Consider the following 108,604-nt stretch of genomic DNA (forward strand, 5'->3'; position numbering starts at 1 on the left):
ATTTCTGATATCAAAATGTAGAATAGTACAAAATTCTATTAAAATTTTGGTGACAAACTTGTGCATTATCGACATTATAGCCGGTGTCTGGGGATGCATCAGAGCATTGTTCAGATTAGGTTCCACAGACGAGGAAATGAATTGCAGAATGGATATCTTATTTACCACATGTATTTTTAATGTGTCTGCCTTTTTGGTTTCTGCGATCGCTATTGACAGATATATCAGTGTATTTTTTCCAATGAAGTATATTCAGCATGTCACAAAGCATGCATTAACTCTTGTATGTTGGATTTTATGGAGTATAGGAGCATTGATTTCATTTACAACTATGTTTATGGAGTTTACATACACAGAAAAAGGGTGCGAATTACGAATGTCTCAAAAAGAAATTTACCCCTGGTTTCTTATATTTTTACGAGTAATTTGCATATCTGTGATGGCTTTTTCATACACGAGTATATATGTGAAAATCATCTCATTGGAGAAAATATATAGTAGTGGGATGAAACATGGTGAATTGCGACCCATTATAAAAATTCTTCTCATAGTCGCACCACATTTAGTTCTACATGTATTATACATCATTTTATTCCTTCTGAAACCCTTTATCAAGCAGACCTCAACAAGGGCTCTGACTATACAGTCCATTTTCACCACAGCCGTAATGTTCCTTGATTCTATAATTTATGTATTTAGGTTTAAGGAATGTAGATTAAATGTATCTATATATCTCTGCTACTGCAGAAAGAAATTCAAAGATGCACAAATCCAGAAGAGGACTTTGATGTACGGAACATTTCTAAATACAGAAAAGAACACTTATTCCACAGAAAATCTTAATAATGATGTAGTATTATAGAATTGATCCGTAATATTCAGTGCGTTTGAAAATTGTAAACAATTTGATTTTACTGTGAATATGACCAAAGATATATATATGAAACGTTATTATACTAGTCAACAAAAGAAACGATACATGAATTTGGAATCAAATTTGGTATCAAAAAGTATTAAAGTCATATGAAACGAGTGAGTGGTGAAAAATAACGTTTATCCAATTCTTGAACCAATGCATGTATATATTTAGTCCAAATAATTATGACGTCTGGGACGGCTATTTTATTTTTTTTCTTGGACGCCTTCCTACGACGTTGTAGGAAGGCGTCACAGAAAAAAATTAAAATAGCCTTGCCAGACGTCATAATTATTTGGACTAGTATATATTGTGACGTTTTTGACAGATAGCAGTGCCTAGATTTAATATTTTTATTGATATTGGGACGAAGTCCCCAATTACGGTAGAAAAATCAATAATAAAAAAATAAAAAAATAAAAATCGGGAAAATTTCCCGAATTTTTCATTGTACTAATGAACTCAAAATCGTTAACTTTTTTTTTCAGATCTACTTCCTGTTCCGGTTTTCCCCGCATTTGCGCATATATCTGTCTTGTTTGCATGAGACTTTGAAATAAAAATTATATTTATCAGTCTAGTAAAATATAAGATTGGATCTCAATACAAATTCAAATTTAATAATTGTTTGATATGATAAAAACGTTACCTGATGAAAGCGTTTCTTTTGTTTACATCGAATATGACGTCATAACGTAAAGAACGTCACAGCTAATTCCCTAACAACAGAACCAAAATGGAATGTTACGTACGGTATTTCGGTTTCTTTCATCAACATGATTGAATTAAAAAAAAATACATACAGACTTCGTCCCCATTCACAGGTTATGCCTGCCTCATATTATTGTCTACATAGTTTTCTCTATATTTCTGCCAACCGTACTTTGTACTATTTTATTAAAGCAGTAAATGTGTGTATTCTATTTCATTATTACCTATATATTGTTTAATCGTTTTAATATTATGTGTTCCAGAACGATAGAAAACGTCTGTTTTCTTACCGGCAGCTTTTGAGTACGTTACTTTCACTTTCTTTGTTACCGGAAGTCACGAGTATTATTGCCTATTCTTATGTATAACTCTGAAATTTGGTATATGGATTTTTATGAAAAAATAATAAGAGCTGAAAAACGAGCTCAAATTAAAGACATGAGTAAATTTGATATTTTAGCAATGATTGATAGTAGCCAAGTGGAGAAGACACATTTAAAATTTTGCAAATATATACTTGGGCTTAGTAAACAATCTGTCAATATAGCTGCAAGAGCAGAACTAGCTCAGTATCCCATAGATGTCTTTATTAAAATACAATCATTGAAGTACTTAGCAAGAATTTCTAGTGATGAAAATAACCCTTTATTATATGATGCTTTTTGTTTATCTAAATGGCTTAGCACTAATGGTATATTTTTATGGTTTTCATATGTAGAAAATATAGCCAATTTAAATAAATTAGACATAAATAAAATTCAGGATATAAACTATAAACAAGAGAAGAGTTCATTCTCAAAAAATATTAAAAAAGAACTTAAAGATAGCTTTGAAAATATTTTCTTTGAAAAATTAAGATTAACTAATGAAACCAGTAAAATATTCTTGTACAGTAAAATAAAAACAAAATATGAAATAGACAAATACATTTCTAAAAATAGTTTTGAAAATAGAAAATTATTATGTAAAATGCGAGTAAGTGACCATTTCTTGGAAATAGAGAGGGGTAGATATAAAAGAATTCAAAGAGAAAATAGAATATGTAAACATTGTAATATAAATGCGGTTGAAGATGAAACCCACTTTTTCTTAAAATGTAAAATTAATAAATCTTTACGTAATCAGCTTGAAAAAGATATAAATAATATATGTCCAGAATACTTAAATTTGTCTGAAACAGATAGATTACAATTAATTCTATCTTCATTTGATATTATGCAGCTTACTGTTCCGTTCATTAAAAAGTCATTTGCACTGAGGGGAGTGGACACAACGCCAGCATAAATATTACTGTTTTACCACTTTATATATGATGTTTAATATGTTAATTTTTCTATTGTGTATATTGTATTGTATTGTTTGTATATGCCTTCAACCCCCAGGGGTATAAATGTGCATTTCATTAATAAATAAATAAATAAATTATTATAAATATAGTTACCCTAGAAATCGTATAATTTGTAGACTGTCCTGAACATGTTGTAGTTATATTTTTGTATGTTTTTCAAATTAGGGACACATGTTAGAGTATTTTATGTAAAGTTTATTTAGAAGAGAGCTGTATTTCGATTATTGTAATAAGTTTTTATGAACTATTTTTGCACCGACGTTGCGCACCTTTTCGTAGTTATTGGGCTGTATCGACGTCATTTGATCAGACGTTCAGTGCAAAGATATGTACCTTATAAGGAAGTCTCCTTATTAGGTCATTGATTTCACCCCATATTTGGAATATTTCTCACGCGAAATAACAACACTAGCGTAAGATTTATAGTATTTTACGTTAGTTCCAGCTTGTCCCTACCGCCGGCTAGCAGCTTTCTTTACTTGTCTCCTAAATTTCAAGGTACAGTTGTCTTTCTAAAGCAGAAGTTTTAATATCTTTTAAGTTCCAGAATATTGCAATATTTATGCAATATAATTATTTATGCAGTTCATTTAATTGTTCCAGTTTCCAGTTTTTAACGGAGGCAGAAATTTAATAGTTTTCTTGTTTTCTAAGTATTAGAAGTTTTGAGAATAAAGTTTGATAATGAATTTTAACTTTAAATAGGGGAAAGGTGCGTAAAGTCGGCAAGTATCTGTTTGTTTTAAATAGTCAGGATTGCTGTTGATATATCTTTATCATATAGAGTGTTAAGAAAATTGTGACTTATTTATTTGTGTAGTATTTTACATGTATTTATATGGAGAGTTGCTGATAGTATCTGTGTTTCTTGAATGCTGATTTTGGTGTAGCTGTTTTAAAGAATTCTCTGTTTGTCTAATCTATACGAAATATTGTTAATTATTGACCGCTGCTTTAAGAGATTTATATCTGTCCATTCTTGTTCCTGTTGTTATTAATATTATGTCTGGTGAATAAAACTTGTTTATACATTTGAAGCGACTTTGTGTTTACATTCAGAACATCAAACTAAAGACTGATCTGATACTTTATTACAATACATCTAAAAATACCATCCGTTTTACACACACACATAAATAGGAGACTTTGCCGACCTAGAAACTATATTTGTGTGATATGCAGTATGCAGTAGCGGCAGCAGTAGTAATTCTGAGCTTTCATATTTCCTGTAAATTCTTTTGGTTTGTTGTTGGTGTCTGTCTGGTCTGTTGGTTGGTTAGAAAGGTTCTCACCGGTTAGCGAAAACGTTACAATATCATAAACTTAGTCCTATGTGCACGATTTTATCATTATTTTCGCAAATATATCATATAATCGTCAAAAATTTTTTTCTCTGTTTGTTATGATTTAACAAAATATGGCTGCTCATTAAATGCCGTGTTTTGAATCCGAGTTTTACCGATTGTCACCTTATAGTAAACAAATCACAAAAAGTATGGGTATTGAGCACGTTTTTAACATGTATAATCAGATATTTGTTTATTTCAATGACAGATCCATGCGTATTGCGTTCACCGGATTTTTACGAGGAGGGTTGAGCTCGGGTCACTATGCATACGAAAAAGATGTCGGCGAATTGCTTCCTGGAAGCAAGCGATTAAGAATAAGTGAACTTCTTTTAAATGTGGAAAAATTAAAGAAAAAAAGTATATGTACATAAGTTGTATAATGAAAACTATCCATTTAGTTAAAAAAAAAACATATGCATAATTTTTGAGGTTTCTTATGACTTTAAATATAAAACAAAATGAGATATACTATTTCAAAAAGCTTTCATTTGCGATGTATGCACATACGATACTGAAAATCAAAACTTGTCAGAAAGTACCTAAATTCCATGCAAACGATCATAGGGGGCAAATTATTTTTGCGGAAAGTTGGATAAAAAATTGACCCAAAAAATGAAATATTGGGTTTTTTTTGAAATATTTGTAAAAAAAAAGTGTTTTTTGAAATCTTTAAAAATAAAAAAATAAAAAAAATGTTTACGTCTTAAATCAATGCTTTAGATATGAAAACCACACACTGTAAATTTGGAACCTTTCGGATTAGTTTAAAATTATTACCGTTTATTGAATTTCAATTAACACGTACTGTCTATGGTGAATCAATTGATAATGTAAACATTTTAATGATTTAGTTTGGGGGCGAACTTTGCTTTACAATTAACGAAGAAACATTATGATTTTTAAAAACGATGGCAAATATTTTCTTTACCTTTAAATGGAAGGTTGGCATCATTATTTGGAACCTCTGTTTTTAAAATGTCGTTTTATGAAAATTTGGTAAAAAAACAACAAATTTCGGCAAAATGACGTCATGAAAGCAAAATTTTATTTTTTGTTAACAAATTAATATTTCCGTGGTCATTAAGTATTAACACCTTCAATATTGGTCGTATAATTGGAAAACTTCATCTTAAATTCGAAAAAAATCGTGTATCGTTTCTTTTGTTGACTAGTATACTTTGGAACCAATTTTACACATTAATTTTGTTGATTGATTTGTAACCCTTCGAGGGAAGTACAAACATTTTCCATACCTCGTGATAAATATTGTTTTATATTTTGGAGCTATTATAAATTTCCTAGAAAGAATAGATTATGTTAACTGTGTTGTTTGCTGGGCAATGAAAAGTAAAATCCCAAAAATACTGAACTCCGAGGAAAATTTAAAACGGAAAGACCCTAATAAAAAACTCTCTTCCTCTTGCATGTAAAATAAACGAAAATATGAAGGAAAACCTATTCAAAAATGTTTACATTTCCTAATTGTTTCCAAACTTAGAATAAAAAGGAAAGGAATTATTAAAAAGTAAAATCACAAAAATATTGAACGTAGAGGAAAATAAATTCGGTAAGTCCATAATCACATGGCAAAATCAAAAAACAAAACACATCAAAAACGAATGGACAAGAACTGTCATATTCCTGACTTGGTACAGGCATTTTTAAATGTAGAAAACTCACTGCATCATGGAACATGTTAAAAGTATTTATTCTTTTATAAATAAGAACTGAGAACAGAAGTCTCATAGTTGTACTAATATGCTCGTTTATTATAGAATTGTTATTCATTTGCATAATAAGGTATTTTTTTAATCATCCTAAATATTTCTTAATGACAATAAATATATTATTTAATAGATAAAAAATATCCTTGTTTCATATATGATTCAAGATTCTTTTGAAATTTACAATTTTTTAAACATTTTTTTTATACCAAAATTATTCAACCAAAATCAAAACCTACTATTTTTATAACTTTTAAACATTATATTTTGTTGAAGATTGTATATATTATATACCAGAAATAATAGAATAAAATTAAGAAATAAAAATAAAATATGTTTGTATTGCTGTCTCATAGGCGTTTGTCCAATATCTTAGTAAACAGGAACAAAATATGTTGACAAAATGAACAAATATTTAGTGAACATAATTGTAGATGGAATCCCTTAGTTACAAATCAATATCCTTACATGAACTTTGGAATTTTTATAACATGCTGACATTTTTGTTCTCAAAAAAGGAATTTCTTCGCCTTTATATTATCGATAAAAAAAAATAAAAAAATGTATTTGTGTAACAAATTCCACCAACCACCGTACACTTTGTTTGTGCTAAAGATGTAATATCCGAGATTTCCCCTTGTAAAAGCTAATGCTACAATATCAACTAAAATAACAACAGGACACATATGATGAATAATTTAAAACTACCTACATTAACTGAACCCCGCCTTAAACCGCGTCTTATTATATTTTATAAAGTAATTCGCGGCATTATTGCCATATCATCTGAAATTTTAATACCAAGGCAACAGACAGTAGAACAAGAGAAAAACCAATCACAATACTAAGAAAGCAGTAAAAAAACTATATATCAGACTCATGAATTAATAATTAAATGTTTTCGCGTACCAGTGGCAAGAAAAAAAGTACACTTAATAAATAGAAAGAATTAAAATTATCATTTAAGCCATGTTTGCCTGTGGATGGACAAGTTATACTGTTTTAGTATTTTATAAAACAGAAACTGTCATCATTTAAGTAGCAATCGAAGCAAAATGAAAACATCGCAATGCTCATACCGTACAGCGACCTCTTTTTCAATGATACAACGTTATTTTTACGTTGTACAATTCATTGTATTGTGAAAAAGTCAGATGAAACAAAGTATTGATTATCGTATCAGTAATTATATGTTATCAAACTAGATATCTTTGATCGCATAGATAATTAAGATGTATTAACAAGTTTTTTTCCCCTTTTGTTATCTATATATATACAATGATTGATATTTTTAGATTCATTTAATAATTAAAAGGTACCATGTTTTCTCTATTTAGTGGTATGACTACATCAAACAATAAACTCATCATAGATACCAGGACTAAATTTAGTATATACGCCAGACGCGTTTCGTCTACAAAAGACTCATCAGTGACGCTCGAATCCTAAAAAGTTAAAAAGGCCAAACAAATTACGATGTTGAAGAGCATTGAGAACCAAAATTCCTAAAAGTGTAGCCTAATACAGCTAAGGTAAATCTATGCCTGAGGTAGAAAAGCCTTAGTATTTCAAATGATATATACAAACCGATGTTAATTATCTGACATGTTTCTTTTACTTATTTAATACCCCTTTGTAGTTTTACCATATGTATATTCGGTTACAAGATGGAAAAAAGTACCCTATATTAAGCTATTTTTAAATGAAATGCTAGTATCATCAAGGAATTGTATATGTGACAATATATATAAACTTACTTTGGCTTTTAAAAATAAGAAAATAATAAGAAAATAATAAGAAAATGTATAACATCAGTATTTATTGACATTATGTTTTCTACTTGGATATTTTTACCGTTCTTCTAAATACAATTTTAAAACTTGAAAATGTATTTCTTAATTGAATTAAACCTCCGTTGTCAATTGATATCTAACATATAAAAGAAGAGCGTTTATTTAACTAAAGGTAATCGTTACTGTAAAACTTGAATGTTACTTTTTCGAAGCACTGCACGTATTCTAAATTTTAAGAGTAAACACAATCATGAATATGTATAGTATAGACAGTTACAAAAGTCTACACAAATATATATTCAAAACCCTTCATAGTCGTTGTCCATTAATAGAGATTTTGCAAATCATGATACAGATAACATTTCTGTTTCAATATTTGCACCAATTAAGCATTTCGACAAACACTATCTCTTCAAATGATGCTCTAGACCAAAATATTTGAAAATCCAAAGATTGATAAAAACATGAAGAGCTATATACGAAAAAGGACAAAAAACTAACGCCAAAGCCGGGCAAGGAAATAAAGCTTTGTATGACAATGATACATTCCTTAATTTTGAAAAGAAATTGACAAATTTTGATAACTCAAAATTCGTATTTTCATGCCAGTACCGAAGTACTGGTTACAAGGCTGATGATTCCCTCGGTGACTATCAGTCCACGAGCAGGGGCATCAACCCGGTATTAGGTATACCATGAACGATACCAATTTTTCTACATAAGATGCGCATTTCGACAAGCAACGTCTCTTGAGTGATGCTCAAGGTGAAATGGTCAGAGTGGAAATAATATAGATAAAGAAGCGTTTTATGGTGGTTTTTTTTGGCGATATGGATGAATTAATCTTGAACGTTCTGCCTACACAATTATAATCCGTTTATCTTTAATGAGTTTCTCCAACAAGGGAATGTACACATTATGTAGGAAAAACTTATTCCATAACCTTAACTGGCTATCTGAAAACTTTGCTTTAGATACAAAACTATTAATTTGCGGACACTTGGAACTTTCGAACGAACAAAATATTCAAATTTTCAAACATGTTCAAAATTACATAAAAAGGTCAAACAGATTTCTTATGCCTTGATAGAGCGTTATTATTGCTGACACAGGACGTCATCGTTGTCATCAATCCACAAGTCATCGTCACAGAAGTATACGATTTTTCAAACTTTCTTTTTCCTTTTTTACTTTGTCTCCTCTTTGTTCACCTATGACAGCTAGTATTATATTGTATAAACTGTTTATTTTATATGCATGTCCATTATATTATACTATTATTGTAACTTTATATTGTATTATGGAGAAGACTTCATAAGTATGATTTACTTGTGTCTAATCCATTTTGCTTTAATTCAGCAAATAAAATATGTTTAAACTAAACTACGGATTTTTTGCCATATGTAGTTACTTTTCTAGATCATTGATAAATCATGAAAAATGTACGTCAATATAAAGACGTCTGCCCTGCACTAGGTCTGACATACGGCAGTTCCGTTTCTATGTATGTTGACATGTGTTTTAGTAGCAGCTCAGTGTATGCTGTTCCTCTTATAAGTGATAATTTTCCGTGGGTTTTGGTTTAAGATCCAAATTTGCTTTTGCTTAATGGAGTTATGACTATTGAACAGCGGTATATTACTGTTGCTTTTATCTATAACAAAGTCGAACTTGGAGAATATGTCCTTAATCATTTTTTTAACCAAAGTTCACACAAAAAACCTGTTATTATTTGAAGTATTCAACTTTCACATCAAATAACATAGACGGTACTTATTATATTCAACAAAATGCACATTTCGACAATGAAAAACTCTTCAGTGATGCCCGAGGTCAATGTATTTGAAAGTTATATTCCTGTGGAAAATGTAAAGAGGCTGACGACATAAACATAAACGACAAAAGTAAAGCTAGTCGGTGAGAAATAAAATGTCCCAAAGAGCAAAATTTTAATCGTATCACATTCTTTGGATAGTTATCTTTCATAATTGGAAGAAAATGTATTGAATACTTATATTTTAATAAGTTAATTTATCTAACCCAGTTTTAGATTAGGTTAATGTTGCTCAGTTTTTAGTTTTCTATTTTGCGTTTTGTGTATTATTGTATGTTGGTCATTTTCTTTTAATTTTTTGCCATGGCGTTGTCAGTTTATTTTCTACTTATGAATTTAAATAAAATTGAGAATGGAAATGGGGAATGTGTCAAATGTCCATTTGGTATCTTTCGCCTCTCTTTTAATCAGCATTTTCGTATGTAGAAAATTGTGGATCAAACCAGGTTTTATAGCCATCTACACCTCTCACGTGTATGACAGTCACATAAAATATTCAATTATATCAACAACGATGTGTGAACAAAACAAACAGACACGATAGGTAAAAAAAAAATTAAAAAAATCATCGGAAAGTACCAAGACCTCGTTGATAATTATTCCGTATAAATTTAAAAAAATAATTCATGAAGGTCTTGAAGTATTTTAAGTGCTATAGTGTGCTTTTATTTATCTTTGTTATTATAACTATTACTGTTTTGCCATTTTTTGTTATATCCATTTGTAAACGGACAAAGAAAGAGATATGGGTTTGAATTATGAGTTGAAAGAGAGACAAAAGACATAATAGACATAACAGACATAAAAGGATCATTAAGTAAAAAAATTCTGACAACTACATCAGCATTAAACTAGTGTGCACACGCTGGAGTGTATGGCCTGCTGTTTTAACTAATGACTAAAAGTATATTGACAGTCTATAATATGAAGGTTTTACGTCAAGGATTACATGAACTTAACCATTTAAATGAGGTCAAATTCAGATGAACTACCCAAGACATGTAAATCTAACATCTTCTGCTTTGAGTCATTCTAATGAATGTTTATCCAGAAAAGCGCTTCAGACGCATGAAATTATTTTAAAACATGGTGTTTACATAGTTTTACAATCATTCAATTCACCAAGTATAGAAGTCCTTTTGTTCACAGAACCCTGAAAAAACAAACCATATAAACTTTACATGGTTCGTGAACATGAATTCAAGGTCAGACCAGGAAAACCTTTATGATGCAATGATCCATGAAATGAGGTTGTGGTAAATGGTATACCTGTCATAGGCACTGGTCAATGAGACCTAGGAAGGATCCTACATATAAAAAAAGTTAAGTGAGTATTTTACATGGAAAAAAAATATATTTGTTCAAGGAGTTGCACTTAACCATGAAAATGAGATCAAGTACAATGGACATAATGAATGAAAAGCTCCCAATGTCTGGCATTCTGCAACTTTCTACACAGACAAGTCACCTTGACTACACAACACCAATCCTACAAACACAGGGTCTGTTCTCATATAGTTGACTATGCTGTATGGGTTTTGCTGATTATTAAAGACCGTACAGTGACCCATAGTTCGTTTGTTTTTTTATATCTCAATTGGTCTTTGGCAGAGAATTGTCTCATTTGCAATCAAATACCAAATATCCTTGGTTTTATATAAAATTCTTCATTCAATGTTCAAGGTTTGAATAATTCTGATGTAAAACTATAGGATTACAAATGATAAAACTTGGAATCCTCTTGAAAAAAACAGAGAAAATTCTCAACTTTGTCCAAAATATGATGTACATATCTTCAATATGTGTAAAATAACTAAGGAAAGTTTGGATAATGTTGCAAGAATACTGTTAGAGTAAGACACAAATTAAGTTCTGTCTATAGCAATCAATGACAAAACTAATACGATTCCACTCATGGAAAACCTTAGTTAATAATTAATAATATGGAGGAACACATCTCCAATATTTGTGCAATTACTGTGAAAAGTATAAATAATGTTGAAAAAAAAATGTCATTGACTTATTTTACTTCATGTTGTCTCAATTGTAGATTTTGTCTTGATGATTTTTTTTTTTTGCTTATTTAAGTTTCTTTCTATTTATTATTGTCTTAATTGAAGATCGTGTTTGCTGATTTTGTTTGCTTATTTAAGTTTCCATCTCTGTATTATATGGCAAAAAACACAAAATAAATGGTAAAAATTTTCCTTAAAGGACCATACTTCTATATGGGATTTGACAGACAATTACACCCTGTAAGACTTATCTAGAGATCTTGTCTTGCTGATCATTTTTTAAATCAAAAATTTCTCTCTATCTACTATATTTTCTAGAAATAGGCGAAAATTAAAAAAATGGTAATCTTTGTAATTTAATGTGGTAACTTCTATAATACTCTCAGTTTCTAAATATATTTTTAAATTATTAATTGGGTATTTAAGAAAAGTATGATATAAATCAGACAGATTCCAAAGCATTGATAACTGAGTTGAAATAACCTTGGGACTAACATTTAAATTTTCAAATGATTTTGTCATGGGCTTATTTTAGTGTCTGAGAGGGAAATGCTTTATGAGTAGGTATGAAATGAAAATGTAAAAGTGACATATCATTGTTTCAAGATCACTTAATTTTAACATATATTTCAGAACATACCAAAACCATGAATGATCTCATCTATAAATCAAATCCATATATACTGTGGATTATAAGAATAAAAAATCTATTTTCCAAACTTCTACCTTTTTTCAAAATTCATAATGAGTTTTTAAAGATAATAACAATTCATAAACAATCTAAAGGCAGTTTATTAAAAGCTTTTCATGCATTCTACCTTAATAAATATCGCTTCAAAATATAAAGATTGATCAATTGGTTTATTTTACGTTGAAAACGACTGTCAGTACAAAAGGTGGGAAAACATTAGCAGATAGAGATACCACTGATAAACTGGTAATCCTATCAATTATGATAGAAGTCAAGTGCATATGCCATGAACAGATTTGACACTCCCAACCTCAGTGTTGACAGGCTAATAGTCTCTGTCAATGAATTTCTAAGACCACTTGTCCACCTAGCAGTTCAATTATAAAAAAATAATAATGTTGCATTAAAAACCAAAAAAAGATACCACAAATTGTTGCAGTTTTGATCATAGGGCATGTTGGGAAAGTTGTGATGATCACAAAATTATAAACTTCCATTTTTTATAGCAATTTTCATAGCACGATTTGTAGGTTTTTCCTTAAATAGCAATTATTAATCTTACAGTTTTGTGCATAGTTCAGCAATGGCAAGGATAATGAACGCACTAAATAATTAGAGAATTTAGAGTTGTATCTCCTGATATAAAGAATAACATATCCTTAGCTGTATTTGCAATATATTAATAAAATCATGAGAAGTCTACTGGCGTTGAAAAGTAATTCAAAAGGGGGAGACCATTGGAATGTAAAATAACAACTATGTAAAAACTGTTAGAGTATCTGATCTTTTCTATGATTTCCATCACCAAATCACATATACTGAAGCTAAGAACTATCACAGTGACTGAGCACAGATTTAATTTAATATTAAATATTATTGTCTAATTGTCCAGTGACATTTCTTGCACTCCATCTGTTACTTCCTTCTTTTTCTCCTTTTTCTTCCCCCCTTCTTTTGTTTTTTTCTGTTTCTTTGTCTCCTCTTGATCAATTGGTGCTGGTCTAACAAATGGAATCTTTTCTTTAAACCCTGAAAAATATATGATGTGCAAGTTAAAAACAATTGCAGGAAACTTATTGTATTCATATTTTCTAATATTGATCTTAAGTTGTGCTTTGTCTTTCATGAAGATTTTTAAGGAATAAACTTCTTAAATTTTTTAAATCATCAATTATTTTAAAACTTTTTTGAAAGTTGGTTATGGAAAATTTTCTGAATTACTTCATTAGAAAATGTTTCAGGAATAAAAAAAAAAGTTTAAGTAAAATTTACTTGTTTTCAAATGTTTCAAATGTCATACAAGCAGTACAAATGGCTAAAAAAAAACATTTTCATAAGTGTCTGAATGATCTGAAAGTAGGCAACACATTAAAGCTACTGATCAAATATGAAGTAATTCTGTCAAAAATGTGACAAAATATTTCATGGATAAACAGACAGATAAATGGATTGGATTAGCTAACAGCTTGGCAGAAAGGTGATTACAATATAACCCCTACTTGTAGAAAGGAGGTAAACTAATTCAATCAAAATTATTCTCTTCTTCTACATTTTGTTTTGCAGGTAAGATAAGACTACATTTTATATATATTTCTATTAAAAAGATATAAATATTACCATCAGGCATAAAATCTCTAAGGACTTCAGGCACTATCACTCCATCTTCTGTTTGGTTATTTTCTAAAATTGCACATATAACTCTAGTTGTGGCACACATTGTGGCATTCAACATGTGTACATACTCAGCCTGAAAAAGGTTCAATTAATAAAATTAAGTCTCTTGTGGCACACATTGTGTACCTACCCAGCCTGAAAAGGGTACAACAAATAAAATTAAGCATGTTGTGGCATTCCAAATGTGTTCATAGGTATCAATACAATTCAGTCTATACATCCAATATTTATGCAAAACTTGAAACACAAATATGATTACCAATCACATTTTCCCCTCTTTAGTTTTAATAATAAAGGAAATAACTATTCTTGGTAAATACAAGCTTTATTTTGACTTATAAGGAATCCACTATTCTAAATTGCACAAACTATCTATGAAAATTATTCCAGTACAATATAAACCAAATGGAGTATTAATTATTCATATTTAACCGACCGTGCAAGGGCTGTATAGCCAGTCAAGGTCGTTAAAAACTTCCATTTGTTTGTATTATTCCTATACATAAAAATATCCAAAAAATCAATTAATTTGACCTTGTAATAAAATGTCAAGATCAAATGAAGGTTGTGGGGATAGAAAACCACAGAATTTGATGATAACATCTTCATGTCAAACATCATAAATAAAAAAAAATTTTAAAACGAAAAAAATGTAATCCAGAAAAGTTTATCTGAAAACAAGAACCAGTTAAAAAAAATATGATTGATTGTTACTGGGTGAAAGTTCAATGTCAATAAAGGAGTCAATAAATAAGCAGGAAGAAGAACTACCACTAAACAGATTCATTTCCCTTCAGTCAGAGCGAGAACATAATTAAAACATGAACATATAAATTATGTTTGAATCCGGTCTTGATTGTTGCTGTTAATGATGACTATCATTTGCTTTACACTTTTGATAGATCATTCTTAACCCTCAATCTATTGTAATTCCCATGCTTTATGTGAGAAATTGTATCTTTTGTCAGGTATAAAGGATATTAAAGCTATAAATCAAGGTCTGTGATTGAAACTGTTTTATTGTTAAGAAAATTTCAAAAAACATATCACATAAACAGTGCATATGGTTCCTGAAGCAGAAGCCCTCATTTAAAGAAAAACTAAAACATGTCAAAAATTCTATCAGAAATAAGTAGAAAATGTATTAATAAGTTCAATGATACAACTTGAATAAATATACAGCAATACTTTCATTTTACGCTCCGCATTAAGTTGTGGGACACAAATAAATAAAACAGAATACACCAGTAAATCTGTCCTTAATGAGCATTAATTAGAAAGCAAGATAGTGAAAGCTACCGTGGATTCATTATTATTCCTGGGATACAAGTGTTTGTGATTTTCAAAGGTAAAGGTGAACCTCCTAGTCAATTTTTCTATGAAGCAGAAATTTTCTATAGGCTTAAAAAAACACATAAAAAAACATTTTTCCTTAATTTCAGGTTGAAACTATAGAAAATAAATAAATCCACGGTAATAAAGATATTTTAATACTTATTTATCATTAATTATCAAAGTAGTTCCTTATTAACAAGAACAGCAGATGCAGATTCAGTTGGGGACCAAGGGGATGAACCCTTTAATGAGCTACATATGTTGTTAGTGCATAGACATATTACTTGTCTCACTCCTAATGTTTCCTAGTTTGACCCTTTTCTCCTTTATTAAATCATTCATGAATTCAAAATGTATTTACTAATTCTTTAATATATTATCAATTATTTAAACAAAAGACATATAACCAGGAAGTAATAACATTATTAATAACTCAATTCTGTGTTATACTCTTACCTCTTGATTCATTTTCTTCACTTGTCCATATCTGACCTTTAACCTTCTAGCCTGGTAATCTAAACAATTTGAACAGGAGACCAGTTCCCTAAATGCACCAGAACCAGGAAACCAGGCTTCTAGATCTAACTTTTTAGATGCCGCATGATTTAAAGCACCTGAAATTAATTATTTGTCAGATTAATGAATTCCTTGTTTCAAACTTTCTAGCCAAATTTAACTTTAATTAGCATTAATTCAAAGGAAAATAGTTTTGTTAACTAAAAATTGAAGGATGTAAATTTTATGTGAGCAACATATACTTTTTCATAACTTCTCAATCCAGTGAGTAGGTGTTCCATAATTGGAAGTAAATACGAAAAGAAGAAGAAGAAGAAGAAGAAGAATAGAAGGTGGTAATAGCTTACACTGGTCTAAAGCAAAGATATTTTAAATATATATAATAATTTACCTGAGACAATATTAACAACTCTGTAAGGTATGCCTAGGACCTTATTAAATTCTTCAGCATTCCCAATCAACTCCTCAAATATCTCCCAAGATTTGTTATCATGTGGGGAAGTAAGTACAAACTGTTCTACCTGAAATGTTACAAAACGTGATAGCAATTGTATTCAAAGTCCTTATTACCAGAGAAAACTGGACTTGAAAAGAGATGACCTTCAAATGTTGGTTCATTATGCTTAGATATTACTGCAGCTGTATAACAAACTATCGAAGTAAGGTTGTCAGCTCTCCACACTTTCCCAAGTTCCTTAATGGCAAAGTTTGTGAGCTTTGGTCCTCGCTTGAATTTTGTTTGATCACAGGAGAGGGACAAAAGACTGTTTGCTTAATAGAAGCGCCCTGTGTAGTAGGTTTTTATCTAAAATAAAGCTCAATACTGTTGGGGAATGTCAGTATGATATAGGAGTTGCCAGGTCATAGTAAAACCTGGAAAATAGCTCAAATTACAGATAACTGCACATATACCATGTGAAGAAAACTTTTTAAAGATTCAAGATAAAAGGTTTTTTTGGTGGTTTTCTGGTTTTTAATGTGGTTGTAAACTTTCTAAGTGTTTCAATTTTTTAACCAAATGAAAAAAAATGTCCCAATTGTTTACTGTTGTGAATGCTCAATTTTCTTTTGTAGCTTATGAAAAAGCATCAATCATCTGGAATAAAAGTCAAAAACAGTTTCTATTTCATCCTTGCATAAAAGATTGTCTAAACACTGTAGTTTTCAACAGCATATAATTCCTTATATGGTATTTTATCATATCAAAAGCTAGGCTAATATACCAATCCCATTACGATATTGTTTTTCAGAAAAGGAATGATATGATATCTATGCTTATTTAATATGACACATCATCGTGACATGGTAAATCAACTCATCCCTAAATACTTCTTAGTATCTCAAAAGATTGGCTATTAAATAAACCATCCTTTGTTTGATTTTTTTTGTATTTCAATAATATTAATTCTCATGGAATTCATAAATAATCTAAACTTTTACAAATGAAAGACATGATTATTTTGATTTGTCATATACAAACAACGAAATTCTGTAAATAAAAATATTTACAAAGATGTTGCATCTGCTATCCAGCCAAAAAAATAAAAATAAAAGGAACTAGATGTGTCAAAGCGACACGAATGGTCCCATCTCCAAAAGTTGAAAAATCTGCAATTTCAATAACACATGTGGACACAAACGTGATGGTAGTCTCACAAATTAAACTAGAGGCTCTAAAGAGCCTGTGTCGCTCACCTTGATCTATGTGAATATTAAACAAAGGACGCAGATTGATTCATGACAAAATTGTGTTTTGGTGATGGTGATGTGTTTGTACATCTTAATCTACTGAACATTCTAGCTGCTTACAATTACCTCTACCTATAATTAACTTGGCTCAGTAGTTTCAGAGGAGAAAATTTTTGTAAAACATTACTAAGATTTACGAAAAATGGTTAAAAATTGACTAGAAAGGGCAATAACTCCTAAACGGGTCAACTGACCATTTCGGTCATGTTGACTTATTTGTAAATCTTACTTTGCTGAACATTATTGCTGTTTACAGTTTATCTCTATCTATAATAATATTCAAGATAATAACCAAAAACAGTAAAATTTCCTTAAAATTACCAATTGAGGGGCAGCAACCCAACAATGGGTTGTCGGATTCATCTCAAAATTTCAGGGCAGATAGATGATTACCTGATGAACAATTCAACACCGTCAGATTTGCTCTAAATGCTTTGGTTTTTGAGTTATAAGCCAAAAACTGCATTTTACCCGTATGTTCTATTTTTAGCCATGGCGGCCATCTTGGTTTGTTGGGCAGGTCACCGGACACAATTTTTAAACTAGATACCCAAATGATGATTGTGGCCAAGTTTGGTTTAATTTGGCCCAGCAGTTTCAGAGGAGAAGATTTTTGTAAGACATAACTAAGATTTACAAAAAATGGTAAAAAATTGACTATAAAGGGCAATAACTCCTAAACGGGTCAACTGGCCATTTTGGTCATGTTGACTTATTTGTAAATCTTACTTTGCTGAACATTATTGCTGTTTACAGTTTATCTCTATCTATAATAATATTCAAGATAATAACCAAAAAACAGCAAAATTTCCTTAAAATTACTTATTCAGGGGCAGCAACCCAACAATGGGTTGTCCGATTCATCTGAAAATTTCAGGGCAGATAGATCTTGACAAGATTAACAATTTTACCCGTGTCAGATTTGCTCTAAATGCTTTGGTTTTTGAGTTATAAGCCAAAAACTGCATTTTACCCCTATGTTCTATTTTTAGCCATGGCGGCCATCTTGGTTGATTGGGCCGGTCACCGGACACAATTTTTAATCTAGATACCCCAATGATGATTATGGCCAAGTTTGGTTAAATTTGGTCCAGTAGTTTCAGAGGAGAAGATTTTTGTAAAAGTTAACGACGACGGACGACGACGGACGATGACAGACGACGGACGACGGACGCAAAGTGATGGGAAAAGCTCACTTGGCCCTTCGGGCCAGGTGAGCTAAAAATCAGCTCAAAATCTGCAGGCGTATAGAAAAATGTCCATATAACTGTCATTTTCAAAGTTGTAAACCCTAAATTTTAAAAGAAATTAGCGGAGCGGAATGAAACTAAAACTTAATTCTGTAACTCATCATGGTTAGCTCACATACCAGCAATCAGCCCAATATCTGAAAGCATTCAGAAAAAAGATCCGTATAACTGTGATTTTTTTTTTTTTTTATCAAAGTCCAATCAAAGCCCGAAATAACAGCAAAAATTAGCCGAGTGGAATTAAACTTAAACTTGTTCTGTAACTCATCATGAATAACTCACAAACCAAAAATCAGCCAAATATCTGAGAGCTTTTAGAACAAAAAGTCTGTATAACTGTGATTTTCAACAATTTTTCAAAGCCCAAAGCCCGTAATTTTGGCAAAAATGAGTGGAGCAAAACAAAACTTAAACTTGATCTGCCCAATATCTGAAGCTGTTTTGAAAAAAACTCTGTATAATGGTTTGTTGCGGAATGATGGAACTTTGAACAAGGGTAAAACTATATGTCCCAGACCACTTAGTGGTGGGGCCATAAAAATCTTATTATAAATTGTTATGTAAAGTGCATGTTTATATATATGGGATTGGATGTCACCTACCAACCACCAACTAATGTAACAATTGAAACTGCTAGCTACTGCTCACTGATGATACCCCCGCCGCAAGTGGATAATATTAATAGTGTAAAAATATGCAAGCGTTCGGTAAACAGGAAGTTGTCGAGTGATGAATCTGAAAACGCATCACATGGTATAGCTGACTTATATAAATCCTGAAACCAAATTTCAGAAATCCTTGTATTGTAGTTCCTGAGAAAAATGTGACGAAAATTTTCAACTTGGCTATCATGTGTAAAATCATACAAGTGTTCGGTAAACAGGAAGTTGTCAAGTGATCAATCTGAAAACGCATCACACGGTATAGCTGACTTAGATAAACCCTGAAACCAAATTTCAGAAATCCTTGTATTGTAGTTCCTGAGAAAAATGCGACGAAAAAATATTCATTGGACTGACGGACTGACTGACAGACTGACGGAAGGACACAGAGGTAAAACAGTATACCCCCCTTTTTTAAAACGAGGGTATAATTAGAAAATTTAACACCAAACAGTTATATTCCTTTCAATTTAGCAGTAAATGATTATTTAACTTATTATCAAAGCCTCCATAAGTTTCTCTTTAGAACAATCTAGTTTTAGCTTAAATCAGTTTGTTTTTTTAATGAAAGTGGTACTGTGAACCACAGTTACTTACATCCACATCCTAAAGTCTATGGTGGACAGTTGTCTTGTTTTTCTATGTTATTATTATTTTCAAAAGATTAGACTTGAATTGTATCCTTAATCTTTTATTATATGTGGCAAGTATGTTTTTCATGGACCATAATTAAATTAGGAAATTTCTACTAGACACACTCAAGATTCACCTTCTGAAATCTACCAGTAGTTTGAATTGGTTCAATAATTATTGAAAGATTTTTTCATTTTTTTTACAATACACAACGTACAACAATACTAAGTCTGAAAGTGATTGAAATCTCCTCATGACCTTTAGGCCAGATGAACTAAACAACAAAAACTAACTCAATAAAAGTACAGATTGAAATGTACTTTAAATGTGTATGAAATGGACGCTTGATAAATAAGGCCAAATCTATTTCAATGCAAACTATAGGCCACAAAACTTGAAAACACCAATTATCACTTCATATAAAAGGTCTATATTTGACCAGTAATCCACACATATATAACAACATAGTAACACTAATTAAATGTGTGAAACCCTAATTAACAGATCAAAAATGACAATAATTGCAGTCATTATAACATTAGCTGTCACTTACATAAGTAAGTTAAAGCAGCTTATCTCGGGATTTACAGGAATATGGAATAATTAGGTGTTAACAGAGTATCAATAACACCCTAAGAAGATCGTAAACAGATCTCTCCAGATCCACTGAAAAAATCATTTTTAATCAAATTGTATAATCAATTAAAGGACATCAACCAAATAAAGAGTCAATTGATAATTTCCACTAACCAATCATTTTTGGCTTTTTAACTGGTTTTTGTCTGTTATGAATTTTTAAGATAATTGCAAATAGCCCAAAAAAGGGGAAAAAAAATCATCATACAAGGAAAATAACTCTTTCACGAATCTATTGACATTTTTGACAGTGTCAAACAATTTTAGATTTCTTTTGCAATTTAGTCTTAAATACTTCTCTAGCAATTGTAGTTTACATGTAACAATCATCATTGCCAATAGCTTACAAGGGCAGTAAGTAAGTAAGTAATCATCATGATCATACAGACTGAACTGAATGTTAATGTGCGTATTGTTATGAATTTACTTTTCTGCATTGGCTAGAAGTATAGGGGGAGGGTTGAGATCTCATAAACATGTTTAACCCCACCGCATTTTTGCGCCTGTCCCAAGTCAGGAGCCTCTGGCCTTTGTAAGTCTTGTATTACTCTAACTTTTAGTTTCTTGAGAACAATTTGGAGTTTAGTATGGCGTTCATTATCACTGAACTAGTATATATATTTGTTTAATGACCAACTGAAGGACGCCTCTGGGTGCGAGAATTTCTCGCTGCATTGAAGACCTGTTGGTGACCTTCTGCTGTTGTCTGCCCTGTGATTGGGTTGTTGTCTCTTTGACACATTCCCCATTTCCATTTGTTGTCTCTTTGACACATTCCCCATTTCCATTCTCAATTTTATTAGATATAAGAATGAGAGTTCTTATTATTGCGATTCTCACTCAGTCACATAATTGCATTAATAAAAACCTCACAAAAATTTCTTAATTTGCCGTATATATTGTGTCATAGATCAAAGTTATTCATTCAGTATGTGTGAAATTGAAACATCTATTTAGATGAAGATGAGCCATTTCAATTGATATTTTATAGTGTTGTAATGTGTAACCAGGCGTTGATATCTTAAACGTCCACTTCAGTAAATACTTGGATCCAAGTTGTCCACAAACAATATGGTAATACTAAAAACTACAACTAACTATATTATGCACAATGAACTAAAATATACACACTGACTTTTTGTCGATATAAAGTAACAACGGACAATTATATATATACAAATATAATACAATAAAACAGCCGGTCCTCAAAATGGGACGGTCTGTCACTAAAAGACAGTATGGCTAGTACAACTTGTCCTCCAGATGGGACAGTCTGTCACTACAAGACGGTGTGGGCTAGTACAACTTGTCCTCCAGATGGGACAGTCTGTCACTACAAGACAGTGCGGCCTGGTACAACTTGTCCTCATAGTGGGACAGTTTGTCACTAAAAGACAGTATGGCTAGTACAACTTGTCCTCCAGATGGGACAGTCTGTCACTAAAAGACAGTATGGCTAGTACAACTTGTCCTCCAGATGGGACAGTCTGTCACTAAAAGACAGTATGGCTAGTACAACTTGTCCTCCAGATGGGACAGTCTGTCACTACAAGACAGTGCGGCCTGGTACAACTTGTCCTCATAGTGGGACAGTCTGTCACCACTAGACAGTGCGGACTGGTACAACTTGTTCTACAGATGGGATAGTCTGTCATTACAAGACGGTGCGGCCTGGTACAACTTGTCCTTCCAGTACTGAGTAGGACAGTCTGTCACTACAAGACTGTGCCGGCTGGTTCAACTTGTCCTCACAGTGGGACAGTCTGTCACTACTAGACAGTGCGGATTGGTACAACTTGTCTTCCCAGTGGGACAGTCTGTCACTACTATACAGAGTGGACAGGTACAACTTGTCCTCACAGTGGGACAGTCTGTCACTACAAGACAGTGCGGATTGGTACAACTTGTCCTCCCAGTGGGACAGTATGCTATGTCAACAGTTTAGACGTCTTATTACATATGCAGTTTTAGTAAAACCTTTTTACGAAAGTACCCAGTATGTCCTCTGAATATCAAGGCTCTTCTAGCACTTAATATATCCGACGTACATTGCACGCTCTGTTGAAGGATGACAGCTCATTGACAGCCAACTGACAGTATCGAGTGCTGTGTCTCATTCTCTTATATACTCGTGGTCGCTACCACTATTTCCTTGATAGGGAAGTTTTCTAAATGTTACCCTTATGGAGCATAGAAAGTCCCATATGATCACCCCTATAACTTTCGACCCGGCCACTTATTTTCCCGCCAAACGTCTAAATCCACATAACGTTTCCTTCTGCATAAAATATGCATATACATGTATAAAACAAGTTTCTCTAGGTTTATAACCATATCGACCAATAAACATTACAGTGTCTTTTTATGTTGAAATATTAGACAACTATTTCAGATATGATTAAAGGATGGCAATGCAACTGTTAAAACAATTAAAACCTGCTGCATTTTAATGCAACTGTCATGAGTCAGGATGCTGTTGTTCAGTGGTTGTCATTTGTTGGTTTGGTTAATAGGTTTTCTATTTTTTTAAATGATAAGACCATTGGTTTTCCTGCTTTAACAGTTTTACACTAGTCATTTTTGGGCCTATTATAGTATGATTTTCATTGTGACTCAAGGCTTCCTGTTGAAGGCTGTACTTTGATCTATAATTGTTCACGATTTTTACATTGTGACTTGGATGGATAGTTATCTCATTGGCACTCAAATCACATCTTCTTATTTAAATTCTATTGGTTATTCACTACCACTGTATTTAAAACGTCTAAAATCTATGTTAAGTACATGTAGGTGATAAACACAAATATATAATGAACCAATCTACTCGTAAAGCGATCAATTATAAAGTAGATTTATAATCTAAATCAGCTTGGTAAGTAGATGGTCGATGACAATTCAGCCCAAACACCTGTTACTGCTGTTACAATACAATAATACTACAGTTGTGCTATTGCCAAACATTAAGGATTTGTTTCTGCATCATTGAATACAATGGCTTCTTTTAGCTTGAAGAGGAGAATAAAATCTAAGTGAAAAAAAATTGGTGGAAAAAGAAAGATTCATTTATTGAAATGTCAGAATAACTGATATAAAAAAAATATTACAAAGTTTAATATTTATCAATGAATGTTCTATCTGAATTGTAAACAAAAAAAAACTCTTTAGATAATATCATAGTAAATATAAAATGCATATTTTGACATTAAATGTACAAGAGAGGTTCTAACGTTACAAAACCACTAATTCGTGGCCTGGTCTGTAAGAAAATACAACAAAGTCATACAAATTTAAAAATACATAGTTCCCAGCATAGCTGTAACTTTTAAAATTTGTAAAATATTTAGGAAATTTTGGTATCAAATGAAAGCTGAATGACTTTGGATAATTGAAGATCCTTTGTTGAATTATTATATAAAAATAATAATAAAGTTGTATGAAACAGAAATAGGAAGTAATTTATTGCCTAATTTCCAGATCTGAAGTAACTGTTTTTGTAAGTCTAAACTTACAGTAACCAGTACGGTCTTATATGCAATTAAAAAAACCAAAACGTACAATGATTTTTCCAGCAAGGGTAACCAGATAGTATTGTTTTGATATGGAATGACTGTCACTTTATTTGAACTTAAAACGAAAGAGCTATATATATATGAAAACTTGAAACCAAGGAATTTTACAAAGAAAGCAATGAGACCAATAAAAAGTGGTTTTATTCCTGATCATTCCTAAAATGACAAGACTGAGTTACTGCCCTTTGTACCTTACATACCAATATTGTAGTATGTCAATTATGGCCATATAAAATACTACAGAAACATTTTCAAATGAGATGAAGTCTTATAAAAATAATAAGACAAACTAATTCTGTTATGTACACCTATTTGCAGATATCATTTGTCTGATTTCTCTAATTTTTACCCTAATTTCACAGTCCCCTGAACGTTGAAAATGATAGTGCGAGTGGGGCATCCATGTACTATGGACACATTCTTGTTTTTATTTGTATTGACCACTTCTTTCACAAGATAAAAACAAAAGAGAACCTTTTGAAGAGGACACACCAATCACCATTTATAATGCGCACTATAAATATTGTATTTATTTATTATTTATAATCATTACTGCAAAGTTTCAAAACATTTGGCTTTGAGCTTTCAGAGAAGTATGTTTTTGAAAAAGTTAATGATATACAAAGGATGACTACAACAGACACCAAGTGATGGCATAAACACACATTGCCTCTTTAGATCAAACATAAATAAAAAAAAATATCAAACTTTTAATAATAAACTGTCTTCCAAAATCCATATTTCATAAACTGTACACATCATTTATCAAAATGTTTTGAATAAAGCTGGAAGATTTACTGATAAATATTAAAATATTAAATATGCATCGCATGTACATACATCTATTTGATATCAAAATGCTATACTAACCTTTTCAAACTGATGAACTCTAAATATTCCTCTGGTATCTCTTCCATGAGATCCTACTTCCTGTCTAAAACATGTGGAGTAGCCTAAGTATTTGATTGGTAGGCTTTCGGTGGGTATCCATTCATCTCGATGATAAGCTGCAATCGGTTGTTCAGATGTTGCTATTAAGTATTTTTCATCAATTGTAGATTCATCTTGCTTTTCGCTTCCTTTCCCAACAACCTGCATACAGAATAAAAGAATTATTTAAGAAATAATTCATGGGGGCTTGAATTAATCGTGATTTTACCGCGGGTTGGCCCTTTATGACAAATATTTTACCCTGAGCGATAGCAAGGGGTAAAATATCGGCAAAAAGGGACAACCCGTGGTAAAATATAGATATATTCAAGCCCCCATGAATTATTTCGATTCTAATAGGACAAATACGGCAATTATTTTGGATCAAAGGGCTCTAGGTGGAGGCTGATATTTGCCGTTCCCATAAATAAACGCACCATTCAAATCGCGTAAAAAAATGGAACAAACTGAATAAGTGACATACTTAAACTGTTTACAATAATGTATTTAGATAGTTTTGGATGAATTTAATGACTTATTTACTCAAATGTCTTTAATGTTTAAAAAAAGATTGGCTTATATCACATTTTAGCATTGTTTGTTTACGTTTTCTTGTTGTGATGATTTTCGGTTTCACAAGCGTGTATTTTCCTGTAAAATGCTTATATTCTGACGTCGTTTTTCTATGACGTTGGGTAACTCATTCATTAAAATACATATGACGTGGGAGTACAATAGGAACAGCCCTAGCAATATATTCATATTTTACCACGGGTGTGTACTCAAAGCGTTTGAAGGACGTCATGTTAGAATTAAAAATAAAATTTCAATACTATATATAAAAGAGGGAAGAATGATACCAAAGGGACAGTCAAACTCATAAATCTAAAATAAACTGACAACGCCATAGTTAAAACAAACAGACAAACAATTGAAGTTTGAACACATGCATGACACAACATAGAAAACTTAAGAATAAACAACAGGAACCCCACCAAAAACTAGGGGTGACCTCAGGTGCTCTGGAACATGTATTGTGGTAAATCATTAAGGGCATCATAAATTTTATAGAAACCAATTGCAGTGAGTTTTGAAGTCAAATAAGAAAATGTTGACTTAAAAAAACATGACTGTACTCTGCTGATTTATTAAAAAACAAGAATGTGTCCTCAGTACACGAATGCCCCACTCGCACTTTCATTTTCCATGTTCAGTGGACCGTGAAATTGGGGTAAAAACTCTAATTTGGCATTAAAATTAGAAAGATCATATCATAGGGACATGTGTACTAAGTTTGAAGTCGATTGGACTTCAACTTCATCAAAAACTACCTTGACCAAAAACTTTAACCTGAAGCGGGACAGACGGATGGACTGACGAACCGACGCACAGACCAAAAAACATAATGCCCCTCTACTATCGTAGGTGGGGCATAAAAACAAGAATATCTGACCATAGGACACCCGAACTAACAAGCTACAATGAGCACATTTCCATTATCAGTGAACCATGAAAAATTTTTTATTCATTTAAAAGTTAACCTAATATTGAACAATTGTACTAAGTTTCAATGGGATGTGACAATGTACTACGTTAACCCATATTACTGTTCCCAGTGCTGCACCCTGCAGGGAACATAGAAATAACTGACGTTTAGTCGTCAGGTCTTGTTTGAGCTCTCACATGTACAAATCTTGACAGATATTTTTTAAAACTTATATGATAGGTTTATATCAAGATGTTTTAGATGAGTTCAAAGTCAGTGCCAATCAATTATTTCTTTTAAGATTTATTATGAACATGTGCACTCATACCACATCTTTCTATATCTATACTATGTGTACCAAGTTTTGGTTCATGTGACCAAAAACAGCCCTTAACCCAATCTTTAACCTGAAAAGGGACAGATAGATAAAGGGAAGCAAGCACTTACAGAAAACATAATGTAAATGTGTTTTTGCATATGTGAAATAAAAAATCTTTGCAAAGGGCATGGCAACTTGCAACAGTGCCCTAGAAGGTAATACACAATACATAAAAAATAGGGTCTGTTTCACATCAATACAAAGCATCACATTTCAGCACACTTTTAACTATTTTAAATTTCCTTGTTTTTCTGTTTAAGATAAAAGTTCTGTACTAATGAAGCAAATTTTATATATAATCATAAATGGCTGATCATGGCTCTATTCATTTTTAAGGTTGAGAAGAAATATAACCTTATATAATTCTTCATCAAACTGAGCTAACTGTGCCACTTCCTGCATGACTTCCTTTCTCATGAAGAATGGAGTATAGAGAGGGACATAGCCCTTTTTATGTAACATCTTCATAGATAAATTAATTAGTGCCTGTTCCAAAAATACTAAGGCTCCCTGAAACAAAACAAAAATAAAAAATATATAACAGACATTATTAACTATTCCAATTTTTATATCAGATCTGTTATTAATGACTTTGTAGATGCAAAATACAAAATTTCAAAATGGCAACATAACTTACACATTTCTTAAGTCGTCTATCTCCTTAACACATAATGAATTTGAAATGCTATTCAAATACGTAAAACTATCATTCATGGCTAAAAATAATTTTTCCTTTCAAGATAAAATCTAATTGAGGTTTCAAGGGTATATGAAATGTGTTAACTTGCATGACCCTTATAAGTGATAATGAGTTTTTACAATTTAAAGGGTTTTTTTTTCTGAAAAATCTGTAATTCTTTAGGGGGGTGCACCTACCTTCAAGTAGTATCCTCTACCCCCAGCAGTAACTGCTCCTCTATCTCCCTCATGGCCGTCAACCATGACAACCAAATCTACATGAGAATATTTCTTTTTTGTAGTGCAATCTCCAACCATTCTTTCAATCCCATTCTCATCCTAAAATTTAAAAAAAAAATGAAAATATAAATGTTTTTTCCCATGAGTTACTAATCAAATATAATGTGTAATGGTGTATTAATATTATATAATGTGCCTGTCAACAATAGGCAGAATACTATGAACTCAGGAGTACAGCATTTAATACATAAAATATTATATTACAATAAACTGTTGAAACAGAAGTATGTCTTTTCAAAAGTAGCATTTATGTTATTTTAATAGTACCTCGCAATTGCTGCAACTAAAATAGTATTACTTGTACTTTAAATGTTTGTTATTTCAAATATTATTATTTATAATTAATCAATTTTAAAGACATTGCTGGAAAGACAAGACCAAATTACTGTACACTAAGATCTTTTCTCAAACCATTTTGTTTCACTACTTTCATGTTTAGAAAAACAAGGCAAATACAAATCATCAGATTTTCATTATTAAATAACATCAAGTAAATTAAAAAAAATCACAAAATTAAATAGCCGCAAAGTGTAATAGAAAGGGTAAAATGTTAAATACATAAATAAAGTATCCGTTAAAATAAATTTATATACAGTAGTCTGCAATAAGCAAGTACACTTCAAGAATTACATTACTGGTACCTCGTCATTGCTGATAATACAGGATTCATGGAGATGATTTCCTATTTCTCTCATTGAATCATTTCTTTCTTTTTCATGGAGGATTACTGTGTCATCGTTTTTCTTCATAAGGTCATCAATCATAACTCGGATCTGTTTAATTTGTACGACTGTGTATGTCTAAAATTAGAAAGAAAGAAAAATATATAATAATCAATTAATCAGACTTCTTAATGAAAAATGCAACATACTCTAGTTTACTATTATTTACCATCTATGATACTTGATAAATGTCCAAGTGTTAAAACTTGCTTTCAGTTATTTGAGTATTCCTCAATTGGTACTTTTGTTTTTAGTCTGTACCTTTCTGACGTGTCAAGACTTTTCCAACCCATTTTCCAATGTGTTCTTATGATGTACTGTAACACCACTGTCTGAGGGAAGAGGATGTGCCTATCCCAAGTCACTCTCGTAAGAAATGAAATTCAACAGATTCACAATTTTGTGTACAAGAGATGGAATATGGATGCAAAGTATTACTAATATTAGTTTAACATACACACCTTTACATGGTCAGCTGTTAGATTTTCTATTGCGTCTGCAAAGCCATCTGGTAATGATTCATTATCTCCTTGTGGTTCTTTGTTCTACAAATATAGATATATCAGACATGAACATTGTTCATATGACTCAAACTAAAATTTAGGTCCATCCTCTATGTTTACTACTCAAGGATAAACATACATTTGTTTACATATTGTGCCAGTTAGATGCCTGCAACCATATTAAGTCTGACCTAAGAACTGGCATACACAAAGAGCTACATGTACTACATATATAATATTGATGTCTTTATATGAAAATCACTTTTGATTTTAAAACTAACAATGATTTTTTTTTTAGATTTTATGATGTTAAAAAGATAAGAATACATAAACAATGTAAATGTAGCTTCAAAGTAAATTATAATATTCAATGTCCTTACAAATTTGTTCCGTCTTTAAAATTGTTTTTTTCAACCTTGTCTATTGTTGTCACTAAATGTGTGCCACTATACATTTTTGGTAAACAGGATTAAGAACATTGAAGAAACTGAAAACGTTTCACACAATTTAAACTTAAAGCAATAAAGCACCTTAAGTGTCTGAAATGCAACAAATATGTGTTATGGACAGACAATGGTTAACCAGTATACCACCTTTTAAGTTTTAGAGAGGCAGGATGCAACAAATTGAAAATATACCTTCATTTTTTCTCCTATAACTTTACTACACATGTTTTTCTTCTGATTGAGCAAATCAGCCAAGAATCTTGCTGAAAAAGAAAAACAATTAAGCTTAAAATATATCTGTTATGTCATATAAAGATAAGAAGATGTGGTAAGAACTCTCAACCAGACATGATGACATATAACAACTATAGATCACTGTACGGCCTATAATTATTTGTATCTAACCAATGAATTCAGCTGATAAAAAATAAGCATCACATAATCAGTTATAAGAATGCACTTTTATCATAAACATCATGATAATGCATGCAAAAGCAACTCTGTGAAGTTGGCATCAGAGTAACAATAAGACATATTATAAGAGGATTAACCTTTGATCAAATATTTATCATGTTTAAGTTGTATTTTTCAATACTAGACAATTCTGCCATACTTCCAGTTCAGTCATGCTTTTTTTTGCCACAATTGTTCCTGCCATATAAACTATTTTGAACGTCATCATCATGATCATGGTCATACTTTGTAAAGTCATTTCAAAAATGTTTTAATTTTTTGCTATTTTAGCATTTTGCATTGAATTCAGTGATGATATCAATTAACATGAGATTATTTGACAACACATTCAGTCACAAAAGGTTGGGCCATAAACATGTCATTTATCATGTTTATAGAAAACAGTTACATTAAATAAAAGCTACAAATGTTCTTTTGAATTGTAAAATCAAATCTTATGAAATAAAAACAGCAAGCCCTTAATGCATGTAATGAAATAAAAAAAAAAATGTATGAGAATTATGAGAAAAATAAAACTAAAACTTCATCATTTGTTCATCACAGATCATCACCAGAAGTCTGACTTTTTTTGGATCAAAACTGACTTATTTGTGATAATTAAAAGTAAAAAAATTTACAGTGTAGGTTATTCAAAGATAAAATTTCTTGAATCCCATATTAAGGGGAATCTTTGATATTCTTGCCAAATGATAATTTTAGGTGCATGACGATAAAATGTACACTTTCTTTTAGAAGATAAAAAAATCAACTGATATTGCAGATGCATCAAGTTATTTTTTTTCCAAAAATGACCTGTACGATAATTATTTGAGACTTCTGATGAATGACAATAGCAAAACGTTGACAAATCACAGCAAAATGTTAACCAATTTGATGCTAATTATATACAATGTAATGGTAGCCCAAAATTAACACTTGAACCCTGACGGTATAGGGCATTACTACGTTCTTGCATGTCATGCTTTGGACAACAGTTCTTATATTTCATTGGACACTTGATTTTTTTGGATAAAGCCATCCATAAAACCTACAAAATTCCGTACCCCACTTTAAAAGTATTTTCATAGTAAAGAATGATAATAATTTAGACAACAATATGACCAGGTGAAACCCTGATCATTAAATATATTGTAGTTGTATTATTTTCGCAGTCATATAATTTGCTTTGACCATATATTAATTCGTTATATACAATCACAGAGCATATATCGCCTTATTAATGACATTCACCATAGCCATATTTTTATATATCCTGATATCTTAAATTTTCATGTGATTGCATCATCATATTGTTATTTTTTCAGGTGACATGAAACCAATATGTCTCTTCTAGTCTTGTCAATGGAGACAAACGGGTTTACAAAACAGGTATATGAAGCTTTACCTGACTTTTTAAATGAAATGAATGAGTTAGTCTAAAAATCAGTCAGCGGTGATTCATAACAGACTACCTTTTCTCCACAGTTTGTCATGTTCAACGACTTTATCAACTAAAGTCACATCTTTAAACCTTTTTGCTTGGTTCTCGCGAATTTTAGATGGGTCTCCACCCTTCTCTGCACGGAATAATTCAATGTCTAACACCATTTTTAAGTCAATTCGATTCAGCTGTCAAGACCGGTCCAACGTGTGGCAATAATTATCTGCCCTTGTTGGAATCGTTGTTTTCATACTTGACAGCAACTGTAAGATTTCATATCTATAAACGCAAAGGTGATTCAGTGGTGTCCGACAGATAGAACAACTAAAAGCTTTTTTCAAAAAGCTTGGCCCATGCGGCACATGTCTACGACTCAACAAAAAAAATAATAACTGTACAAAGTAACATGTATTAGAAATACTTATTATTATCAAACTATTCGCTCTAATAGGTCTCTGTAGACAAGTTAGAGGTTACATTTATTTCCTTATTTTAGTTATCTAATTCATGCATATAGGAGAATTCATGTTCACCGATTTGACTCAAATTATTATATTAAATTTTGATTTTAAACAGTGATCCAAATTATAAAACGATTAACATTAACAAATTACAGGGCTGTCCTTGAGAATATGAAGCTTCGTTTCCTGTTTATTTTAGTCTAGACGCCTATCGAGTTGACCCTTCGAAGACCTCCGATAGTCATATTTATAAGCGATATTAACATAAATACATAGATATAAATAAAAAGATAGGGAATTAGTGCAATTGGATTTTAATAGGTCTGTTAAATTTGATATTATAGATTAAAAATATATGTTAATCGTAGTTTCAACCTGTATGTCCTGTATTAGAAAGATATTTTGTGGATCATATCAGGCAATCAAATGAGTTTCTTTTAAAGGGGCGCTAGCTACGAGATGCATCAAATATGTAAATTATGACTTGTGTTTGGTCAATCATTAATGAAAGTGAAATTGTGAAATAACAATTCGCTATTAGCAGCCAGTATGGTTCAATTTGTCGAAATAAGCTATGAAACATCGATAATGAATTATTCACTTGCAAGTGAATAATACGACCTCATTGTATCCGTATTCATGTGAACTTTAATTTAACATCTTAGCTAGAGACGGGTTATGCATGATTGATGCGTGTTCGGCTAAGAAAAGAATGCCAACAATGAAATCAAAGTGAAACAAATTTGATAAATTATTTGATTGACTTATTCGATACACCAAAAACAATCATTCTTATACAGGTAAAATCGAAAATTAAATTATTTTTTAGCCTTAAAAGGAAATCGAACAGATATAGAAAAATCAGGATTTTCTCGATGTATTGAAGACTCATTGGTTGCCTTCTGCTGTTTTCTACTCAGGTTAAAAACGTGAAATCCGACGGGTCCCGAATTTAAAGAAATTTACACCCCGACATCCCGACATCCCAAAATTCGAAAATAAAAGCATTCTCGGATACCGAAAGGATCAAACACGAAATCCCGAGCTTAAAAACACCCGATACCGACGTCCCGAAAAAGGTCCTGCGCCCTCTTTGATAGCCAAATACAACTTCATAAATTTCGCTTTTATAATGATATTTGAAACAAGAAAAATCAAATATTTTATTCAGTGTACTGTTTACTAAGGGGTCATCCATAATTATCAACCATTTCCAGTGTACAAAACATACACTTTTTCAGACCCCCACCCTCCCTCAAAAAGTGTACATCAACCATTTTCAGATTTCAAGAGAGGAATCAATCATTCTTAATAAAAAGATATAGAAATTAAACTAAAACATATCTGACTGTTTTATTTGATGACATCTATCTGTGATGCTTGTGTTTTGTCAGAATAAAGAGTACAAAGATTAGCGTTCCCCCTATCACACAGTGGGAATGGTAACTACAATGAAAAAGGGAACCTAGAGTATGCAAACAATTAACACGGTATTGGGCAATAGTAGCCAAGAAATCTTCTTTTCACAGCACAGTATTGCGCTATACCAGTCATGACTGCCAAATCACTAAAACCTAGTATTTTACAATAGCACAGTATAGGGCAAAAGCAAGAAATCTTTATTTGCACAGTATTGAGCAAAGCACAGGATTGGCCAAAAGCAACTTCAATCTCCTTTTGCACAGTATAGCGATATAGCACAATATTGCCTAATCACAAGAAATCTTCTATTACACAGTATTGCGCAATAGCACATGGGTGTACAATAGCACATGATTATACAATAGCACATGATTATACAATAGCACAGGATTGTACAAAAGCACAGGATTTAACAATTTCACAGTATTGTACAATAGCACAGGATTGTACAATAGCACAGGATTTAACAATTTCACAGGATTATACAATAGCACAGGATTATATATACAATAGCACAGGATTGTACAATAGCACAGGATTAAACAATTTCACCGTATTGTACAAAAGCACAGGATTGTACAATAGCACAGGATTTATCAATTTCACAGGATTAATTTATACAAAAGCACAGGATTGTACAATAGCACAGGATTTAACAATGATTGTACAATAGCACAGGATTTAAAATTGAGAATGGAAATGGGGAATGTGTCAAAGAGACAACAACCCGACCAAATAAAAAACAACAGCAGAAGGTCACCAACAGGTCTTCAATGTAGCGAGAACAATTTCCGTGACAGAATTGTACAATAGCACAGGATTTATCAATTTCACAGGATTAAACAATATCACAGTATTGTACAATAGCAAAGTATTGTACAATTTGTTATTCGTTTATTGTTTTAATATAACATAAATCAGGTAACTGGTCTCGTTTAAAGAGGATTCATTTTTGTCATTCCTGGAACACTTTGGCTTGCTATAAGATACGAGAATTGCTCAGTTGAAGACTTAATGTCGACCTATGGTTGCTTCACTCCATGTACTTTAGACTCTAGCAGATCATTGGTATTCCTTTCACGTCACCTTATTTTATATTTATGCTATTATTTAAAAAGTAATTGACAGCTTAGCGTTTTCAAAAATATTTGAGAAATGAAAATGCCGAAGAGTTAATACGTACATCCTTTATACCCGTACTTTCCCTTTGAATCTGTCACTGCTTAATAACATTAGGACTTTATTGGTAAATGTTTAAAAGTAGAAAAGGCAACAAGATTGCTCACAAAAATGAGTTGAAGTAAAACTGACTAACACAAAGACGAAAAGATCACCAACGTACAACACTGCACACAATGCTACATAGAATTTTAAAGATAAGGAAAGAAAATAAAACTTTGCTCAGTGCTCCGAGCACAAAAATCATGCTCGAAACATGAAATCCAGCAATTTGATTGGTTGATTTTCGAGTCTGAGTACAAAAATCATGCTCGAAAGTTTTATGACCGTGGGGCCAGGTCTCTAGACAATTTTGACAAAAACTTGAAATACTGCGCGAGCAGAACTTAAACAAAAGTTATACCCCAACGCCTTGCAAAAGTTACAATTGGCTGGGAAACCCCAAAACTATTATGATGAAATAAAAGAGGTTGCATGTATATGATTATAAGATTGTGATAAAGTTAGATAAATTGTAATAAGGGGTCTAAGAGGAGTAACGTATGAAAAAATATCGGTAGACCAAACATTATGCAATGGCAAGGTTCTTTACTAAGTACACTTTAGAAAGAATACAAAATCATTATATGGTTAATATTTCTTTTTAAGTTTGAATAGAGGTTTAGGAGGAAAGGCGGGTACAAATTTGATTATCATGTGCAGATATGATGTCATTTAAAATTAAACTAAAATGTATTCAAATGACAAAAGGATATGAAAGGTGCAAAAAAAAAATATCAACAATATTTAGTCAAAAATGTATATATAAATTTTGTCTCCGCATCTGCTGGACAAAAATTTACAAATTATTGTCCAGCAGATGCGGATACAAAATTTATTCAATAACGAACGAACAAACAAACATACAGACGGAATCCTTTGTCACCCTTAAAGGTGACGTATTATAAATTATGTACTTTTAATTATGAAATGAAATGAAAATCAAAATTGATCATCTTTATATGGAAATACAAAATAGGAATCTGAGAAGGTCCGAGAAAACTTTGCGCTTGTGAGGAACCATATTACTTCGCCGAAAGAGGGGGGTAGTGAAAAAATTAATGAAACTAATATTCTGTTCAATCACAATCAGAGGATAAAAAAAATATCTGAAACCAGATTTTCCCCATACCATATAGTGTTAAATTTTGAGCAAATAATTTGATTGATAGCGTTAAAAAATAAATACAATAAAAATAAAATTTTCTGACTCAAACAAAAAGCGATACCCACACCCCTTTTAAAGTATATTGGTTGCTCCCTATAGTGACTAAACCATTCATCGACGTCATAAACATCTCTTCTGACAACGTTATCGTCGATGTATCATCGATAAATTGCACAAGCATAAATTTTTAGACGTCTAAATTGATCTCTTGCAGCATTTCTGAAGAAAATAGACTTCGTACGCGAAGTGTGGTAAGTTACTGTAAAGTATTTTTCTTAAGTTCTTTGTTTTGTTGTTCAAATTTTTAAAGGGGGTAAAGGGAAGGGGTAAAAACGGATTTCATAATGATTTTTTTTTTTATATTTGCAGTTGACTCAACAATCAACAGGATAACTTCAGTATGGAGTGGACAGCAGAAAAAGAAGAAAAAGTACATAAAGTAGTAGCTGGGTTAGGTGAAGCAATCATTTGTGTTGCTTCCTTTGAATTTACATACGAACAGTGGACAAATGTAGAAGGAGACATAAGAGCAGCTGAGGATAGGGAATCTGCCCTGATAAAGGAGTTAGGTATGTCAGTAATCTCCCTCCCCTGATAAAAGAGTATTTATTATAAGGTATGTCAGTAATCTCCCTCCCTGATAAAGGAGTTAGGTATGTCAGTAATCTCCCCCCCCCCCCCCTGTCATTGTTGAGGATAGGGAATCTGTCCTGATAAAAGAGTTAGGTATGTCAGTAATCTCCCCCCTGTCTTTGCTGAGGATAGGGAATCTGCCCTATTAAAGGAGTTAGGTATGTCAGTAATCTCCCTCCCCTGTTATTGCTGAGGATAGGGAATCTGCCCTAGGCCTATCAAAGGAGTTAGGTATGTCAGTAATCTCCCTCCCCTGTCATTGCTGAGGATAGGGAATCTGCCCTGATAAAGGAGTTAGGTATGTCAGTAATCTCCCTCCCCTGTTATTGCTGAGGATAGGGAATCTGCCCTAGGCCTATCAAAGGAGTTAGGTATGTCAGTAATCTCCCTTCCCTGATAAAGGAGTTAGGTATGTCAGTAATCTCCCTCCCCTGTCATTGCTGAGGATAGGGAATCTCCCCTGATAAAGGAGTTAGGTATGTCAGTAATCTCCCTCCCCTGTCATTGTTGAGGATAGGAAATCTCCCCTGATAAAGGAGTTAGGTATGTCAGTAATCTCCCTCCCTTGTGATAGCTGAGGATAGGGTATCTGCCCTGATAAAGGAGTTAGGTATGTCAGTAATCTCCCTCCCCTGTCATAGCTGAGGATAGGGAATCTGCCCTGATAAAGGAGTTAGGTATGTCAGTAATCTCCCTCCCCTGTCATAGCTGAAGATAGGGAATCTGCCCTGATAAAGGAGTTAGGTATGTCAGTAATCTCCCTCCCCTGATAAAGGAGTTAGGTGTGTCAGTAATCTCCCTCCCCTGTCATTGCTGAGGATAGGGAATCTGCCCTGATAAAGGAGTTAGGTATGTCAGCAATCTCCCTCCCTGATAAAGGAGTTAGGTATGTCAGTTATCTCCCTCCCCTGATAAAGGAGTTAGGTATGTTATTAAAAAAATCATATCGAACTACTTATATTTCTCGTAACCACAGACCAAATCCTGTCCAAATCGTATTTGTACGAGTTGACGGTTAATTTTCCAGATACTTTTCTGGAGTTTTTAGATTGTTGTCTAATTGCACTAAATGTGCAAGAAAATTAAAATTATACTTTCGTGTTGCTCTATTTAGACAAGTTAAAAGAACATGGAACAACCGAAAAAGAAGATTTAGAAAGGAAAGAATATGGGTTGAAAGTTTCAGACGACACAGGTAATATATCTGACGAATTGAAAGACTTGGACGAGGCATTAGACGTGGCAGAACAGCAGATGGCATCTATAAGATCAGAACGTCAAGGTGCATCTATGAGCCCAGCAGAGCAACAAGAGGCATTAATTAGAGCTGAATCTTTGAGTGCACCAGAACAGCTAGAGGCACCTGCGAGTGCAGCAGAACAAGAGAACACCATGAGTGTAGAAGAACAAAAAGAGGCATATATGAAATTAGCAGGTAATGAAATAATTTATTTAATTCTATTGCCACTTGTTTTATTTTAATAGTTTTTATTCTGATTTGTTTTACAATGTACATTTCAACTTCATAAACAGTTCTACCTTAATATGTCCATGTTTTTTGTTGATTTTTTTTAACTCTTACCTGAAAAGTAGCATATTTTCTGTTAGTATATTTAAAAAAAATTGTTAAGCCGTTTTCGGTATTTTCGTTAGAGAGTGAAAATCCTTATCATCATTGGCTGGATTTATAAATCTTATGTTATCTTGTCAGGTTTTTTCTGTAGTTTTTATTTTTAATGAAAATGACAATTCTAATCACTACATATCGTTATATTCATGAGGGTATTTTGTTTTTAGATGCTTTAGGACCAACAGAAAAATCGCCAAAGAATGCCGGCTATCTTTTCCAGGTACAACTCAATATTTAAGAAATAAGTCATGGGGGTTTGAACTATTCTGATCTGTCCATGGTTTTGCACTTTTTGCTTAATATTTTACCACGAGCGTCAGGGCTGTTCTCTAAATAACAAGTTTTTTGTATTTATTTGTGTCTTTTACTTCTTTGGTCACAATGGTTACTGGGAAATAGAAATATGGCCGCTTATTGTTCTTCCGACCGGCAGTAAAAACTCTTGCTAAAATGGGGCTTCCGTTTGGCGGGGCGGAATGTATCAAGTATACAGCCACATCCGATCAGAATGGGGACGCTAAATCCGATGCCTCGTGCAAAGAAAGTGACATGCTCTCTGCACGTTAAGACTCCTTACAACAACAACTATTTGAGGGTCCGTAGGTGGCCTGTTACTCGGCAAAATGTCTGTCCCTATCCATATACCCTCCCATAGTATTCCAACGGCAATCCAAATTTCCCCGACTATCATCCCGGATGGCCTCTTTTACAAGACCTACCTAGTATTGTATGTATTGTCAACTCGCTCTCGTCTATAACATGCACGACATATTTGCCACTGAACGTTAAGCAACCATCAATCAATCAATTTATTTCTTCGGTGTAGTCAGAATGCATGGTTGGTGGGATCTTCTATACTGTCCAATATGTTAAGTGTAATTCCTGTTTTGCTTTTAATGTTTAATGATTCATGGTTTATAGATATTTCCCCCAAAACACAATTACATGAAAAAGTGTAACATGTTGTAAAACTATATTATAACAATTATATATACGTGTTGTGATATTTTCATAGGATATTGTCCAGAGTTCTAAACAGAATGGAGCTCTTTGCAAACAAACAAAAAAGGACAAAAAGAGGATAAAAAGAAACATTAAGAAAGACGAGAAATTAAGAGAAAAAATTGCTAAAAAAGAGGAAAAAGTTGTTCAGTTACACTTAAAGTTGGTAGATCAAATTATGAAAAGGTACAACAAGGACGTCAAAGTACAACGAAAAAAAGAGGAAAAGAGGAGAAAGAAGATAGGCAAGATTGAGATAAAATCTCAGAAGATGTTGGAGAAAGGTATAATCATTTTATTGAAATGTACACTTCCAGTTTTTTTCCCGGCTTAAACGATTCGATATGGACGCCTTAGACAGGACGAGTAGTATTTTCAAATAGAAAAAACACATAGTATATAGTACAAACTACATATTTGTTGTATTATTTTTAATTCAACCAACATGTTTTACATGTGTAAATACGAAATATAATCATATATAATCACATTTTGCATGTTTCAATCTTATTAAAATAAGTTCGCATCACTTGCTCCTGAATATTTTATATGTCGCCGTGTGTATACAAAATCGAGGAGCAAGTGATGCGAACTTATTTTGATTAGATTCATCTTCGCTAGCCAAGGGTTACGATCCACTCCCGCTCTAGAGCGGGAGTGGATCGTAACCCTTGGCTAGCGAAGATGAATCTACTCTAGAGCGGGAGTGGATCGTAACCACAGGCACTTGTCTCAAAAAAAAATTCCTATATACCTTAATATAACAGGTATATAGGAAATTTTTTTTTTGAGACAAGTGCCTGTGATCGTAACCCTTGGCTAGCGAAGATGGATTAGATTGTGCAAGTTTCTAAAGCGGTTATTGAATTAACAATTGGTATGATGTTTTTTTTTCTATTGCACACTAATAAATTTTAAAACGTACAACAAAATCACATTAATTTGTTAAAAGTTCAGTTCCTTGTCAAGTTTCATTTATAGTGCAATAGACATTAATTGTATATTGTACTGTTTCATGTTCCTTGAATAGCAGCTTTTTCTTTGTCAAAGTTGAAACATGACTTTATGTATAGAAAAACAGGATTAAATAGCTGATATATACCAAGTTAATACTGAACTAAATTTTGAATGTAAAAAAATAAAATTAAAAAAAATGTTAATTGGTCTTTAATCAATAAGTGGTCTCATTTAATACTTTCCCCTAGTTTAATATTATGTTTTTGAAAATGCATGATATATACTTACACTTGTGTTTACAGAAATGAAGAGAATAAAGAAAGTAGATGCAAAAGATGAAACTGAGAAGAAAAAGACCCCCATTATGGTTGAAAAGGACAAAAAACATGATATAAAGAAAAGCAAAACAAATAAAGAGACAGAGAATAATAAGGATCAGGAGGTGAAAGAGACACACAATAAAGATGGTGTAAAGGCTATGAAGAAAATCAAAACAAAGAAAGAGGCAAAGAAAAACAAAGTTGAAAAGAAGAAAGAGTCCCAAACTAGGGAAAACATTGATAACGACGGAAAGAAAAACTCAATTTCTGCAAACATTCAGTCATTTTTGCGATTCTTTTCTTGCAAGAAAGGTCAGGAAGAGAATAAAGCTGTAGTTTGATAAATCTTTTTTTGTATTATACCAATTTTTTTTTATTTTTCACTGTTTTTGTTTTGTATTATTTTAAATTTTCTATATTTTTTTGTTATCTCTGTTTTTCATATTTTATTTTCTGATTGAGACGTCAAAATGGAATTATGCTTAAAATGTGACTTGTGGACACGAATGTAAAGAATGAAGGTCGACGGTCCAGCTTCGAATCAGCTTCCTTCACCACTAACCACCTTTAAAAATAACACAATAGTATCAAAAGTGGCGTTAAACACCAATCAATCAACCAATCTTTGTTTCGGTGTTGACATGAATATCAATTACTAACGTACACCGTCTTTATGTCGTCACAGGCCTAAAGTCGTCGTCCGGAAATCACGCGATATTTTCGCTTTACAATACACGAGGCAAATTAGTTAGTATATGATAATTTTTATGAATTTCCTGTTCAATAAATGCTCATTCAAATCATTGCGATTGGCTTGTAGAAGATTATTAAAAAAAAGATGAGGAGAAATGGTACATAGGGCACTGTATCACATGCACTTGTTTCTCTCAATATGGGGTTTACTATCCATACCCGTATGATTTTTTTTTGCGTACAGGTATGGATAGTAAACCCCATTTTGACAGAAACAAGTGCTTGTGCACTGTATATAGGGGTTTTACTATCCATACCCGTATGATTTTTTTTTTGCGTACAGGAATGGATTGTAAACCCCATTTTGACAGAAACAAGTGCTTGTGCACTGTATATAGGGGTTATACCACCAAATCAAGTTATGTGCAAGATATATCTTGAAAACAAATCCAAAGCATTCAAAGCGTCATAATATTTTGGACTAGATAGGGGGTCTGACCAGTGGCGGATCCAGAACTTTTCCTAAAAAAAGGGGGGGGGGGGGGGGGGGCGCTTCAGTCATGCTTCAGTGATTCCCTTTATAATCAACCAAATTTTTCCCACGAAAGGGGGGGGGGGTGGGCACCCCCCAGAGCTCCCACCCCTGGATCCGCCTATGCTGACCGCCGTCTCATTGGAGGGGGGTCTGATCCTGGAAACCGCTTACTATTTGTTGGTGTCTGTATCTCGCTTACACTATGCAGGTAAGCCGCAATTAATTCTCATTTTTTGGTAACTTCCAGTGTCCCGCACTTCTTTTCCCGTTTTCACGGCACAATAATTTGACTTCCATGTGTCACGCTTACAAAAATTCGGCAATTGAAATGTTAATGTTCACTTACCACTCCTCAGATCCATTCAGTGTCACCTTTTATGTTTTAAATGTATTATTTGATTGTGTTGTTGTTTAAATTTTGAACAATGAAAAAGACTAACAATTAATGACAATGAACGTCATGATGAAAATGAAACAAATAAAGTATCATTTCATACCCGAGGGTATCACCAGCCTAGTAGTCGGCACTTCTGTGTTGACTTGAGTTATCATTGATATGTTCATAATTATAAATTAACTGTAATTATATAAACACAACTTTTTTGAAAAAATCTAATGCTTTTCTACCCGGCTGAGAAATAGATTACCTTAGCTGTATTTGGCAAAACGTTTAGGAATATTTGGTCCTCAATGCTCTTCAACTTCGTACTCTATTTTGCCTTTTAAACTTTTTTGGATTCGAGCGTCACTGATGAGTCTTTTCAACTTTTGTAGACGAAACGCGCGTCTGGTGTATACATAAAATTTTAATTGAGTTTATTCAATATACAAATTTACAATTTTGGATTAATTCCCTTGTATTTTGGTGGATCAAAATAGTATCTGTATCTATTATTAACTTCATTTTATGATAAACATTTAATTAACATACTATTATTTGTGCTAAACTTTATTTCAAATAATGATGAAAACTACAATTTAAATTCAATTTGTATTTTATTTGAAATGTTTGTGCCAATATCAGACCTATGTTAAAAGTAATTCTTTCTTAGATCTTAATAAAAATTTGACCTTTTTCACAATGTCATCAGGTAGAGTTAATTCTTACCTGCGGGGCTTCGGCCCTTCAGACACATGATGATATTGGGCGATGAGTTACCTGTGACTTACAACCCACAGACCCACTGGGACTTGCAACGCTCAGAGGGCCTAGTCTGATCATCTACCTGGTGACCAATTCTATCAATACACTTATTGATGTACAAACACACATTCTCTAAATCATTTCTGTATCTACAACTTATTACATTTTAACTTACCAAAAGGAGATAATATACGAGTGAGAGAATGTCAGGTCAGAGAAATATTCTTTATATGTAATGTAATATTCAAATATCAGACTGTTTGCTACATCAAGGGTTCACCAATAAAGGCATGCATGTTGTGGACCAGGGTGTAAGAGCAGGCGGGGACATTTAACTTTACAATGGTGAAAATATATAGAACGGGGGAAAAAATAACGCCCTTGAAAAGAATCTTCAAGTATTAAAGTTATAAAATAATTTCATGAACAGTATATATCTAACTATATATATATATGTTCCTGATGAAATACAATAGAACGGAAAAATAAAAAAAAATAATGCCCTTCTTCTTCTTCCCGTTCCGAGTCGACTCTGTAGTAAAGTGTAATTGGCTCGGGCGCATCTCAAACAGACAGGAGACCACTCCTCTGGCCAAAAGTAAAAGTCCAGGAAATAATCTGGACAGTATTTACAATAAAATATGATATTAATTACATCTATGTACACTGGTTATCCTGCTGTTTATTTCAGATGTGGCTGGGTCCAGGGGGTGGTATTCACTCTGGCCCTGAAGTCCTCTAGGGATCCGGACTCCACTACAGATTCGGGGAGTTTATTCCATTCTCTAGTTGTTCGTGGGAAGACTGAGTGGTAGTATACGTCCCTCTTCACTCTAGTTTGTCTAAGTTTGTGGTTGCCCCTGGTCCTACTGTCTCCTGTTGTGTAGTATTTGGCTGGATCAATGGCAATCATCTGGTGTTAAGTCTTGTAACACAGCACAAGACTCTGTTTCCATCGTCTGTGTTGCAGTGATTCCCATTGAAGTTGGTCCAGTAGCTTAGTTACACATCCAGGAGAGTTGTCCTGGTAGCAACTATAAACAAAGCGAGCTGCTCGTCTTTGTACCTGATCTATGTCACGTATGGTGGTGATTTGGTGAGGGTCCCATACTGGGGAGGCATATTCCAGGGTTGGTCTTACAAGCGTAGAGTAGGCTGTGGCTTTTGTTGCTGGAGTACACCTATCAAGATTTCTCCGTAAGAAGCCAAGTGTCGTTGAGGCTTTCCCTATGGTCTGGATGATATGATTTGTCCATGCAGGTGAGGTCTTTGTTGATAGTGAGCCCCAGGTATTTTCCGCTGTCTATTGTTTCTAATGTGTGTCAATGGAGTGTGTAGGACGTCTGTTGTTGATGACGTCGTCCTGAGACACGGATGACTGGACATTTCTCCGGGTGGAAACACATTTGCCACTCCTTTTCCCATTTTTTCCAGCGAGGTTAGGTCTTTTTGCAGCAAGTCTGCAATGCGGCGGAAGAGTAGACAGTCATCAGCAAACAGTCCAGCGCTTGATGTTGTTGCTTCAGGGAGGTCATTGATGTAGGCCAGAAAGAGTATATGGGGCCCATCACAGTGCCCTGAGGTACTCCAGATACCACGTCAAGAGGGTCCGAATAGCTTATGGTTTACAAGGATCACAGACTGAGTTCTGTTAGACAGAAACTGTTTAATCCATTCCAGCTGGGGACCTGTTATCCCGTAATAATCCATTTTACGAAGAAGTATGGCGTGTGGTACCTTATCAAAGGCCTTGGCGAAGTCTAACAGGATGATGTCTGTCTGGTCGCCGTCCTCCATGTTCTTAGCTATTTCATGTATAGTTATTACCAGCTGAGACTCGCATGACCGTTTGGTTCTAAACCCATGTTGTTAATCGCAGAGTATGTTGTTTTGGTCAAAGTGGTCCATTATAGAGCTGTGTACTATGTGTTCTAGCAGCTTACATGAGATGGATGTCAAGGAAACTGGACGGTAGTTTGCAGCTGTATGTTTTCCCCCTTTCTTAAAGACTGGGACTATGTTGGCTGTCCTCCAATCTTCTGGTACTGATCCCTGGTTCATTGACAGTTGGTACAGTCTGGTCAGGTAAGGTGATAGTTGATCAGCCATATTCTTTAGGATGAATGTTGGTATGTCATCTGGGCCAGTTGCCTTGAACGGTCTTAGTCCTCTAAGTAGTTTAGTGACACCATTCTGGCTGATGTTTATTGTTCTCATGGTTGGATATGGACTCGGCCCTTTATCTGGCATGTTGTTAAGGTCTTCTTGGGTGTATATTGAGTGGAATTGAGTGTTTAGTATAGCAGCTTTTGTTGGTGTGTCGCTGTGTAGGTATCCATCTTTATTTTTCAGGGTTGTTATTCCTGACGATTCCCCTGTTTCCTACTCTTTATGTATGACCAAAATCTTTTATGGTTCTTGTATAAGTCATCACTGACTATATTTTGCATGAATTTTGTATGCGCTCGTCTAGCCTCTCTTTGAAGTTCAGCTTTTATGTTTGTATACCGCTTCCAGTCCTTTGTTGAGTTGGTGAGTTTAGGCAACAACCATTTTCTTATCGGGGGGGGGGGCTGGGATTTTTATTGTGTTCGTAAAAAAAAATTCAGAACCTTTCTCTGATAATTTTTTTTTTTCTTCTGAGAAGGAAAGCAAATTTTTATTTCCTATAATGTGGAACAGAAATACATTTTTTTTTCTCAAAACCATAAAATTTACATAAAATTCATTTTATTTTTTTAATTGATGTAAAATGTAAAGTGCATGGCTCTGTCTATATCCTGGCATTGCTGTTTTTTTTTTAGCATTCTTTCTACATTATGACATTATCTGAGTCAGTCATACAGGTATCACAGTCCTTGAATTTTGATAGTGAAAATGAAGTGACCACTATTGCCATATTTGTAATGACAAAGAGTGAGTAGCTCCAAATTATAAACATCCACTATTTTCAACTATGATAATTGACATTTCATTAAAAAAAAAAAAAAGAGGTATAAATATAGATTCTACCACTGTATCGACTCAAGACAGTTAGGGAGCTACCATTTGATTTTTAGGGGGGGGGGGGGGGGGGGCTAGGATGAAATTTGAAAATAGGCAGGACAGGAGTTCAGAGTTTAAAAAAAAGGCAGGATGAGACACTTGCAAAAAAAAAAGTCTAGATAAACTAAAAAAAAAAAAAAAGAGGCAGGACCGTACATAGTGAAAAATAAAAAGGCAGGACGGAGATTACAGCTTAAAAAAATGCAGGAAATTTTTTTTCATCCTAGTTTTAAATATTTAAAATTTAACTGTCGACAGTGGATAAATATCGTATTACACGAGATTTGGTGTTGTAATCTGTTTCTCTAATGATTTTCTTACATCATGCAGGCAAACTTATTCCTTCTTTTTTAATGATCTGCATAAAGATGTGTTTTTTCTATGTGACGTCATCAGACATGGTCGCCTTTTTCATGCTTTCACAATAGGAATTTCAGAGGAAAGCAAGAAAATTTGACATCATAATCTGATTTTAAAAGCAATGAAGTACTGAGATCAAACAAACCACACGTTGATTAATTTTTTATACAATGGGTGCAGAAAGGGATGAATTGACGAAAAATTAGAGAAAGAATGATACAGAAGAAAATACTACCGGTATATAGATCTGTGTCATATACAATCAGGGCTACTTTAAAAGACTGCTTTATATGATACCATATCTATCTCTGTTATAAAATGACCATTTCATGTTTATAACAGTTGCAGTTTTAAGCATGTTTTAATGTAGTAGCATACATGCGGTAGATTTGGAATGCTTTTAAATATCTCTGGATCAAACTCTATTACAGGAAAATACTAAAAGTGATAAGGTATGAATAGAAATCTTAGTGTAATCTGTAGACTGGACAGATGTTTATAATCTGCTGTTTCACTGTCTCAACTATTAATATTTTCACTATTCTCAAATTTTCGGGCAGCTAGGCCATCAAAATATTTTTTTCAAAAAAATCCCAGCCCCCCCCCCCCCCCCCCCCCCCCCCCCCAGATAAGAAAATGGTTGTTGCCTTAGCTTTAGAGTAAGCTCTTTGCTTCTGTTTGCTTAGACGTCTTAGTTGGGTATTCATCCAGAGATGGCTCTGTCTAACAAGTGATGTTTTTGTTGGTACGTATTTTTCCATGTTTGTTTAAATGATGTCCACATTTTGTTTATATCATCAAAGTTTGTCTTTTTGAAAGTATCAAATTGGCTGTCAGTGTGTTTCTCTATATATATATCTTTATTAGCCTCCTTAAGGAGAGATAGTGATACCAATACAATATAATAGCATAACACAATACATACAAATTTGAACGAAAAGAATCTTCAAGTATTAAAGTAATAAAAATAATTTCATGAAATACAATAGAACGTATTAGAACGGCAAAAATTAAAAAAAATAACGCCCTTGAAAAGAATCTCCGAGTATTAAATTAATAAAATAATTTAATGAAATACATTCCGTATGGTATGAAGTATCTCCATGCTTTTTAAATGATTTTTGTGTCAAATCCCAAACCGAATTTGAGAGGGAAATCTTCACAGAGTTGCTGAAATAGCACAGACCCTAACATCTCGTATGAATCGGGAGGTTTCCCCATACAACAAAGTACAATTTGTCCGAGCATTGAATTTGCGTTTGTCATTTTAATTAAGCAAAGCCAAAAGTCAGACAAATAAAGGCAACAGTAGTATACCGCTGTTCAAAACTAATAAATCCAAGGACAAAAAACAAAATCGGGGTAACAAACTAAAACCGAGGGAAACGCATTAAATATAAGAGGAGAACAACGACACAACACTGAAATGTAACACACACAGAAACGGACCAAGCATCAGACAAAATCCCACGAGAACAACAAATATAACATCAAAACCAAATACACGAATTTGGGATAGACAAGTACCGTGACACGTCTTATCGCAATGTGAATTTACAAAATAAGAGAAAACAAACGACGCAACGTCAAAATGTAACACATACAGAAACGAAAAATAATATAACAATGGCCATCTTCCTGACTTGATACAGGACATTTTTAAAGGGGAAAAACTATGATGGTGTGTTGAATCTGGTTTTGTGGCATGCCAAACCTCGCACTTTAATGGCCATGTTAAATATAACATTGAAATGACAACATAATATAACAGGACTACAATACAAATAAATAGGAGAACATATTAGACAAAGAAACACATGATTTATAGATAACAAAAAGCATCAGGTTTAAAATTCTATACGCCAAAAACGCGGGTTATTATTATTGTATTCTGTCTTGAAGTTGATACTATCAAGTTATAAAAGTCAGAAAAGCCAAGTATTTATCCTTCTCTGTATTTTTTTCCTCAATTTCCAGTGGGGGTGTAGAGGCATACGCTCCTCTTTGGTCACAAATAATGATATTTCGAATATGTCTCATAATTTATGTGAGATTGTCTAAAAAAAAAAGTGACACCGTGCGCCACTAGACGGGAAAATCTATTTTATAAAATTCCGCTTCTGTCTGTACAGCACTGATTACATGTAATTTCCAGTACACTCTCATCAAATTTAAAGGATATGATATATTTCTGGTGAATTTGATGATGTCAATGAATCTCTTTAAAAAAAAACCTGATCAATTGGATGCAAAATAGCTTCCATGATAAGCAATAGCCTTGGTTGCTGACTGTTGCTGTTAACTTAACACCATGCAACAACCAAAAAATGTAAAAACTCATTTATATGAAGTAACTTAGGACTTTAATTGGACACTGCTGCATGGTTGTTATTTTGAATTGTTTTTGGTAACACTTTTATTAAGAAACTTCATAGGAGCTTATCTTGAAATCATTTCAATTGGTTCAATGCTTCTTAAGAAGATATTTGCAAAATACGGCAATTTGACCATATGTTTACCCCTTGAAGCCACAAAGACTCTTTAAACAATCAATTTATTGTTACAACACTTGGAAATTAAAAATAAAGTAACATACTTTTGTATTGTTTTTCATTTCATTATACATGTACCAGGAAACAAAGTTTGGGGGGGATCACATAGCTAAACCCATTGTATGTCTGCCATTTTTATCAAAACATTTGGGACTGTCATTATAGCAATAGTAAATGACTGCATTAATTTCCGAATTTATGGTAACTTGAACAAAACATTTTTGTTCCAGAGTCAGTATAACATGTATGATTCTGTCAGGCTGACCTTTCAGTGACCATCTATAAATCTAACAATTATTATATCAAATGGAAGTTGAAATTCAAAATCTCAAAACTGAATTTCACAGCAGCGACATAATTAAGTCCCTTTTTGTACACAGTTCTTGAAAAGAAAAACATAAAATTTTAATAGGATTTCTATGTACATTTTGAGTGCTCCCTCCTGGCCAACTTGAATTTCCCTGCTCCCCCCCCCCCTTAATCCACCTCTGATATTTTTCAAACTAGATACCCCACTGAGGTTGGGGTCAAGTTAGGTTAAAGTTGGTCCAGTAGTTTCAGAGAAGATTTTTGTAAAATGCCAACATTGATGGATGACAGACACCAAGTGATGATAAAATTTGCCACGAGTTTGCTAAGTTCGTGGTTAGAAAGAAGCTCACACAGTTTATCACTGTCAGAAAGACCAGATATATCACAGAATGTTACACAAATATTTTCAAACTTTTTGTTTCTTTCCTCTGTATATTTTGGACAGTGGATCAAAAAGTGTATTTTGTCCTCAACAGATTTTGTATTGCACATTTTACAAGTTCTCTGTTCTACTGAAATGTTTCTATTTCGCCCCTTTTTGATTTCTAAAGGAAATGTCCCACTGTGGCAACGCATGTGTGAAATAAAAGATAGCTGACTTCTATTTAAGCACATTTTAAAAAAGTTTCGGTTGCAAATTCTGTTTTACAATGTTTGTACCTTCTCAGTTTAGGCATTTGCTGAATATTGCTGAACCAAGTTTGTTTATGTTCGTTTTCTAAATGCATTTTCTCAGAATCGATTAGGTATGGCGTTATAATGTGTTGATTCTCTAGAAAAAGTACATCGTTGAGTCTGCAGGAATCAAAGTTTCTTTGCGTGATTGAACCATGTATCACGATATCTGGTAGACATATTTTGATCCCACAAGAAAACTTTATGACATATTCGAGTGTCAGGTAATTTAACTAGTCTACAATAAAGACGCAAAATAATGACCTGAATTCTATGATAAATCAGATACCATACCATCCAACTTACAGGCAGGCATTCAAACATAACAACAAATGTATAAAATAGTTTAATGTGTGCCTTTGTACATTTATGAATTAAAACATGATAAAATGACAAGTGCAAACTGAACTTTTGGTAAGAAGATAAATACACCATGCTTCTCTATATGTAGGATCAGTATTTACTATGGAGGTGACTTCGTTCCTGAGTTACAAGTGTCCATGAATTTGTGGTGAACCACAGGAATCGGAAGTTCTGTCATCAAAATTCTGTAAATGATAAAGTTGACTTTCAATAGAGCTTCTCGTACGAGAAGCTATATTGATAGTCAACTTTATTATTTACAGAATTTTATTGATAGAACTTCCGATTCCTGAGGGTGAATACAGACTTATTTTTTTTCTACATATATATTAAATATGGAATGCATTCATCTGACTTGTTCTGTAGAATGTTGAAACAACACATTTAAAATTAAACAAACAAATGATCTTTAAATTATCAATACTCTTTCTTTCAAACTGACTCAATCTACAACATGTACAATACACTTTCTTTGATACTGTTTTATAGTTCATTACACCAAGTACTGATGAACTCACTTTTATGAAGCAATTCGTTTAGATTTTGGATTATTTAGAAATTTGTTGTAGCGACAAGGTATATTACCCTGTAAACTCTATGTGTCTCTATTATTTGTCATCTTCTTTTATTTTTTATATTCAATATTTCTATTAAAATAAAACAAATAGAACAAATAAAAGGAAAAAGTTAGGTTAATAAGATAGCAATTGAAGCCATCATCCTTGTTGACTTAATCAAACATCTAAAGACCAATTAAGGGTATTCATGAAATGATGCATATATCCTTCCTCTTTCGTAGTCAGCTGAGTCTAAACAAGTAGCTGTGAACCAACAGAAAAATCAAATATCTCATTCAATTATCTTTTAAACAAAATAAATGATTTCAAAAATGAAATGCACAAAATAAAAATAATTTAATTGATACATTTCAAATTTTTAACATTTTCCTTATGTAATTGCAATAAAATTAATCTTCCTTTTATTTTCTTTAGGGAGACATATTTCAAAATATTCAATGACACTTTTAAACACTTTAAAAATGTCAATTTAGCACAAAACCATACACAAGTATTGAAAATCTCTCTCTCCCTCTCTTAATCAGCTTGCATTTATTTATGTAATTAAAAGTACATCTTCTTTGGTTGTAAGTCCTAAAAATCCTGGAATATGACCAAGCTGATATTTATTTCCAAGCAATAACAGGTCTTTTTATCCTTTCCATCAATGTAAAACTGAATTCAAAGGTTCAGCCTTAATGTCATTAAAATCTAATCTCTGGTCAGCCTCGTCATCTATCTCTCCTATCAAAGCTCTACAAAATAAAAAATTCAAATAATTTAAAGCAACGTATTTTCCTGGATATAAAAAATAATGTGAACATGCAAAACTTGAATCATCCCTTATATAAATATGTCAAGAAAATATCTAATAAGAAAATAAGGAATATTAATAACCCCAAAGTGGTCAACAAATGGCTTACTGCTATTTAAAATTAGTATTCATAAAAAAAAGTTGGTTAACAATTTAGGTAAATTCATGAAAACCACTACCAAATTACATACCATTTAGTAAAATAATATACTAGAACACACCCGTGATATCGCGGGTCCGTGACTGAATTAAAGTAAAGAACTATGCGCAACACTTATTTTTGTATTAGTATTGCAATTGTCATCTGATAAAGTCATGCCGATTATAAGATAGTTATCACAGTTTTCTCTGCTTTTAAATCTTTCTGTTTGAACCCGTCTAACTGGAACTTATCAATTATTGGTAATATCAATTATTTGGAAAACAAAAGGTCCTGGGATGGAGTATTCTTTTAATAAACAGCATTGTCCTATATTAGTTATAAATAAAGTTGAATTCTTTGATTCGCTGTTTTATGTCATGCCCGCTAACAAATTGAAAACTGTACCTATACGCCTTATTTTTAGTATTCGTATTGTTATCTTATAAAGTCTTACTGATTAAAATACTACAATAGGTAACAATTTGACAATTTGGTAGTGTCCACCCTGTGATTATGACCCGTGTATATAGCATATCCTGAATACACCGTTTGGTGGTGCGGTGTGCCTGTCAAATGCGAAACGTACAGATAAGGTAATAGGTAACAGATGAATATACTATTGGTATCAGTATCAGACTCGACCCGGAACTTTTTAATTATTGGCAATATTAATTACGTGGAAAACAAAAGGACCTGGAGTGGTGTAATTTTTAATCTACACCTTTGTACTATATTAGTTATATATAAAGTTGAATTCTTTGATTCGTCATTTTTACGTGATGACGGCTGACAAATTGGACCTCGTAATTTTAGTATTATAGATATAATTATATTACTACATGTATTATACTTATATCAATCTAAATGGATAACTCTTGAAATCAAAAGATGTAACAACCAGCAGAGACAAAAGTTAAATTATACTTCCTTGTCCATCATATTGTTTGATATTAGAGTACATGTTTTTAAAGTCTATTTATCTCACTCTACATGTTTTTAAAGTCTATCTATCTCACTCTGTATAGAAAATTAAATTATAATATATATTTGTATGACAAATCATGGCACTTTGAGTCAATACTTTATTCAAATTTAAGCAAAACTAATTCAATAAAAAGTATTGTCACCTGTATATATACATATTTGTACATGAATATAAAAAAACACCTCCCTTTGTAAGCTGTTATTTACTTACACATTATCTCCCCTGATGATGTACAGTCCCAAAATGACTTGTTCTACTCCTTGTGTAGCACTATATACCCTCTCATGGCTCTCATCTAGAATTAAGTTGATTGTTTGATCAAATCCTTTCAAAGTTCCCTGAAAAATAAATACATTCATATATATTTGTAGTTCTACTTTGACAAAAAATAATGTTTGTATGTGTGCTGTGTTTTTCAATACGTTTGTTAACTCTTGACAATTTATCTGAACCTTATTATGTTTCCTAACTAAAGAAATTAAAAAGAAACTAAACTATGAACATTAGCAAAAGAGCAATATGTCTCACATCATTAGGTCAACAGAGGCAACTTTGATAGTGACATAGAAAATCACTGGTATAAACATGATAAAAAAGATGTATGATTGCATAGTAGACAAATATCTACCAGAGATGAAATGACAAAAGCGTTGACAAGGATAAAATAGTCTGTTACAAGAAAGCTGTTTAAAGTGTAAAATGTTCATTAGTAAATTTCTTGTCATAATTTTTTCTATAGACATACTACAACAGACATTTACAAAGTAGTGATCTCTTTCACTCTCTTTGCACAATGCACATGACACACTTGGCCAAATTTTTGTAGGTCAGTAATTTTATAATATACTCTTGATCAATTGAAGTTACATAAATATTTATCAACAGATTTTAAGAATTTACCTGAGAAACTTAAAGTATAATTTAAAAGCTGGTTTTTACAATTGGGTATAAATGTATATGCAATAGTTTTGCTGTACTCATGATACTATGCTAAGTATCATCTATGTATTTATAGATTAAATACTAAAACTTACCACAATTATTCTTCCATCTGCTGTAACTATAGAAACTGTACCTGGTATAATGTTAAGGAATTTAGCTTAAAAATTGCATACCTTCTTTTGGTATGTATAGTGAACACATTTACACCCTGGGTAATGTTTCTTTTAAGAGATTATACATATGTACATGCCTACAAACATTTTCTTAGTCTTTTTTCAGGTCCAAACTCTGACAAATAAATTTCCAGGTGAAGTGAAGAATACAGAATATTTTTCCTAAAACCTTGATTGTTTTTATGTTTTACATGTTAAATTTGTAGTATGTATCTTTAATGTTCTTGTTTTGTCATGTTTTATTCAAATAAAATACATTTTATATCTCTGTGTTTTCATTTAACATGTATTTGTGTATCTGTTTGCAATCCAGGAATTTTTCGTCTTAATAAAGTCTTAATAAAGCTTTTGCTGTCAGTTAAATTAGCCTCTGTGTTCTTTGTTGTCATAACTTCCTGTTTTTGTATGTGTTCATCATAGAGAGAAGAAGAAAGTGGATACAAATTGAAAGCAAGCTTGTTTTGACAAGATAAACTGCCTTTTTTCCTAATGTATGATGTATCAGGTGATCGCCAGACTTGGGGGGTCAGTTATGTTACTTAATATTGTAAATTGATGATTTAGTCTCTCTTATGAGAAGTTTATTTTCATAAATCTGTTTCTATACTTTGTAACTTTTATAAACAACTGTTAAATTAACATTCAAGAAATTATAATTCAAAACATAATAATCCCATAATTATAACCTAAACGATTTTAATTAGGAACAAAGTGAAACTCTTTACAAGATATGAATGATACATCCATAGGATGATGTGGCAGACATCATGGAAATGTGACATTCGCGTCTAGAAAACTTTACCTTGACACCAAATCCTGCATCTAAACAATTATTTGCAAGTTCTTTGAGGAGTAATTACCATGTGCAAAGGTTTACACGAGAAGTAAAAAACATACAGAGAGAAGTTGGGTCAACTTTAACCTTGGTATAAGAAACATTGTTTATGAACTTAGCACTGTTGTTACTGAGTTTAAGTAGTAAATAATTATGTCCCAACCGGGGCATTATCTGATTATCCAATACTAAAGGAAGGTAATCCCGCCATAAAGCCTCATTCTTTACACAAATGGTCTGATCATTGTACGTCAAACTCATATGAATTCGAATGATGCATCCTTTTTTATGGAAATTGTGACGTCACAATGCATTCTTAATAGCATAAAAACCCATGAGACAAGGATATTAACACTAAAAGGTATAAATTTCGAGTTTCTTTAGTATTCTGTACTAGTGTTTTGCAGTAGTTTGTGTAAGATAGATGTACTCTTAGATCACAGATACTTGGTTGTATCAATAGGAGGGTCGGTTATCAATGTATTATAGATTGATAGTGAATCTACCTATAATTGATGTGCTCTTTCTCACATTTCTGTCTTTCAGTTTCACACTCGCACTAGCCACTACTCACACAGGTAACAAGATTACTGTTCATAATCGAAAAAAACAGACAGGGAATACAATTGTAAGGTATCTTTAGATCCGGAAAATTATAAAAATAAAGGCAAATTAGAAGGACATCACATTAAAACATAGGACAGTGTAAGGATACGATTCACATACGATTCCAACGCTGAAGCCATTTTCAAAAATTAAAGATAAATCAAGTTGAGTTCCGAACGTATTTCCTCGAACATCGGAACGGCTATGGGTTATATTCCGTGTTTCAATGTTTTTATTTGCTTCGCACTTCATTGATAGTTTATTTTTTAATTTAAAATATGATGTGAGGAAATTTTTTTTTCCTTATTGTTCATTCATGTTTCATTTTTGAAAAACTCGACGTTCACGAAGGTTGAGTGCAACCAATTATTCTCACTATTTTAAAGTGTTCATTTGAGAGAATACATGACAACTCGTGCCACTGGAAAATCGCCCTACACAAAATCGCACCACTTTTTCACCAACTCGCCCCACTTGTAAAAACGCCCCATTCTTGTTTACTAACTCGCACTACTTCAGGAAAAGGTAAAATCCCATTAAAAATAGGTCTGCCAATTCGTCCAAATTATCGAAAGGGTCAAAATCCCGCTGAATAAAGGTCTGCCAATTCGGCCCCACTATAGAAAAGATCTGGCAGAAAAAACACGATGCATTTAGTTCTTCTTCTTCTTCTTCTTCTTCTTCTTCTTCTTCTTCTTCCGTTAAGGAGTTGACCTCATATTTGAGTGATTAACTAACTCCGCTCGGTAAAACAGGATGCTTCTCCATTGATTAAAAGTGAATATTAACAAAATTATTAAAACTATTTACACTGTACAATTTGTTTTGTTTGCTACTGTGTCTGGCAGAAGGTTCCAGTCCCTTATAGAGCGTGGGAAGAAGGAGTTGTTGTAAACTTCCTTAGTAGCTCTTATCTGTCTAAGTCTGTGGCCACCCCTTATTCTGTTGTCCCCAGGTGTGTAGTAGATAGCTGGTTGTATCTCCACTAATTGGTTCTGTATCTTGTAGCCTAGTACGAGTCGCTGTTTAATTCGTCTATACTGTAGTGGATCCCACTGGAGTTGGTCTAATAATCCAGTGACGCACCCTGGGGAAGTGTCTGTGTACTCGTTGTAGACAAATCGTGCTCGCCCTAGTTATGCGAATATGTATCTCTAATCATTGGGAAAATATGTTTTTTTGTTGGTTTTTTGTTTGTTTGTTAGATTATTTTTGTATTTGTATTTTGTAAATGTCGGCTGGTATCATTTGATTTGATTTGCGAACTCGCCCGACTTATCAAAAAAGATGCAATTCCGTTGAATATAGATCGCCAACTTGCATCATTTATGAATAAAAGAATTAAACTGTACTGAATTAAGGCTTACAAGAGAACTGTAGCGCTGCCTTTACTAACTCGCCCTACTTATAAATTATAAATGCATGAATACTTCAATATTAATGAAAACTTTAGATATACATCTTGTTTTTTTAACCCCTTAATTTTCTTTTGGTGGAAAGAAAGCAGAAAGAAGTATCAGTATTGATGAAAAGTTTGATGTTATATTGACTATATAGTACCTATTTCTGATGTTTGTTTTCTGGTATATGTAAGTGAAGAATCATGGGTGTTTACAGAATTTTCAGATTATGACAAGCACTACGAGCATAATAACACAAAACGAAGAACTAGATGAAATATTAGCACTAGAAAAAGAACACCTTTAATTCGACCTGTTGATACTGTTTATAATGTTTTTTGTTATTTTATATTAATATGGGTCTTGTCTATATACCAGCTTTGATTATTTGCAATATCTTCGAATTTTTACTTCTTCTTACTACATTTGTATAACTTCAAGATTTATCTGCATTATTAAAACCGTTTTTTTTTTTCAAAAGTGATTATTTTCGAAGGGTTAAATATTTTGCAGTGGTGTCTTGCCATCAATCTATTAATTACATATATTGATCTCTGATTACGTTATACTACATATGAGCTCATATGTAGTATAACGTAATCAGAGATCAATATTTTAATTAGATTGTCTTGCCATGGTATTGTTTGGACTTGTTTGTTTGCTTTTTGGCCTTGAATGTTTGTCCCTCATATTTTATTAACTGTGCATTTGCATTCAGATATCGCAGATCAAAGGAGTAAGACCACTTTTTGGCCCCAAAATATAGCAGTTTAACAAAATTGTAAACTTTTAATTTTATTTTGGAAGGTATAATGCCTCTGCTACAAAAATATTGGGCTTATATGGGCATTAAAATGCACATATATCGGGTACTTGCATCATTAAGTCAAGCTAAATTACTGAAATCTTCACAATTTCAGCATTTTAGTTAAATTTTAGACGGTTTCCGTCTTAAATGAAAGTGGCCGCATTCGGGTTCATTCTTGATTGCGTAAGTTGTGTTTAATGATAATACATAAAATATATAAAGGTCGAGGATGAACACGGATGCGACCACATCTTGACAAAAACCATATGAAAAGTGACAGTATTTGGCATATTTGATAGATTTTTCATATTTAAGCTTGAATCGGAGCGTTTTAATGAGTGGACGTTTTAATGAGTGGAATCAGTTTAAATCTTTCACAAAAAATAATTGAAACAATTGAAATAGACATTTAAGTGTTTAAAAAGTGTCCAAAATCTTTCGTCAGATGAACTTGAAAATTGGGGCCAAAACCGGTCCTGACCGGACCTACTCCTTTATTCGTTCATAGTGTATTAATTTACGTTTTTTGATTGTCAATTGATACTTTATCGTGTGTTTTTCTATGTTGTGATGTTATGCTATTGTTTCAGAAAAAGGGAGAAGGTTTGGTACCATTAAAACGTTTAATCCCACTGCAAATGTTTGCACCTGTCATAAGTCAGCGGAATCTGATGTACGGTAGTTGTAGTTTGTTTATTTAATTTTATAAACGTGTTTCTCGTTTCTCGTTTTTTTTTATACATGTATATAGATTAGATTGTTGGTTTTCCCGTTTGAATGGTTTTTACACTAGTAATTTTGGGGCCCTTTATAGCTTGTTGTTCGGCGTGAGCCAAACCGGCTCCGTGTTGAAGGCCGTGCATTGACCTATTATAATGGTTTACTTTTTTGAATTGTTATTTGGATGGAGAGTTGTTTCATTGGCACTTACACCACATCTTCCTATATCTACGAATACCCCGGCAAATATTGTATACAATAGACAAGTTTTTATTAGTGAGGCAAGTTGGCGGACCGTTATAATATATAAACAGGATTTTACTCATTTTAATAAGTGGGTCGTGTTTGTAGAAGTAAATTTAATGGGATTTAACCCTTTCCATACATAGTTAGTAACAATTAAGAGTTCGTTGATTTTCAAAAAGTGGGACGAGTTGGTGAAAAAGTTGGGCGATTTCGTGTGGGGCTATAAAAAAATAATGAACAATGCCTTGACTCCCCAAACAAGTAAAACATTTGTATAAATTTTAGACAAAGACAGTCCATCAAATTAAATCTTGAGATGTCCTATGAAGCTAGTTGGTCGAGTTGTCTTAAATACTTCCATTAATTATTATTTCCTTTTCGAATTTGTAGCTTGGTATAAATGGTTTTTTTTTCTGAAGCATAGTCCTATTGAAAAGAGTTTCACTTATGTCAAAATCCTCTTTCTTTCAGTTTTTAAAACTAATATGAGGTCCGATTTTGATAATAAAAAAAATAAAAAAATAATGAACTCACAAATGTGTACAGTTTTTTTCAGTGGTCATGAAGGAGAAAAAAAGGTTCAGTTTATGATCAATAAAGTTACTTGTTACTAGAATATATAGCCATATGATTTTCTGTGGAGAAATTCATGTTATTTTTATTAGACAGTGATTTTTCTAAACATATAATTCAAACAAAAGTCATTCAAAAGTATTGCACTGAAATTCTGCAGACAATTCTAAATTTAATGATAAAAAATGATTTAATTTGGACAAAACATATATATTCAGTCAAAAAGAATTAAATGTGTGTTTCACATGATGTGCAATAATTGAGAAATTTAAGTAGGATGAAACACTGTACACTTTAAGTGGGTTTTGCATAGATTGTGCTTATCAGTGGCGGATCCAGAAATTTTCATAAGTGGAGGCCACTGGCTGCCTAAGAGCGGGCCCGATCGCTTTACGTTTCAGTGAATCCCAATATAAGCCCCCTCCCCTACATGCGCCTCTGCTTATTGTAAGCTTGATTACACTGAAATCCTTATAAGCTTTAATTTTAGATTTAAAAAACATATGCTGTGACTCTATGAATATTTCATATTAATGAGACGTTTGTTTATGTATCAACACCAGTTCATATGATAAGACACTTGAAATGTTTCGCCGGTTTTTATGATTTCAATATAATACAAGCATCGGAAACTACGGATCTTCAGGCCGGCATAAACTGTGATTCATAGTCTTCACTTTCAGTTTATTTCCTAATGCTTACAACTAGAAGATCAAGACTTTGGTTGGCATGCTTGCTTAGCTTGTATTTGTGTTTGTTAAAGTATTGCAAGCAAGATTGACATCTGAACAACAATATAAATCGGCGGAGTTAGACCTGTAAACAAAACTGAGTAACTTTATACTTAAATTGTTTAGTCCAAGGATTTGTATACTCACTATACAAATCCTTGTTTAGTCTGAAAGAAAACTTTCCGCTGAATAGGTGCAACTTGGGTACTGTAACATTGGGTACGAGACGACAAAGGTACGAGTTAATATAAGTAGAGGAGTTGCGAATGACAGAAATAAAATGAACCCGTTACAGTAACTTTATGTTGAAAAATGAATGTACTTGGCAGAAACCTGCTAGCAAAACTTTGTCAGCAATTTAAGGAATCTTTCTCTGTAGTCGAAAGGTATAAAAAGAGCATTCAGACACAGTGTCTTATGACTAGATTATATATAGATTATTTACCGATTAAGATGATAATGATTAAGGTCATTATTTAGTTAGTTAACTTTGAACTGTCAAGTTTGATGTGCATGCCTTTTCAGGGTTCTTTTTAAAGCTAGTCAATGAGTTCTATAGTCCTGGACATATGTCTGTACCCATCATTTTTGAAAATTTCGAGTCCACAGATGCATGTAAGGCGTCAAAGAAAAAAAGAAAAAATTATGATAGCCTTTCAAGACGTCATAATTATTTGGACTACACCATGGCCAAAAGTGATATCAAGACCCTGAACTCACATTCAATATGGCTACTCAAACATTAACTCAATCTGGATGTACATGTATAAAGTAATCGCCCTCATCAATTCCTGAAAATGGATCAAGTTGTCAAAATTACATCTGAATGGGTGGTCTTGATGGAAGCAAGTTAACTCGTACCAACGGAAACTCGTACCATGTTAACTCGTACCAAAAAAGTTAACTCGTACCACTGGGATGTCGTACCACTGCAAACTCGTACCATCAAAAATATATTAAAAATTACGAATATTTTATGTTATTTTTTAGTTAAACTTAATAAAATTAATGTTGAATTACTTGAATTTTATACTGGATTTTATAGACAAAAATACGAATGTTTTTCTAAAAAGCTTTATTTTTAAGCTGAACTTTCAAAGTAGTTATAATCCAGAAGAAAGAAAAAACATTACTTTAACTGTACCTTAAGTTGAATGTCTATATCCAAATTATCCAAATTAAATTAATTAACGCTGTAATCCATGATCTCAAATTGAATGCTATGTTTACAATTGTTGAAAGCCATGTGCTTTTTGGCGGGAAAATTCGGGAACAGGAAACGGTTACATTTCATTGTAACTTGTTATTTATAAAAAGTAAGAATTTCATTTTGGAAATCATTTTGATTATTTTGATTAACTGCTAGGATTTATTCATGAAAAATTAATTTGGAATGATTAAAAATTAAATTCAATAATAATCAGTAAAAGTTTAAAAAAGTCAAAGGAGACAACAAAGCAAATCTGCCACGGTATTTTCTATCCAATAGACAGGGAACATTAGCTGCAAATTGGTCAATGTACTTTCAAATTATATACATTTTACAGACTTGCGAGGTATTAAGTGAAAGTTAATTACATACATCATTAAATACCATTTAAATGCATTTAAATAAGTTGGTACGAGTTAGCAGTGGTACGAGTTTCCATTGGTACGAGTTTTTGTAAAGTGGTACGAGTTGACGTTGGTACGAGTTTACAATGGTACGGGATAACTGTAATTCGTCTTGATTAAGGTTTATTATGAGTTAATGATAATTGAGCCGCTCATATTTTTTGTCACTAAACAAGTTGAATCTGTTGTAAGTCCTCTATTTATAAACGATTTTTGGGTTAAGATTGCAATCAAAACCCTATGTTACTGATCTAATTTCTAAATCTTCCAATCTGTGTCACTACCTTTCATTGGCGGATCCAGGGTGGGGATGGGCTTCCGGGGGTTGGAACCCCCCTTTTTTTTTGTCCGATCAATGCATTTGAATGGAGACATATAGTTGGAACCCCCCTTTTAAAATGGCTGGATCTGCCCTGACCTTTTGTTCAACTTAGAGATACACAAAATATAGTGCACTAATCATAACATTTTATACATCCTATGATGAAAAGATAAGTAATTTTTTGACAAGTATACAACACCTTCAAGTTATCTTGAATATATGATGGACCATACATTTCTTTGAAAATTTCTGGAAGTGTACATGGATAATTTATCTAAGTATCAATGTATGCTCAATCATATTATCAAGTAAACTTAAAGATGTTATACTTTAAACATTACTTGTCTTTCCTGTTCTGAAAATTTCAATGATGTCATTGTTCTTTAACAATTGGAGACCTCTTCCTTTGTCCAGTACTTTGTTGTTGCACAAACATTCATACATTATAATAGAAATTCACATAAAATGAATGAAGTCGTAACTATAGCCTATAGGCCATATGCTTGTCCAACATAAGTTAAATAAGTAAATGTTTAACATGTACAAACATGTATTTACTTCAGATATATATTTCTTAATAAATTGTACTAACTAAGAACAATGAACATGTATTATAAACCATGACGATGATTTGAGTTTTAAACAACCTTGACTGGCTATACAGCCCTCACACAGTTGGTTATAAACCATTGTTATTTGTAAGGCTTTTTACATGTTATATCTGAATATTTTAAAGACTGTATGTGCAACTATGATTAAATGTTCAGTACAAACAATTACCATTTTTTTAATCAGGTGGATTAGGCCAAAAAAAAAAATAGGTGTGTTTCCTGTTGCATGCCCCAAAAAATTAGGGTCGGTAGGTAGGGATTTTTTTTTTTTTTTTTTTTTTTTTACTGGCCTGCTTCGGTTGTTTTTTGTGTATTTTAAAAATATACCTTGTGCATGAAACAGATGAAAGGCCGGGTGGGGGGTAGATAATGATGAAGGTAGAATTCTGGGACAGACAACATTTATAGAGTATGATGTCATGAATTCTACCCTGAAAGATATTGGACTAAAGTTATAGATTTCAATTGACACTATTTGATAAAAGTTCAAAAGTGTCAGATTCTGGAACAACACACTTGAATTTAAAAGTCCCTCACATTAAAAAGCTGCACAACTTCCCCAACTGTCAATGTGGGAGATATTTCATCAGTCACAGTAAATTCATTGTTCTTTAATCCAAAGTCATGATACTGATTGAATATATCAATAAAGGTGATAGAATTAGAAAATGGGGCTATTATACTTTTTTTCTCGTTCCTTTGTGGACACTCATCGATTGTTATTGATAACACACTTTGACTGATGGCCATAGCAGAAGCCATGCCGTTGTTTGACTTCAATCTGTATCACACAAATGCTTACTGTATTAAAATTTTATTTGAAATCAAACGTTTAAAAGATGCCATTCAAAGGCTATACTAAACAAAAACCGTTTCCGGAAAAAAACGAAAAAATCAGGGAAAAAAAAGTTAGGGTCGGCGCCAAAAAATTAGGGTCGGTCGGGCGACCGGAAACACACCTATTTTTTTTTTTGGCCTTATGAAGTATGTATCATGATTATATTGTATTACAACTCCCATTGCATTTATGTACCATTGACAATGATTGATATTAAGCTGTAAAAACTGTAAACACCTACATTTCATACATTAACAAATGTAACTTAGATTAAATCTAAACACATGTACAAGATTATACATTGTATTATATATCAAAAATTAGATATAAAAAAAGATAACATTTTTCTTGAATTTACACGTCATTGAACAAATGTTGGATATTTGTAATTAAATCTGAAAGAAGAAATTCTTAATTCTACAGCTAAACCAGCACTGAGGAAGAGTCACCAAACATGGCAGAAAAGAGAAGATTCCACATCCCATCTGCTGCTGAAATTGAAGACGGCAAGAAGAATGTTGCAGAAAGCTTCAAGCCAACAAGCATTTTCAAGACATACCGTGAACAAAAAAAGAATGATCCTTCAGATGAGATTCAAAACAAGAAACCGAAACTACCTGATGTTTCAATTAAGAAAAATTCAGCAACTGCAGAAGTTTCGTCCCGTCAAAGTAGTCTTGGGAACCTTCAAACAGTCAAATCCTCAAACTCAGGTTCAAGATCTACAACTTCAATTGATCAATTTGTAAAACCTTCAGATTCAAGAAGTACTTTCATAAAACCATCCACATCAAAAGACAATGCCCCAAAAATTAACACATTTGCCAAGAATTTGAAGAAAGAAGATATTACGCCAGGAAATGATTCAGTTGCTATGACAAATTTAACAGAAGAAAATGCCCCAAAACTTGCAATTCCAGGGAAAACAAGTTCACTCTTGGTTCACCAAAGGCAAAGGGGAAATCCAATTTTGAAGTTTGTACGCAATGTTCCTTGGGAATTTGGGGATATAGTTCCAGACTATGTCATGGGGCAGACAACTTGTGCTTTATATCTCAGCTTACGTTACCACCAGCTAAATCCAAACTATATACATGACAGATTAAAACAGCTTGGAAGAAGTTATGAGTTACGAGTGATGTTGGTACAAATTGATATTAAAGAGCCTCACCACTTGCTTAGAGAACTTGCTAAAATATGTATTTTAGCTGACTGTACACTCATTTTAGCTTTCTCAACGGAAGAAGCAGGGCGTTATTTGGAATCTTATAAAGTATATGAAAACAAACCTCCTGATGCCATCATGGAGAAAACAGATCAAGACTTTATGGCTAAAATGACAGATTGTTTGACTAATATCAAATCAGTGAACAAAACTGATGTGGCCACTCTTATTTCCACATTTGGATCTTTGAAAGACATAGCAGAAGCAAGTCAGGAAGACTTATCATTCTGTCCAGGTTTTGGACCACAGAAAGCAAAGAGAGTTCATGATTTGTTTAAAGAACCATTCCTACGAGCAAATAAGAATAAGGATCAGAAATGAGAAATGAATATGTTCATATAAGATATCATGTTTACATTGCAGTTTCAAATTTTCAACTCTATCTCATAACTTATGTGTTTTTAAAAGGTTCAGCAGAAAATGTAACCATTTATAAATGTATATAAAAAGATGACGCCTCTATTTAAATTAATGATCATAGTAAAATAATATAAGACTAAGCATAATGTAGACTTTGAGTGTGAATTTTTTTTCTCTGTAAATGATGGTCATATCATGGTGTGTATAATGTAATTTAATTTTCAGAAATTGTTAAGGCTTGAAACATTTACACTATTAACATGATTAAGTTAAACTTCTTTTCATTTAAATTTTCTTTTTAATAAGTCATGTATGTATACAAATTCAGATATAAAATCAGAAAACAATATATTTCTCTTGGGCTTTTGTGTTTTTGTTGTAAAGAACACTAGATTATTAAAAGATAATGTTGTATCTTAGTTGGCAAGACGTTAACTTACCATAGAAAGTTGCATACAGTTTAAGTAAGTCCTTTGAGTTGCAACTTTCAAACTTTTTGTGTATTTTGCTTTCCTAACTTATTTGTGATTGTTCATGTACCTACAGGTTATTCTATACACATGTAGATTGTGCACTGAAATACATATACATAATCTACCATTTTCTACATTTCAAAATGCCTGTACCAAGTTTTGTTATATGATTTTGCCATGTGATTATGGACTTTCCGAATTGATTTTCCTCTAAGTTCAGTATTTTTGTGATTTTACTTTATACATACCATACATACGTTAGGAATCATCTGATAACTAAACTAGTACTGTCTCCCAAATAGACTTGAATGCTTGGTATTGGAATAAGTTAAACAATGTTTAATGAATACCTGGACCCGTCACCTCACAATACCTTTGTGAGTAATACCTTTAGCCATGCTGGTGATCAGATATTAGGTCCGAATCTATTTAAATTAAGTTAATCACATAAAAGAATTATGGAACAAATTAGATTTTCAAAAACAATTTTCACAGAAAACTTATTTATCATTTGAACTTTGACTTGTTAACTAATTACAATGTACAATGTAAACAGTTTGAAAATGACAGATCACAGTTGCTTAAAAAATAATAACATTTTCCATATCAAGTTAGTTAGTCGGATAAAACGACCATACACTTGACAAGATATCGACACGCAATTAGGACTACAATCATTCAGGGAATTTCAGGTTACTATTGTTTTGGTCCTTTGTGGTTTATAGAGATATCTTGGTTTCCGAACGGCGAAGATAACAAAATGGCGGCAGGCAGAGAATTGATACTCTAAATTTTAAATCGATGGTGATCTCTAATCTAGCAGAATAAAACTTTTTAATAACTATGAATTTGAGCATTTTTTATACAGATGGGACATAATATAAATTTTTTATTTTTTTGTGAATTTTCCCTTTAAATCTTCAGTTTATTATATACCTGTTATTGTCATGATTGTACTATAACTGAGTTTGGTATAACAGTTTTAACTGTAAATGACATGTTACAGACATTCTGGTTTTGATATTCAAAAACTGATTTATTAGCTTTTTGTCTTGCTTCCAAAACTCTAAACATTACTTGTATGTAGTGCAAACTGAGATTGGTATTAAAAGAGTAAGATAATTATCGGCAAGACTAAGATGATTAATTATCAACAAATAAAAAGAAAACCACATTTACAGTCGATGTTATATCGTCAAGTATCGTGACTAAAGGTCACCATTTGGCCTTCAACTATGAGCAATATACAAACCATTTAATAAGCTTTAAAAGGCATGGACATTACAAGAAGAAACCAGTTCAAATGATGAGACTAAAGGCCTTATTTATGACCCCCCCCCCTCCAAAAAAAAAAGAAAAGGAAAAACAGATATGACATACTGCAACCACTAACTACTGAAATAGAGGCTTCTGGCATAGACCAGCTTACTTTCAAGAGTGAAATGAATTAACATAGAACAGGCTATTATTTGAACTTGGAATTATTTTTAAATATGGAATTTGCTTGATTTCTTGTTATAGAAATTTTTAATGAATTCCATGTTTATTCCATACTGGAATGTTCTGTGCTGCGCACAACACTTTCTATTACCATTGATTACAAAGAAAATAGTATATTTTCAATAGAATTTGAAACACAAGAAATGTTATAGACTTAATTCTTTGAATGTAATTATTACTCAGAGGTTCAATAAGTTATGTAAGTATGAATCTCTGCATCTTACAATAGATGTCCCACTAAGCTCAATAAACATATACCTAATTTTTTTTTTTTAAATACAAGACTAACAAGACCAGATGTTTCTGACTTGAGACAGGCGCAAAAAGGCAACAGGGTTAAGAAGGTTTTGTTAGTCCTGTAACCAATGTCATGAATGTAGAAAAACAAACAAATAGCACTGGGTACAGTTAAATTTAGTTTAAAGAATTCTGAGTTAAAAGTCAGAATAGGTAACAAAAGAAACTAAATGAAATGACAATGATACATTTACAAAGGACTACTAGCAGTTCCTGACATGGCAGCTCCAGACCTCAATTACACTGAGTACACTTTATCATCATGATTATGTTTAAATCTAAGATTCTTACCCGAATACCGTCAAACACAGCAGTCTGATCAAACAGTTAAAACATACAAAGTAAATACAAGGGAGATAATCAAGATTTATAATCACAGAAGATGCAACTATCAAATTTTGTTCTATTTCAGAATTGGATTGACTAATTATGCACACATCAGTATTTAGATAAATCGGATTTCTTAAAAAGCATAGATATTTAAATTTTTACTTTCAGATGTGCATTTCATACCACAGCTGCCATTAAAACACAACATACAAAAGGACCATACAGATATGTTCCTATTCTGATTCCAGTAGAAGAGGTAGGACATAATCCTTTGAAAGGTTTGAAATGTCATAGAACTGGAGGAAGAGGACCGGATGGTAAGTGTTATCCATATTTTCTCAATTTTTTTAATAAGAAGTGGTATGAGTGCCAATGAGACCACTCTCCATCTAAGTCACAATGTATAAAAAGTAAACAATTTAAAAATGTCAAAGTACCGGTTAAGCCTTCAACAGAGCATTGGCTCACACCAAACAGCAAGCTGTAAATGGCCCCAAAATGACTAGTGTAAAACAAGTACCCATAGTCCAGTCAATCTAGCATAAATTTGACCCTAAACTTGATGTAATTGCAATAGAATATAACTTGAGGAAAAAAAGTCACATGAAAATGATTTTAAAATTCCTATGGAAATTAGTATTGAGAAGGCAGATAACTCTGCAAAAAAGGCAGAAATATCATTAGAAATTGATACAAATTTTAAAAAAAATTACAGCTTCTATTCAACAGAATGTATTGATTCCTGATATTTAGCCTTCTACAGCAAACAACGCTAAAGGTGTTTTCATATCTTTTATCAATCTACAACCTAGATTTTATAATTCATTAGTTGTCCATTTATTAGATTTTTCAGCATGTCAAGGTAAAGAATCTCAAATTGAATAAATTTAGATATCATAAGCAATTATTCTTCATTTTGTGATTAAAAGTTTTTTACACAAGGTAGATGCTGAACAAATATAATTAACAGATAAAAACAATACCAAATATTCAAATTTTTTTAAAAATATTATCACTTATCCACAAATTTGCAATTTCTTAAATGAAAAATGCGCAAAAAAATGAATAAATATTCATAACACTACGGTTTTGACCATCTCATTAGCAGAAGATTATATAATATAATCAAATACGAACTTATAACCTAATAAAAGTTTCATATTTTACATGAATTTTAAGAAAATCAACCAAAAACTTACAAAAAAGACTCATTTTTGCAGAGTTATCTCCCTTTCAACGTATATTTCCATAAGAAATTAAATTTAAAAATGCAAAATTTTAGTTTTCCTCAGGTTAGATTTTATGGGAATTTTTTCTGTGTTTATTTGGGGCTTAATGTTATAGTTTAGGACTAAAACATTATCTGTTGTAATTAGTTTGAGGTTCAAACTTAGTTTGACTGGACTACCAGGAAAACCAGTTGTGAAATTTATATAAAAAACGAAAAACGCTTATGAACCACATCAACCAACATGACCAATGACGATTACTGAACAACATGCTCCTGACTAAGGACAGGTTCATACAAATGTTGCAGGTTTAAACTTTGTGACTGGCGCCTTGATATTTTTTTTATTTTTTTTATTATAAATAACGGTATTCATATCTTACTTCTGGAGTGAGATAAGTTTTTCTTGGTCAAGAAGACAGACATAAACTGGAAAAAAACTGATAAACATGTTTACAACTGTCTTAAAACTCAATGATGTCGTTGGCTATATCTCATCTCAGTGCAAGCAACCTTCCAAGAGATTTTTTAGTAGCTCAGGGTAAATTTTAATTCAGCAGCAACCCATTGAAACAAAAGCAAAGAAGCAAAATCATCAGTTATATATTGGCTTAAACTTAAAATAACAAAAACAATCATTTAGACATGTTGTTTATAATGCATGTGGCTCTTAAAATCTTAAATGTCACAGAACTTTTAAAATGTATCATATTATGTACAGGTATGACTTGTAACTGTTTAAGTTTGCTTTTAGATTTAGAAAATAATGTTTCTTAAATTCTTATGCAGGTAGAATATGGAATCACAGAAGAGCTGGTGGAAAATTTGACCGCAAATTGCGAATAGTAGATAACATGAGGACTGACTTTGGAGGTGAAACTATAGTGGAGAAAGTTATATATATCAGATATGACCCTCTTCGGTCAGCAAAGATTGCTGCAGTAGCTGGGGGATCCAGGAAACGTTTTATTGTAGCAACAGAGAACATGCAACCAGGTGACATCATCACTACATCTTGTGACGTAAAAGAAGAATCGGGTTAGCTTATAATTAAACTAAGACATGAAAATTAAAGATACGTTAGAAAGGCAGGAGGGGTTGGTAATTTAGTGAATAGATTATTAGTATTTAGGTTTTCAACATAAAGGTCAAAGATTATACATTGTCAAAATTTTAAGGAGAAAACATATTGGCCAATCTTCATCAATAAAGAAATATTTACATGATTTGACAAACCTTGTAAAATCACTTTGTAGTCTGTAATTTTTCAAATAAAAGGTCAAAGAACAGTTAAATGATCATCTTGATTAAAGGATAATGCATGTTATGGGTCAGTTAGAAGTTATGAAGCTTAGGTAATTTTTAATATCGACTTTTATAAAGTTCAAATGGATGGTCACTTTCTGTTACATGTAGGCGTGTTAAAGTTCAAGCTATAATGGAAAAGATTTATAGATTTTGTACTTCTTCTGTAATATCTATTTATACATATATGATGAAAGTTGTCTCCCTTTTCCTAAATTTACACAAGAATTGTCTGTGTTTGTTAGGCATTTATTTATTCAAACCTCTATACCAGTGCGCGTGGTGCATTTGGAAATGTATGTTAAAATTCAATATTGCAAAAATGATACTTTTATAAACAAAGGAAATGTAGGGGAAATGTCTATGACAGCTACATAACTTCATGCATTTGGAGGTTTATCACTCCACTTTCTTCAAAATCCACAAGTTCCTACACTAGTTTGATGGTAACATATCTAGGTTTATTATTCATCGACAAAAAATCATTTTGGTATTTAAAACTCAACACCAATATGTAGCCCAGTACAATGAACTGCAAAAATCCAGTTTTAAAACTTAATAAATTTCAATCCTATAAAAATAGTTTTGACACATACTAGTCTGTTAACCATGTCTATTTCACATTAGCCTTATTAATTTGTTAAGCAACCAACAATCAATCATATTACCTTGTGCTTAAGGTGCACAAAGCTATATTTCGAAATGTTTGAGTTTTATTAGTGGGAAAAAATAAAATTTAAAACTTCAAGGAACTCTTTATAGCATGTATAGCATTACATTAAATAAATGCGCTTTATTTCAATAATAGAGTTAAAATTATTCCTTTCAAATTTAAAAATTACAGGTGTCAAACTAAAGGAAGGTGATTCCCGTCCACTTGCAGTTATACCATCCAATACAATGGTCCACAATATCGAATTACAAGTTGGAAAAGGAGGCATTATTGCTAGAGCTGCAGGCTCATATGCTCGTGTTTCCAAGCAACTTTTGAATGAATGTGTGCTAAAAATGCCTTCAGGAAAAGAAATTGTGGTCTCCAATAAATGTATGGCAAGTGTCGGCCAAGTATCTAATGCAGATCATAATACAATAGATATTGGGTCTCCAAATAAATTACGCTGGCTTGGAATTAGACCTAGAAGTGGCTTCTATGTTGCTCCACAGGATGCACAAAAAAATAACAAAAAGAATAAATTTCTTAGGAAAAAAAAATCATACCTTATATCACAAGAACCAGAACAATATGTTAGATTTACTTACTAAATGAAATAAAATATACAATGTATTATTTAAATTTGTTGTTTTCTAATTCTGTTATTGTATTAAATGACTCGGTTAACAGTTGTTTCTGTTCCTTTTTATGCTAATTGGTTTTCCTAATTTGTATAATTAACCCATTCTGCCTTGGGCTGTTTTGATATCTGCTCTTTGGTCAGGTTGTTGCCTCTCTGACAGATTCCCCTTTTCCATTTTATCCTGACATGTATATGTATCACTCAAAACATTTCTCTTATTATTGTCAGTAAAAATCAAGCATTTAAAAAAAATGCAGGTTTCTAAGCTAACATTTTTTGCAAACCTGTATTTTAGAAAACAAACTAACTAGAAAATATTTAACAAAATTTATACCTTCTGTGCCAGTCTTTAGGCAAAGGTAGTGGTGGGTTAACTTCTAGTGTCATGCTTTGTTAATGTAACATATGATTAAACAAAAGAAACATTCCTAAAAGTCCTCTTTTCTCTAGGAATATGCAATATAAAAACAAGGAGATGAGGTATGATCGCAAATGAGACACAACTATCCACCAAAGTTCAAAAGCAGTGGATATAAACATTTATAGACAACTGTACAGCCTTTAACAATGAGAATATATATATACATGTATATACAACTCGTCTAAACATCAACCCAACAATGTTAGATCTGTAAATTTGCTTTCGCAAATTTTTGGTTCTTCCCTCGCCGGGATTCGAACCCATGCTACTGTGATATCGTGACACCAAATCGCCTGCACTGCAGCCGTCCCGCTAGACCACACGACCACCTGGGCTCTCATAAAAAGAGCTTTCGGTGGGCATGTGTTACCTTTCCACGTCAGTTTTAATCTAGCGGCGTACAACAGTACATGATATATAAGGCATGAAGATGCATGTATATACACATATACTGTATAGTGAGCTCTAAATCATTTCATATTTTGTTATTTCAAGGCGTTTTAAATCATACAATGTGATATGGGGTTTGCTCATTGTTGAATGCAGTCTGGTTGTTTTGTACCAACAGATATGGATTTCAAATTTATACAAATTTCTTGTCAGTTTAAGGCATGGTTGATTGTAAACTCATTTTGTGTCTTATATGCAGTGAATGTTTTAGAATTCTGTACACAGGTGGATAATCAATATCTTGTAAACAGATGTTTTATGGTTTGATATTTATATCTCTTACAAATGCATTATTATACCCCTGCTTTAAAAAAAGGGGGTATACTGTTTTACCTCTGTCTGTCCTTCCGTCAGTCTGTCCATCCCATGAATATTTTTCGTCACATTTTTCTCAGGAACTACAATACAAGGATTTCTGAAATTTGGTTTCAGGATTTATATAAGTCAGCTATACCGTGTGATGCGTTTTCAGATTCATCACTAAGCAACTTCCTGTTTACCGAACACTTGCATATTTTTACACTATTAATATTATCCTCTTGTGGCCGGGGTATCATCAGTGAGCAGTAGATCGCAGTTTCACTTGTATCCTTTGCTCTTGGCCTAAATTTCTTTGTAAAATAACTGATTAAAATACTGTCTAGTTTATGCCAAGGTCATATAGAGCCTCTTGAATATATACATTTCTTAAATTGGTTTTTTGAATGCTTACTTTATAATATAGCCTCAACCAAATCAATTAAAAATTAATCTCTGAACCATTAAAAAGATGAACACTATCAAAATGTGCTGATATGATTTGATTGCCAATGAGCTAAATGCTGACCTTAGGTAAACATTCTTTGCATCCCATCTATGCAATGTTTTATCTTTAGCTTCCACTGCAAAAGGAATTTCATTGTTATTCTTAAGGCACTGATAAGCACTTTGTTTTTTAATATAATCTCATCTTAGATATGCATGAAATACTTGCTACTGCAAGCAACATATGAAAACTATAGGGAACCATATTTCAGTGTGAATACATTTAGTAGCTAACCTGTCGTGTTGTTATGGAGTCTTGTGCCTTAGGAAAGATTAAGAACAAGATTCAATCTTTCCAAAAACCAATTCAATGAGTACCATGGCATGAAACTGAGGTCAATAACAAAGAACATATGCCAGACAGAAATATCTGACCATAAGACATATGGATTATACAGCTCTTCTACCTTCTGCAATATGGAGCTGTATTCAAAGAGCTTACACCACAGCATGATTAGCATCTCAATGTGTTATATTCTGGGACATTTACCATAAGAAAAAACAAGAATGTGTCCAAAGTACAAGAATGCCCCACTGGCACCATCATTTTCCATGTTCCATGGACCGTGAAATTGGGGTCAAAAGTCTAATTTGGCTGTAAAATTAGAATAATCATATCATAAGCATCAAGTGTACTAAGTTTCAAGTTGATTGGACTTCAGCTTCATCAAAAACTACCTTGACCAAAAACTTTAACCTGAAAATCCCACTTTCATTTTATATGTTCGGTTGACCGTGAAATTGGAGTGAAAAGTCTAATTTGGCTTTAAAATTAGAAATATATCCCAAGCAACAAAAGTTTCAAGTTGATTGGACTTCATAATGCCCCTCTACTATCGTAGGTGGGGCATAAAAATAGAGATATAAAATTAAACTAATTTAGGACAAAGATTGTACATGCTAAAATTTCCCACCTTCTTTACTTATAATTGAATTTATGTTGAAAGTTTTGTTATTTAAAGGTTTTACTACCGTATCACATACACTTAACACCTCATGATCTAATAAAATGAGGTCTTCATCAGACGAACCATGCCAGACATACCTGAAAATCATTTTATACACCAAATATAGTGGGTCTATTATTTATAGAACCTGAGAAACAGACCAAACCACAAAAACTCAACTTGACAAATGAAATATGAAAATGAAGTCAAGATAATCTAATACACTTTTGCACTTGAACTGGAAATTTATATTCCAAACTAAAAGACAAATTAAAAGAGTTGGTATTACTTTGCTTCATAAAAAAGAATGGCCAATGTAGATACAAGTATCTTGTCTTAGGGAGGAATAAATCCTACTTTGTAAAGAATCACTCTGATTCAAACAAAAAATTCTCTGAGACCGATATTATCAAGATGCTTGATTTCTTGATTGACAACATATTTGTTACGTTCGGAGGACGTGTTTTTCAACAGACTGTCGGCATCCCAATGGGAACAAACTGTGCCCCTCTACTTGCTGACTTGTTTCTTTATTATTATGAGACTGACTTCATGCAGGAACTTCTTAGAAAGAAAGATAAGAAGTTAGCAATATCCCTTAACTCTGCTATATAGATGACGTTCTTTCACTAAACAATTCAAAATTTGGTGACTGTGGATCGCATCTATCCCATCGAATTGGAGATAAAGGATACTACAGATACAGTTAAGTCAGCTTCATATCTTGACTTACATCTAGAAATTGACAATGAGGGTCGGTTGAAGACAAAACTTTACACGACAAAAGAGATGATTTCAGCTTTCCAATTGTGAACTTTCCATTTCTAAGTAGCAACATTCCAGCAGCACCTGCATACAGGGTATATATCTCCCAATTATTACGATATTCCCGTGCTTGCATTTCCTATCATGATTTTCTTGATAGAGGGTTACAGTTCACGAGGAAGCTATTAAACCAAGAGTTCCAAATGGTGAAGTTGAAATCATCCCTTCGTAAATTTTACGGACGCCATCACGAGTTGGTTGACTGTCATGGAATAACCGTTTCACAAATGATATCGGATATGTTCCTTACGTCGTAACTACAATCCTCTTCCCTTTCATGAATTTGACCTACCGAATTAGACTATTTACCGGATTTGTAATCACATAAGCAACACAACGGGTGCCGCATGTGGAGCAGGATCTGCTTACCCTTCCGGAGCACCTGAGATCACCCTTAGATTTTGGTGGGGTTCATGTTGTTTATTCTTTAGTTTTCTATGTTGTGTCATGTCAACTATTGTTTTTTTGTTTGTCTTTTTCATTTTTGGCCATGGCGTTGTCAGTTTGTTTTAGATTTATGAGTTTGACTGTCCCCTTGGTATCTTTCGTCCCTCTTTTATATAAATCTGGGTACAACTAAATATAAATAAACTTATAATCATTTCTAAATTTTACATCATTTTTTCAGACACATCTGTCTTCAACTTCTTTGTCAGTTATTGTAAATAATCTTTATCTCTTCTGCTGTTTTGTATATGTCTTGTTTTTATGCCCCACCTACGATAGTAGAGGGACATTATGTTTTCTGGTCTGTGTGCTCCTAGTCTGTTCATCCCGCTTCAGGTTAAAGTTTTTGGTCAAGGTAGTTATTGATGAAGTTGAAGATCAATCAACTTTAAACTTAGTACACATGTTCCCCATGATATGATCGGTCTAGTTTTAATGCCAAATTCAAGTTTTAACCTCAATTTCACGGTCACTGAACATAGAAAATGATAGTGCCAAGTTCAGGTTAAAGTTTTTGGTCAAGGTAGTTTTTGATGAAGTTGAAGACCAATCAACTTGAAACTTAGTACACATGTTTCCTATGATATGATCTTTCTAATTTAAATGCCAAATTCAAGTTTTGACCCTTATTGCACGGTCCACTGAACATGGAAAATGATTGTGCAAGTGGAGCATCCATGTACTAAGGACACATTCTTGTAAGATGTTTTGTTGTTTTTTTTGTTGTTTTTTTTTTTTTGGGGGGGGGGGGGGGGGGGGAGAGGGGATCAGTCATTTAACAGTTTATTTAAAAACAAGTTATCAATACTATCAAAAATACTAATATATACCAAGGTAATTTGAAACCTGCCCAGCTGGTATTTACACCTTAAAACATTACATACACTAAATATAGTAGCCCTAATTAATGCTTATAGTAACTGACAATTATAAAAACCACAAAAACTTAACATTGAGCAATGAACCATAAACAAATAGGTCAATGTTTTAAGAAACCTGCCAGAAATTTACTGGTATACTTAACATTCATTTCATACACCAAAATACAGTTGACCTATTGCTTACAAAATCGGATAAACTGAACAAAAATAATAAAATCTTAACAGTGATCAATGAACCATGAAATTAGGGTCAAGGATAATGCAACTAAATGGTAGCTAAATTATAGGAATTTATGTGTTAATATTCTTTTGTAAATATATTTGTTTAAGTACAAGTTGACATTTATGCAGCATGTAATCCAATTGTCTTGAGAGAATAAGTTATGATTAACTATTAGTTCAGCCCATTTTCTCTGCTCACTGAAATAAAGATGTGATATGATTGCCAATGAGACAACTCTCCAAAAGTGACCAAAATGACACAGAAATTTACAACTATAGGTCACTGTAAGGCCTTCAACAATGAGCAAAGCCCATACTGCATAGTCAGCTGGATAACAACTATGAATACAAGACAACAAATGGAAGTTTTTAACGACCTTGACTGGCTATGATGAATACAAGTCTATGTGTCTATGGATTTAATAAATAAAAAATAACAATAAGACCAGATAAGTTAATTCAAAGATTCTCATTCTTTACTCATGTATACATCAACCTTATTTTGAAATGTAAAATTTTTGTTCATTTGACTCAAGAAAAATAAATTTATATGGTCATTATGACGAACACTGGTCATTTAAGTGAAAAGCTGTTTAACTGACATCTTTTCATTTTTGCAAAATTTTGTAATGTGTGTGAAGTTACAATAAAAAGACCCTTTTAATGCAGACAACAAGTTTTTTTTTACATATTTTGAAACTAAGACTTGTAAGCAGAAACTTAATAATAGGTAACCACTAAATTTTTTACATTTTACAACAATGGTCAGAATCAGGTTATAATTTCTGCCCCCAGAATAATAAAATATATCAAACAGGTCTTGTAAAATTATGTCATATTGCAATATCAATTTTCTGCAAACTGTAGAGCATATTTAATAACATGGAGAATATTTAACAGAGTGAGTAACATCATGATATTTACCTTCACTTAACATTCTCAATTAAAGATTGAAAACTACATTTTAAGTTTTCCTAAAGTAAAAGGTGCACAAAATCATTTGTACCTAATTTGATATCTAACCCAAAATTATAAATTTACACAATACTATCAATTACTTCAAATTTCAATTGAAAAAAAGTAACCAAGAAAAATCTTTGTAGCCTTTTTTTTTATGATTTTGAATGAGAATCTTTTAATCAACTGTGTATGGCTTAGCACATATATCATAAAAACATTCATCACTTTCATTCACAACACATTAAAACGTAGCTGAGTTCAGTATAAAAAGTCGTGTTTCCTCCTTCTTTATCCAGCGAAGTAGTTTATTTATTGCTCCTATTGCAGTGTGCTTTGTTATTAATGGCCCAAACACTGCATATAATTCAAACTGTTGTGTCACCTGAAAAATAAACGATTATCAAGGTCAAATTAAAACATTTGTGTGTATTTTTGGTTTTCAATAAGAAATGTTGGCGACTCAACATCTGTATTGTGTTCTGTGTGAAATGAAATTTTATAATTATATTTCAGACTTTAGAAGCACTCTAAATTATAATCCTAAGTCCTTTAACATTAAAAATTTAGAAGAGCATTTAAAAAGTCATCTGAGAATGAGGTCCTTGTGTTAATAAAGATCCATTTTGTTTCATAATTATTTTGGGGAATTTTAATGTTTGCTCATTGCAGAAAGCTTTGCATTTTCAGCATTCTTTTCCTGTAATTTGTTTTTTACAGATATTTTCACCGCTATTTTATGTTTGAAAAAATAATAACAGTGCGAATGTTGCAATGCTGGGTATTTCCCCATTTGTAAAACCCTATGACAACTTACCCAGCCTAACAATGTCTCATGTTTACCAACATGATAAAGTATTTTCAGTGGTCTAACTGACGTATGTATCCTATTGTGTAAATATAGGTATAAACCAAACAGTCTTTCTTGTTCCTCGTCAGATAAGTATGGAGCCTCTAGTTCTGGACTTGTATACTGTGCCATGCTGCGAGACTTGTATAAGAAATGTCTTAAATCTGATATTCCACATTGCTGACAACTATAACTTGTCTTCATAAGGGAATCACTGATAGCTTGTAAACCATTGTATTTAATAAGCCTCTGAAATATAATATTCAATCAATAACTGCAATAAGTTTTCAGAAGCATTTTCCTAAACTTTCAAAAATCTAATTAAATCAATCATGAGATTTCCTGTATCATTAGTCCAATTAATTTTTTAACTGTTTACAAGATTTTTTGTTTGCACAATTTGGATTAAAACTAGTGACTCTTTTCACAAAAAAGTCTAATGCTCAAAATTGTTTACAAGTGAAACTAATACGTAAATGGCCTATAAGAAATTTGGCTTGTAAATTATTTGGTGAAGAGAGTCGCTCAACCAGATCTTCTCCAGATGTTTTTCTTTCATTTGTTACCTCTAACATTAAGATCCATGCAAATCTTGTAAAAGTGAATGGCATGAATGATCTGATGACCTTTAATTTGGAATTCAAAAATACACCAATTGATAATTTATTAAATTTAAATCAACTAAACCCTTTAAATTTTCTGTATGCACAAAAAGAACTGTGAATTGTTAAGTCTCATGTTAAGATAATATATATAGATTTTAAAAATGAGCGAGATTTGTTTAAGTCTTCATTCCAATTCATTTAACTTTTATATAATAATTAATGAGCTTTATAGCTCTCAATGAGTATATTTTTTCCTCCAGGTTTACGAATGAATCCACATATATACCTTCTAAAAAACAGTTCAGGTGTAATTGTTTATATTATTATTATCAAGCCAGATGAATTCTAATATTTATTGACCAGTAAAATTGATTCCATGTATCTTACCTCCTGGATTTTCTTTTTACATTCTGATAATATGAAGAAAGACTCTCTATCAACAGATAACAACAGCATACAAGTTTGGCAACTTTCATCTAAATATGATATGTGTGCTTGAAGAAAACCACTGAAATAAACCAAATCAAGTTTTACAGACACAAGATAATAACTGCATGCATGACATGTAAAGCTTATAATATACTGAAAATGTTTTATTGAAATTTGCAGTTCTAGTATTCTGGAAATTATTTTTATCTTGCCTGAGATCACTCCCAAATAAGTCCAGAGCCTGTATTTTGCATGTAATGTTTGTTGCTGTGTTACAAAAATTAGACCTTAGGTTTTCCCGTTTGAATTGTTTTACATTAGTCATTTAAGGGCCATTCATGGCTGACTATGTAAAATGGGCTTTGCTCATTGTTGAAGGCCGTACGGTGACCTATTGACAGTATAGTTGTTAATATCTGTGTCATTTAGTCTCTTGTTGAGAGATAACTTATTGGCCACATCTTCTTTTTTATTTTTGTTTCTTAGTCTTTGGGTTTCTATGTTGTTTTGTGAAATGTGTGTCCTTTTCTTATTTAGCCACGGTGTAGTCAGTTTATTTGCAACTTATGTCAGAGTTTGAATGTACCATTAGTATCTTTCACCTCTCTTTTACAATTAAACCCAAGGAATCCATATTTATGGTACTGGCTTGCAGAAACTCGTCACAAGAGCCTTCTGTTTTACTCACCTTGCATCAAATTTTGGCAGACAAATTGGTGTCCAAGACTCAGCAGCTTTGAAAGACTCTGATGCATTCACAAGGTTAATGATTAAATGAAGATCCATAGGATGCAAGAAATATTTTTTCATTCGTACCAGTGTCACCAACTGATTGTTTGCTAAAATAATTGCAAAAACTAAGTCCTGAAATAAGATGAAATAAATAAGTACAATTTGTATACGTTCATGTGTTATCCTCATATAACAATGCATTGGAAGCCATACCCATGAATAAAGTTAATTAAAACATGCCAATTTAAATTTGACTTTTCTGGTGTACAAATGTTCTGTGATTGTTTTATTTTCATCTTTCCTACTACAATTCTTAAGGGAATAGCGATTTATAAGATTTTTTGTCTAATTGTGTCATCCATTTGTTGTGTCTCATTGGCAGACTAGCACAATTTTTTTTACTCCAAATTTTGTAATTTTTTTTAAAGAATTACAACTTAATACACAATTTCATAATCTTGTTATCTCTTTGTATTTTTGAAGTACTTTTTTTGTAATTGGCGTTTTACTCACTTTAAAATAAGAAATTTTTGAATATTCAAGTGTGTTTTTTTTCTATCACTATGGTCATTTTTTGTTTGTTTATTCATGCATATTATCACCCCTCTTTTTATCCCTTTATATACATATATAATTAAGACTCTAATAAATTATGGTGCCTTTGTACAAGAGTATCTACTTTATAATGGCAATAAATTTAAATCTTAAAGATAGGTCAAAAACTTTGTTTAATAGATATAGGAAGATGTGGTGTGAGTGCCAATGAGACAACTCTCCATCCAAATAACAATTTAAAAAGTAAACCATTATAGGTTAAAGTACAGCCTTCAACACGGAGCCTTGGCTCACACCGAACAACAAGCTATAAAGGGCCATTAAACCCATTTAATTACTTTTAACCGTAATTATTTATCCGAACATAATTTTTATTAACTATGTATTTGCATTCAGGTTTCACAGATAAAATTTATTCCTTCATTGTGTGTTAATTTATGTTTTTTAAATGAGATGAGCCTTCAAATAGACAACTTTCGAGTTAAATGCATTTCCGTCAAAAACATCATTAGTGCATTTAGGGGCGTCGTCACTACCATTCTAATGTTGTGCTTGTGGTTGGGAAACTATAATAATATACTGCACAATTTATTCGGCAAACTAAATCATCATATGTGACAATCGGCACTCCTGTCATTAAGGCATTGTGATTAAGTACATTTGTACTTAAAAAACAAAAATTATTTCTAGTTAATCCTCCACAATGACGATCACTAAGACACTTGATGAACGTAAATAGTGCAGGGATACAGGCAATCCCCTCTATCTGGAAAATGACATCACAAAGGCACGCCTAATTGACGAGCTTTTTCCGGTGACAGATGAACTCGATAGTGGTCTATTGATATATTATAATGTGTCTTTCTATGTTGTGATGTGTATACTGTTGTTTCAGAAAAAGGACAAGGTTTGGTACAATTAAAATATTTAATTCTGCTGCAAATGTTTGCAACTGTCCTAAATCAGGAATCTGAATCTGATGTACAATGGTTGTCGTCTGTTTATGTACATTTTGTAGTTCATACATGTTTCTCGTTTTATACATGCAAAAATAAAATTGAGAATGGAAATGGGGAATGTGTCAAAGAGATAATAACCCGACCAAATAAAAAAAACACAGCAGAAGGTCACCAACAGGTCTTCAATGAAGCGAGAAATTCCAGCACCCGGAGGCGTCCTTCAGCTGGCCCCTAAACAAATATTTGCTAGTTCAGTGATAATGAACGCCATATGTTATATAGCGTTCATTATCACTGATACATATAAAATGTATATAGGTTAGTTCTTTGGTTTTCCCTGTTTGAATGATTTTACTAGCTGTTTCGGTGTGAGCTAAGGCTCCATGTTAAGGCTGTACCTGGACCTGTAATGGTTTACTTTCATTAATTGTTACTTGGATGGAGAGTTTTCTAATTGGCACTAATACCACATCTTCTTATATCAATATAACCATTTTGAACATCCAATGTAAACATACCTTAACTCTTGCATGTTGAATTATACTTTGAGCAATGCTATCTCTAACGGGACTATCTAATGGCAGACATCGTACTGCTTGAAGTTTAAAACTAGGGTCATGGTCCATTAAATTCAATAGATTGTCAATAAATTTTTCGGATCCACTCAACATTCTCCGCAAATCATAATTTCTTCTCTGTTTAAAGATTTTTTGCAATGAAGTAAATGTAAGTACACTAAGAATTTGATTATATATATATGATAGTTGTAGTACAAGCTGTTGCACTGATTCCAATCCTTTGGATACAGCAACAAGGTAAATATGTTCTCGAACCAAGAAAACAAACTTATGGTCTCCTGCAACGATACTACGCATTGAGTCTTTAGCGGCAGACACAAATGATATCAAAGCTTGTAGAACGCCCATAATTGTCACTAGTTTATCTTCCTGACCATGCCTGTATAAATAAAACTTTCAATATGAATTTAAATGTGAAGATAAAAATCTTATTGCACTTATTAAATACATTATACATGAACCAATAACACAAAATTACACAGAAGTATGCTAAGTTTGAATTTGAACAAGGTGAACCAACACCTTAAAGTGGTTATTGTGTGGTTGGGTAATAGTGCGTGGATACCTTAAGGTTTTCACAGTTGTCTTTCACTATAAAAGTAAAATAAAACGATAACAAAGACAACAACACCCATCAATTAACGCATTGTAAAAGTTTATTATAGTCAATATGTTTCGCCAACAATACAAGGGTGGCGTCTTTAGGACAATATTATACATAAAATTAAACAATGAAGTACAAATTTGGTGGTTGTGTGGTTCGCTGAATAATTGAGTTGAGTTGAGTTGGTAATAGGGTGAAGTGTATGATTGCCGAAATTTTGAAAATTGTAAATCTAGGTAGATATGTTCATAAAAATTAACTTTGCTAATAAAGTGTCAGTGGATCAAGCTTTTCTTTATAAATATGTTTTGTGGTTTATGTGGTTCATCTTGTTTCTGGCTCCTTCCTTTTTTCTCTAAGTAAAATGCCAGGTACATTGTATTCCGAATTATTTTGACTTCGTGTTATTATGTATGGTTGGTATGTTAATCTTCAGTGATGGACTGCTTCTTCTTTGTATGACATAATGTTTCTGTGGTTGCTTCTGTTTCCAAATCTCTCCTTCTTTTTTCCTCGTATCTTGTAATTTCAGGAACGGATAGAGAACTTTTTAAATGGTCCGTTTTTTTGTCCATGCTGGGAGGTTGTTAGGTACAATCCTAGTGTCAGTAGTTTGGCAAAGATGGATTCTGTCGGATGCTGGGGTTCACAGTAAAAAAGTAAACTTGAAAAAACATGCATATAAAAATATAATTTCTTGAAGTTAATTTGTCTAATTGTGATAGATAAATAGTAATTGTCCTGATATTATATCTATAAAATATGTATTACCGTGAGTAAATAGGCTTTCCAGAACTACTAAGTATAAATATATGCTTCTTTTCCAGTTGCCACTTGGACCCTTTTCCATATTCATCTTCCTCAATTTCTTCTATAGGGTCAGACTCTTTCAAAGCCACATCATTCAAAGAGGCAGATATATCTTTTGGAATCTAGTAAAAAAAAAAGGTAGGATTTGCTTATTATTTTGATACGTCATTTGGTACAGTTATTTAATTATGTATTCATTCATTTGACTTTGACAAATGTTTGAACACAATGGTTTTGGATTTCTTCAATTCCAATATACTGAGACTAATATCCCGCATGAGAAAATAATCTGAATCAAAACGGACCACAAATATTATAAAGAAAGGAGTTGGTCTTTTTTTTTAGAGAAAATTTACCCATATATTCACTTAATACAGAAGCATTGTCGGAGTAATGGGCTGTCAGACTAATGAGCTGTCGAAGTAATGGGCTGTCGGAATAATGGTTGTCAGACTAAAGGGATGAAATGAATGCCCCTCCGCTATGAAACTGCACTGTATAATGTTTTTTTTTTTTTTTATGTGGTATCATTATCATGGTTAACATCTAGCTGCGGAACCATAGCTCTTAAGCTTGTCAATATACAAAATGTATATAGTTTGTTTCGTTAGACACTATTATCTAATTATTTCCATTTTTATACATTCTACGCCTATTAAATTTGTTCAGCCATAATTGTATACAATCAAGAAGGTATACAAATGGAAATAATTAGATTATAGTGTTAAGGAAATGAATATCCGAACATAAATATGTACGTCATATCCTAGAAAAATATCTAACGTAACGAACTATATCGTCTTGGTACCTGTTTTGACGCGGACCAGAAATGACGCACCAATATAGTTTTGGGTTTTATATTTCTAAACAAAAGCTATGACGTCATCGATAATTACTATTCATAACATGATGGTGAAGGTCATATGACTACAACATAGATGCCTCAAACTCTGTCCAGAAATGTTATTATTGCTTGAATTAGTAAAGATAATGCAATTTTCGCCATTTTATTAAGGTCAAAAACAGTCTATCCTTCCTGGAATGATTATCAGTCCTAAATCCACTTTGGCCGGCAAAAGTATGTGAGCACATGCTGCCCAAGTTTGTGTTTTTCAAATCATATGACTGTCATGTGACATGGTTTTACATTTAAGCGGGAATCACTGTAGAACAAATGATCGTCGCTTATATAATTTTCTATGGTTTATCAATTTTTTTCATTCATTGTACGAAGTATACATTGATTAATGTCTTAATGTCAATGTTGTTTTATGAATGCAATTACTTCTTATTTTCAAGTATATGGAATATATATGTCACTTTGATAAATTTTGAACATTTTTATATAAAATTTGAAATAAAATATAGGTTACAATTAAATTAATGAAAAAAATGTGTTGCTATCAACATGATCATAAAAGTGACTGTAAATGTCAAATTTGTTATTAAAATTGAATTTGTTGAATAGTGTTAACTTTAAATTATCCGGATTGAAGCAATTTTTCGAACATCAGGTACACTGCAAGTGGTTTTTACTGGTTTGTTTATAGTGCGTCATTACTGGTACCCATCATAAGTTGACAGTCCGTTTGTAATGTTAGCAAACATGATTTTTATTGCTATTACTGTTTCAAAAATCAACTGTTTAATGATTGAAATACATTAAGAAGTGATCAATCTTTCATTCTATTCCGTGTTTCTAATTCTTTTAAATGGTAGATTAAATGCAGAGACAAACAGAACGTTAGGTGCGTCATTACTGGTTCCTCTGGGATATATATTTTGACAAGCTTTGCGTGGATAATAAACAATATACATTAAGAACAGTTGTAAGTTTGGCATTAAAATCTTAATTTTGTTTTGGAACTCATGGCATTGGAACCAACAGAGATTACATGTTGTTCTGATCTTTTATATACAGGAACTTTGTTTGGACCTGACGGACCTGTGGCTGTGCACAAATATGTGCTATTTCTGACAGGAGATTATAATGACCTCATTGTGATCTTCACTTGATTCCTCGCCAGTAGATGTGTCATTGTGTTCTGAAGAACTATGTTCGTCCTGAGACCCAGAACGAACAATGGCGTGAATGACACCACTTGGATGGCTGTCATAATCTTCGTTGACCAGATCGTCGTAATTTATATCCACAAAGGTATCTGCTGCCACAAGAACTGCGCTCTTTATTTCTTCAGATGCAGGTTCTACAAAATCGTCTTGATCAGAAGCAGAAGCGGAGTCTGGATTTCGAACTAAAGGGGGCACCTGTTCCGCCTCTTTGCCCTCTGACTCGTCCATAGCCAGGGTTCATTATTGGAGATCACCGAAAATGACTTCCGGTTTAATAAAATATTTTTGATGTTGCATGCTTTAAATCTTTAAAACAGTTTCCAGTGTTTGCAGAATTTCTTATTTGTCAATTACTTTTCTTGCTCAGTTGATACAGTCATATATATCATCAATTAACACTTCTCATCTAAGGAATGGCATTTTGTAGAACAGAGAGGCAAACAGATGTTAGCTTTTTAAAAAGCTTGTCTGACTTTAGTCTTGTGTCACAGGCTTGACGAATAGATTATACTAGTATACCTGGGACATGATATTCATGTATAATAGTCTCAGGTTATATGTACTTGCTTTGAAGACTGCGTTAAATGTTTGAAAAGAGTGTGTGTTAGATAGGGACTGTCTATTGATATGCAAATTTTAAATTTGAAAGTGACAACAGATAACTATGTCTGGATTTCTAGAATTTTGACTTTGGTGTAGTAACATATTGTAGACTATTTTTTAAAGTAAGTCTTACTGTTCAAATCCTGTATAAAGTTCCAATAAAAAGACTGCATCTTCACATACCTCAGTTTTGAATCAAAGTTCAAATTTTCTTATTTTCCAATCTATACAAGGCCCCTGACGGGACATAATTACAACCAAACACATTCTCATTCCTTACATATAACATATGAATACAAATATGTTATGTAGGGGTATTTACAACATAAAACATAAAACATGTTTATATTACAATTATCATTTTTTTTATAAATAAGTTTAGTTTTTTCATAGTTTCATATCTTTGATCATAATACTATTTTTTCAAACTAGGATGGGTACTAAGAATGACAAGTAAAGCTAACAATTTCTGGAAACAATGACACTAGTTTTACAATATATTCATACTTGTTTATATGCAACAATTATTTATCTCGAACAGTTATGAAGGGGTTGTACTGAATTGGTTATCACTATGACATATTTCATATCTATCTAAAAACTAAAGTTGCTTCCCTTTGACCAATTTAAATTGAAAATTAATGTCATGTTGCTTTATTATTTAGATTAAGACAAACTTGTTTTTATCAGTTATTTATCTTAATCAGAGACATATATTGTCTTAATCAGAGACATATACATATTATATGTCTCTGATTAAGACAAATAACTGATACAAATTAATCATACAAGATTGCAGGAAAGTATGCTATGCTATAGTATTAGTATAGAAAGAGCCTGATATACTGTTTAATGTTTTGTTTTCACTCGGTTCATGCAAAGTTTCCAATAGAGGCTCCAATGAGCCTGAGTCGCTTACCTGATATTTTGTCTACAATTGCTGCATGACCTATTGCAACCATTTTACTTTTGCTTTAGTTTCAGAGATAAAAGCCAAAAACTGCATTTAATCCCTGTGTTCTATTTTTAGCTATGGCGGCTATTGTTGGTAGGCGGGCGATAGAACAAATTTTAAAACTAGAGAATATAATGATGTGTGTGGCCAAGTTTGGAAAAAAATGTCTTTAGTTTCAGAGGCGAAGACTTTTGAAAAAGAAAACAACTTACGAAAAATTGTCAAAAAAAGACGTTAAAGGGCAATAACTCTGTAACATGTGTAAGGGGTCAATTGACAATTTTGGTCATGTGGAGTTATTTGTAGATCTTAATTTGCTGAACATTATTGTAGTTTACAGTTTCTCTCTTTCTATGATAATATTCAAGATAATAACCAAAAACTGCTCAATCTTCTTAAAATTACCAATTTAGGGGCAGCAACCCAACAACGTTTGGTCTGACTCGTCTGAAAATTTCAGGGCAGTTAGATTGTTACCTGATAAACTTTTTTGCTCTGCATGCTTTAATTTCACAGATATAAGCAAACACTGAATTTTTCACATTGTGATGACTGTGACCAAGTTTGGTTGAATTTGTCAAGTCAGTTTCAGAGGAGAAGAATTTTGTAAAAGATTACGAAAAATTGTTCAAAAATGAATACAAAGGGCAATGACTCCTTAACTTTCTCACTGCGTATAAAATGCTTTTAGTAGATTTTCAAAAAGTATTTGACTTGGTTAGTAGATTCTGTACAGCAATAAGCATTTTATCATCAATACCATTTCGTAACAATTTTTGCCATAGTTAACTATGGCAAGTTACGAAATGATATTGATGGTAAAATGCTTATTGCTGTACAGAATATGTATGAAAATGCAAAATCATGTATAAGAGAAGGTAATAATTTCTCTGAATATTTTGATCCAAATGTAGGAGTCAGACCAGGAGAAAACCTCTCTCATTTAATATTTTCATTTTTTCTTAATGATCTGACATAGTTCTTATCAGATGCCTATGATGGTCTTAATGATGTATGTACTATTTCTCACTTGCTGTTTGATAATGATGATATTGAAGGTTACAGTGTGTTGTTTTCATATCTAAAACATTGTTTTGAGACGAAAACAATTTATTTTTTTGCATTTTTTAGATTTCATAAACACATTGTTTACCCATTTTTTTTTCAATTCAACCCATTATATATAATTAGTTACAACATGAACATAACTTGATTAGCATTATGAATATTTTTAAACGAATTTGATAATTCTATTTGGTACTTAGAAAATTGTGTGACGATTTTGTGTCAAACTTTCCACAAAAATAATTTGCACCCAATGATCGTTTACACGGAATTTAGGTACTCTCCGAAAGGTTTTAATTTTCATTATCATATGTGCATACATTGCAAATGAAAGCTTTTGAAAATAGTGTAACTCATTATGTTTTAATTTAAATACTTTTTGATAACTAAAATTTTATTTTAAAGTCGTTTATCGTTTCTTTTGTTGACTAGTATATATGCAGATGATACTGTTATTTTTGCAGAATCTGGCAGCTGAATTGCAATCTGCACTAAAGTCTAAATGCGATGTTTTTATATTGTGAGACCTGGAAACTTAAAGTCAATGTAACTAAGACCAATGTTATTATACTTTCAAAAAAAGGCAGTGTGAGAATACTCAGTTTTTATATAATAATGAACAAATAGTTGTTATAGAAGATTTTCAATATCTGGGTACAGTTTTTTTAAAGAAAAGGTACACTTTCAAAATATAAAGCTCGGCTAGTCTAACAGGAAGCCTATGCTCTATGTATTGTGTAAAGCGAGAAGGCTTTGTTTACCAATTGATATTTTGTTACAATTATTTGATGCAATGGTTGCACCTATATTGTTGTATGGTGCTCAAGTGTGGGGTTACGAAAACAATGAAATTATTTAATCTTTGCAATAGAATTTTGCAAGTATATTTTGAAGATAAAAAAATGTACTCTAAATTGTAATATTTATGACGAGCTTGGTAGAGAACCTATGTCTATTTGTATTAACTTATTTTAAATGGAAAAGAGAACTTTTTTTTTTTTTAATTCGCACGATATGATATGTTATAAATTATAGACAAGTTACCTTACGAAGGTGATGTGTATCACTCTAAATGGTTACCATGTATCAACGAAATTTTACTTGAATGTGGTTATAATCATTGTTGGAATAACCAAACTATGGAAAGAAATGTTATTCTGTGAGAACAAGTTAAACAGTTTCTTCATGAAAAATTTATTGAAAATTGGAAAGCACAAATATTTAACTCACCTAAGTGTATTAATTATAGAATTGTAAGACTGAATTTGGTTTTGAGAAATATGATATCTCTCTGTTTCCCCACCTGAAATGCTGTATACTATTAATAAATTTATATGTGGAAGTCACAAGTTGTCAATTAAAGCTGGTAGTGTTTGTTCTATTGATGGATCTGGTAAAAAATTGTGATCTATGTGATAAAGAACAACTAGGTTATGATACATATTTAATTGTAACTTTTTTAATGGAGTTCGTGTTGTTTCTTATTTATTATTTGTAACTGTTTATGTATAAAATGTCTTTTAATTTCATGAGTCTTTAGGATAAAAAAGATCTTTACAAGTCATTTTTATATCAAATGTATTATCACACCTTTTTATGCTCGATTTGAGATCTAAATTTTATTGTTAAAAAAGGTTGTGAGCAGTTTTAATACCGAGGGTGTGTCTTATTTTGTGAGTTTTCATTGGTTTGGAGTGTTTAGACCCTTCATTGTTGACCAGTGGAAAACTTCCCGCCGAAGTGTTTCAAATAGCACTTTGTCTTCAAACGAAAAAGACGGACACAGTTTACAGAAGCAAACGATTTCAGTGATGTGATCTGTGAAACTGTTCTTATACCACACATACTCAAGGTAGATATTTACCCCTTGGTATTTTCCCAGATTATTTTCATTATATGGATCGAAACACGACTTTTGAAATCTTTCGAAAAATTGAGATATGATACAGAAGACTATCTGATGAAATTTAATAAGTTGGCCCCGTGTTCATTGATCGTCCTGAATATGCATGAAATATTTGCCACTGGACACCAAGCAACCAACAATCAATCAATCGTGTTCATTGACATCGGAATAAATAAAAAAATAAATAAACTAGAGCATGCACCGGTTACTACAAAACAAGTGCCTGAGTCGATGCTGTAGCAAGTATCGTGATGTTTGAAAAGGTTGCACCAACTGAAAATGCAGATAGCATATTTTTTGCTCAACTATCGATAGCAAAGTTTTGAAAATATTTATTTTACTTTTTTCGTATTTTACTGATACATGGACTTATATTTCAAGTTTACAGTTTTCAAGTTTATAGTAGATGCAGTCTATTTGTATTTTATAAAGATGATAAATCTATAATTCAAAAAGTACGTAGAAGAACTTAATTATATTGTCCTTGATCCTCGATTTACTTACAGCCGTTTTGGTGGTAATAAATATTATGTACATGGTTTAATCTCAATTGTTTAATTAACACTATTTTCACGTTTTTGTTATTGATCTGAGTAAAGTTCAGTTACATAATTTATTTGCAGTATGTCCTTTGTCAGCTAGATATTTTTCTGCACAGCCAGTTACTCAAGTGTGAAATGAGTAGATTGTTGTTGTGTAATACCTATATGGTCATGTGATCAATAGGTTAGAATTTGAACCTATATATATGGTTGTGTGATCGATAGGTTAGAATTTGAAGCAAAATCAGTTTAAATTGATCTTTACTTGTACAAAGACCTCTGGGTATTTTTTCATTAGAATATTAGGGGACATGAAATATGTTTGAAAGAATTTTGAGGTAATTAATTGATTCAATGTGATCTGTGTTGGATTTTAAATTTTAAAAGTTCCAGAAAATTACTTTTGGAGAATTGAATGATTTCACTATTTTTTCATGTTGCATGTGAAATTACAATATGATGAATTTACCCCATTTCTTTAAGTTTATTGATTAACTAGAGTTGTTATGTTTTCAAGCTTTTACTCTTGTATAAACATCATCAAACTGTTACTGTAACTTCTGTAACCATGGTAAAATTCATGATTGATTGTGGGTGCATAACCCCCTGTTGCAAATATATCATGCATTTCAAGTTGAAAAATCCATGTAACTTGACCAGGTATTGCTTCCAAATAGTATCTACCTACAACAACAGGAAAGGGGACACATTCATGTATATGTCTAGGAGACTGACAGTGTTACCAATTGAATTTGTTGGCAATACCTTCTGAATACATTTTTTATATAAAAGTTAATTACATTTGGTTTTTCAGCGAATTTACAAGACTATTATCCACAAAATGCAACAGTCTTATTTTGATGAACTGTTGAACCAGAGAAATGTGAAGACTTACAGACACCTAGACTGTATAGTCAACATAACAATGATTATATATAGAGAATCAGACTAGAGTCAACATTACAATGATTAGAAAATCAGACTAGAGTCAACATTACAATGATTCGAAAATCAGACTAGAGTCAACATTACAATGATTAGAAAATCAGACTAGAGTCAACATTACAATGATTCGAAAATCAGACTATAGTCAACATTACAATGATTAGAAAATCAGCCAGCTGCATTTCATCAATCAGTTTATGATGAAGCTTTACAGCATTGGAAATGATTACTCAGGTATGTATAATTATTGGTTAAAATTTTGTGGTTTGTTTTATAGGATGATAGTGGTGTTTAATTTTATCTTTCTTGCAATAAATATATTAGAAATGAGGTGAAATATGGCATTGATTAAAGGAGATGTACCAAGGAAAACATGTGACTGTCTTAGACTGAATAAACATTTTATTAAAAAAATGATGAACAATACATTTTTGAGTTTCAATCCTTTCATATATTAAAATAAAATGATATTTTGTAGGGACCAAACAACTGAGCAGAAAGAAGAACCGTACGTATCCAATGACCTTGAAGAGTAAGCAATGTATTAAGTATATTTGGGGTTACCAAAGAGTATGGTAAGAACCTCATCTTTAATTGTACTTGGTGAGTATTCTTTTTGTTGGTTAAATATTTTGCATCATTATAATAAATGGGGGATGTTGGGTATACACCAACAAGGCATCGACCAAATGAAAATAAAGCACCAAAGACATCTAGAAATACACCAACAAGGCAGCACCCAAATGAAAATAAATAACCAAAAAAGACATCTAAAAATACACCAACAAGGTAGCGACCAAATGAAAATAAAACACCAAAGACATCTAGAGGTCTTCAACTATAGTCTGATGTTTATACAATACATGCACTTGTAAATCATCCAAAGTCGAAAATATTTGTGAATAAAATGAACAGACTAACAAATAACTTACATAGTGATACACACCAATATCTGACCTAAGCACATGAGCATGTTGCAGGGTGAAACTAATTTTTTTTATATATAGCTTGAGCCTGTTTTGTGCAATGCCTAACCATTTAGCGACAAAATTTCATACGGAAAACTTTTCAAATTGAGGGGTTTCAAATTTTAAATAAGCCAATTTATGGTTTAAAAAAATAATGGAAATCTCGACTCCCCAACAAGAGAAATATGTCACTCTTATCATTGAGGAAAATGGCCACTACCTGGATGGTCTTTAGAATTAATTCAGTTGCTCTGGTCATTTTTCAAAATTTAACAATGTTAGTAAATGGAGTTGTTTGATCAATGGGAGATAACTGTGACCACATGGAATAATTCTAAAAACTTAAAGAGGGGTCCTGATCCCAAAATCCCAGGCTTAAAAACACAAAATCCTGAGCTCCAGAAATTTATATAAATTTCGATCCTGACATCAAGAAATTAAAAAAAAACCAACTTTATCCTGAAGGGGTCAATCCCTAAATCCTGTGCTTTAAAACACCCGATTCCTGAGTCCCGATATAGGTCCTATCACCTTCACATATATAATTGATAACTAAGATAAAAGAAATACTGAAATTGTTTTGCCTTTTGCCATGCTTACATCAACAAAAGATTTTTTTTTTCATTTTTCAAAATAAATTCCAAGACTAAGATGTAGGATACCATTCTTCTAACAAAATACCACAGCATGGAGACCCTTATCAGCACACTAAAATATCAAATGTGTGTCCTACATCTTGAAATAAATATAATTTTATAAATGTTTAAATATCTTCAAAAACATTTTTTTTTTTACTCATTTCTACTCTGTTGAGACAATTTCACTAGCACTGCACTTTGACTAAGACAAACACAATGTTAATTGAAGTTGAAGGGCACTAGTGACTAGTGACAACTTTGTTGGAGACATGGAAAGCATTTCGTCATTGTTGGTTGTTTTATTGGCTTTCACCTCTTGAGTCACAAAGAACCTTATGTACGTTAGTTCCGTTGAAATGTTATATGCATTGTTAATGCTAAACATTTGATTGACTTTGACTGATTTTTTTTTTAGTTTCTTCAGAGTATAAATGAGTTTGAACAAAACTCAGTATAACCTTTTCTTAGTGATAAGAAGATTTGACTTTCATTTTTGATAAAGTTCACCAAATTTACTGTTGAGAGCAAGGCTTATGGTTTGCACAATAGAATATGCCTTTTACACAAGGAGCTCAGTGGTGGATCCAGGGGGGGGGTCTGGAATTTGGAACCCCCCTTTTTTTTGGCCCATCAATGCATTTGAAAGGGAGCATATATTTGGACCCCCCCCTTTTACTCTGGGTTGGGAACCCCCCTTTTTTTGGCCTATCAATGCATTTGAATGGGAGCATATAGTTTGACCCCCCCCCCCTTTTACTCTGGGTTGGAAACCCCCTTTTTAAAATGGCTGGATCCTCCCCTGGAGCTTGTCACTTTCACTCAAAAAACATTAAAGAAACCATCAAATTCCTAAGCTTAGGTAGGAGCTTCAAATTGTTATAAAAATTACTTAATTATCATTATCTTGTGAATTTTAGCCACCTTCCGCTTGAAAAAAAATAAATTTAGATAATTTATCACTTAAAGAGGCATTTGCAATGATTTAGATGAAAAATAACAGCACTTGGCTTTTTTATAAATATTAATAAAAGTGGAATAATGAAGAAATGACTTGTAATTAACAGTTATTTTTATAGTTAAATTGGTAAAAATGATCTGAAAAGCATTGCTGATTTCATATTTTTTCCAAAACCTCAATTCAACCTCATTTTGGTCTGTATGCATACAACAAGAACCATTGTAGTAGATGGTGGCTCAGCTTGGTCAGATAATAAAAAGAACAGAATGTCAAAATAAAACCGTTTTGCCAACAAAAAATATTATTTCAGTGGTAAAACTCAAATGTTTTTGCTTCAATTTTTTACTCACTTGAGTGCAATTATTTGCAAAGTACAAATCTTATACAAAAGAATTATGTCTGAGACAACAACCCAACCAAAGAGCAGAAAACAGCTGAATCAACTAATGACTCTTCAACTCAGCAAGAAAATCCAGCATCTGGAGGCAGGCTTCAGCTGACCCCTACACAAAAATGTTCACTAGGTCAGTGAAAGTGGATGTCATACTAAACTCAAACATATAAATGAACTGAAATTAAAAAACCTACGAGACTAACAAAGTCCAGAGGCTTCTAACAAGGGACAGGTGCAAAAATGCAATGGGTTAAACATGTTTTGAGGGATCTCAACCCACACCTATACCTCTATGAGCCAATGTAGAAAAAACAAACACAGCAATTTGCACAGTAAAACTCAATTAAAAAGAAGTCTGTGTCCAACATCAGAAAAGGTAACAAAAGAAACAGACTAATAATTTGTGTATTTTTACAACATTTAAAAAGCTAAATTTTGTGGGAAAATAAAGTAAAAGTTAAAAAAGAAATATTTAATTTTGAAATTTACTTCAAAGGAAAGAAAATAAAGTTTAATTGATTTTATTTTTATATGTGTAATGTTGTATATGTATTTATATTTCATTTCAGAGTTCAACAACAGATTATTAATTCTATTATTTTGTTTTTCCCAGATTGCAGCAGTGGGATGTTACAGTCATAGACGTTGGATAGACTCCGTTGTACTAGGCCAGGGAGGGTAGCACAGAGTTTCCGCAGCACTATACAATAGTAGCAAGATCACTCTACCATGAGCTTGTTAAAGGGCCCGTTTGATGAAAGTGACACCAACGTTCTCCACAACACTACAGATTTGTTTTTGCAGATGCAGCCGAGAGGATGTTTCAGTCATGGACTCATTTGATGGAAGTGACACCAACATTCTCAAACACTAATAATTTACAAATTTGTTTTTGTTGTAGATGCAACCTCAGTCATACACCCTAGAGTTTGGCTATGTTGTGACAGAAGAAGAGTGGCATATAGATTTCTGTATGTCTATTTTCTTTATGGAAGTGACAAATTACTAATCTTTCTTCTTATATCCATTTCAGAGTTCTTACAAAGATGCATAGGTATACAATATTTATTATTTTTGTCTTTTTGTGTATTTTTGTCAATGAGTTAAAACCCACAGAACAAATCAATCAGAAGTATTAACTGACCAGTGTAATTTGAGAGAGAACACCCTGGAACACAAGAAATATTCTACCTCACAAAATTTTACACATGAGAAATCTAATTTTCACCTTTTTTGATTGAAGCAGCACACACATTGTAATCAGGAATGTATGCATATCCTTGAACATCTAGAAATACAATATTTCTAATAAACAGTCCAGTATAATGATCAACAAGAGCTACACAAAAAAGGAAGATACCAAAGTTAATCTAAAAAAAGATATATATTTAATTTTTGAAATTTACCCCAAAGAAAAGAAATTAAAGTTTAACTGATTTTATTTTTATATGTGTAATGTTGTATATGTATTTATATTTCATTTCAGAGTTCAACAACAGATTATTAATTCTATTATTTTGTTTTTCCCAGATTGCAGCAGTGGGATGTTACAGTCATAGACGTTGGATAGACTCCGTTGTACTAGGCCAGGGAGGGTAGCACAGAGTTTCCGCAGCACTATACAATAGTAGCAAGATCACTCTACCATGAGCTTGTTAAAGGGCCCGTTTGATGAAAGTGACACCAACGTTCTCCACAACACTACAGATTTGTTTTTGCAGATGCAGCCGAGAGGATGTTTCAGTCATGGACTCGTTTGATGGAAGTGACACCAACATTCTCAAACACTAATAATTTACATTTGTTTTTGTTGTAGATGCAACCTCAGTCATACACCCTAGAGTATGGCTATGTTGTGACAGAAGAAGAGTGGCATATAGATTTCTGTATGTCCATTTTTTTTATGGAAGTGACAAATTTCTAATCTTTCTTCTTATATCCATTTCAGAGTTCTTACAAAGATGCATAGGTATAAAATATTTATTATTTTTTCATTTTGTGTATTTTTGTCAATGAGTTAAAACCCATAGAACAAATCAATCAGAAGTATTAACTGGTGTAATTTGAGAGAGAACACTCTGGAACACAAAAAATATCCTAGCTCATAAAAATTTAACACGACATCTTATTTTCACCTTTTTTCATTGAAGCAGCACACAGTGTAGTCAAGAATGTATGCATGTCCTTGAACTTCTAGAAATACAATACCTCTAATAGTTAAAACAGTCCGGTATAATGGTCAACAAGAGCTACATAAAAAAAAGGAAAATACCAAAGTTAAATTAAAAAATATGTATTTAATTTTTGAAATTTAGCTCAAAGAAAAGAAATTGAAGTTTAACTGATGTTATTTTTATATGTGTAATGTTGTATATGTATTTATATTTCATTTCAGAGTTCAACAACAGATTATTAATTTTATTATTTTGTTTTTCGCAGATTGCAGCAGTGGGATGTTACAGTCATAGACGTTGGATAGACTCCGTTGTACTATGCCAGGGAGGGTAGCACAGAGTTTCCGCAGAACTATACAATAGTAGCAAGATCACTCTACCATGAGCTTGTTAAAGGGCCCGTTTGATGAAAGTGACACCAACGTTCTCCACAACACTACAGATTTGTTTTTGCAGATGCAGCCGAGAGGATGTTTCAGTCATGGACTCATTTGATGGAAGTGACACCAACATTCTCAAACACTAATAATTTACAAATTTGTTTTTGTTGTAGATGCAACCTCAGTCATTACCCTAGAGTATGGCTATGTTGTGACAGAAGAAGCGTGGCATGTAGATTTCTTTTATGGAAATGCAAATAACTAATCTTTCTTCTTCATATCTATTTCAGAGTTCTTACGAAGATGTATAGGTATACAGTATTTATTATTTTTGTCTCTCTGTATTTTTGTCAATGAGGTAAAACCACAGAACAAATCAATCAGAAGTATTAACTGGTGTAATTTGAGAACACCCTGGAACACGAGAAATATCCTACCTCACAAAATTTAACATGAGACATCTTGTTTTCACCTTTTTTCAAGGAAGCAGCACACACAGTGTAATCATGAAGGTATCCATGTCCTGGAACATCTGGGAATAGCATATCTCTAATAGTATTTCTACTACTATCTTCAAAATTCAAACAAAACTGTCAGATATTTTGATCAAGAGGTACACAAAAAAACCCCAAAGGGCCAATCTCAAACCATGTGGTGAAAAAAGACAACACATAACCAAAAAAAGTGACGGAAAATTGTCTACACTGACAACAAAATATTATACAGCAACAACCCATTCAAAGACCTGAGAGGTTCTCAAGCACCAATTCAACCAAAGACCAGGGATGATCTCCAGCACTGAGCACCAACCAAAACAAAGAACAGGCATGAACTAGGGCAAAAAGCACCAACCCAACCAAAGACCTAAGAGGTTTTCAGGCACCATGCAACCAACCAAACTAAATAGCCAGGGATGATCTCAGGCACCATGCACCAATCTTTCCAAAGATCAGGGATGCTTTCAGGCACAACAACCTTACCAAAGACCAGGAATGATCTGACACCAAGCACCAACCAAAACAAAAAAAAGGGTGATCTCAGACACCACAGAATGTTAGCAAGTATTTGATATGTTAACTTATCTACTACTTGTGTAAGTAAAATGGTTTTTTTTTCATTCTGTGCTGCATTTATTCTATCAAAAATTGTCAAAATGCAACATGAAATTTTTATGTGTTTTTCATCTCTTTCTTCAAAATGTTTTACATATTGAAATTTTTTTGAAAATTCCATTGGACTATCAAAAATAATTAGTAAATAATTTCTTGAATAATTTTTTTTTTATTGGAAATGTTAATTTACTTTAATCAACGAATATGAAAATAAATGTTCAAACCTTTTCCATGCATAACCAAATTAATAAATGTGTTAAATAAAAGATTACAAATTAAAAATTTCTATATTTTTTTTCTAGAAAATTAAGATATTCTTCTAAGAGTTTTTACAATTGAACTGTTCCAGAATATAATAATGTATTGTTTTTTACAGAAAATATAAGGTAAAATGACAAATTATGATTCGGGTTTACATGAAAACACTGATATCTTGAATGACAGTAGCATAGGTGGATCCAGGGAGCCTTGCCCCCCCCCCCCCTTTCGTGGGTAAATTTTGGTTGATTATATAAGGAATCACTGTAGTATGACTAGAGCGGGCCCCCTCATGAAAAGTTCTGAATTCTGCCACTGAGTAGTGAAATAAAAATTCACTAAATTAGAAGGGGACGCAAGTTGTATAAAATAAGGGTATCAATACGATATGGTATTTCAACAAATGATGCAATTTTGCTCTAAATTTGTGAAGTAAAATTCAGGTACACTATGCCAAGATCAAATTCATGTATATTTTACCCTTGGGAAGTGGTAAAAAACTGCTTGAAAATTAAGATATGTCTGCAAAGTATTTAGTAATTGGGGAAAATATGGTTTGGTTCAGATTAAATGAATAAGATTTTGAATTTCTGAAATTAGTTGATATTGTAATAAAAAAAAATATTTATGATTATCCCAAACATTCACCATCAACGATTCTGGAAGATTATGTCGAGCAATTTTTTGTTGTAAAAGTTTTCATCCAATAATTTATAACTATAGCCAAATAATAATTTGATTAATTAAAGCCATGGACACCTTCTCATAATTTAAAAATATTGAGATAAATATGCCGATATAAATACAAGTGGTACTTATTTGATTCTTGTCGGTGGATTCTGGAATAATTTTCATTTCATATTTAAAAATTACCAAAAAGTATTTTTTTTTAGAACATATTCAGCTTGAATACATAAATGACAGAGATTTTTATTAAGCATTTCATGTGAACAACCAAGTAAGAAATTTGACCGAAAAAAACTCAAAAAAAGATTCAGGCATACAAATTATAATATACATTAAAAACTGGATATTAAATGATAAAACCGTGGAAGAAGATTGATTTAATTTGATTACAACACTATTTAACCATCGAACAAGATTTTCTTCTGAAATGCAGCAAAATGGTTTGGCCATCAATTTCAATAGTTAAATTAATATATATAGGAAGATGTGGTATGAGTGCCAATGTGACAAATCTCCATACTTATATATGCAACAACATTTGCAGCTAAAAAAGAGGTTGGAGATTAACCCAGAGTGGAACGCCCATTTAATTAATTTCTTAATTTTTTATCAAATTAATCAATGCAGAAAGGGTGAAAGTTGAAATAACTTAGGATGAGGTTTATTAGGTTGTAAAACAGTTTAAGGTCCTTGGATCAAATGATCAACAGATATTTATAAAACATTTTTAAACATTGTCTTGTTTGCATTGTTAGTGCTTTCGGGTGGTTGAAATTTTCAAAACAATTCATGCAGTTTTTGGTGATACTCGTTTAAATGATAAAACTGAAATTGTAATTAAACAACTTCCCTAAATATTTTACTGTTTTCAATACATATTGATTGTCAAATTGGAGAATAACAGTACATTTGTACTTGAAACTAAATTAAAGTTTGTCATCTGCATTTAAAGTTTCATAGCTGAACATTAATGTTCATCTTGAATTTTTTTTTTGAAGACTAAGCAAATATCAAATGATCATTTCAGAAATACATTGAGCTCAGAGCGCTGCGTTTCTTATCTATTACTAACATAGTTTCTCTTTGGAGTAGCTTGCGGTAGCTAGGGTCTGGTTATTTTGTTTGGTTTTTCATTTGTTCTTTGAATGGTGTTATGGTTTTCAAGTGTTCAAGGTCATGGTGTTCTGCTTTCAAGGGAATCTTTATATGTAATTCTGAAATGAAAGTATTTGATATTTGTTTGGTAATTTAAATATTTAAAAAATTATAATTTTGAGCTTAAATCTGTAAAAAAGTTTTATAATTTTCGAAACAATGTCAAAAACAAAGGTCTTTAATCAAATTCTAAATTATATTTGACATATTATGATGTATTGGAAACCAAAATATTAAAAATATATTTGTATTTTAGATTGAATTCAAATACCTTATTGTGAAAAATTACCCAAAATGTTATATACTTAAGCGTCATCAAAATTATTTCAGGGTATCTGTTTCTTAAAAGCACTGATTGCTAACAAGATAATGGTGAAGTAAAAGTGACATTTCAAAATTATAATCTACCTATTTAAATTAAATTCACTTAATGCTTTGACCAAGTGGGAAGAACAAGTATTTGAATCATTTCAAATACCCCCCATAATCCTTCATTCTGAGGTATCTGAAACTATCATCATTTCCCAAAGTTATTTAAATAAAAATCCCTAGTATTAAACAGTAGTATCTAATTTTTTTGCTTCAAATATCTCATTCTTGGGTTAATTTTTAACTATAACCCCCAATAATATGCTTTCATTCAGACATTTTACAAATTCTCGATACAAATCCCCAAAAATAATTTTGTGAAAACGTAAAATTTGTCGTTCACATGAATAATAAAAAAAACTGTCAATAATATTGAATCCACAGTATTCACTTTTTGCTTGAAAAATTTTTGTAATCAAGTTTCATCAATCAGCCTCAAATATTGTATAAAAGCGAAAATTTTTGTTTGTTTCTTTGCTTTGTCTTTACACCGCTGAAAACTATTACTTTTAAGCAAGGGAGATAACTTGTTTCAAATTTAATTTAATTAAGAAAGACATTTGGGAACAGGCTTTGTTTATATCATCTTTGTCCATTCAGCATCATATTTTTCTAAAATCAGTGTAATTCTTAAAAATGTTTGGTAACTATTTGGTTTATAATTATCAGTACATAATTGACAACTATTTTTAATTTTAACTTTTTCGTCACATTTAACAATTACTCATCATGACAACAATTTGACATTTCTTTTCGAAATTCCCCTTATATTTCTTTTAAAAATTGCAATACAATCACTTTAAATATATTAACCAAGCAGGTTTAAATTAGATCATGTACCATACTTTAGGGGCAGTGGTAGATTCAGAAGGTGGGAGTTCTGGGGGGTTGGATCCTCCTTTTGTCGAGCCTTTGACTTGAGTTGAAAAAGTGAGACATAGCGATCCTACATTCTGTCATTGGCATCGTCAACAAATATTTACTCTGTGATTTTTTTTTTTTTAATTTTAATAACTTTCTTAAACTATCCTGGATTTATACCAAACTTGAACAGAAGCTTGTAAATGATCATCTAAGATAGTATCCAGAAGTAAATTTTGTAAAAATAAAATTCCATTTCTCCGTATTTAACTTGTAACTGGACTTAGTTTTTCTCCTGGGAAATATTACATTCACTCTGTGGTTAAAGTTTTAAAAACTTTGATAACTTTCTTAAACTCTCCTGGATTTGTACCAAGCTTGGACAAAAGCTTGTTTATGATCATAAGATAATACCCAGAAGTAAATTTTGAAAAATAAAATTCCATTTTTTCTGTATTTTTCACTTATAACTGGCTTAGTTTTTCTTCAAGTTAACATAACATTCAGTCTGCTGTTAAAGTTTTTAAAACATTTATTAAATTCATTCTGGATTTTTACCAAACTTTGACAGAACTAGGACATGCTTCTTTTAATCAAAAGATAATAAAAAGTTTTAAGGGATTGCTAAAGTGAATTTGATAAGATAGCCATATTTGGGATCCTATGGCCCTTCATCAGGATTGAAACTATAGGGAAATGCAGAATCCTGTCATGATAATTTGCATTTCACAATGTCACCATCAGGATAAATTATGAATAGGAAAGTGAAGGTAGATGTGAAAATTAACTGGATCAAGAATGTTAAATAAAATATGTTTTTGTATATTTGGACGACATTTGACTTGCAATTATGTACCATTTACTAGGCTGGATATAGTACAGACTTGCATACCGTACCATTTCAACACTGGAAGAAGTACGTTTGTCTGAGCGAAGCCAATTGGAAGCATGTACCTCTTAGTGAAGCTAATTGGGAGCACAAACCCTCTGTCTTGTTGCGAAGCTGATTTGAAGCAGTACATATATACCTCTGTCTGCTAAAGCTAATTAGAAGCAGTACCCCTGGCAGAGTGGTCCCAATTAGAGGCATGTAACTCTGAGGGAAGCCAATTGGAAGCATGTACCTCTGCAAAATTTGATTAAACACTATTCAACAAATTTTATTTAACATTCTTTTTAAACCATTAATACTTTTTGTCGAGCCTTCAACTTTAATTGAAAAAAACATGAGACTTAGCCATCCTGCATTCTGTCAGCAGCGTCATCATTGGCAATCACAAACATTCACTCTTTGGTTAAAGTTTTTCGTAATTTTAATAACTTTCTAAAACTATTCTGGATTTCTAACAAACTTCGACCGAAGCTTGTATATGAATATAAGATAGTACCCAGAAGTAAATTTTGTAAATGAAACAAATAAATTTTTCCATATTCTACTTATAAATGCCAGGATACAATACATTCACTCTGTGGTTAAAGTTTTTAAAATTTTAGTAACTTTCTTCAAATATTCTGGATTTGTAACAAACTTGGACAGAAGCTTGTTTATGATCAAAAGCTAGTATCTAGACAAAAAATAGTTAAAACTTATTTCCTGTTTTTCCGTATTTTACTTACTAATGGACTTAGTTAACCTGATATTCTGAAGTTAAAGTTTTGAAAACAATTATTAGATTCATAAACTATTCTGGATTTTTACCATACTTGGACAGAAGCTTCTTACAATCAAATGATAGTATGAGAGGAATATTTTTATTGATATTCCCCCATTCCCCCCCCCCCCCCCCCTCATTTTTGTTAAGCCTGGGATTAACAGCAAAAGTAAGCGAGACACTGGGTTCTGGGAAACCTGTACAAATTTTTTGGTTGCAATTAAATGAGAACAGAAACTAGTTTGAACCCTGCCTTTTATCCTGGGTGGGAGCCCCATCTCTTTAGAAATGGCTGGAACCACCCCTGGGGGAGAATAATTGCTTTTTTATCATTTGAAGATGGAAAAAACTATTTACGTTATTACATGAGATTTGTTTCCAAAAATGACAGAAAAGAGGTGTTTCCTGTCTGTGTATTGGCAGGAGCTAGTTCTGACTATTATCCTCCATTTAAGGAACCAGTCATTCCCAAAGGTTACCTTGTGTTCGTCCATCTCTATTAATGTCAAGATATCAGTGATTTCTCTTCTTTTCAGAGTCTTTTGGAAGCATTCTTATGAAAGACAAATTTTGACATCACCAATAAATAGGGTTCATGCATCAAACTTAATTTGGGAACAAAAATGTTACTTTTGAATCGTAAATTTTGAAACTATTATCTTCAGCTATTAAAGTTTAAAATTTTAAGGATTTTATTACATGCAATTTGAATTTAGACAATTATTTTTTATTCTAAAGAAATATAATTTTTTGTGTTAATACAATATTTCATCCTAAATTTGGTCCTAAATGTAAAGATTTCCTACAACATACAACAATTTTGCATTATATTTGTTTTTTATATTTTCAGCATTTTTTTTTACCATTGCAACTTCAAAGGAAGATTGCACTCACGTTGAAGTTGTGTTACTCCTATTCTGTTCTTTTTTTATTAACTCTTTTTTTAGGTATTTACTTATCAGATGTCTGCTAACTAATATAAAAGCAATAATTTGAGCTATGTAAATAAAAAAAATGTAAACATAGTTCTAAATAATAATGGAAAGAGAAATTGTGGATACTTTAAAAAAACAATTGGTCAATTTTCAAAAAACAAGTTACAAAAGCACATCTGATATTTTTACTGTTTTATGTATGAGTTCAAACAATTATTTGTGTTTTATAATGAGAATTACTTCCATGCTGCCATAAATGTAAAAAGAAAATATTGTGTGATGCTTTGGAACATTCTTTGGACAATTGTATATTTGATTATATACAACAGAAAGGACATTGGAATATTAAAATGGATTCAGTGAACCAGTTATCACAAAGAATTATGTTGAAAAGCATGAAAAGTAGCCATGGCAGCAACTCCAAGGAAGATGGTTACATAAATCTTCAACCAAGTCTGAGGCTTCACCAAGAAAATAAGAAGGCAAGTTTAATTAAGCCAAACATTTTCTATACAATCAGTTATTTGATAAAAATTGTATATTAAGGCATATGATAGAGTTAAAATGGAGATGATGATGTTGCTAATGTAAAATGTTATTTTTGCCATTCAATGGGAGATAACTCATAATTTACCTTTATAAACAATGGAATATATTTAAATTATTATTTTTGTGGAGTTGAAAATTCAATCAATAAACTTAAAAAGACTTATTGTTTTTGATTTTAATCTTTTATATTGATTTTACAGTTATTTATGTTATAGTAAGAAATTTGATTAATGTTTGGTAAATGCCAGGGAAATTGAAATGTAAAGTATTTTTAAAATTGTCAATTTTTATATTTTAGGTTCTTTTTGTGAGATATTTTCATGGTGTGGGAATAAGACTTGGAGGTCTAATACAGCTAATATATAGGTAGGTGCCAGTAAATAGTTTCGAATAAAATAAATGTTTTATAAATATTCTTTTGAAATTTTATGTGGTCCAGGCTTGAAAGTTTGTAAGAGTTTTGTTTATAGTTACCCTTTCTTTTTTTTTTATTGGTACAAACATAATGTAATTTTGAATATCAATTTAGTTTGTTGGGTGGTTGTATTGCTGTCTAGTCAATATATGTTCTCAGCATCTATAGCACATATATAACCTATTTCCTTTATAATTTCATATGGTAACAGTGATTTTTTAAACCATTCTGGTAAGACTTGACATTTTATATTTCAGATTAGCATCAGCTTGTCTGTAAGGATTGAGGCTGAGAAGGGCCATTTGGAGCTGACTATAATGGTAAGAACCAATACATGAATTAATGAATTATTCAGCCAAGTGCATATAAATATCCTAGAATATATTTTTGTGCAAAGAAGTAGTATATTTTATTATACAGAAAAGTATTTTATTTTAGTTTTTCTAAAATTGTAAATAGATATTAGATGTAGTATGAGTGCCAATGAGACAACTCTCCATCCAAGTCACAATTTGTAAAGGTTACCATATAAATGTATTATAATCTGGAAGGAGGTATTAAGATAAAGGGAAACCAAAATGATGTATTAAGATAAAAAAAAAAAAGGGGGAAAAAAATTATACTGTAACTTACAGAAATTTTCAATCTGTTTTAAGTTATCTAAAATTGTCCCCGTAAATTAAGTAAATGAGATGTGGCTTGATTGTTAATAAAATGAAGATCTTCTAGAGACCAAATGACATGCAAGCAACTAATGGTCACTGCATTCAACAATAATCAAATCCTCTACCATACAGTCAACTATAAAAATCTGCAACATGACAATATGTGAAACAATTCAAACAAGAAAACCAACAGCTAGATTTATGATGAAACTACTTGTCATCCCTTGTTTGCCACCGAAGACTGGTTGTTAGTAAATTCATGTCAACACATCACTTCAAAGCAAATTTACAAGAGTGTAAAAGCAGTGTTCTATGCATCAGAAGTGCAATGACCAGTAATTTATTCATTTGCATTGAATATTGTTCTGACAGATATTAGAATGTATTTTTTATTTTCAGGCGACTTTAACTGTGGCTGCAGGAAATTATTGTGCAATACTACTGAAACCAAAAAAGAATGTAATTCAAACTATTTTTGTGTATTCTTTAAAAAATGTTCATAATTTTTTTACCCCAAAAAAAAAATTTGTAAGATTCTCCATTTTCAACAAAGCTGGAAGTTGTAGGCTAAATTGATACTTCAGAATTTTACTATATAACTTATATACCTACTCATGATATCTTAATGATTGTCAATTTGTTATCAAACATTTCCAGAAGGTTAAAAATGGAGCATCTAAAAAAAATAAAATAATGTTATTATGTTAAAATGTACATTTTTGTTTTCTAATTTGTTGGATGTATCTCTTTTTTTTTCTTCATTTCTTTGTTATTTTTTGTAGTGTTTTTAGCTTTTAAAAAAGATTATTTCACAAGAAGCATAGAAAAAACACATCTTGGTGAGAAAAGATTAAATCAGATTTTTAGTGTTAAATGCTATAAGCAAGATTGGTTATATATCTTGGTGTCCATTTTTTCAATTAGTTAAGAAAGTCGGAGTCATGGAAGTGAACCACCTAGGTGAACATTGATGTACTAAATATTTTTGTTAATTATTTAAATAATTTATATCAAATTATTTATTATTTATTATAGCTATACCATCTTCTATTTTTGTTAGATATAGCAATGATGTGGAGCCCAAACAGGTGAAATTTTTGGCAAAGGGAGGTAATAAATTATTTCCCTGTTTTACTCCTCATTCTTGAAATTTATTATTTTACTTAAATATTCATATGTATAAGTTTTTGGTTTAATATCAGATTCATACTAGCTAATAATGACTTTTATCCAGAGTTCTGTAAATAAAAAAAAATGTAAACAGAGCTCTAGATAATAGATATGAGGGTGGGAGAAATCATGGGTCACTTCCAGTTGATTTAATTTAATTTTGGTGAAATTTTAGGTGATTAATTCAAAGTGCATCTGATATTTTTATTTATTTATAAGTAATGGACCAAAAACTGAAAGATTGACAATCAGATAATAAGGACAGCCACCCTGGTAGCCAGGAGAGCAGCTCCAAGGAAGATGGTCAATAAAATCTTCAACCAAGTCTGAGGCTTAACCATGAAGTTGAGAAGGCAAGTTTATTGAAGTCGAAAACATTTTGTATACATTTTCTAGAAATATTTGTTAATGTACATATTCATCTTTTATTTACCAGTTTAATATTTTAAGATATCAGGTACATTTACAAGAATTTCTATTATAATTACAGGAGTAAATTCTAAGATAGGAATTAACTTCAAAGGGGAGACTTAGCACAATTAACAGCAAGATTTGTTCATTCAATGGGAGACAACTCGTTTTCATTATTCAAATTAGTTGAGTGCAGAATTCAAATCATTAACCTTTGACTACTTTTGTTTGTTTTTCAATCTTTACAAAATATGTGGTTTTTATACTATTGGTACATGAAGTAAGAAATCAGAAAAAAAATGTGTAAATCAATCTTTAGGTTGACATAGAAATTGGTTAATAAAATTAATAAAAATGTTAATTTCTTTTTAGGTACTTTCTGTGGCATGTTTTCATGGTGTGGGAATAAGACTTGGTGGTCTTATACAGCTAATATGTAGGTAGGTACCAGTATTGTTAATCCTGTTTTATAAAAAAAATATCTATAAATTAGATTATTTGAAAATGAATACTGACTTTTTTAGGGTTAAAGGTTTATAAGAGTTTGGTCAACAGTATATATACTCTTTATTTTATCAGTATCATATGACAATGTTCACTTGGCAAAGTATGGCCTTATAATAGATTTTAAATTTCAACTTTTATCATAGAATATCAAAGGGGCCCAAATTTGGATCTTAAATGGATATATTTCAAGAAACTTGATGCGACTTAAAATAAATCGCTTCTTTATAATACATTATAGTCTCCATAATTAGCTATATTGGGAGATATTATCAAAATGCGATAACTTTGTGGATTTTCTTACCTTAAAGCTTAAAGAATACCTTTGATCCAAAATGTTTAGTAACCTATAGGCACCAAGGGTAATACTTAAATCACAAAACATAAACTATTACTGCATCAAGGAAAAAGCATTATGCTTAAAAAAAATATTCTTAATTGTGAAAAATTGGACCTTAATTGGTGCTTTTGTGAAAACGCTAGAATTGCATAATCAAGAGGTCATAACTTCGTAGTTTATATATTGTAAGGTGCCAAAAAGAGGTTGTGGTTATTTTGTATCAATAATGATACCACAACAATTTATATGTCAAAGGAGTAGGGGCAACAAGGCCCTTATTTGGCCCAAAACTTAATGCAAATTTAAAAGTTATCATACGTATTCTTAAATAACTGAAAACTTGACTAAGGTATAAGGTACTAAGAAAAACAAAACAAATTTGACATTGAACAAGTTACCATGGCAACAAATCATGACCTAATTTGCATATTGTGTTAAATTTCGTGATTTTCCTTGTTTTTTCATCAAATTTTAAGTATATTTTAGATTGAAAAAGTATGTGCGCACCCAAGAAACAACTTTATATTTGGTGAGATTATGTCAATAGTTATAATAAAGCTTCTGTTAAATGATTTTGTTGTTTCTTGGCTGCGCAGGATGTTTCCACAATGGAAATAAAGATAGAAAACTGCATGAATTCTGTATTTTTTCATTGTTTTTGTGAAAACAGTACATATATTA

General features: G+C 32.1%; 6 protein-coding genes and 1 non-coding gene across 8 annotated transcripts in view; 4 read left to right on the top strand and 3 right to left on the bottom strand.

Moving 5' to 3' along the window:
• LOC134709153 (adrenocorticotropic hormone receptor-like) overlaps positions 1-1,081 on the top strand; it is a 1,451-nt gene extending 370 nt beyond the window's left edge. The window contains exon 1 of the mRNA XM_063569341.1: positions 1-1,081. This exon is cut by the window's left edge and continues 370 nt beyond it. Within this exon, the coding sequence (XP_063425411.1) occupies positions 1-862 (862 nt within the window). The 3' untranslated portion in view covers positions 863-1,081.
• Positions 1,082-12,466: 11,385 nt separating this feature from the next.
• LOC134728203 (serine--tRNA ligase, cytoplasmic-like) lies at positions 12,467-31,986 on the bottom strand. The gene is made up of 11 exons (XM_063592719.1): positions 31,775-31,986; positions 30,042-30,112; positions 29,362-29,445; positions 28,820-28,978; positions 28,077-28,217; positions 27,555-27,710; positions 25,276-25,497; positions 16,298-16,427; positions 15,847-16,004; positions 13,999-14,128; positions 12,467-13,410 (listed from the first exon to the last, which is right to left on the bottom strand). The coding sequence occupies exons 1-11, from the start codon at positions 31,908-31,910 to the stop codon at positions 13,262-13,264; spliced, it is 1,536 nt and encodes a 511-aa protein (XP_063448789.1). The 5' UTR covers positions 31,911-31,986; the 3' UTR covers positions 12,467-13,261.
• A 4,145-nt stretch (positions 31,987-36,131) lies between these two features.
• Positions 36,132-40,976, top strand: LOC134709165 (cylicin-1-like). The gene is made up of 6 exons (XM_063569349.1): positions 36,132-36,263; positions 36,382-36,581; positions 37,760-38,080; positions 38,443-38,495; positions 39,291-39,561; positions 40,537-40,976. The coding sequence occupies exons 2-6, from the start codon at positions 36,413-36,415 to the stop codon at positions 40,893-40,895; spliced, it is 1,173 nt and encodes a 390-aa protein (XP_063425419.1). The 5' UTR covers positions 36,132-36,263; positions 36,382-36,412; the 3' UTR covers positions 40,896-40,976.
• Positions 40,977-42,866: 1,890 nt separating this feature from the next.
• LOC134702937 (U8 small nucleolar RNA) lies at positions 42,867-43,001 on the top strand. Its single transcript, XR_010104621.1, has one exon. It is a non-coding gene; the product is annotated as a U8 small nucleolar RNA (small nucleolar RNA).
• Positions 43,002-50,203: 7,202 nt separating this feature from the next.
• LOC134728212 (U6 snRNA-associated Sm-like protein LSm8) lies at positions 50,204-55,502 on the bottom strand. Its single transcript, XM_063592731.1, has 4 exons — positions 55,397-55,502; positions 53,766-53,806; positions 52,942-53,069; positions 50,204-51,545 (listed from the first exon to the last, which is right to left on the bottom strand). Exons 1-4 carry the CDS (start codon positions 55,425-55,427, stop codon positions 51,455-51,457), a joined length of 291 nt encoding a protein of 96 aa, XP_063448801.1. The 5' UTR covers positions 55,428-55,502; the 3' UTR covers positions 50,204-51,454.
• A 4,504-nt stretch (positions 55,503-60,006) lies between these two features.
• LOC134728218 (DNA excision repair protein ERCC-1-like) lies at positions 60,007-71,156 on the top strand. 2 transcript variants are annotated; one of them, XM_063592755.1, is made up of 4 exons: positions 60,007-60,151; positions 67,504-67,652; positions 69,353-69,601; positions 70,713-71,156. In XM_063592755.1, the coding sequence occupies exons 1-4, from the start codon at positions 60,078-60,080 to the stop codon at positions 71,129-71,131; spliced, it is 891 nt and encodes a 296-aa protein (XP_063448825.1). In that variant the 5' UTR covers positions 60,007-60,077; the 3' UTR covers positions 71,132-71,156. The 2 variants fall into 2 exon arrangements, with proteins under 2 accessions (XP_063448825.1, XP_063448815.1); XM_063592745.1 differs by lacking the exons at positions 67,504-67,652; positions 69,353-69,601; positions 70,713-71,156 and adding an exon at positions 63,574-65,107 and having other exon boundaries at positions 60,034-60,151.
• A 5,408-nt stretch (positions 71,157-76,564) lies between these two features.
• Positions 76,565-85,593, bottom strand: LOC134728228 (vacuolar fusion protein MON1 homolog A-like). The gene is made up of 7 exons (XM_063592767.1): positions 85,235-85,593; positions 83,201-83,361; positions 81,766-82,204; positions 79,690-79,865; positions 78,960-79,080; positions 77,935-78,216; positions 76,565-77,502 (listed from the first exon to the last, which is right to left on the bottom strand). The coding sequence occupies exons 1-7, from the start codon at positions 85,538-85,540 to the stop codon at positions 77,362-77,364; spliced, it is 1,626 nt and encodes a 541-aa protein (XP_063448837.1). The 5' UTR covers positions 85,541-85,593; the 3' UTR covers positions 76,565-77,361.
• Between the last annotated feature and the right edge of the window lie 23,011 nt (positions 85,594-108,604).

Source organism: Mytilus trossulus, chromosome 1, assembly GCF_036588685.1.
Source record: "Mytilus trossulus isolate FHL-02 chromosome 1, PNRI_Mtr1.1.1.hap1, whole genome shotgun sequence".
In the NCBI taxonomy this organism is placed as follows: Eukaryota; Metazoa; Mollusca; class Bivalvia; order Mytilida; family Mytilidae; genus Mytilus; species Mytilus trossulus.

Excerpts from the sequence above, each read along its gene's own strand:
- LOC134728203 (XM_063592719.1), bottom strand. The coding sequence starts at position 31,910 with ATGGTGTTAGACATTGAATTATTCCGTGCAGAGAAGGGTGGAGACCCA. Across the intron at positions 14,129-15,846 it reads TGAAGAAAATGAATCAAGAG|GCTGAGTATGTACACATGTT; the intron begins GTAAGAGTATAA and ends AACCTTTTTCAG. Across the intron at positions 13,411-13,998 it reads TAGAGATTTTATGCCTGATG|GGTTTAAAGAAAAGATTCCA; the intron begins GTAATATTTATA and ends TATATTTTTCAG.
- LOC134709165 (XM_063569349.1), top strand. The coding sequence starts at position 36,413 with ATGGAGTGGACAGCAGAAAAAGAAGAAAAAGTACATAAAGTAGTAGCT. Across the intron at positions 38,496-39,290 it reads ATGCCGGCTATCTTTTCCAG|GATATTGTCCAGAGTTCTAA; the intron begins GTACAACTCAAT and ends ATATTTTCATAG. Across the intron at positions 39,562-40,536 it reads TCAGAAGATGTTGGAGAAAG|AAATGAAGAGAATAAAGAAA; the intron begins GTATAATCATTT and ends TTGTGTTTACAG.
- LOC134728212 (XM_063592731.1), bottom strand. The coding sequence starts at position 55,427 with ATGGCTTCAGCGTTGGAATCGTATGTGAATC. Across the intron at positions 53,070-53,765 it reads CAGATGGAAGAATAATTGTG|GGAACTTTGAAAGGATTTGA; the intron begins GTAAGTTTTAGT and ends TTTATTTTTCAG. Across the intron at positions 51,546-52,941 it reads ATCATCAGGGGAGATAATGT|AGCTTTGATAGGAGAGATAG; the intron begins GTAAGTAAATAA and ends TTTATTTTGTAG.
- LOC134728218 (XM_063592745.1), top strand. The coding sequence starts at position 63,605 with ATGGCAGAAAAGAGAAGATTCCACATCCCATCTGCTGCTGAAATTGAA.
- LOC134728228 (XM_063592767.1), bottom strand. The coding sequence starts at position 85,540 with ATGGACGAGTCAGAGGGCAAAGAGGCGGAACAGGTGCCCCCTTTAGTT. Across the intron at positions 83,362-85,234 it reads CAAGTGAAGATCACAATGAG|ATTCCAAAAGATATATCTGC; the intron begins GTCATTATAATC and ends TTTTTTTACTAG. Across the intron at positions 82,205-83,200 it reads GGAAAGCCTATTTACTCACG|GCATGGTCAGGAAGATAAAC; the intron begins GTAATACATATT and ends TTATTTATACAG.